This window comes from Mirounga angustirostris, unplaced genomic scaffold, assembly GCF_029215605.1.
Source record: "Mirounga angustirostris isolate CCGP_5_RB_7025 unplaced genomic scaffold, mMirAng1.0.hap1 SCAF_2, whole genome shotgun sequence".
Classification (NCBI taxonomy): Eukaryota; Metazoa; Chordata; class Mammalia; order Carnivora; family Phocidae; genus Mirounga; species Mirounga angustirostris.
Window position 1 is genome coordinate 167,814,017 of NW_026991710.1, and position 136,838 is coordinate 167,950,854.

Genomic DNA, 136,838 nt, shown 5'->3' on the forward strand with positions numbered 1-136,838 from the left:
AAAGGAGAGGAGATGGGAGTGCCTGGGTGGCTCAGCTGAGTCTTGATCTCAGGGTTGGGAGTTCAAGCCCCACATTGGGCTTCCATGCTGGGCATGGAGCCTACTTTAAAAAAAAAAAAAGGAGAGGAGATGACTGATAGATTTATTATCACTAATAGGCCTGATAGTCTAGAAAAAAGTTATCACTTGGATATCTTATTAAGAAACAGCTGTTTTTCCAATAACAGATACTGTATACTAGAACTCACTTAGATAGAAAAAGTAAGTCATTTACCTAAATCTCTTCCACACCATAACATAAAGCTACCCAAGCAAGCCCAGCTAAAACCCTTTCAATATCCCTTTCTTAAATCTGGCTCTGAAATGACCATTATCAATGGTAATAAACATCTTTTTTATACAACAATTTATCCTAGGGAAATAAAGGTAAACATCGAATCTACCTTTAAAAGAAGAAAATTTCCCACTCTCACTATGGCTGATTCATTCCCTGAGCACGAATCCTTTATTACCCTCATTGTTTTTGACTATAAACTGAGCTGAAATCTGCTCACAGGGATCTTGATGGTGAAACTAATTATTTTAGATAGAGAAACGCATTTCCAAATGGTCACATTTATTACTTTTGCAGTTATTTCTTCTCACTGTGGCTTTAATTTTGCATCTGTATGTATCATAATGCTCTACATGGAAGCAGCAGCAGTGAAAAGATAATTAAAGGATGGGGGAAGGAAATTTTAAGGTGGATCTTTATCCAAAAACAATAAAAAAGCAAAAAACAAAATGGCCACAAACATTTCATTCCTGTGCCCTTGCCATCTCCCAATTCGCCTTCCATTAACATGAAAAGGAGAAGTGGTAAAACTCTACCCTAATGATCTATACAAAAAAGGAGACAATTTACCTCAAGAACTCACTACACACTGCAATATATTCAAGTGGTGAAAAGATATAAAGTCATTCAGAACTGCCATACTATCTGGCTGTCAATATAGTCTCTTGAATAATTAAACATACTACTACAAAACATACCAAGAAGTAAAGAATAATACTATATTTGTGAACTGCAAATAACAAAACAAAACAGAGGTCCAAGAAGGCTAAAGTCCAAGCTGTAATTTACACATGAAGTGTACGTTCAAAGCAGTCACAATGTACAAAAATGTGACAAGTAATCCATATGGTTAAAAAAGCAGAGCCTGTTTGCCTCAGATTATATCCAGTCTCATCTGGTAGATTTTTGATAAGCCTGTTACATAAAGCGTGTTTCCCTCCTGCTGATAAGAAGCAGCTTGTAGATATCCACAAATTTCTTAAGGAGTGAGTCTACTTGGCAATAACGGTAACTCCACAGTTTCCTATTACATTCATTGGTCTGAAAACTGAAAACAACTCATAACTAAAATGTTCTTTCAAGTCCTTTACCAGTTTTTCAAGTTTTAATCAAAGGAAAGTTGGAATGTATTGCTTCTTGTCACCAATAAGCATTTCAAAAAGAGGGTTAATTAACCAAAATCAAGAGTTCTTTGGTCAAGTTAGTAACAGGCTTCCCCTTTGTTCTAAATCCTTCATAATCCTTTTTTTTCCAGTTTTTCCAGGATGGCCTGGATTTTACAAACAGCCTCTTTCCTGGCCTGCCGGACAGAGTCCTGGCCCCCAGTTTCAACTGAATCCAGTTCCAAAAGTTCCTTGGTTAGCATTTCTTCCAGAAGCCAGTATGCTTTGTCTGTCTTTTTCCCTACGAACTCTTCTACTTCTTGCTCAAGATACTGGACCTTCTCCAGCACATGTATAATTTTTTTAATACTTGGGGGAGTACCTTCATCTGAAGATAAACACTCTTCAGGAAGATTATCACTTTGATCTTGATTGCTGGGGTGTTCGTTGGTGGCATTACCATACAGCTGAGGCTCAGCACTATATTGGACTTGAGAATCCAAAAGATCTGAATTATCATTGTTCATTGTTCCCGAGGACTCGTACTGATGGACATTGCAAGGAAAGTTGTGCCGGTTCATGCCTTGATCTGATTGGCTATAGGGGTATGAGGCATCCTTGGAGTGGGAGAGCAAAGAGGGGAAAAGAGATGTTTTAATGGGAATCCATCAATATCAGATTTGTTAGCCCACATCTTTCACCTGACCATGAAGGGACATGAAAAGATTCCCCACTAATAAAACTGGACCTCCCTCCTTAATCATTTGAGAAAAACACAACCCTAAAAAGATAAAAGGAGTGCTCTGTCAAGTAAAAGGCAGAGAATTCCTGAGTATAATGGCTGGAATCTACCCTGAAGCGCTCATTGTCATGAACACCTCATAATCTATCCTTCCCACCTCACAATCCGCAGTGATTTAATAAATAGGAATTAGTTTTTTTCCCTAAAGAGTTAAAACCTTAAGACAGATCTTAAAAAGGATCCTAGCCATAGGCAAATGATGTTCAAGTCCATGGTTTATACAATTTCACATTGGTATCGTCTTCTGTCTACAGATTGAGGTAATAAAATACATCTTTGATTTTGTTTAATATTCAAATAGCAGTACAACAAACAGTAAATGAGCATTTTTCTGGCTTTTACAAAAAAGATGTGAACCTAAAACTGCTCTAAAAAATAGTTTGTTAAAAGAAAAAAGAAACTGGGCTACGTAAAGCTATAGGTAGTAATCACCAACTTTTTGCAATTAGTCCCCATTTAACACACACCAATGCAGAAAATTTCCATGTTGTGCTCTCTCAATTACCCAAACATCAAAAGAATGTTTAGAAGGTCTCCTACCTTGGGCTGATGGGGTGGTGGTGAAGGAGGTGACTGAGGAGAGCTGCTACTAGGCCATGGTGAAGTACTCTCACTCATGTAGAGATTCCCAGGTGGTGCTGAGGGGGCAGCTGAAGGCCAGGGGTAACGGGTTCCCATTCCATAAGCACCAGGAGAAGCCCATGAGTCCTCTTGTGGTCGTACAGTTGGTCCTGGTTGTGGAACACTACGATTACCATCCCCGTAAGGATAATGAGGCAGGGTCATTCCAGGGTTCTAGATTGAGAGGAAGGAAATATGCTGGTCATTGCTAAAAAAAAACCTTAAAATAATGAAAATACTCTAGTATAAACAGACTGAGATGTTTCCTCTCTGCTTAACAGAGTATACTTTAGCTGCTACTGAGGTAAGCTGCAGCATCTCTAATCAGTTGTAGTCTTTTCTCCAAGCCAAAAAAGAGCTTGGTTCGAAAGATACAAGGGCAGATTTAGTGACAATCAAAATCAGAAGGAGAAAGCTTAAAATTCAATGGCTAAAGCACAGCGTAAGTCTGTTCCATGATACTATAAATAAGTGGACCCATATGCTATAAGGAAACACAAATAAAAGATGTATTAGAGCTCCCCTTAAAGTGGTCAGAGAAATAAACATGGTATCACTCATAGAATTTTTTTTTAAAGTAGCCCAACGCAGGGCTTGAACTCACGACCAAGAGTCTGGACACTTAACCAACTAAGCCTCCCAGGTGCCCCTCACTCACGGAATATTAAAAAATAAAAACCCAACAGAAAACTGCTCACCTGTGAAGCAGGATATCCTGGAACCTGCCCCCTAAGAGGGGCTGCTTCAGTCTGGCAGTCCTGCTGAGGATACAGCCAACGAGAGACTGGGGCTGGGCTGTTGCCGGGTGAACGATAAGTGCTTGGAATCTCTGGGGAGTAACTGGTCTGAGTATATCCCGGTGTGTAATATGCCCCAGAGTATGAGGCAGTATTTGTCGCAGGACCGGTGGGGTATGGTGAGCCATATACTCCATTTGTATAAGAATTCAAACTCTATAAAAAAGCGAAGTTGAGAGAAAAAAGGATGACTGAATGGAAGAACTGAAATGCCCTGACTTAAAATGCAACTTTGAAAACTTTAGGAAGGAAAAAGATCAGTAACTAATGAAAATATGAACTCCCGGGGTGCCTGGGTGGCTCAGTCGGTTGAGCATCTGCCTTCGGCTCAGGTCATGATCCCAGGGTCCTGGGATCAAGTCCCGCATCAGGCTCCTTACTCAGCGGGGAGTATGCTTCTCCCTCTCCGTCTGCCTGCCACTCCCCCTGCTTGTGCTGTGTCAAATAAATAAATAAAATCTTAAAAAAAAAAAAAAAAAGAAAATATGAACTCCCTAAGCAATCTCTGAAACATTCTTCCTCTCATCTATTATGACCATATACCACATATTAAACTCAGATTATCACTGCAGAGTCTGTGTTCTAACAATGAAAGAGCATGTTGTGATGCATGATGAAGTGATGGCCTCAGAGCCACGCTTCCCAAACACTTCTGTAAGTATACCTAACAATTACACCTAACAGCGGAGAACTTGTTCCATTCCCCTGGGGAGGGGTTCTGGGAAACCGGGGAAAAGGGCTACACAGAGAAGAAAATAAACATGATACAACTGAGAGAAGAGAAGACTAGAGAGACAGCTCTGTGTTTGTGTCTGACCTCTACGGAGCTTTCATTTCTCCACCTGAAAAATGGAAATCATAAACTTACCTTGCAGGACTACTATGAGATGCTATGTATAAATGTTTAGTGTCTGGCACATAGTATGCTCAATAAATGGTAATTATTTATAATATCACTGTTGTTACTATTATTATTGCAAGATCAAGAAATGAAACCAGATCTGACCCCAAAGCCCATGTTCTTAGTACTATCCCACTCTGCTTCCCAAGTAAACAACAATAGACTACAGAGGCAAATTCTTCATATGTTGCTTACTGTAGTTTTAAATCACCTCTCCAGACTATTATTGGCACCCAGAATCCTAGTTTAGTTATCCAAACAAGATTAAAGCTAAATTTTAAACGGTAAAAACATAGAATCGAGTTTTCCCATACTCCTCTAAGATACATAATCTTTCCCGCTTTAGGTAAAAGAACAAGAAAAGAATCCCTGCGATGTTAACTAGACTTCACTGTGGTGATCATCTCCCATTGTATACAAATATTGAATCATTATATTGTACATTGGAACTAATACAATGTTGTATGTTGATTATGCCTCAATTTAAAAAAAGGCTCCTGGGCGCCTGGGTGGCTCAGTCGTTAAGCGTCTGCCTTCAGCTCAGGTCATGATCTCAGTGTCCTGGGATCGAGCCCCACATCAGGCTCTCTGCTCCACGGGAAGCCTGCTTCTGCCTCTCCCATTCCCCCTGCTCGTGTTCCCTCTCTGTCTCTCTCTCTCTAATAAATAAATAAAATCATAAATAAATAAATAAATAAATAAATAAATAAATAAATAAATAAAGGCTCCTGATAGCTTATACAGTTGTTAATGACTGAAGAAAATAATATTCAAATTTGATTCCTACCCTAACACATCAAAAATTGGGATGAATCAAAGTAGGAGGGTAGTCATAATTTTGTGGAAAATAAATTCTCAGCCATACTTTTATGGCAAGGAGATAAAAGACAGGCTATTATCACCACTTGGCCAAAGAACTGCATGCAGGAACAGGTGCAATGGAAGATCCAGCAAGGCACTCCCCAACCAGAAGGATGATGAACCACCCCTTTGTTAAAGCTATTACAGGGCTGTTAAAGTCATCCACCTAGATGTGCCTAAAAAAGAATCCTTAATATAACGTACACAGTTAGAAACTTGATAAAACATCATGTGACTTTTTGTACTGTTATTCAACTTCTAAATTTTTTTTTTTTTTTTAGATTTTATTTATTTATTTGACAGAGAGAGAGCGAGAGCAGGAACACAAGCAGGGGTAGTGGGAGAGGGAGAAGCAGGCTTCCTGCTGAGCAGAGAGCCCGATGCGGGACTCGATCCCAGGACCCTGGGATCATGACCTGAGCCGAAGGCAGATGCTTAACGACTGAGCCACCCAGGCGCCCGTTATTCAACTTCTAGAAATCCTTCCTGGGCGCCTGGGTGGCTCAGATGGTTAAGCGTCTGCCTTCGGCTCAGGTCATGATCCCAGGGTCCTGGGATCGAGTCCCACATCGGGCTCCCGGCTCAGCGGGGAGCCTGCTTCTCCCTCTGACCCTCTCCCCTCTCATGCTGTTTCTCGCTCGCTCGCTCTCTAAAAAATAAATTAAAAATCTTTAAAAAAAAAAAAAAAAGAAATCCTTCCTAAGAAGATTCAATTATAGAAAAAGTTACAGGCGTGAACTATTTATAATCACACAAAATTGCAAACAACCTAAATGTCCTGCAATATAATGCAATGACTGAGTACATAATGGGCTATTCATTGAGGGAATTTTGTCTTTAAATTCACTGCTAGAAGGGCACCTGGGTGGCTCAGTCGGTTAAGCGTCTGCCTTCGGCTCAGGTCATGATCCTGGGATCCTGGGATCAAGCCCTGCGTTGGGCTCCCTGCTCGGCGGGGAGTCTGCTTCTCCTCCGCCTCTCCCCTGGCTTGTGTTCTCTCTCTCTCTCACTCTCTCTCTCAAATAAATAAATAAAATCTTAAAAAAAAAAAATGCACTCTTAGAACTGACCATTTAATGATACTAAAGAATTATTTTTAGTTTTTTTAAGTTTTAATAAGTTGTTTTTAAAACTTATATTTTAAAGATACATATTTGAGTATTTACAAATAAAATAATATGTCTGGAATTTGCTTCAAAATAATCCAAGGATACAGATGAAACAAGATGACTGTGTATTGATACTTATTGAAGCTGAGATGAGTACACAGGAGATTACTGTGCTATTCCCATCCCTTCTGATTGTCTGAAAATTTCCTTAATATTAAAAAAAAAAGCAAAAAACAACTTCACCTGTTATTTCACCCTATAACATGGAAAGTACATATGATAAACAAAAAGTCATACAAAAAAGTGTATGTGTGGGGAAACTGGGTGGCTGTTGGTTAAGCATCTGACTCTTGATTTCAGCTCAGGTCATGATCTCAGGGTCTTGGGATGGAGACCCACATTGGGCTCCGTGCTCAGCAGGGAGTCTGCTTGAGATTCTCTCCCCTTCCTTCTCCCTCTACCCCTACCCCACTCGTGCGCAGTCTCTCTCTCTCTCTCCAAAATAAATAAATCTTTTTTTTTAAGTGTATGTACAGTAAGTTTAAAGCTGTATAAACATAATAGGGAAAGGGCAAAACAAATCTGCCAAAATACAGCTCTATTAGGATGGCAGAATTAGTGTTTCCCCCCTTTTCTTTATTTTCCAAATATTTAGTAATAAAGTTGTATTACTTTGGTAGTAAAAAAAAAAAATGTATGCTATTAAAAATGTCATGAAAGGGGCACCTAGGTGGCTCAGTCAGTTGGGCATCCGGCTCTGGATTTTGGCTTGGGTCATGGTCTCATGTTCTCAGGGTCAAGGGATCCAAGCTCAGTGGGGAGTCTACTTGTTGCTCTCCCTCTCCTCCTCCCCCAACTTGCATGTGTGCTCTCTCTCTCAAATAAATAAATAAAATCTTTTTTAAAAATGTCATGAAATCCCAAGTATGTCTAGAATCCAGTGGGCTGCTAGGACCACAGCAACTTCATCAGTGTCCAAGTAGACTATTTTAATGAAGGGAAACTTGTATCTAATGACAATAAGCTGCAATTTTAAAACGGTCAGCTGATATGCCAATAGATAAAATCTGAAACAGCAACTACAAGAAATAAATAAAATCTTTTTTCTTTAAAGATTTATTTTAGGGAGCCTGGATGGCTAGTCAGTTAAGCGTCTACCTTTGGCTCAGGTCATGATCCCGGAGTCCCAGGATCAAGTCCCGTGTCGGGCTCCCTGCTCAGCAGGGAGTCTGCTTCTCCCTCTGCCCTTCACCTCGCTTGTGCTCTCTCTTGCTCGCTCTCTCTCAAACGCATAAAATCTTAAAGAAAAAAAAAAAAAGATTTATTTTAGAGAGAGATAGAGAGCACAAAGGGGGAGAGGGAGAGGGGGAGAGGGAAAGAGAGCATCCCAAGCAGACTCTGTGCTGAGCATGGAGCCTGACTCAAGGCTTGATCCCATGACCCTAAGATCATGACCCGAGCCAAAATCAAGAGTTGGACACCAGCGCGCCTGGGTGGCTCAGTTGGTTAAGCGACTGCCTTCGGCTCAGGTCATAATCCTGGAGTCTCTGGATCGAGTCCCACATCGGGCTCCCTGCTCGGCAGGGAGTCTGCTTCTCCCTCTGACCCTCCCCCCTCTCATGTGCTCTCTCTCATTCTCTCTCTCTCAAATAAATAAATAAAATCTTTAAAAAAAATTTTTTTTTAAATAAATAAATAAATAAAAAGAGTTGGACACTGACTGAGCGACCCAGGTGCCCCAGAAATAAATAAAATCTTTGACAATTATTAAATTTCTGTAAAAGTCTCATTCTGGCTTCCAGATGAAATCAAGAATTTTTTCTGGAAACAGAAAAAATCCAGCTGCTACTCTTGTTCTAGATGTAAATACAGATATTACTTAGCATTCAAAAGTCAAAATAATGTCACACCATATGGGGTCTCATTGCAAGCTAAAGATCGTCCAATATGAATACTTCTTCCAAAAGTCAGTTTCACAGTTGATGGACTATTGTGTAGATACAGAATCCAAAGAGGAGAAAAGTGGTCAAGTCTCTCACCCAGAAAGTGATATACTGTTCAATGAATTCCCTGTCCATTCCACGGCAAACAGACCCAATACAAGCAAAAACAGATTACCTCTAAGCAACACAACTCCTCCTATTGTGCTTCTCATGAAAACCATGGAAAGTCTCACCACGTAAGTACTGCAAGAGTTCATAATTATCAGCAGTTGGTATCAACTCAAATTTCTCTAATACTCATTTTTGAAATTGCCAAATCTATGATCATCCATAGGTTGCCTCCTCATGCCATATCTCTACTTATAGAACTATTCCAGGGGTGCCTAGGTGGCTCAGTCGGCTCAGTCGGTTAAGCAGCTGCCTTCGGCTCGGGTCATGATCCTGGGGTCCTGGGATCGAGCCCCACATCCGGCTCCCTGCTCAGTGGGGAGCCTGCCTCTCCCTCTCCATCTGCCTGCCACTCTGCCTACTTGTGTTCTCTCTCTCTCTGTCAAATAAATAAATAAAATATTTTTTAAAAAAAACTATTCCAATTTTTGTCTCACTGAAGTTCCTAACTACAGTTCTTAATAGGCTACATTTTACAACTCAGTTCCCCTTCAAATTAAATGAAAAAGTGTCATAGGTTCTGACCAATGTCTTTTTGTATCATGGTTTCTCAATTCAGAATGCTATCTTCAGTTTTCGGGGCACCTGGGTGGCTCAGTTGGTTAAGCCTCTGCCTTCAGCTCAGGTCATGATCCCACGGTCCTCAGATCAAGCCCCGCATCAGGCTCCCTGCTTGGCAGGGAGTCTGCTTCTCTCTCACCCTCCGCCCCTCCCCATGCTTGTGCTCTCTCTCTCACTTGCTCTCTCTCTCTCTCAAATAAAGTCTTTAAAAAAAAAAAAAAAAGAACCTCAGTTTTCTTTGTTAGAACTTTGCCAGTTTCTCAAATTGTTAAACACCGCAGAGCTACTGTATGACCCAGCATCTCTACTCCTATGTATATAACGAAGAGATCTGAAAAAACTTATGTCCGCGTAAAAATGAGCACACAAATGTTTATAACAGCATTATTCATAGCAGCCAAAAAGTGGAAAAAAAAAAACCCTCAAATTCCTATCAACTGATGTTGGATAAAATAAATGTGGTATATACATAGAATGGATAGTATTTGGCCATAGAAAGGAATGAAGTATCAGTACATTGCCACAACATGGATGAACATTATGCTAAAAGAAAGAAGCCAGTCATAAGATATCAAATAATACATGATTCTGTTTATGTGACATGTCCAGAATAGGCAAATCCATAGAGATAACAAGTATATTAAAGGTTGCCAGGGGCTAGGGGAAGAGAAAAATGGTGTGATAGGTATACAGTTTCTAACTGGGGTGATGAAAATGTTCTGGAACAGTGATGATAGCTGCACAACCTTGTGAATAGACTAAAAACAACTGATGTGTACATTTAAAGGGTGAATTTTATGAAATATGGCCAAACCACAAGCATATCACATTAAGCAATAACAATGCCTGCTTCTCAATTTCAGTCATAGGAATGCAGATGACACAAGTAAAATGAAAGTCTGTGCTAAGATTTTTTTTATTTTGTATTCCACGATCTCCTATCAACTTTATCCTAAAGTTCAAGTACCCATAATCAGTATGAAAAATCAACTGTTTTTATGTTTTCTTTAAGTACATAAGTAAATCTCACTCTAATTTTAATAAACTCTTCTAGCTCAAAATCAGTTTTAAAGGAATGTATCACCAAATTAATGAGAAAAAGGGAACATGATTTTTTTAATGAATTAATTATTCAGCCCCATAAAGAAACTTATTTTCATTATTTCAGCCTCCATACCACCAGAAAATCAGAACAGAATTTGAATATATTATCTATTTGAAAACTATCAGGAGAATTACATTAGTATACTTTATGGTGATCTGAAAATTTAATTCTGCAGAGAACATCAGTTTACAGAGAATTCTGACCTCAGTATAAAATTCAAATTCTTTGAAAGCTGCTTAAATGTAGCCGCTTTAAAACTGTATATACTACAGGGGCGCCTGGCTGGCTCAGTCGGTGCAATGTGTGACTCTTGATCTTGGGGTTGTGAGTTCAAGCCCCATGTTGGGGGTAGAGATTATTTCTAAAAAAATTTGAATATACTACAATCATGTTTTTAAAAATTATTTTCAGGGGCACCTGGCTGGCTCAGTCAGAAGAACATGTGACTCTTGATCTTGGGGTTGTGAGTTTGAGCCCCACACTGGGTAGAGAGATTACTTAAAAATAAAATCTTTTAAAAAACAATAAAAAAAAAACTATTTGTATATAGAAATATGGTATCTAGACAGAAAAAAAATGGAAGGAAATATGCAAATGTGACAATTATTGCCTTACTAAGGTTGCCAGATTATGGGTGACTTTGTAAACATTCCCTCATTTCCACAACGGTATTGTGGAAAAATACTTTGGTTATATTTAATAAGCATACATACCAAAACTCCAAAATTCCATACCCCAGGGAAGTTCTTGCCTCAAATGTGTACAACAAAGAAGTGAAAAACAATGCTGAGTAAAAAAACAAGCTGGAGAATGCTAGTATGAAACCACTCATATCAAGTTTAAAAACATGGTAAAAAATACTATGTAAATGCACCATGTAGTACCAGCATAAAAACACATATGAGATAATAAATATAACTTCAGGAAATGGAAAGAAGTGTTATTTATATGTGGCTTCAATTGTATTTGTTTTACTTCTTTTTAAAAATCTGAAACAAGGGGTCCTTGGGTGGCTCAGTCAGTTAAGCGTCTGCCTTCAGCTCAGGTCATGACCCCAGGGTCCCGGGATCAAGCCCTGTATCAGGCTCCCTGCTCAGGGGGAAGGTTTCCCCTCTCCCTCTGCCTGCTGCTCCCCTGTTTGTGTTCGCTTGAGTTTTCTTTCTCTCTCTGTCAAATAAATAAATCTTTTAAAAATAATCTGAAACAAATGTAGCAAACTGAAAAACTGACAAAGCTAGGTGCTGGATAAAACGATATACAAATTTTCTGTACTTTTTCAGTATACTTGAAATATTTAAAATTAAGTATTTGTCATAAGAGTACAATTTATTTGACACCAAAAGGAAAGGCAACAAAAGTAAAAATAACAAGTGGAAGTACATCAAACTAAAAAGTTTCTGTACAGCAAAGGAAACCACCAACAGAATGAAAAGGCAACCTACTAAATGGAAGAAAATATTTTCAAATCATATATTTGATAAGGAGCTAATACCTAAAATATATAAGGAATTCAAAAAACTCAATAGGAAAAAAAGAAACAATCCTATTAGAATATAGGCAGACAACCTGAATAGACACTTTTCCAAAGAAGACATACAGATGGCCAACAGGTACACATCAAGATATCACCCCATACTTGTTAAAATGGCTAGTATCAAAAAGACGAGAAATAACAAGTGTTGGTGAGGATGTGAAGAAAATCCCTTGTGCACTGTTGGTGGGAATGTAAACTGGTACAGCCACTATGGAAAGAAAGCAGTTTGGAGGTTCCTCACAAAATTAAAAACAGAATAATCCAGCAATGCCACCACTTATAATATATCCAAAGGACACAAAAACACTAACTCGAAAAGGTATCTGCATCCCCATGTTCACTGCAGCATTATTTACAATAGCCAATACACGGAAGCAACCTAAGTGTCTATCGATGGATGAATAAAGAAAATGTGGTGTATACGTAAACAATTTATTATTATTCAGCCATAAAAAAGGAAATCTTGCCATTTGTGACAACATGGATAGAAATAAGTCAGAGAGAGAAAGACAAATTTTTTTTTTTTTACGATTTTATTTATTTATTTGAGGGAGAGAATGAGAGAGAGAGAGAGAGCACATGAGAGGAGAGAGGGTCAGAGGGAGAAGCAGACTCCCCGCTGAGCAGGGAACCCGATGCGGGACTCGATCCTGGAACTCCAGGATCATGACCTGAGCCGAAGGCAGTCGCTTAACCAACTGAGCCATCCAGGCGCCCGAGAAAGACAAATATTATATGATCTCACTTATATGTGGAATCTTAAAAAAAAAATCCTACATTCAGAGAATAGACTAATGGTTGCTAGAGGCAGGGCCAGGGGTACAAATGGGTGAAGGAGGTCAAAAGGTACAAACTTCTAGCTATGAAATAAGTAAGTCATGAGGATGTAATATACAGCATAGTGACTGCAGTTAATACTGTATTGCATATTTGAAAGTTGCTAACAAAATAAATCATAAAAGTTCTTATTAGAAGAAAAAAATTGTAATTACATGTGGTGACAGATGTTAAATAGACTTAATTGTGGTGATCATTTCACAATATATACAAATATCGAATCATTACATTATATACCTGAAACTAATATGTTACATGTCAATTATATTTCAAAAAAAAAGTCAAAACTTAAAAAGTAAGTATAGTGTATGTTTATTGTTTCCAGGTCCTAAGAAATAATCTATTATGCCTCAAGCTACCTTTGCTATAGATAATATTTGCCTAGATATTTCCTTACTTCTGAGCTAAAAACATTAAGACAGAGTCCATTAAAGAACAAAACTCCACACACTGCTACTATGAAATCGCCACAGGTTTTGAAAATAAATCAATACATTAAGAAAAAATTCAGGGCGTGCCTGGGTGGCTCAGTAGGTTGAGTGCCCAACTCTTGGTTTCAGCTCAGGTCATGATCTCAGGGTCCTGAGATCGAGCCCCAGGTCAGGCTCTGAACTCAGCCTGGAGTCTGCTTGAGATTCTTTCTCCCTCCCTCTCCCTCCCCCTCTACTCCTCCCCCTACTTGTGCTCGCTCTCTCTAAAATAAATAAATAAAATCTTTAAAAAATAAATTCAGGGGGTGCCTGGGTGGCTCAGTCATTAGGCATCTGCCTTCAGCTCAGGTCATGATACTAGGGTCCTGGGATCTAGCCCCACATCAGGCTCCCTGCTCAGCAGGAAGCCTGCTTCTCCCTCTCCCACTCCCCCTGCTTGTGTTCCCTCTCTTGCTGTCTCTCTCTCTGTTGAATAAATAAAATCTTTAAAAAAAAAATAATAAATAACAAATAAATAAATAATAAATTCAGGAAGTCAGTCAATTTTAGATCATACCTGGCCTTGCATTTCCGGTCTTACGGGATATGTACTTGGGTATGGAGCCCTAGGTCGTGCAGGAGAATTCCAATAGTTAGAATTGTAGCTAGAATATGGTGGCTGGTCCTAAGGGGGAAAAAAATCACTTTTAATAATATTCTTATATCATAATGAATAGTTGACAGAGGCAGCTATAATTATTTTTAAAAAAAGCAAGAGACAAAAAGCAATAGAACCGTACTATAAAATCACTCATTATTAAATTCTCATTACCAAATTGATACAGAAATACTATATGGTAAATCACATGCCCTAGAACAAAGCAATTATTGACTATCTATTAAAAGCCTGTTCTTATGCATTATGATGCCAAATGATATATAAAGGAATTCTACTATGCCAACATGATTAGCAAAACCAGAGACCTAGATTCCTTTACCCCTCTCCAATCACCAACCCCGTCACTACCAATTTAATTCATGCAACAAGATTATAGTTCTTCGCCACTGGTAAGAGCAATATATGCCTATCTTACCAACTCTGGAGCTTAAAAGTATTACTACTAAACTTTACTTCAAACATATAAATCTTCAATACTCCTTTGCCTGTCATAGTAGTTTATTTTTGTTTTTTTGTTTTCTTTTTTAAGATTTTATTTATTTGAGATAGAGAGTGAGAGCACAGCCAGGAGACAAAGGGAGAGGGAGAAGCAGGGTCCCCACTGAGCAGGGAGCCCGACACAGGGTTCAATCCCAGGACCCTGGGATCATGACCTGAGCCGAAAGCAGCCGCTCAACCAACTGAGCCACTCAGGCTCCCCATGTCACACTAGTTTTTTTCATATTCCTGTACTTTCTGTTATGGCTACGTTTCTGCTGACAGCCTACAACTAACCCAAGTATCAGGAATTGATAAAGAACAATTGACACTCCAAGAAGAAAATCTAGCTATAACGTTAATCTCTACAGCTTTGCACTCCAACTCAAGAGTTAAAGCAATGATTTGCAGTAAGCCAATAAACTCCAAGAGACCAGATCAACTCAAAACCTTTTAGAGTCTAGTTTAATGTATACATGTTATCCTATAAGTTATTTTGCTTTGAACTTTATAGTTTTAGTTTTAAGCTTAAACAAGATCTTCAAATTGTTTCACAAAGAAATTCATTGGCAGTTGTAATCACTGAGAGTTTAATTATCACCATCTTAGCTTAACTGCACTACTTACCAGTTTCATAATGCTTTGTTTTCAAAGCACGTAATTATTCCATATGACATTATACAAGTTGGGCAAGTAGCATCTCCTTTACATAATATAGAAATTAGAGAATAACAAGATTTAAAAAAAATTTTACAGGCAAACTTCAAAGTACTAAATTTCTCAATCAGGCAGATGCCGCCAATTAATGCTCTCCCTTCCTTTCTCTGGTTAAAGGGTAAGTATTTGACTAATTGATTTCTCTCTACCAAGAATCTGAATCTTGAGTAGTAGAGATGAAAAGAAGAGTTGAAGCTGACTCACCCCAGCAGTGGTGAACTAATACCTAAATCTCCAGAACTACCCTGGTTTCTGTTCTCTCCTACTGACTGACTCTCTGGTACTCCACATTTTCACAACTTCTTCACCCTCCTATCCCTCACCCCACCCATGTCCTCACTTCCTTCCTTAACTCAGCTTCCCAAAACCTAATCCTTTGCCACTGCTTCCCTCAGATACACTCACCCTGAAAAAACTCAACCCAGTTTAAACCCAACTGTCCCCTGCCTTCACATCTGCACTTCCTCTAAACACTGGTGGAGAGGGGCACCTGGGTGGCTCAGTCATTAAGCGTCTGCCTTCGGCTCAGGTCATGATCCCAGGGTCCTGGGATCGAGCCCCGAATCATGCTCCTTGCTCAGCGGGAAGCCTGATTCTCCCTCTCCCTTTGCCAGCAGCTCCCCCTGCTTGTGCTCTCTCTCAAATAAATAAATAAAATCTTCAAAAAAAAAAATTTTTAAAAACAACACTGTGGGGCAGGGACTCAAGGCAGACTTCCCTTAAATATACCATGTTTAGCACATCTGACCTTAGAACAATTGTAAATATTTCACATAATTATAGAAAATGACATATTTTTAAATCCCTAAAAAAGTAACATAACCACTGCCAAATCCAAAGTAATGAAGTTTTTTTTTTTTTTTAAGAATTATTCATTTGACAGAGAGAGACACGGTGAGAGAGGGAACACAAGCAGGGGGAGGAGTGGGAGAGGGAGAAGCAGGCTTCCCGCTGAGCAGAGAGCCCAACGAGGAGCCCGATCCCAGGACTCTGGGATCATGACCTGAGCTGAAGGCAAATGCTTAACGACTAAGCCACCCAGGCGCCCCCAAAGTAATGAAGATTTACTCCTTGTTTCTTCTAAGAGTTTCACAGTTTTAGCTCTTACATTTATGTCTATGATCCATTTTGAGCTAACTTTTATACATGGTGTGAGAGTCCAACTTTATCGATTGTATATGACTATCCAGTTGTCATGGTATTGTACGTTGTACTGTAGACTACTCTGTCCCTCTATTAAATGGTCTTGGCACCTTTACCAAAAATCACTTGACCACAGACACATGAATTTATTTCTGGACTCTCCATTCTATTCCATATAGACATAGGTTACATACATCTTTTTCTTTCTTTTTCTTGCCCAATTGCCCTAGCTAGAACTTCCAGGACAATGTTGAATAGCAGTGGCAAAGGAAGATATCCTGGTCTTGCTCCTGATCTTAGGGAAAAGCATCCAGTCTTACATCACTAAACATGCGGTTGGCTGGCTGAGGGTGTTTTACAGATGCCCTTTATCAGATTGGAGAAATTTCCTTGTATTCCTGGAGTGATTTTTATCAAGAAAAGTGTTGGATTTTGTCAAATGCTTTTTCTACATCTATTGAAATAATCACAGAGGCTTTGTTTTTTGATTGATATGGTATATTACATTGATTTTCAGATGTTAAATCAACTTTGCATTCCTGGGATAAATCCCACTAGGTCATGGTATATAATTCTTTTTATGTGTTGCTGGATTTGGTTTACTTTTTTTTTTTTTTTTTTTTTAGGACTTCTGCATCCCTATTCATAAGAGATATTGCCCGTTTTCTTTTCTTGTGATGTCTTTGGTTTTGGTATTAGGGTAATAATTGCTTCACAGAATGAGTTTAGAAATGTTCTCTCCTATTTCTTAGAAGAATTTGTGAAGAATTGGTGTATCAGTTCTTGAAATGTTTGGTAGAATTCAGTAGCCCACCTGGGCTTAGACTTCCTTTGTGGGTAGTTTCTGTTTTGTTTATTACCAATTTAATTTCTTTACTTGTTATAGGTCTATTCAGATTTCCTATTTCTTCTTGAGTTAGTTTTGGTAGTTTGTATCTTTCTAGAAATTTGTCCAACTTCTTCTAAGTTACGTAATTTATTAGCATAAAATTATCCAACAGTTTTCCATTATGATTTTTATTTCTGTAAGATCAGTAGTAATGTTCCTTCTTTCATTTCTGATTCTAATAATCTCTCTCTCTTTTTTCCTGGGTCCATCTAGCTAAAGACTCATCAATTGTGTTGCAAAGAACCAGCCTTTCCTTGCATTGATTTCCTCTACTGTTTTTCTATTCTCTTACATTAATTTTTACTCTTCGAGATGCCAGGCAGGTACCCCAACACTCATCATTTCCTTCCTTCTGTTTGCTTTAGGTTTAGTTTGCTCTTCTTTTTCCAGTGTCAAGATGGAAGCTTAGGTTATTGATTTGAAATCATTATTCCTTTTTTTTTTTAAAGATTTTATTTCTTTTTTTTTAAAGATTTTATTTATTTATCTGACAAGAGAGAGACACAGCGAGACAGGGAACACAAGCAGGGGGAGTGGGAGAGGGAGAAGCAGGCTTCCAGCAGAGCAAGGAGCCCAATTTGGGGCTCGATCCCAGAACCCTGGGATCATGACCTGAGCCGAAGGCAGATGCTTAACGACTGAGCCACCCAGGCGCCCCTAAGATTTTATTTCTTTATGGGGGTGGGGGGAGGAGCAGAGGGAAAAGGACAAGCGGACTCCACACTGAGCCCACTCAAATGGGGCTCAACCTCACCACCCTGAGATCATGAGCCAAAACCAAGAGTCAGGCGTTTAACCAACTGAGCCACCCAGGTGCCCTGAAATCATTATTCTTTCTTAATACAGGCATTTATAGCTATAAATTTCCTTCCAAGCAGTACTACTACTTTAGCTATATTTTAAGAATTTTGGTATACGGTCTTCATTTTCATTTATCTCAAAGTATTTTTTAATTTCCCTTTTGATTCCTTCTTTGACCTGCTAGTTTAGGAGTGTTTTATTTAAGGGACACTTGACTGGCTCAGTTGGTAGAGCGTGTGACTCTTGATCTTGGGGTTTTAAGTTTGAGCCCCATGTTGGATGTAGAGATTACTTAAAAATAAAATCTTTAAAAAATATTAAGGAGTGTTTTATTTAATTTCCACATAGACGTGAATTTCCCAAGGTCTTTCGTGCTATTAATATCTAATGTCTTTACATTATGGTTGGAGAACATCCTTTGTATTATTTCTATCCTTGTATACTAAGATTTGTTTTATGGCTAGCATATGGTTTATCTTGAGAATGTTCCATGTGTACTTGAGAAGAATATATATTCTATTGTTGGGTGGAGTGTTCTATATATGTCTGTTAAGTCTAATTGATTCACAGGGTTGTTCACATCTTCTATTTCCTTGTTGATTTTATTATCTAGTTGTTCTATCCATTACTGAAAGTGGAGTACTGAAGTCTCTATTATTGACTGATAGTAATTGTTGAGCTATTATTGAACTATTTTCTCCCTTTATTTCTGTAAGCTTTTCCTTAATGTATTTGGTATTTTGTTATGAGGTACACATATTTTTATAGTTATTATATCTTCCTGATGGATTACCCTTCTTATCACGTCCCACTTTATCCCTAGTAACATCTTTTGTTTTAAAGTTTACCTCTTGGATACTGTATAGCCACTACAGTTTTCTTCTAGTTACTGTTTGCTTATTTCTTTTTCCTCTTTTTACTTTTAAACCATTTGTATCTTTACATCTGAAGTGTGTCTCCCACAGACAGCTGAGAGGGAAAAACCTTCTACTCCTATGTTTTTCCTTTACTCTCATGCTATTACCACATTCACAACACTTCTGATACCAGATGTGAGATTTTTTTCCCCATGCCAAGCAATTCTGCAACACCAGCTGGCTGTCCTACAGTTAAACTATCTACCTGCAAGCAACAGGTCCCCAGGTCTCCAGGTTACCAACAATTTATGTCTCACTAGGCTACAAAGTGGAGGTTTCCATCACCTCTTCCCCCTTGGATTTGATTATTTGCTAGTACATCTCACCCGGCTCAGGGACATATTTACGATTATCAGTTTATTAAAGGATATGATAAAAGATACAGATGAGGGGCGCCTGGGTGGCTCAGTCGTTAAGCATCTGCCTTCGGCTCAGGTCATGATCCCAGGGTCCTGGGACCGAGCCCTGCATTGGACTCCCTGCTCCATGGGAGCCCTGCTTCTCCCCTCCTACTCCCCCTGCTTGTGTTCCTGCTCTCGCTGTTTCTCTCTCTGTCAAATAAATAAATAAATAAAATCTTAAAAAAAAAGAGAGAGATACAGATGAACAGCCAGATGAAGAGATACATAGGGCAGGCAAGGTCTGGGAGGACCCCATGTACAGAAGCTTCTGTTCCCATGGAGTCAAGGTGCATCATCCTCCCAGTATGTAGATATGTACACCAAACTGGAAGCTCTCTGAACCCCACTGTGTTTGGATTTTTATGGAGGCTCCCTCATGTAGGCATGATTGATTATTAACTTCACTTCCAGCCCCTCTCCCTTCTCTGGAGAATGAGGACCAGGACTGAAAACTCCAAACATCTAATCATGGGTTGGTCTTTCTGGTGACCAGCCCCATCCAGGAGCCATCCAGGAGACCACCCAGAGACACCTCATTAGAACAAAAAATAGTGTATCACCCAGGAAATTCCAATGAGTTTAGGAGCCCTGTGTCAGGAACTGGGGTCATAGACCAAATATTAGAACAAAAATACTCCTAGTGCTCTTTTTTTTTTTTTTAAAGATTTTATTTATTTGACAGAGAGAGACACAGCAAGAGAGGGAACACAAGCAGAAGGAGTGGGAGAGGGAGAAGCAGGCCTCCCGCCGAGCAGGGAGCCCAATGCGGGGCTCGATCCCAGAACCCCGGGATCATGACCTGAGCCGAAGGCAGATGCTTAATGACTGAGCCACCCAGGTGCCCCTCTTTTTTTTTTTTTTAAGATTTTATTTATTTATTTGAGAGAGAGAATGAGAGAGAGAGAGAGCGCACATGAGCGGGGGAGGGTCAGAGGGAGAAGTAGACTGCGGGACTCGATCCTGGTACTCAAGGATCATGACCTGAGCCGAAGGCGGTCGCTTAGCCAACTGAGCCACCCAAGCGCCCTCCTAGTGCTCTTTTCATTTAGGAATTTACAAGGGTTTCAGGAGCTCTGCTCCAGGAACCCAGGACAGAGACCAGTATGTATATTTTTTCTATTATCTCACAACAGCATAGAGTTGGATCTTCTTTGTTTTCTTTATCTCATATCTGTTTTTGTTCCTCTATTCTTCTTTTACTGCTTTCTTTTGCCTTAAGTGAATATTTTCTACGGTAACATTTTAACTTCTTTAATGTGTGTGTGTGTGTGTGTGTATTTCTTTCCTTCACCACACCTAGCTGTTAAAGCTCCACACCCTGGGATAAAAATTGTTCCACAAACTGATCCAACCAAAATTTAGGCTTCTTGGAAGAAACAGGTCTCAAAGTCAGTGTTTAAGATTTGTTCTAACCCCAAAGGGCTTCTCCCAGCTATTTCTTTCCCTGGTTCTCTCTAGCAAACTAGGTGGTCTACAGTTTAGACCAGATGTCCCATGAATCTACAAATCTCCTCCCAGTTGCCTTTCACAACAATCTCCACAGTTTTCGAGAACATCCTTAGGCTTCAGCTTCTCCACACCACACTCCGTTGCAAATAAAGTCAGTTCCTTTGGGAAAAGATTAGGAGCTACCTGTTTTACAGTCTGCTTCTGCCTCCAAATAAAATGTCTGAGCCACCCTCTGCAGCTGGGGGGACAATAGTATGCCTCTCTAAGACACCCTGCTTTAAGAGCTGAGCACCTGGTGGAGGAAAGAGCTGTAGCCTCAGGGCTTCTCAGCTTGCCTTATAAGCCAGGGTAAGGGTGATCAGAGCCCTAGTATTCTCAGCAGTGCCCTGCCCAAAATAAAGCCTCCATCCTCAAGTAGGTACCAGGCAGAGGAGGGAACCAGCATTACTTAACCACACTTGCCTGGAACTTGGTCTCATCAACAATAGCTGGGGGCAAGATGAGAAATGTTGATGTGCTGCCCCTCCCAGCATGATAACCCTCTGACTGGGAGCTGGGAGAAGAGGGAGCCCTGTTTTCTTGGCTGCACCAGTCTGGAATGGAGTTTGTCTCACTGCTCTGAGGGGAGAAATGGAGCAGGTCCTGGTTCAAACAGCACAGACTCTCACTGTTCTGAGTTTGAGTAGATTTTCTAGAATAAATGTTTATTCATTTGCTATATACCCTAAAACCATTTACAGAGACTTTAACTGGTTGTTTTTGAAAAATAGTTTTCACCAGTTTCACTGGGGACTGGGTCCACAGAGCTCCTCACACTGTCATGCCAGAACTAGAACCTGGCATTATTTTGGCCTTATTTTATATATTATTGTAGGATTGTGCAAGTATTTGTAATTATCCCAACATTGTTAGTAACCAAGATATTCCATATAAGAGAAAAGTAACAAATACAAAGAAATAAAAATAATTTGTAATGTTAAATTTGAATTAATATAAATATGAACTCATCTTTTTTTCTATCTAAAAAAGGCCTATTTCAGGGCACCTGGCTGGCTCAGTCGGCAGAGCATGCGACTCTTGATCTTGGGATTTTAAGTTTGAGCCCCGAACTGCGTGTAGAGATTACTTAAAAATAAAATCTTAAAAAAAACTTTTTAATTAAAAAACCCTATTTCATTAACTGTCCATCAAAAGGTCTAGAAGCAGTGATAACACAATTGCAATCAGTATACCTAGCACTCAAATTAAACTTCTGTACGACTTACGAAGCTATTGTCCCTCAACACAGCATTTTATAATTGGCTCTGTCCTGCAGGATTGGCAGTCCAAACATTTCTCCTTTGCAGCTTGGTTACTTACTATTCAGTTCTGCCAATAGGAGGCACTAGGTTAGAGGAGGAGAGAAGGGACTTCCGGGCTCCTTCCAGTTGCTTATTTGCTGTTTCTGTCTTTGTCAGCCTAGCAACACCCTTCCACCTGGGGGTGGCAGTGAGTAGCAATCTCCAGATTCTTCTGGTTTTCCAGAACTCCCTCAGAGACCAGTGCCAGCTAGGCAGTGCCTTCTGGGTTCCAGCTCCACCAGGCCATTCTCCCAAGTTTGCAGGTTCTAATAACCCAACCTCTTCTCTTTATTCCCCAGCCCTAGGAACTGTAGCTGTTTCCTACTTACCATCTCTGTATTACCTCCACTTTCTCTTTTTGCCTTTTGAGATCACCAATGCCCACTTCACTAATTTCCCAGAACAAATTCTCTCTTTTATTTAAAGGATTTATCTATTTATTTATTTATTTATTTATTTGAGTCGGGGAGGGGAAGGGGGAGCAGGTTCCCCACTGAGCACAGAGCTTGATGCAGGGCTCGATCCCAGGACCCTGAGATCATGACCTGAGCTGAAATCAAAAGTCAGATGTTTAACTGATTGAACCACCCAGGTGCCCCCAAATCTCTCTTTTAAAAGAACTAGTGTAGGTTCTGTTTTCCTGCCCTGGATCCTGACATATGCTTCTAAATATAATCTTACATTTAAAAAAAAAAAGGTTTTCTTAAAGGAATGGTTCATTATGTCTGGGACAGAATACATACAAAATAAGCCTGGCACATCTTGTACCAGAAATCAAGGAAGCTGTCAAAAATCAATGGGTCATGTCAAAAAGACTCAGAAGCCAAGAAGAAGGGACTCCCATTCACATGATATGCAATCATTTAAGCAATAAAAATGACTGTAACTGACTTGAAATACATTCAAAATACAGAGTACATTTTATATGTGTATACATACATATACAAACATTATGCAAATGAGATGACACTTAAAACAACAAATGAGAAAGTTACTTTTCTATAATTTTAATAGGGTTTAGAAATGAATGAAAATTAAATCTTCCATCTTATCCTAGAAATCTTTTTTTTAAAAGATGGGTCATTATCTATACCTTGATTATGGTAGTGGTTACATGACTGTATGCATTTGTCAAAACTCATAGAACTGTATCTTTAAAAAGGTACAATTTACAGAATATAAATATATCATAATTTTTAAAAATGAAAAATAGATCATTGTCTATGGCCATACCACCCTGAACACGCCCAATCTCGTCTGATCTCAGAAGCTAAGTAGGGTTGGCCTGCTTAGTACTTGGTACCATTTTATTTATTTATTTTTTTTAAAGATTTATTTATTTGAGAGAGAGAGAATGAGAGAGAGAGAGTACATGACGGGGGGAGGGTTAGAGGGAGAAGCAGACTCCTCGCTGAGCAGGGAGCCCGATGCGGGACTCGATCCAGGGACTCCAGGATCATGACCTGAGCCGAAGGCAGTCGCTTAACCAACTGAGCCACCCAGGCGTCCGGCCTGCTTAGTACTTGGATGGGAGAATGTCTTCAATGAAGTGGCAAGAATTATTAATTTTATTAAGTCTTAATAAAAAGACTGTCTTCGCTTTTTTTCCTCCCCTTTGGACAAAATGGAACAAATCTAAAAATATCCCCAGTAACAATGAAAGTCTGCAGCTCAAGGCCCTCCTAACGTGAATGACATAATTCTATGAAATATCATTTGGTTTCACAGGAAGCTGGCTGAAGCTGATCTGTTTTATAATCCAAGTTGCCAATGTTATCATGTGCTTAACTCTTTCCAAACTTTTTATTTGTTGTCTGAAACTAGACAAAGGTGCTAAAAGGTGATGTAAACCAGACAAAAATGAGAAAAGGTTTTCACAAGAGGCAGTAATTAATGTGAATTAAAGTTCTTGTTGCACTGGAAATTTGATCGAAATTATGCAAGAAGATAACAAATTCATTTACTTCCTTTTTGAGAAGAAACACCTAAATCTCAGATGAAGGCTGGAGTCAACTTCTTTCATATTTATCTTAGAACTAGTTTTGTAGAAATATATACAAGATTAAATTTACAAAGTGACTTACCAACACGCCTCTAAAAAATAACCCCAACCCAAGCAAATCTAACAGCAGAGGAATCTGACTAGTGCTGCCACTAAGTTCCATTTACAAATTTGTTTACCTTGTTCACAAGAATTAGACAAAAATTATTAGAAAAATACATTAAAAATTATTTTTAGCTATATATGCCCAAATCATTACAAAAGCACTTTATGTTCCTATGCTGACCATCATCCCAAGTTTTTCTTTTCAATCTCATTTGGGTCTCTCCCAGGCTTCTCTACAATTTCCCAGTTCCCCTGGCACCTGTTTCAAACATTTATCATATCAAGTTCCCAGTTTATGCTATTCCACCTCCTCTCCTCTCAGATGACCTAGCCTCCTACTTCGCCAAGGACACCAAGAGTTATAAACTCTTTTAATGTCCCTCCCCTCCACCTCCAAACTGATTCCCCCCCGCCTTTAGCTTGGAAAAAAAGGTTTTCCAGCTCTTCCTCACTTCTTCATCCCTCTCTCCACAAGCCACATTCCATCATTTTGTTCCCATCTTTCTTCCTACTCTCTTCTGCTTACAAACATATTCAAGCCACCTAATCCTAAAAATTATTTCCCCGATCCTGGTTCGCAGTCAAGTAACCACTTTCTCATTTACTAACTTCTGGAAGTATCATTTACATACCTGGGTGTTGTCTTGGCACCCAAACCTCCCACTATTTTAAACTCCCACCACTAAAATCAACAAGACCCTTTCAATTGCCAAATCCAACAGCGTCTTTTCAGTTCTCGCATCACTTACGTTCAAAATAATTGTGTCCTTGCTTGGTTTGCACTGCATGACTTTCCTGATTTCCTTACTATCTTTCCAAGTATTCTCTCTTATTGTCTTCTTCTGAATCCTCTTTCTTTGTCACTTATTCTACTCTCAAAGATCTCCTGTGAGAACATTACCCAGTTTGGTAATTCAAATATGCTTAGCTTTGATGACTCTCAAATCACCATCTCCATCCCCCATCACCCACCTGACCCCACATCTATTGTTTTGTTCCTATAGACAACAACTCCTGGATACCAGAGACTATAAAATTTGGCATCAAAAAACAAAAACAAAAAGAGAAAATCACAGGGCGCCTGGGTGGCTCAGTTGGTTAAGCGACTGCCTTCGGCTCAGGTCATGATCCTGGAGTCCCTGGATCGAGTCCCGCATCGGGCTCCCTGCTCAGCAGGGAGTCTGCTTCTCCCTCTCCCACTCCCCGTTTGTGTTCCCTCTCTCGCTGTGTCTTTCTCTGTCAAATAAATAAATAAAATCTTAAAAAAAAAAAAAAAGAGAAAATCACAAACTTCTGTCTCATCAATCACATACATTACATCCAGAGCTTGGCACATAGTAACCACGGTGAATAACTGGCTTCCAACAGAAGTGAAATAAAGGCAGTACACAAACCCTTGCCAAGTCTTTGTATTTTTTTAAGCTCCTCTATTAACCAATCACTAGTTCTTCTGGTATGAAACTAAACTATATCTTCCCATAAAAACCTGTTCCTCTTCCTTTTTATTACTATGAAACATTTATTCCTAGGAAATACTAAAACCTCAGAATCACCTTATGTTTCTCTGGCTTCCCTCACTTCCAGTTGATATATACCTTTAAAAATGTCTTTCAAATCTATGCAGCTTGTTTTGAAATGCATTCAGAAAGTAAGATAGATAGGGGTGCATGGATGGTTCAGTTGGAAGAGCATGTGCGTTCTTGATCTTGAGGTTGTGAGTTTGGGCCCCACGTTGGGTGTACAGATTACTAACACCCTACACAATTCTAAAATCTGAACTTCTCTAACCTTGCCCAGAAAACACACTCTTGTTTTAAGAATACTGCGAGTTCAAGGAGAAGTCATCTCTTTATCGTTCATCTCCTCCTTGCTTTCCACTGATCTTTGGTATGGTTTGCCTTCTTATAGGCCAAGCATTTTATCACTCTAATCTACCATGGGATAAAGTTCCGAAGCCTACTTATTCCAGATTTACACACACACACACACACACAAATATAACCCTTCTTCACAATTAATCTCTCACTGGATGTTGTTTCTTACAAAATTTTTTAAAGATATGACCATCATAGCATAAAACTCACCCTTTTTAAAAGATTTTATTTTTATTTATTTATTAGAGAGAGAGTGCAAGTGGGGGGGGAGAGCAGAGGGAGAGGGACAGGCAGACTCCACACTGAGCACAGAGTCTGAGGCAGAGCCCGATCTCAGGACCCTGAGACAATAACCTGAGCTGAAATCAAGAGTCAGACACCGAATTGACTGAGCCACCCAGGTGCCCCAAAACCACCCTTTTAAAGTGTACAATTCAATGGTTTTTAGTACATTCAAAGTTGTGCAACCATCGTCACTATCTAAATCCAGAATATTCTCATCACCCCCAAAACAAACCCCATACACTTTACCGTCATCTCAAAGTCCCCAGTCCCCCAGCCCCTGGCAACCACTAATCTTCCTGTCCCTACAGATTTGCCTATTTTGGACATTTCATATAAATGGACTTATACAGTATGTGTGTGGTCTTTCTATCTTTGTCCATGTAGCACGATGTTTTCAAGGTTCATCCATGTCATAGAATGTATCAGTACTTAATTTCCTTCCTACGGCTAAATAATTTCATTGCATAAATATACCATATTTTATCTATTCATCAGTTGATGGCCATTTGGGTTATTTCCACTTTTTGGTTATTCTGAATAATGTTGCCATGAACATGCTTGTTGTTCATAAAAACATGCAAGTTTTTAAGTAGACATGCTTTCAGTTCTCTTGGGTACATATCTAAAGCAAACCTGCTGAGTAATATACTAACTCTATGCTTAACGTTCTGAGGAACTGCCAAACTATTTTCCAAAGCCGAACCATCTTACATCCCCACCAGCAATTTATGGGAATTTCACCACTACATTTTCAACCCATGAAGATATTATAATTACTGAACGGAAAGAGAGGTGTGCCCCCGACCATATAATAATTCATTGCCAAGAATACTGAATTAACAAAAGAGAAGTGTATTTCTGGCAGGAAGACAAGGAGCAAAATGTTGTAAGTCCGAGTGTACAGGTCTCCCCTGCTATCTGAAAGTAGAACATTCCTATGAAATCTTTTGTAAGCCAAAATGGCATAAAGCGAAAAAGTAATTACCATTAATTTTTTATGAAAAATGTTTTAGCATTCCCAGCCCCCAAAATAACCTTTCTTAGGCTTTTGTGCTACCTTAGGACATATCTTGCCAACGGATGCACAAAATAGATTGAGATAAAGCCCCGAGGCTCACAGACACAGTTCAAAGCCACGGCACTGTGATGCTGAGATGCTGAGTGTAGTTCCCAGGGCAGGAGCTTGGCGGTGCCACTCTCACTGCCCAGTGGCGCACGGCCTCTACAACTGCTCGCTGCAAAACAAACGCTGAAGCTATTTTCGCTTTTCACCCTTTTTCCTAAAAGCAAAACTCCTTTTCAGATTTCCTTCAGTTAGTAAAAACAGACACTAAGGTAGGTCTTTCCTAAAAAACAAAGTGGCAATAAAGGTGAACGTTCAAAAAGCCAGGGATATCTCTACTGACCAAGTGAGTTAGCCTCTCGGAGCCAACTATTAAATCATAAAACAGGGAGGCTGTAATGACAATTACGTTGCAGCCGCAACGTAATTTAACAATCCAAGTAAAGGTGAGTATTGGTGATTCAACCCTGGGCAGAGCATTAGGGGCAAAGGGCTAAATGCCTGATCCCTCCTCTTCCTTCTCAGTTCCTTCCCGGCGGGAGGGGTTGCTGAGTGACAGCGGGGGCTGCAGCCACCTCCCTTCTCGGGGAGAGCCAGCCATATGAGCCACGCAGAATAAATTGTTAGAGCTCAAAAAGCTTGGCCAGGTCACTCCAGCCCAACATCAATCCAAGGCGAGAGATTCCGCAGCTTGCTACTTAGCTTAGCAAGTCAGCGCAGGATCTTTCTTCCCTTTTTAATGGTAACAGACACATTTATCATGGTCGAAGCAGAAAAGGAGACGCAAAGAGAACACAAGCATATCCCTCCAGCCACAAATCCAGTCTGTCTCTCCAACCCCCCATAAGGAAAACAAATACGAAACCCGATCCATTACGAACTCTGGAGGTTTATCAACCCCAATGGCCCTCACCCTCCAAAGACGCCCCTTATCGGAACCCCCTGGGACAGATGGTGCAAAGCTTACCTGGTGGTTTCCTCCAGCTCGACCCGTTTCTGACCAGGCGCCTGCAGAGGGATAGTAGCCATCGCCTCCTCCGCCTTCTCCCGGCCAGGTGGTCTCAGCAGGGCCGCCCCCGCGCACCCGCCAGGAAATGGGAGGCTGGGGAGGTTCAGGGCGAGGAGTATACAAGGGCGGAGGTGGGTGCATGGGCACATCTCCACCCCCGGGCCCGTAGAAGCGGCCATACGAAGGACCGTCACTGGGGCCGTAGCCCGAGCGCCTCAAGGCCGACATGGGCTCTACTGCCCCGTAGCGCTTCCCGCCCCCCACAGCCACCCCACAGCGCAGGCGCCAGCCGAGGAGAGGAACTGGACAGCAGGGAAAGGGGTCGGCCGACAACAGCCAATCCCAGGCCCGGTCCCGCCCCTTCGGCTGCCGAGTCTGAGAATTGAAGGACGGAGCTCCGTGACTCGGGGGTCTGGGAAGCAAGAAGACGAGGGGCAGCACCGTGTTTCTTAAAAGGGAGAATACATTTTCCTTACCATCTAGTCAATCTAGATTCCTCTTCCCCTTTTATCAGGGATGGGGGAATGGGTGTTCCGGGACCGCACAACAGCCCCGCCTCTTCCTGAGGACAGGCACGTGATACCGGAAGTGGGTGGGAATAATATGGAGGCGTTTCCGGCAGGCCCCGGCTGCTGAAAGCCGGGGCAGTCGTGCTGCTCCTGGTCCGGGTTCCTGTCCCGGTCGCGCCCAGGCGGCGACTGTGGTCGGAGAAGGGAGGTGTTGGACGCACTGGCCCACCGCCGCTGTACACTGCAGCCTTATCTCAGCTCAAAATGAACTATATGCCCGGCACCGCCAGCCTCATAGAGGACATCGACAGTGAGTAGCTCGTCTCCTCTGGATGAAGTCTGGGCTGAGATCCTTCCTCCTGGGCGGGTACCTCTTCAGGGGGAGCTCGTGGAATGAGTCTTGGGCGGGGGGGGTGGTGTTTTTAGCACACTTCAGGGTGTTCGGCGTTGACATGTTCCACATGTGAGGGAAGAGCCACAAGACACTCGGTTTGCCCACCTCCTAGCCGACCATCTCTATCCTGCGTCTCGCAGCCTCCACCAGTCCCCGGGCCGATAAGCCACAAACTGTAGAATTCATTCCTCCTTTGGAGGGACGCGGCTGCTAAGACTCAAACATGAGAGTTGACCCTCCCCACGTCCACTATCTCCCACCTGCAATATATCGAAGTACCAGGTTGTTACTAGTGGATGAATGAGAATACTTAGAGAAAGGATTCATTAAGAAACGAAAATTATAAGATAACAGCGGTTGGACTTAATTGGCAGTAAACATAGGTTTTATGCTGTGTAGCCATTTGCAATGCAGGCTTTAGCACTTTCAGGTTATGGTAGTAGAAATCACTGCCAGACAAAGATATTGACTTCTGAAAAGGCTGAATCACTTCAAACTTATTTTTCTGTTCGGCAGTTTTCTTTTACTTGTATTAAGAAGACCTCCCTTTTTCCTGGTCATTGTCCTGAGGATGAGTTCAGTCCTGTACAAAAGAAAGACTCCTGTTTTTCCTTTTTCTAAACTCTCATCTGTGAATTATTCCTCAAGCAACATTTCCTAATCGTTTTAATCCTGTGGTCTGTCTCATTAACTTGTAATTGCTGCAAAATGGTTTACACAGTTCCAAACAAGTTAAAACAATCACAGTTACTATGTATGCAAATTTAAAAAGTGAGTCCATGGGGCGTCTGGCTGGCTCCCCCAGTAGAGCATGCGACTCTTGATCTCTTGGTTGTGAGTTCAGCACCACGTTGGGTGTAGAGATTAAAAATGAAATCCTTTAAAAAATAATAAAAAGTGAGTCTTTGATCATATTCTCCTTTTCTCGTTGTCTGAAATCATACTTTAAATCCAAATTAGTGATTTTGCTATTGAAAGAAAATGTAGTGTGAATTGGACCATATTTGTATATGAATAACAATTACACAAGCCCATCTGTACTATGTAATGAAATCTTCAATTTTAGTCACCTGTGGATGCCGTTTTGGCCCCATCTTTCATTTTATATATCTGATTTATGTGAGGGCCCTAATAATGCCATTCTACTAAAAATAATTTTTGTTCTCAAACCCTCTAACCCGTTCTTTGTAGACTCCAAGCCTCCTCCTTTACTGAAAAGTTTGAAACCATTTCTTATGCACCCTTCGCTGTCCCCACAACCACACACACTATTTCCTCCTCTCTCCTCAATCTTTCTACATATGCACCCATCCTCTCATCTGAGTAGGAAGTACTCCTCCCTTTCAGTCTGTGTCTTTTATTACTCTTCCCACTATTTCTTCTGTTAATACCCTTTTACTCTCCTATCTTCTCTCTCCCTCTGGATCCTTCCCTTCATGTATATTCTTGTCCATCTGTCTCATACTTTTTTCAGTTATGTCTCCTCATCAAACTCCCATCCCTTTTTCGTATCTTTACCCCCAAACCTTTTGAATCCTTTCCATTTTGACTCTACTTCCTGACCATCTACAGTAGACCTCCTCTGTAACCCCTGCAATCTGATTTTTGTTGTCATCACACTGCTGAAGCTGCATTCTTAAAAGGCAGCAGTTTGATGCATTCTTCTGGGTTCTTCCCTCCCCTCTGCAGTATTGTGATACTATTACCACTGGATTCTTAATATTCTTAATTCTGTTTTCTTGATTTCGCCAGCACTGGTACTTGCTGATTTTCTCACCTCTCCAACTCTTACTGTTCCCTAAAATAGGGGCCCCTTAGGTTCTATCTTTGGTCTTCCTCCTTTTTTTTTTTTTAAGATTTATTTATTTGAGAGAGCACGCATGGGGTGGGGGGTGGAGGGCAGAGGGAGAGAAAGAATCCCAAGTAGACTCCAGTCTGAGCGTGAAGCTCAATCCCAGGTCCCTGAGATCATGACGTGAGCTGAAATCAAGAGCCAGCCGCTCAACCAACGGAGCCACACAGGTGCTCCATGCTTCTTTCTTTAAATCTCTAGGAGAGGGGCTCCTGGGTGGCTCAGGCGTTAAGCGGCTGCCTTCAGCTCAGGTCATGATCCCAGGGTCCTGGGATCAAGCCCGCATCAGGCTCCCTGCTCAGCGGGAAGCCTGCTTCTCCCTTTCCCACTCCCCCTGCTGTGTTCCTGCTCTCACTATCTCTTCCTCTGTCAAATAATATATAAAATCTTTTTTTATAAAATAAATAAATAAATCTCTAGGAGAACTCCTGGACTTTAATAATTATATTTAATTATTTAATAATAAGTCCTCTTTGTGGACTTACCCAAAATTGCTCTAATTCTGACCTCTTTGACATTCCAGTCTTAGATTTCCAACTGCCTGTTGACAGTGTCCTGATTAACACTTCAGAATCACAAATAGCTAATAATCTTCCACCTTAAGCTTCTTTTATTGCCAACTTTTGGTAAATGATCCACCATAACATGATGACTCAAAATTCCTACATCTTGGGGTGCCTAGGGGTGCAGTCAGTTAAGCATCTGACTCTTGGTTTCAGCTCAGATTGTGATCTCAGGGTCATGAGATGGAGCCCCACATCAGGCTCCATGCAGAGTCTTCTTCTCAGAGTTTCTCTCTCCCTCTCCCTCTGTCCCCCCTCCAGCGTTTGCGCACTGGAGCAAGCTTTCGCTCGCTTGCTCTCCAATAAATAAATAAATCTTTAAAAAAATTCCTGCGTGTCCTTAACTCATTTCTTCAGCACCCCCCCACACACACACACAGTCACACCCCACCTTTACAAATTCCCATCACTTAGAACTACACAGTCTTGGGGCGCCTGGGTGGCTTAGTCAGTTAAGCAGCTACCTTCAGCTCAGGTCATGATCCCAGGGGCCTGGGATCAAGTCCCACATTGGGCTCCCTGCTCAGTGGGGAACCTGCTTCTCCCTCTGCCTGCCACTCTCTGCTTGTGCGCTCTCTCTTTCTCTCTCTCTTTCTTTCTTTCTGACAAATAAATAAAATCTTAAAAAAAAAAAAAAAACACAGTCTGGGGCATCTGGGTGACTCAGTCGGTTAAGAGTACAACTCTCGGGGCGCCTGGGTGGCTCTGTTGTTAAGCGTCTGCCTTCGGCTCAGGTCATGATCCCAGGGTCCTGGGATCGAGCCCCGCATCGGGGTCCCTGCTCCGTGGGAAGCTTGCTTCTCCCTCTTACACTCCCCTTGCTTGTGTTCCCTCTCGCGCTGTCTCTCTCTCTGTCAAATAAATAAATAAAATCTTTTTTAAAAAAAGGAGGAGTCCAACTCTTGGTTTCACCTCAGGTCCTGATCTCAGGGTCCCAGGATCAAGCCCCATGCTCTGCATTCAGTATGGAATCTGCTTGAGGATTCTCTCTCCCTCTCCCTCCCCCCCCCCCATAAGCATGCCTACACGTTCTTTCTCTCTCTCTCTCTCTCTCTAAGATAAATAAATAAATACATATTTTAAAAACAACAGAACTATACAGTCTTAGTTCTTTCAACTCTCCCTTCTCATTGGCCGTGGTGTAGGTTTCTTCTTCATGTCTTACATTCTGCTCTCCCTTTTCTGCCAGTTCAGTCTTCAAAGTTTTCTTGTGAAGCATAATCCAAACTCAACCTGCTTCTGGTACTTTGGGGACTTTATATCCTGTGACTTCCCTTTACACCCCCAATTTTTAGCCAAACATATGGATACGTACCAGCCTTTTTTTTTTTTTTTTTAAGATTTTATTTAGTCATTTGAGATACAGAGAGATAGAGAGAGCATGAGCAGGGGGAGAGGCAGAGGGAGAAGCAGGCTCCCCGCTGAGCCAGGAGCGGACGTGGGGCTCGATCCCAGGACCCTGGGATCATGACCTGGGCCGAAGGCAGACGCTTAACCATCTGAGCCACCCAGGCGTCCCACATACCAGCCTTTTTTTCCCCTGCTTCCTAAATTACAGATTCCCCTATCCCTTTCCCTGTCATTCATCCCAGAGGCCAAAAATTACCTATCTTTCGGGGCTCAACTCAGATACCTCCTCCAGCTAGATAGTTTCTTTCACATATAATTAAGATTTACTTTCTTGTGGTACTTAATTATAGCACAAGGAAGACTACAGATTCCTTCAAGGAAGAATCACTGTCTTATTTCTCTGTTATGTTTCCAGAAAGCACTTTATGCATAGCATTAAAGAAATTAATGAATGAATTTTGCTAGCTATTTTAGCAATTGGCTTATTGTCATTCTTCAGTGTCAGCTCAAAGTCACCTCTTTGGAGAGTTTTCCCCCAGCCACCCTGTCTTCTGTAGCTACTCCCTCTTTCTTCATCATATTATTCTGCTATCTTGTTTATTATTCCATTGTACTACTCACAGTAGGTTGGGATTTTTTTGTTTTTGTTTTTGTTTTTTACTTGCTCACCTTCCTCCACCAGGAATATAAGTTGATAAGGTGGTGACTTTCTGAGTGTTCTTCTCTACTGTATATCTAAGCTCCAGAGCAGCACATAGCTCTCAATAAATATTAAATTAATTTTTGCTCTAGCTGACTATCAGCATCCTTATTTACCTTTTGAATCTTTTTTTTAATTTAAAACCTTCCCTGACCCCAAGCACCTGGGTGGCTCAGTCGGTTAAGCGTCTGCCTTCAGCTCAGGTCATGATCCCAGAGTGCTGGGATCGAGTCCCGCATTGGGCTCCCTGGGCTCCCTACTCCGCGGGGAGCCTCCTTCTCCCTCTGCCTCCCTCTCTCTCATGAATAAATAAATAGAATCTTTTTAAAAAATAAAATAATAAAACAAAACCTTCCCTGATTCCAAAGTGTGAAATAGAAGCTCTTCTATAAGTTGAAAGGAAAATAATTCTAGTATTAAGATTATAAAGGTCATCTAGACTAAATTTCTCAATTTGTGGATATAGAAACTGACATGACACTGGGAGGGTTTAACTGCCAACATCAACATCTAGAGCTGGGAGTCAGGCTTCTAGGTCTAGCATCCAGTCCTTTGCCCACTCTGCCACCACAAATCTTGTCATCTAAACCCCAGGATGCCTTGGTCCTCCCTCTAATTTCCCAATAAACTGTGCCTTAAATACATTGGAAGAAGTGGTAGAGCTTAAACTGCTATTAACTTTTTTTTATTGTTAATCCTGTAAACCCACTGAAGCTAACAGTTCTCTCTTTAAGATTTTATTTATTTGAGAGAGAGAGGGAGGGAGAGTGAGCACAAGCAGGGGGAGTGGCAGGCAGAGGGAGAAGCAGGCTTCTCCCCGAGCAGGGAGCCCGATGCAGGACTTGATCCCAGGACCCTGGGATCATGACCTGAGCCAAAGGCAGCTGCTTAACTGACTGAGCCACCCAGGCACCCCAACAGTTATCATTTTTTAAAGATCTTTTTTCCTCTTCCCAGAAAAGCACTTGGTCCTGCTTCGAGATGGAAGGACGCTTATAGGTTTTTTAAGAAGCATTGATCAATTTGGTATGTACTAGTTACAGACTTTTCTATAGTGAAGAGCTGCTATTGTATGTTTGTGTTATTTCATGTTGAAATTTATTTATCTGCAACTTTTTCAAGTGTCTGGCATAATGGAATACTGTTTTAAGTCATTGCGTCATTGTTTTCTAAATTACGATTAGGTGATTCAAAAGCTAGTCTTTACAAGCTTGTATATCTAAAACTGGTTTTCAGCAGAACATTATGATTACAATGTTTTGGACTGTTTTTTTATTTTCCCCAGTAGAGGGAACCAAATGATAGAAATAAACTCAGTCCACTGAAAAAGCTGCTCATTTGTACATTGGTTTGGGAGCGACTACTCTTCAAAGCAGTTCCTGCACTGAAGGTAGTCCCTCCCTGTCCAATGAAAATTGGGTAGAAAGCATTTCCTGAAACATTTTTGGGGTCCCAACTTTAAGCTCAAGATTTTACATGTTAGGGATACATCAGACTCAAAGAGTCTCAGTCTTTGTTTTGCATCTTGCATTTTTCTAAAGAGATCCATATCTGCTTCTGTTTCGAGGAACTTCTCGGTTCATATCAACATTTGTTGGACATCTGCTAGTGGATTTGGGCATGAGGAAAAGTAACATAATTGAAATGCTTAGAGGAATTATAGAAGATAGCATAGATACTTTTCTTCAAAGAAGACAGTACCAATTTAAAAAAAAATTATTCTTAACAGACTGGGGTTCTGAATCTTAAGTCAAATTCATCAAATTACCTTGGGGGGAAAGTAGCAAATCCTGACTTTATTCTCAGATTACCAGGTACGGTTATCTCACAAAATGGAAAAAAAAAGGTTTTTGTGTATCATAATCCATGGATACCTGCACTGGGTTAAATGAATCCTAAGTACTGAAACAAAGTTAAATCTTTGGTAAATCATCATATACACATACCCACGCAACATAGGAAAACTGTTTTTTGTTTAAAAAAAAAAAGTTTTGACCTCTGCAGTTGTTTAGGTTTTAGAGTCTTCCAAGTGCCCTACCCCTTTATATTTTCTTATAGTCATGTCAATATTCACAATTACACTGATGTAAAGGAATTTAATTTTTGTAACTGATTCCCACCATCATTCATGCATTAGTACAACATAATCCCCAATATTCTCTGTTTGCAGTTTTTAGAAGTCTCTCAAGGAGTGTGTCTTAATAAAACAGGAGAAGACTGTTTAAAATTTTAGCTTTTCCCAGAATTTTTTTTAGAAAGTTTGGAAATCATGTTCAGCGAAATCTTTTCTACTCAAAATAACTGATTATTTGAGTTATGGACCTTTACCCAATAATTTGAACTAAATATCTTTGTTTCTTCCCTATGCACTTATAGCTAATTTAGTGCTACATCAGACTGTGGAGCGTATTCATGTGGGCAAAAAATACGGTGATATTCCTCGAGGGATTTTTGTGGTCAGAGGAGAAAATGTTGTCCTACTAGGAGAAATAGTAAGTGAAAACCGTTAAGCTGCTGTGGGTCTTGATAATCATACTAGTTAGGTTTCTTTTTGTCTTTTCAAGAAGGAAAAAATATATTTTCCACGTGGCACCCAGCTTCTCACAGAAACCACCACATTAGCTTAGGAAAGCTACAGGTGTAAAAGGAAAACTACAGAGAATAATTAACTTTGTTTCAGTGCCTCTTGGCATTTTAAACATTTTGATCCCATTAGCAGCAAAGTATCATTAATTTTACCTGATGTAAAAGTAGCATACTGTACAAACGTGTTCATTAATATATTATTTGTGCTATCTCTAATAGCAGAAAATTGAAAAACGTAATATCAAACAGATGAATAATTCAATAAAGTATGATATATATACATTAGAATATTTTGCAGTCATTTAAACAATTGGTTACAAGTAGATTTTCATGACATAAAGCTAATGAGCAATGCTTGGGGGAAAGACACATTGCATATACATCATGATGTCCTGTTTTTTAAAGGGGGAGGGGAAGGAAAGAAGGGGGCTGTAGGAGAAGCCTTTCTGTTAACTCCTGAGAATGGAGCTTAGCCTCACTTGGATCCTTAGCTCACAACCAAAGAGGATACCTCTGTATGCCGGGAAGACCAGTTGGCAGGTGGAAAGTTAAGTCTTCTAAAGTGTTGTTGCTATAGGTCTGTGTGTGTGTGTGTGTGTGTGTGTACATACATAACCATGCATATACACATATACATATATTTAGGCATATAAATATACACACAAAAAACTATTAGAAAACTATATAGCTAATAGAAGTGCTCAGACCTTTTTTTTTTTTTTTTTTGGCTTTTTAGGTTTTTATTTTAATTCCAGTTAGTTAACATACAGTAGTTGTTGTTTGTTTGTTGGTTAAAGATTTTATTTTTAAGTAATTTCTACATCCAGTGTGGGGCTCAAACTCACAACCCCGAGATCAAGAGTCGCATGCTCCTCCAACTGATCAGCCAGGCGCCCCAGCATACAGTGTTATATTAGTTTCAGGTGTACAATACAGTGATTCTCAGACATTTTTAAAAGAAGATAAAACTTGATTTCATGTTTTATATAAAATATTTACATAAAAAGAAAAATACCTTATTTAAAACCTTTGGCTTTGCATCTGATTATTGAGTTTGCCAGGAGTATCAAACATTTTGGCGTTTGCTTAATTTTATCCTTTTCTACTTTGTCAAGTTTCCAGTATAGTTTCTCAATACCTAACCACATCTTAAGTCAGGTTTACAGAAGTCTTTGGAGTGGAGTGGTTTGGTCTGTAGCAACTTTTAACAATAAGCCGTGTGAGAAAGTAAGGAGATAATCTGCTAGGGTCAGGTTGGCCTAGAGACCTCAAGGTGAAACAGTTAACTAGAGAGGACGAATCAATACTGTCAATAACAGTATTGCTAAGTGCTGCTATGAAATGTAGGAAGTATTTTTTTCTAATTTTTACAGTGTTTTTGTGATGGATATTTTCGGTTCAGTAGATCATTTTTTGCATGTTTCAGCGGTAGAAGTTGTCGTCTCGTTGTAATACATAGAGGTTGAAATACAGCACTCTAGTACCATGCAGTGTGGGGAGTGGCGGGAGAAACCGACTATAACGTGCTCTGCCGGTATATGAAGAGGGGCTCACCCATCTCTGGACAGTAGGAGTATGAGTGATTCTTTTCCCCTTTGTTTATGCTTTTCTCAATTTAATTTTTAAAGAGGAAACATGACTTTGCTCTCAGGAGAAAAGATTTAAGGTAAAATATTTACACGTACTCTGCTTCAGTTTTATAGTCGTGGACACCACAGAAATGCTGGGTGTGCCAGTTACATTGGCACACATGGGCCTCTGTGTGGATGTAGATGTATGTGAGGAGATGGAGGGAACTTGCATTTGTTCTTGAAGATTCGTTGTTTCCTGGCAGCCCTTTTGGGGAGACAGTACTCTAGTATGTTCATGGTTTGGATGCTGCAGAATTTTTACAGTGGTGCCACTGAAGCCTTGTGGTTCAGGAATGCTTATACAGCTGTATGAATCAGTAGTCAGTGTGGCGAAATCAAGTCCCAGCCCTAGAGAAACTCATGCCCAGAAACCAGTTAAGGGCTGTAAACATCTGTGGTTTAGGAAGTCCCTGGATTCGGCCTCAAGGGTGATGATGCACACAGCCTTAAGTAATAAGACTGATTGTTGGGAATTGGCATCATCATAACCACATGACTAGCTCCATGAATAACATATTGAAAAGTCCAAGAGGCAGGACACCACGCTAAGAACATTGTCTTCCCTTCAGCTGCTACCCATGGATTGTGAGGGCGGGTTATACTTGATAAGATATATTTTGCCCAGTGCAGCTAACATTTGAGCCAAGGCAGGACTTGCTTATATAATTTGTGTGGCTTTCATTCTAGCCTCTCTGGTGAAGATCTTCCAGCTGATATCACTGCCTGTGGGTCCTGAGCCTTGGCAGCACATGGGGCGTTAGTGCCCAGTGGTAGGCTGCAGCGTCTGGAGGGTTTGTGTATGTGTTGATGCCTTCCCAGAATTTTATGATTCAAAATCACAGAGGAAGATAAGAAATAAGAATACCTTGTATATATAATCTTTCCATGTTACAGAAACGCAGAATAGTACCTGTATGTTCATTTTAAGGAGAATAAGTTGAATCTGGATAGTGAAATACTTTTATAACAAGGTTCTGCATTGTAAGATTAGTTACCAAATATTTGTAAGGTGTTCAGACATAAAAATATTAAGCATAGGGGCAACCTGGGTGGCTTAGTCTGTTGAGCATCCAACTCTTGATCTCAGCTCAGGTCCTGATCTCAGGGTGAGTTCGAGCCCCACGTTAGACTCTGCACTAGGTGTGGAGCCTACTTAAAAAAAGTAAGCATATTATGCCAGAATAAATGAAAAAATGACAGTTAATATTTGCATCATAGGGGTTTTTTAAGTCAATATATACATGGAAAAATTAGAAGGATATTCACCAAAATACTATTGTTCCATAATGGAATTATGGATAAATAAGAAAATTTTTCTTTCTGCTTGTCTGTTTTCTAAATTTCATACAGTGAGCATGTATTTTTAAAATAAGAGAAAAAATAACTTTTTTTTTTTAAACAAAAATATTTTAAATTAAAACAGTGGAGAAATATATTGGAGCCAAACTGGTTTAGTAACCTAACTGGTCTACTGAGGTTTTCTCTAGAAGATTTGTTGCCATAGAGGGGGAAAGAATCTTGCGTTATAATTTAAAGACTCCTAGTTAATGGAACAGGGGCAGTTTATTGTCTTTGGGGGGCAAGGGGGCGCTTCTTTGAATCAGTGTTCTCTACCTTCTTAGTGAGCCCCAACCACCAGCAATTAAGCTGACTTTGATAATGGAAAACTACAAAACTTACCTAAAGCCATCTTGGCCTCAGGAACTTCTCTCTTGGAGAGAAGCCTGTTGAGGCTGGGGAGATAGCTATTCATACATATACACATATATATATAATTTTTTTTAAGAAAAGCAGTCCTTGAGTAATGTAGGACTTGAGATAACGTAAAGCTTTGTGAGACACACTGATACCGTGTTACCACATTCACATAAGTATATATTCTGTAGTAGTGTTGCCAGCCCCCCTGGTAGCCACTCTGTCCCCAGGAGAAGGGTATTTCAGCCCTGTCACAATTATGAAAAATAACCCAAGCCTGACCCAGGAATCCAGTTGCCTTAAGGTCTGTAATATTTTCTATTCTCGGTGGTCAGTCGAAGATTTTCAACCCTGCTTATTTTGTAGGACTTGGAAAAGGAGAGTGACACACCCCTCCAGCAAGTGTCTATTGAAGAAATCCTAGAAGAACAAAGGGTAGAACAGCAGACCAAGCTGGAAGCCGAGAAGCTGAAAGTTCAAGCGCTGAAGGATCGCGGTCTCTCCATTCCTCGGGCAGATACCCTGGATGAGTATTAAGTCCTTTGCTCGGAGGCCTTTGCTCTTGGGGAGCAGGGCCTGTCACTGAACGAAAGTCACACATTTGACTAGAGACTGTAGAGTTTTGCAAAGTCCTGCTTATTTTGAATTCTTTCACATGTGCAACATGAAGAAATCATGTGGCTTTTTTTTTCCTTTTTAATGACAAAAATCATTGTTTAAGAAAAAAGCAGTGGCAAGGACTCCTTTCACACGGCACTGTGGAGCTGGCAACTACTTTATATTGCTTGTCTTGTCCCAAATTAGCGTTCGCAGGGGAGACATTCTTCATTTACTTGTAAATAAAATAAAAATCTCAAGACTCGTTTTATTTCCTAAGTTTGAGTTGCCTCCAGTGAACAGACAAAACTAAGTTTCTGCTCTCAAAGATATAGGCTGTCCACACACGGGATTTCTCCCTTCAGTGACGATTCCAAGTTGCTCGTTACTGATGAAGGAATATTTGCATCCTAAATACCTTGCAGGTCCTCCCCTCTCCGCTTTTCATGTTTTTGTCTGGTAAGAAAAACACATTTTCAGGCTTGAGGAAAGAGCTTTCAGTCAAGTTTTGCAGTTACTGGTGGCACCAGAAGCCTCGGTTTTGAGAGGCTGTGCTGGCTGTTCGTGCTTCACCAGCAGCTTCTCGAACTCCATTCCCAGGAGATCCAGCACTTTACTAAAGTTAACACACAACAAGGGACAAGACCCATCACCCACCTTAGAAAAGCATGTGTCACTTTAAGAAGAGTCAGCAGAATTACATTCGTTTTCCTGACACCTCTGTTTCAGGACATCTGACACCTTCAAGAAATTTGCTTCGCTAGAATATCTTGTTTTTTCCAACCTCCTTCAAACAATTCCAAATGCAGTAACAAGCAAGAATTACGGTTTATGAGAAAAAGGCACTTAATTTCCACTTAATTTCAGACTCCACCTCAGTTCACACTTTTCTATTATTTTTAGTAGTTTCTTCCAGTAGGGGTTCCCATGAGACTGCTTTCTAGGGAGACAAATAAGGACGATCTACCAAAGCTCCTTTTCTGAAAAAATTGAATACAGAAGCCTATCTCTTTCTCTTCCAGCTGTTCTTTTTCCCTTTCCTTGGCTCTTGACCTTATATTACAGGCTCTTACGATTTAAACCACAGCTTTAGAGCACCTGGGTGGCTCAGTCGGGCGTCTGCCTTTGGCTCAGGTCAGGATCCCACGTCGGGCTTCCTGCTCAGCAGGGAGTCTGCTTCTCCCTCCCCCTGCTCCTGCTCTCTCGCTCTCAAATAGGTAAAATCTTTTTAAATAAACCAGTCACAGCCTTCCCCAGCTCTGACAACTAACAGGCCCTGGATACTTGTCCATTGTGCAGGGCTTTTCAGGGAAGCCATGTCCAAGTGAATCGCAGAGGTGTTAGAGGTGAAGACGGCTGGGAAGTGGTCTCGTTTTGCTGACGAGTAGAGGCTGGTGGGCTCAGGCAGAGGCCATACAGATAGCAGACGCACCGGGCAACCTCTGGTCGCAGCCATACGTACATGAGATTCATGGCCCCGCTGCACAGCTCAAGAGTCAATCCCAATGGGGCGCCTGGGTGGCTCAGGCGTTGAGCGTCCACCTTTGGCTCAGGTCATGGTCCCAGGGTCCTGGGATCGAGTCCCGCATCGGGCTCCCTGCTCTGCGGGAAGCCTGCTTCTCCCTCTCCCGCTCCCCCTGCTTGTGTTCCCTCTCTCGCTGTGTCTCTCTCTGCCAAATAAATAAAATCTTAAAAAAAAAGTCAATCCTAGGAATCGTACCGGGCAAGAAATGCTAGAGGAGAGGCAGTTAACAAACAGTTCCACACCTCCATTCTCCCACAAAAGAAGCTCTACATATGTGCGTCTCGGGGGGCACATTTCTCCTTTCAAAAAGGCATGCTACGAGAGCAGCTCCAGCCGCCTTCCGTTCGCATTAGGAGCCAGGATTCCCAGTGAGGGGCAGAGAAGTCATCTTGGCCGTAGATGCTGCAGGCCGGTGCCCCGATGCTGAAACAGTCCTCCAGCTTCAAGCGAAAAGCAGCACAGTAGTCTGAGCCGTCCCCTTGGGGTTAATGTGAGCTGAGCAGGAGTGTCACCTGAGATAAAAGCTCACGTGCACACGTGCTCTACCAGGGCCAATTGGTTCCTAAAGGTGACCCTTGAACAATGCAGGGGTCAGGAACACAGCCCCCCACACAGTCATAAATCCCCATGTAACTCCTGACTCCCCTAAAACTTAACTACTAAGAGCCTACTGTTGACTGAAAGCCTTACCCATAATAAACAACTGATTAACACAGGGACGCCTGGGTGGCTTGGTCGGTTGAGCATCAGCTTTGGGCTCAGGTCATGATCTCGGGGTCCTGGGATGGAGCCCCGCATCAGGCTCCTTGCTCAGCGGGGAGCCTGCTTCTCCCTCTGCCTCTGCCGCTCCCCCTGCTTGTGCTCTCTCGCTCGCTCTCTGTCAAATAAAATCTTTAAACATTTGATTAACACATATTTTGTATGTTACATGTATTATATACTGTATTCTTTCAATAAAGTAGGCTAGAGAAAATGTTACTAAAAAACATCATAAGAGGAGGGCGCCTGGGTGGCTCAGTCAGTTAAGCGGCGGGCTCTTGGTTTCGGCTCAGGTCATGATCTCAGGGTCCTGTGGTCCAGCCCTGTGCTGGGGTTGAGCCCTGCGTCGTGGGGCTCTGCGTGCTCAGCAAGGAATCAGCTTGAGGATTCTCTCTCCCTCTCCCTCTGCCCCTCCCCTCCTCTGAAATAATCTTTTAAAAAATCATGAGAAAATACATTTACAGTACTATACTGTATTTATCAAAATAAGCACCTCTTAAGCGTACCTGCGCAGCTCAAACACATGTTGTTCGAGGGTCGACTGCACCTTAAATCCAAGAGAGGTCAGGCTTTTGCCAGTGAGACTGAACATGAGGACAACTGGACCCACTGAGCAACCAACAGGAGTAATTAGTAGAAATCCTTGTGCTGAATGTGGAAATGTGCTCTTACTGTAGGGCGGCCTTCACCGCAGACCACAGACCCCAGGTGTGAAGAGTGGAAGTACTTGGTGTAAAAATGTCTGGAAGAGCATCCCAGGGCAACAGGGGGTTGGGGATGGGGGAGGACTCGTCAGGGGTGTTGGAAGGAAAGAACATACTCTTCAGCCTGTTTTCCTCCCAACTGCAGTGCCCCCCACCCCCATCTGGCCCATCACCCTCCGGTGCCACCCCCCCCCCCCCAATAAGGAGAGCTGCCTTCTAACAACTAAGCAGGTCTTGTATCCAGTTAAGTGAACCAAGATCGAAAGCAACTTTTCCTATCCCCTTCCCAAGATCCTCCAGCCTGAAAGAATTGGAAAACCAGCTCTAGGCAATGGAGCGTGTCTCTTACTCATCTGGGTGGGTGTGCCTGGGTTAGGACTCCTCTACCTGTCTCCGCCTCAGGTTCTGCCTGGGCTCCCTGGAAGCAGAGGATGAAATCAAGTTCTTTTCTTTCCTCCTGCCTCATTTCACCGCTCTGCCTCTTTTCCCCCCTCTCAGCCTATATTGTACCCATTCTCCTTTTTTTAAAAAAAAAAAAATGTTTTTCTGGGCGCCTGGATGGCTCAGTCGGTTAAGCATCTGCCTTTGGCTCAGGTCATGATCGCGGAGTCCCAGGATTGAGTCCCACACTCAGCAGGGAGTCTGCTTTTCCCTCTGACCCTCCCCCTTCTCGTGCTTGCTTGCTCGCTCTCTCTCTCTCTCAAATAAATAAATCTTTCCCAAAAAATGTTTTTCCTAACTCCAGCTCCTCAGTAGCGGTTGCTGCCACTTGGCTGGTAACGGCCTCAGATACCGCTGCTCTGGGCAGCCAGCGAGCCCGTAGCAAGGACAAAAAGGAAGAACGAGGGCTCAGTGTAGCTCAAGGTCAGATATCCAGATGGCCTGGGAATTTATCTCTAAGACCAGATTTTATTGACGTATAATTTATACATAGTAAAATCCCCTCTTTCAGGGCATAGCTCTATGAGTTAACAACTGCATATAGTTATGTGCCCACCACCCCTGCCCCTTTGAACTTAACTTCTCCCTCCTTCCCGGCCCCTGGCAACCACTGACCTGTTTCCTGTTGCTATAGTTTATGTTGGCAACTAATACAAAATTTTCTTAAAATACTGTACAGGTCAAAAAAAAAGAAAAAAATCAGGAAGGTTAAATTTAGCCCACCCACCTTCCATTTGCTCTTCTGGTTTAGGCTGTTCCAAAAGGCAGAAAGCTTTGTGTTCCCTGCCCAAATCTCTGGGCAAGGAGACCTAAAGCCTGGCTTACCTGCGGAGACAGAGAGTGAAGGGGCAACAAGGAACCAAATATAGTTTGAATAAGTCGTTCATCGCCCTAAGTTTGTTGATGACTTCTATATGCCAGGATTGACAGGCTATGAGAGGCAACTCTTGGCCCCGGTTTCCAGAGAGAACCACGAGGGTTTTTTTTAAAGATTTATTCATCCATTTTAGAGAGAGAGAGCATGAGCAGGAGGGTCAGAGGGAGAGGGAGAGAGAATCTCAAGCGGACTCCCCGCAGAGCATGGAGCCCTCCTCGGGCCGGTTTTGCTGAGAATCTAAAACTCTAAAATAGTAGTCTTTTTAAAAAGGGGTGTGTGGGAGGGAGGGGCGGGAGGCCAGTAGTCTTACTGATGCTGTGCTACACGTTTATTGAGGGGGCCCAAAGGAAAAAGTACCGAATTCTAGTTAAAGAGCAGAGCGAGGTGGGGCCCAAGCGGAAGCCTTGAGGGCACGGATGCTGTGAGCTACCTGGATGCAGAGAAGGTGTGCACGGGGCAGACAGCCCGCAGGCCCCAGAGAAGACAGCCGGGGTGGGAGACACTGGAGGGCCCGGAGATTGGGCTGAGAAGGCCGGACTTTCTCTTGCGGGTTCCTGCTGTATTGTCACCTGATGGCAGCCTTCTCACCACCCTGAGAGGGTCACACAAAGGGAAAGGAAAATACACCCCCATTTCACAGACCAGGACGTTGGGACGGAAGGAGTGAGAGGCTGGCAATCGGGAAGCAAGAGGCAGATGGGGGGGTGGTGCTGGGAGCCTGCTGAGGTGCAACACCCACATGTCCTCCACTCCCCAGCCTCTCCACACGGCCAGCCCAGCCCCGGCGACCCTGGGGACGCCCCGTGCACACCTCCTCTGAGCGGGGGCCCAGACAGCTCCGTCGCCTGCAGGGGAATCTTCCCGTGCACCCCCTCTTGGTACTCCACCTCCCACCACTCCCTACAACCTGCTGTGGAGCAACCCTCGGATCCTTTCTCTGGGCTGCTGGCCAGATGCTCTCCCCGGAACCCCCGCACCCCATCCTCGATCTCAAACCCAGCACCTCCTAACCGCACTTCCCACGCTCAGCTCGGATGTCCCTTCCTTCCAGAAGCCTTCCTGCCCACTCTGCCTTCCCACTGTGTGGTGAGGCCCTCCACCCTCTGTACTTCCAAACTCCTCCTTGGCTCCCCGACTCTCCTCCTGGGCCACATGGTTCATTTTCCCTCGCAAGGGCAGAGCCACACAGTGGACACTCAACAACGGGGTGTTGAAGGACTGAGTGCTCCCAAGCGCTGCCTCCCTCCCGCGCTCCACACCGTCTGAGCCGGACCTCTGGTCGCCTTTCTCCCTGGCCTGCCTTGTCCACCCTGTCTCCTCCCCTGGGGCTTCTGCCCTCCTCAAAAAGCAAAGCCAGACACAGATAACGTCCAGAGCCAGAGGAACCACCTTACTGCTCAGGGGGACAGTGAGAGTTAACTACTCATTGGTCCTGGAAACGATGAGGAAGGGAAGACGAGGGCCTTGGCCTTGGGGGAGGTCACCAGCACCCCTCCCTGAGTCAGTGGCAGCTCTGACATCAGCAGCAGCTGTGTGCTTGGATCCTGCAGTCTCCCCAGCCCAGCTCCTCCCCGCTCACGGTGGCCATAACTCTCCCCAGGATGGCAACAGCAGGGCCTTGAACATTATCTGCATGGCCTGTCCCATAATAACCCCCTCCTGCCCCCCGCCACCTCCACTGAGGGGCACATGTGCTTGAGGGCGCACGTGTCCACGCGGCAAGGAGAAGCCGGGAGGAGCTGCTATTCAGCCCTCTCAGCGTGCCCTCTGCACCCTCTCTTCCAGCTGTGAAAGTTTCAGTCCCCCCACCCCTCACACAGGCCTCCCCCTTTGGTGCTGTCTTCCCTGGGACTCTGCAAGGGCTGGACACAAAGCCTACAGGCTGGTTTTCTCAGCCAAAGACATACTACACCCCCACCTTCCCCAGCTGGTCACCCCATAGAGGAGGAGGAAGAGCCTGCTCTGCGCCCTGCCTGGAGCTGAGTGCGGGGGATGAGGGGAAGCGGACAGAGTGCCTGCCTCAGGGAGAAACAGTCCCATGGAGGAGACAAGCAAACACACCCAAGCCATTCTACAAATCAGGACCGAGATGACGCACACCTCCCGTGGCAGTGATCGTGAGGGTGTGAGATGGAGGAACAGGCCATTCCACAAGGCTGCAGTGATCGAGGAAGGCTCCCCAGAGGAAGAGGGCCCCAGCGGGCCTCGAGAAATGGGCCGGGGGACCTCCAGGCAGCCACTGCTCAGAGAGGAGCCCAGGACAAGGGCCCCTGGATCGCTGGACCCTTCCCACTCCTCATGAGGGGTTGATGGAGGGTGGCGGGTGAGACTCACTCTGTTATGCCTGGGCTCTGGGCGACGGCCAGCTCTGAGCAGGTCCTGTCCCTTTCATCCTTTCTGTGGTGAGGGAGCCAGCGGGAGCCCGTAGGCTTCTGCTACTGCTCCCCACTTTGTAGGCCTTCCCGCCCTGCCTCGGGGCAGTGGTGACAGGACACAGAACTCTCTCACAAGGCGGGCAGGCCCTGGGCCAGGGGCCACACTAGTGTGATTCTCTTGACCCCTGATATTCCTGCTGGGTGAATCTAGCTTAGAAGCAACCTCAAGTTCAATCTTAAAGGGAAAAGATTCCGTGAGAGACCAGGGCAATGCTTCTCGAAGAGTAGCATGCAATTCACAAGATACCTGCATGGCAGCCGCCTGGGATTTTTTTTTTTTCTTAATACAAGTTTTAGAGCCTCAATTCTAGACCTGTTGAATCTAGAGTTTCTGAGGCTGAGGGCCAGAAATCTGCATTTTAGGGCGCCTGGGTGGCTCAGTTGGTTAAGCGTCGGCCTTCGGCTCAGGTCATGATCCCAGGATCCTGGGACGGAGCCCCGCATCGGGCTCCCTGCTCAGCGGGGAGCCTGCTTCTCCCTCTCCTGCCCCTCCCTCTGCTTGTGCTCTCTCTCTCTGTCAAATAAATAAATAAGAGAAAAAGAAATTTGCATTTTATTTATTTTTTTATTTTTTAAGATTTTATTTATTTGACAGAGATAGAGAGCACGAGCAGGGGGGGCAGCAGAGGCAGAGGGAGAAGCAGACTCCCCACTGAGCAGGGAGCCTGATGCGGGGCTCGATCCCAGGACAATCCCCGGACGATCCCAGGACTGGGGTTCGATCCCGGGACCCCGGGATCATGACCTGAGGAGAAGGCGGACGTTTAACCAACTGAGCCACCCAGGCGCCCCCAGAAACCTGCATTTTAAACAGCACCTCACGTGCTGTTTGAAAACCAGTTGGATGGTGTATGCTTTCTTCCAAACTGCCTTGACCTCGCCTGCTTCTTTTTCACCCCCTTCATCCCCTGCTCCTTTGGCACCCGCCTCCCTGCTCCTTTCTATGGTCCCGCCTCCTCCGGGCTCCCCGCAAATGGCTAAAGCCATGGTGTGAGGCAATCCCTCTACCCTTGACCCCTTCCTTCGCACAGCGAGCGATGGCTTTTTTTTTTTTATCTCCGGATGATGAAGTACAGCCTTCAGCCGGGGGGCATTTAAGACGCAGAACACTCGGCTGGTCCCCAGCCACGGCTGCAGGACCCAGGGGCAGGCCTTGACAGGCTCGGGGGAAGGAGGGAAGGAAGAAGCCACCCTTGAGAGCAGAGGCAACGGCAGCAGTGGCCACAGCACTGCTCCCCTGCCTGTCCCCACCGCCTGGACACCATGTTTCTAGCCACATTCAAGCTGTGTGCTGGGAGCTCCTACAGACACGTGCGCAACATGAAGGGTGAGTTCCCCAGGCCAGGGGGTGGCCCACGTGGTGACCCAGAGCACTCAGGCAGCTCCCCTGCTGATCCCACTTCGCGCCTCTTGTTGGGGGAACCTGCACACGTCTCTTCCCTTCTGGACCTCCCTTTGCCCATGTGAACAGTTGGGCTGGATACTAAGACGCCTCTTAAAGGCCCCCAGCCCCTTGGGTTCGGTCACTTCTGTCCTGCTCTCCAGCGCTCTGGTCTTCCTTGAGCTCTTCCTCACTTTGCCTGGATCGGCACCAGGGGTACCGGCAAAGACCGAGCCGCAGCGCAGGGGTGGCAGTGAGCCTTGAGTCCAGCAGGCAGTGCTGGCAAGCCGGAGACATGGGGGGGGGGGGCGGGGGGGCGCCAAGAAGAGCAAAATGAAGAGAGAAAGTGGGTGCAGCTGGAAGTCTGGTTATCATTGTACAACGAGGAAGCAGAACCAGGTACCCAAGTCCGATTTTGTAGAGCTACTCAGGACCCAAGGTCATCTGAGTCAATCCCCTGCGGTCACTGAAGGGTACACAAACCAATCGAAAGTGCTCCCCAATTACACTGGGAGGAACCGGCTTGGAAGACCCGGACCAGCAGCGGGGCTGTTCTCACTAGATCAACCAGACTCACCTCGCTCTGCGCCCAGAGGGCACGGTGAGCAGTTACTCAGCAAAGGACCGCAGCTGCTGACAGCGACGCAGACTACAGGGGATGGGCGTCTTTAATCCTCCTCCTGCAGATTTTTTTCTAGTTGAACGAAGCTTCTCTCTCATTCGAGAAGGAAACTTCAGCGCGCTCCCGTCCAGCCCCCGCCTCCAGGCGGGACCGGGCCTGGCCAGCCCAGATGGAAGGTCGACTCTGGGCCCAGGAGGTGGCCTGGCAGAGAGTAACGGCCCTGGACTGGGAGATGACCTGGCTCTAGTTGAGGTCCCCACTAGGGATCCGTGTTCCTGAGCAAGTCACCTCCCTCTCCCAGTGTTTCCTCATCTGTGGCAAGATGAAGGGGTGCAATGGTCCCGCTCTAAGGGGATTTCTCGATTCTAAGCAACAATTTCCTCCCCTCTCCGCAGGGCTGAGGCACCAGGCTGTGCTGGCCATCGGCCAGGAGCTGAACCGGAGGGCACTGGGGGGCCCGACCCCGGGCGCATGGATTCACCAGGTTCGGCGTCGGAGTTCTCTGCTCGGTAAGTACTGAGGCTTCTGGGCTCGTGCCAGCAGGAGGCGGCTCCGGAGTGTGAGCTTGGGCACGCTGCCCTGCTTCCCTCCCGCACCCCCGCCTCCCCCTAACCCTAAGCTGGCCTCTCCCACTCACTTTGAGAGGGTGGGGCTGGAGTTCCTCAAGGCCACCGCCGTCAGCTGCAGCTGTGTGTCTAACTTCACCTGCAAGGCGGACCCTATGGCTTTGGTCTTGGCTCTGCACAGAAGTGAGCAGATCCAGACGGAAGGGATGGCAGCTGTGGGGGAGGCCAGGGAGACAGAAGCGAGCCCGCTCTCTCCTTGGCTGTGTGTCCAGGTTCTCGGCTGGAAGACACCCTCTACAGCGACCAGGAGCTGGCCTATATCCGGCAGGGAGAGGAGGCCATGCAGAAAGCCCTGGGCATCCTCAGCAGCCAGGAGGGCTGGAAGGAGGAGAACCAGCAGGTAAGAGTGGGCCTGGAGGAACCCACGTTCCTCACTGTTCCACTGCCATTCTCAAAGGCCTCGGGATTCCTGCCTCATGCAGCAGGTAGTTGTAATTTGAAAATTCTCCTTTCCCAAGAATACATCCTCAGATACTCCCTTTGCCCATCAAAGACATCCCGGAGACTCGTGTCTGAGAAACACTGTTTCTGGATCCTTCGTTACCCTCCAAACACATTCTACACCCAGTTTGGCAGAGACGGCGCACTGGGGGCTCTGCGTGCGTCAGAGGCCTGCACCACCCTGGGTCAGAAGCGCCGGGGCCAAGGCGCAATGTTGGTGCTGTGTAGTCCTCTTTCGGCTGAGCTTGCGGGGCTGATCTGGGCTCAGCCGCAACGGGGCTGGACGGGAACACAAATGGCCCGAGGCCTTCTGGGTTTCCTGGCTCCTGAGCACTGCATCCTGACCGGGAACCAGTAACAGGCACGTGTTCGAGGCCGCCGGCTCTACTGAGACTCTGGTGGCTCTGTCTTCACCCAGAAGCTCCCATGCTGCCTATTGCCCTAAGTTCAGGTAAACCCGCTCCTTCTTCAAGTTCTGAGTTAGCACACTCCTGGTTTGGGAGCCAGGAAATCTGGGATGTAGGCCCAGCAATGCCCTCAGGCTAGGGGTCTCTGGGCCTCCAGCCTTCTGGTGTAAAAGGAGGTATTGGACTGAAAACCTCTTTAAGCTCCCACCCAACATTGTTTGTGTGTGTGTGTAATTAGCTGGTTGTAGACCAGCTCTCCCACTCCCAGGTTTGTCTTGCCCAGCAACTTTACGCTTCTGAGTTCGAGCAGGGGCCTCTTCAGTTGGACCCACCCACACCCATCAACACTTACCACCAAGAAGAAAGGGTCCAGGCACAGGCAGCCTGGGGCAGGAAAGATTACCAACGGTCTTAATCAGAAGTAATGTTAGGCTTCTTTGTGCTGTTCCCGTTCCTCCCTTGCCTGCCTTGCCCGTCTATGTGCCCTAAGCGAGGGGTATTTCTCTCTAACCTTTATCCTGCAGCTCCTTTTTTCCTCCCTGACAGGCGAATGGGGACCAAGTACTGAGTAAAGTGGTCCCAGATGTGGGCAAGGTATTCCGGCTGGAGGTGGTGGTGGACCAGCCCATGGAGAGGCTTTATGAAGAGCTCGTGGAACGCATGGAAGCAATGGGAGAGTGGAACCCAAATGTCAAGGAGATCAAGGTGAGGAGAGTCCAGGTGTAGGGAGGCTGGAACCCACAGGAGCCCAGTCGGAAGGGTGCGCCGAAGAGGCTGCGAGCTGCAGGTGGTGCCTTAGCATCAGCCTGGCTGCGTGGTGACTCTGGCTCCCTGGGGCCTGGCAGGTCCTGCAGAAGATTGGAAAAGATACAGTCATCACCCATGAGCTGGCTGCAGAAGCGGCGGGAAACCTGGTGGGGCCCCGTGACTTTGTGAGCGTGCGCTGTGCCAAGCGCCGAGGCTCCACCTGTGTGTTGGCTGGCATGGCCACACATTTCGGGGAGATGCCTGAGCAGAAAGGTGTCATCAGGTAATACCGGCAATCGCTCAAAACCTCCCTTTCCTGGGGCACCCGGGTGGCTCAGTCATTAAGCGTCTGCCTTCAGCTCAGGTCGTGGTCCCAGGGTTCTGGGATCGGGCTCCCTGCTCCCCAGGCCTGCTTCTCCCTCTCCCACGCCCCCTGCTTGTGTCCCCTCTCTTGCTGTGTCTCTCTCTGTCAAATAAATAAATAAAATCTTTAAAAATACCAAACCAAACCAAAAAACCTCCCTTTCCTAACACAGGCTTGTGGGCATGCACCACTAAGTGTGTGATGAATCCTCAGCTCCAAGAAACCAGTCCTTTGGTCCCTACCCTCAGCTTCCTTTCACACAGAAATATTCTTTTTCCATAGCAGGGGAGGAAGACAAGTTTGGTCCTACTTGGATAGCCAGTTTGTCCCGACCTTCCCAGAAAGTTTAAGCACCTTAGTAATTTTCTAAAACATGAGGTAGGACTGAGGTTTAGCTGGTGTGCTCAGGTACGACCGTACGTCGATTAAAAGGTAATCCGCACCACTCAGAACACAGCTGCTACCTGTTTCCCAGGGGCCCCAGCCACTACCCTGGACCCTTTCTCTATTGGCAACTTAAAGGCACTACAGGAGGCCCCCAGGCTCCAGCTCCAACCAGCATTTGTTCTGAGGAGCTGGTGACCATGCCAACCGTTAAATATCACCCTTGGCAAAAAATATTTCTTAGATTTGGAGAAGGCAAGGTAATAAGGAAGTGTGGCTAGTGTAACTGGTCAGCATAAAGGAGAATTCTGCAAGGTCCTCCTGACTTGACTTCTCTTCATTTGCCAGAGGTGAGCATGGTCCCACGTGCATGGTGCTCCATCCCCTGGCTGAAAGTCCCTCAAAGACCAAACTCACCTGGCTGCTCAGCATTGACCTCAAGGTGAGGGGCACAAGATGGCTCAGTGGGGAGGGGGTGGGGAGGAAAACTGGCTCTTACCCTCCCACATTATCCCACAAGGAACAGGAAAAATCCTCTTCCATTTTGAGAGACAGATTGTTGGAGGGAAGAGGTTTGAGTAATGACCTGCTATTCTGTCACCTCAAAAGCCTACAATAGCTCCCTTTTACCTCTGTGTCAAATTTCAACTCTGCAGTTATCAATCTGGAAAGAAGGAAACTTAGGGCCCACAAGATACAGTTACTAGCTCAGGGTCACACAGCTGGGAAGAGAGCAGTTGGGGACACTGGTTGGGACAGCAGGGTAGTAATGCAGTCAGTCCTCCTGGTCAACACCAAGGTTGCACCCATAAACAGAGCTGGAAGACCAAGCCCTAAGCAACCCATGTTTGTGATAGGGTACGTTTTTACAATGGAACACTACCCACAAGATGGCCACATTCTTTTTCTACTCTAGGGATGGCTGCCAAAGACCATCATCAACCAGGTCTTATCACAGACCCAGGTGGATTTTGCCAACCACCTGCGCAAGCACCTGGAGTCCAGCCCTGCTCCTGAAGCCAGGTGTTAAGGACCAGCCTGCTCCTTCCAACTGTTCCTAGCTGCACTGGCTTGCACGCTCATCAGGAAGATCCCTGCTAGAAGCCTACAAGTCTGTTCAAGATCTTCATCTGGGGACTGTGGGATGGGGTGGGAGTGTATTTAGAGGAGGACACTGGGACTCAGATTGGTAACATTTTAAGACCAAGAAAATGGGGACAAGGCTTTTAAGAGAAAGAGCTTTCTAACTTTAATGATTAGCTGTGAAATGAAGATTAAGGGCCCCCAAATATTTGTAGAACTTCTGGGCCCTTACACGTCTATTTTAAAACATCTTTAAAATGGTACTGGCTGATATAGGGTTCAGAGGGTGCTAAATACAAGGGTTGGGTCCCTTGTAGGTATCCTTCATGGGCTCACGAGCTCCATTCCCTGCAGGCGGTGTGTGGACAGCAGGGTCTTACAAAAGGGACCCCAGCAACCCTCTGCCCCTCTACCAAATAGGTAGCAAGCTGCACCAAGACCAAGCAACTCCCCACAGCAGGTGCCTTCTAGAAATGTAGTCTACGTTTTCTTGATTGAAAAAAAATAGAAAACGAATTAATCCAGTTCTACTTCTTCCATGAGCATCAGTCAGAATAAAGAATCAAAACTGACACAAAAACTTCAGCCTGTACCTGGTTAAAAATTCTACTCTTAAAAAAAAAATCATTCTAGTAAATTGCAACTTCATGCTAAAGGAGTTCTGGACATTTTCATGAAACTTGATCCCCTAGCTCATTAGAAGGAAAAACTACTGAGCACTTAGGTCACTCAATTATTTAGAATCTGTGACCAGGATCTTTCATAAGGGTTTAATTTCCATGATAAGCACAAGCCTAAATCAATTCTTAAAAGAACTCTAGAACTGGGAGCTGATTGACGAGCACTGGAAGGATTACAACTGAGGATTTTTATTTACCTAATTAAAAGATCGGATAGGACCAAATAGGAGAGAATGAATGACAAAGTTGAACAGAAACAAATTTTATTTTCCCGAGTGAATGTTGAGACCTAAAAAAGGAACCGAATCTTTACTTCAGAGCCGATTATATCAGCTTCCAGCTTGGCTCAGGGCTGCCACTGTCTCTGCCTTTAACAGGCCAGTGTTTTACAACATCTAGAGGGGATGGCTGAAAGAGGTGCTATGGTGATGGCAAATTCCCTTCCAAGATTTAGAGAATTTAGGCTTTAAAAATATAAACTGGGATGGGATTCCTTTGCTAACGAGTATGGGCAGGATGAAAAACCATTACCACTTGAAGCTTTTCCATTTGGGTTCTAATAGCATTGATGATTTAAAGCATTTGGAAATAGAGCCCTAGCTTATTTATTAAAGAGCTCAGCAGGAGCGGGAATGCTGATATTTATTGAGCTATTGAAATTTTACAGCTCAGAGAAATATTTATTATTATTTATTCTGATCGTTTCTTAGAGTGGTCTATTTTTAGCATAGCTCAAATTATTGTTGGGGTGCCTGGATGGCTCAGTTGGTTAAACATCTGCCTTCGGCTCAGGTCATGATCCCAGGGTTCTGGGATCAAGTCCCACATCGGGCTCCCTGCTCATCGGGAAGCCTGCTTCTCCCTTTCCCGCTCCCCCTGCTTGTGCTGTGTGTGTCAAATAAATAAATAAAAATAAAACAAAAAAAACAAATTATTGTTTATCTACCTGGGAGCTTCAGAATGAGAGGGGATAGTTGTATTTCTAGAACAGAATTACCATCCACTCCCAGCTAAGAGAAAATTATTACTTGTTTAAAGATGTGTGAAGCAATATACACTCTGGTTTCAAAAAAGAACAGACTGAGAGCAAAAAAGTGGGATTTTACCACATACCATAGTTTTGAGCTTGATTTTAATTTGCCTTCTCCAAACCAAGCAACTATGTCTTTGAGGAGACTGGGAGATATTTTCCCACTTGTTTAATTTTACATCGGAATAAAGTAAGTTGTCAGTGATGATCTGCTCACGGAGACCATTTTATAGGGGTCTACATGAAGAGTGGGTATTCTGTGAGCCCTTCCAATGAACCTTCTCAACGCACATGCGCGCGTGCACACACATGCGCTTTGAATATGAAGTATAAACAGGCAAAATTATTACTTCTGTAACTTGATTTATGAAAATCTAATGTACAAAAATTTTTTCATTTCTATGGAGGGTGGGTGTACAAGTAACGTGGTAATTTGTATTACAAAGAATTTACCTCCAGCGTCCTCTGAAGAGCACTACCCTAATTCTCTTAGAGTTCTTCAAACTCTGATCATCCAGCTTTATAACCACGTCTGCCCTTTAAGACCAGCCATGAATGAATAGGTAGGTGTCCAGTGGTGACAGTCTGACTGAGTCTTTAGCCTATGACCATACGGACTCTGTTAGTATGTGAAGAGATGCAGAAAGGCCAAGACAAAGAGCCTGGATGGTTCATTAGGAGACAAATATATTAGTCAAAGCTACTGTGTGAAGACACCAATAGTCACTTGAGATTTGGGAAATTTTTTTTTCTTTTTTTTAAAGATTTATTTATTTGACAGAGATAGATAGAGTATCCGAAGCAGATTCCGCACTGAGTGCGGAGCCTGATGTAGGGCTCGATCCCAGGACCCTGAGATCATGAGCTGAAATCAAGAGTCGACCACTTAACTGACTGAACCACCCAGGCGCTCCCCCATTAGCCCTTTTAAACTCTTGTTCACCTCCTTGAGAGTCCGATTTCACAGGATAAAGACTGGTTGAGTTGGCTGGAAGGAATGGAAGGAAGAGAAGAGGGCGTGGGGTAGAGTCAGAAACGTGCCTGTCTCCTCCAGTTCTGGCTACCTTTCCTCAGACTGCCCACCTTGCTATCCCTGTCCCAAGAGGAACCCAATGTGAAAGGGAAGCAAAGTGCCACACACACTTGAAGACAAGTTTTATTTGGGAAGGGTTTCTAATTGTTAAAGCTGCAAGCAAGTTCTTTTTACAATTACAGTTCTAGAGACCTAGTAGTTTCAGAGACCCCAGTGTTCAAAAATGTTTCAAAATGAATAAAAACCCACACCAAAAGGAAAGACCTTTTAGATCTGGAATGTACAGCCACTGGTTTCAGCTGCTCTCAGAAACAGGCCTATTACTTCCTTGGAAATCAGATGGATGAAGTCAATGCCACAAAAGGAAATGTCTTTAAATAAGTTAGCTACTTGGACAAGATGATTCACTCTGTAGAAAATACAGTAAGGTATCAAGTCCCAGTTGGTGGGATACATGTTACAGCACCAGTTTCACAGGGAGCGCATGGGATCCTAGGGTCAGCAGTTGTTGGCGTATGGCACACAAAACAGAAGCAGTCACCAGAAGTGGGGAAAGTGTTGAAGGGGAGGGAGTCTCTCCCAGTCTCACCCACACTTTTAACTTGCTAACAGCAGAGGCTGTGTTCTGCAGTATCTTTGGGAGAACGTTTGCAACAGTTAAAAAACAAAAACAGGCCCCCTCCCCAATTTATTCCCCAGAAAGTCCATGTCTGCAAAGAGGGACCTGGTCAGGGTTCCCATGGCGGACTCCGCCTCCCATCCACCTCTGTTTCCACATGATATAAGACATCAGCCAGAGTATGTTCTACCACAGCGCCCCAGCCCATGTCACTCATCTGTGGGAGGAACAAGAAACAGAAATGAGATGATGAGAATAGCTACAAAAAAGAAGTAACAGAGATACTGAGGATGCGTCGTGACTGTTACTCACAGGGCGGTAAGTGAGATCCTTTGGAGGATACTTGAAGCATGGTCCAAAGTTAATGGAAACCTGGGATAATTCAATTCAAGCAGACAGACATGAAAACACAGAAGAAAAGAGTGAAAAAGTTTAACATGACACAGGAACTTTTTAAATGTAGCTATGACATTCAGGGTGTAAGTGGAACAAATGAAATAGATTTAACATTGCTTAAAAGTGGTCAACATCCTAGTGTCCATCAAAAATTAGGTAAATAAAACAGACTTTGGTTGACTTCTGTTTATAACCTAAAGATTTCCTTAGTCTACTTCAATGGTGGTTACCGACAGACTAAAAAAATGGAAACTTCCAGATATTACCTTTTCAAACCACGTAAAACAACAACAAAGTTGTCCCTTTCGTACTGGATCATATTTAAAAAAACAAAACAAAACAAAACAAACAACAACACAGTATATGAAATAACCAACAGTTACTAACCAATGATGGTGGGTCATCATGACCTGTAACACCAAGTTGACTTTTGCATGTACATACTTCATACGCCTTACACTGAACAGTAGCATTAACCACACAGTACATTCAAAGGAAAAGTCCGGGGCACGCTAACTGCACAGTCTTTTATCTACCCAAGCAAATACTTCCTAACACACCCAACTGTTTTGGGGATGGCCACAGTCACAGCAGGAACACATTCCCTTCTCACTCTTCAGCTAGCTATTTAGACTTCTTTCTGGAACTCACATCAATGGCTCTTCCAACACAACCATTCACCTATTTCCCTCAAGTCCTGTTCACAGGATGAACAGAGGATACATACCGTGCAACTCTTATACAGTGAGATGGCCGGAAAATAAACCCCCTCAAAAATATCTTTGTAGGCCACACCTTGATTGACACCGTTTTTATAAAATATTATCTGAAACAAAAACCGTGGTTTTACTTCGGAATTTAACAACAGAACAAACAAACTGCCAAAGAACCCACTTGGAGAACCCTTCGGCAGCGCTGTCACCATGCTGCTAAGAGGGTCTTCCAAGAACAGCATACAGCTCGGGGAGCAACAATGGTGTCTTCCATTTAGAGAGGACTTCAGATTTACATGCACTATTCTAGTCAGTCTTCAGGTTTATTTGCTTTCTGAATGCCTATGTTACTTATACCAAACTGTTCTACTCTCTATTATTCGTTACACTGTGTTTATAAACACAAATTTGGTCTTCCACCGATTCCTCAGAACCATACCCTTGTAAGCTTATTTATTAGTCCCCTTCCCTCGCATCAGATTCTCACTTCTGTAGCTCTCTTTTGAAAATCTCTCCAGATCTCCTAAATTTCTGAATCCTCATTTTCTTTGTCCTTTCTCTTCTGAAAATTATTCTGAATATTCTCTCTCAACCACTATCCATGGACTTCAGAAAAGGCTCTTTTTTTCTGAAGTAACTTTCTCTGCCTGTTTTTCCCAGCAAAAGCAATGTTCTCCTGGGCTGGATTATCTGGTTGTATCATCCTTAGAGCTATTAACTGTTTCCCTTTACTTTTTCCCCCTCAAAACAACTGGAACCCTACTTTATTTTCTCCTACATTCACTTCTATTACTGTCTCAGGTAGCTTCACAGCATTTTTATGGAAAAAAGTCTCCAGCTCAAAATCTTCTTCCACTATTTTCGGCCCCTGTGGCTGGTCCAGTCGTGCCAGCCTTTATTTATGCTGGGACTTTGGGCAGACGTGTTTCATCAACCTTTGAACAGGAAGCAGGGAAAGTTCTAGAGGATCCTGAGTGAACCATGACAGCTCCAGCTGCCTATGGGTCACACAGCAAGATCCTCTCCTATTCCAGTGTTCCTCCCTCTGTACTCGATCCTGCCTCTGAGAAGAACAAGTATCTCTGACTTGCTTCCTCAATCGCTTGTACATTTATTTCCTCCGTAGGCTGCCGTTTTTACCCTTGTCTCTGTAGACCATCCCTAGAAGCACCCTGAAGAGGCCTCTGAGAGCAGCCACACGGCGCCACAGGAAGGGCACAAACATAGCAAGTAGGAGAGGCAGCTCGCTCTGCTGCCCCTTTGGGCCTCATTTTCCTCACTTGTATAAATCAGGAGGTTGGTCCCAATCTTCAAAGCCTTCTAGTTCTGACATTTTTATGACCATGACTCACCTCACTATGGGGAGTCTGCTTTAGGCTCTTCTCTGCTTTATCCACAAAGTCTTTTTCCTCAAAATACAAATAACTCTTGAACTTTATCAAAGCCTTGAAAACCAAGAAAGAAAGGGAAAAAAGGAACATTGAAGAATCAGCCACATCATCATGAAATTAAAAAAAAAAAAAAAAAAAAGAGCCAGATTCACACAAATAGCATGGAGTCCTTATGTTGTGCAACAGAAATTAAAAATCTATGCAGGGTTAGCTTTGCTAGATTTTAAACAACTATGTGCTTCTTGAAAAGTACCAGATGGCACATATTTGTTAAACATTTTCAAAAAAGGTCTTTACTAAGATTTTGAGGAAACACATACACGTACACTTTCACCACAATAAAAATACCCATTAAACTAAAATTAATTCATAGTTTTTATTTTCTCCTCAATAATCTCAGTGAAACAAATAACAGGTTTACTGAGCCTAAACTCTCCCATTCTATAAAAACATTTTTCGAGGGCTACTTCCTTTCGTCCTAGTTCCCTACCTGCTTCTCCTATTGGTGGTCTCCGGGTCACCCCTTCCTTGCTGGCTGGTTCCCAAGAGCCTAACTATTCACTCCCAAGGAAATAGATGATATTAATTTTTTAAAAATTTGAATCTCTTAGCATATACATACATTAAACACAGTTAAAAAAAAATTCAAGAGATCTACGAGAACATAAAATGAGGAGTATCTCTCCCTCTCTCACCATGTCCTTCAACACTCAAGTTTCCCTTTGCCAAAAGCAATCTCTGTTCCAGTGTCCTTGTATATCCTTCTAGAAAGTCTAAGCATATATTATCTTCAAAATTAAAAACACACACACACACAAACAAAAAAAAACCCCCCACACCAGACAAAAACACAAAGAAAGAAGCAAGAGGACTGATACTACCCAATTTAAAGACCTACTCTAAAGCTACAATAATCAAGACAGTGTGGTATGGCATAAAGGTCAACGAAGAGATCAATGGAACAGAGAGCCCCCAAACAAACTCTACTTTCTACTTATAAAATCATCTGATTTTCACAAAGGGCACCAAAGAAATGAGGGTCAAAGTTTTCAAAAACTGGTGGTAGAATAATTGGACACCCATCCATATGGAAGAAAAATTAACTTTGATACCTACTTCACACTATACATAAAAAGTAATTCAAAGTGGAACAGAGACCTAAATGCAAAAGCTAAAACCTTGTTTTCAAAGGAAAACATGGAAGAATATCTTCATGAGTGGAGGGTAGGCAAAGAATTATTAACTCATAGAAAGCAATATAACTGTAAAAGAAAAATTTGATAGATTTCCTAAAAATTAAATACTTCAGGAAATCAGAAGACACCATTAAGGAATAAACAAGTCACAGACTAGAAGAAAAAAAAAATGTATTTTTTAAGTAGGCTCCACGCCCAGCACAATGCAGGGCTTGAACTCACAATCCTGAGATCAAGACCTGAGCTGAGACAAAGAGTCATATGCTTAACCAACTGGGCCACCCAAGCACCCCAAAAAATATTTTTAAAAAGCCACTTTTAGGGGTGCCTGGGTGACTCAGTTCATTAAGCATCTGCTTTTGGCTCAGGTCAGGATCCCAGGGTCCTGGGATCGAAACCCAAGTCTGGCTCCCTGTTCAACAGGGAGCCTGCTTCTCCCTCTCCTCCCCACACTCATGCTCTCTCGATATCTCTCTCAAATAAAATCTTAAAAAAAAAAAAAAAAAAAAGCCACTTCTAACCAAGAACTGTAATCCAGCATATATATAAAAAAACTTCTATAACTCAATAAAAAGATAACCTGATTAAAAAAAAGGGGGCAAAATATTTGAAAAGAAACTTCATAAAATAGATGAATGGCTATCAGCACATGAAAACCTGCTGAGTATTATTAGTCATCAAAGAAATGTTAATTTGTTCAAGGTTTTTAATTTTTTTTAAATGTCTTTTTTTTTTTTTTAAAGATTTTATTTATTTGTGAGAGAGAGCGAGCAAGCACAAGCAGAGAGAGAAGCAGGCTCCCCGTTGAGCAGGGAGCTCGATGTGGGACTCGATCCCAGGACCCTGCGGTATCATGACCTGAGCAAAGGCAGACACTTAACCAACTGAGCCACCCAGGCGTCCCAAGACATGCTAATTTAAACCACACTGGGACACCACTATGCACCCACCAAAATGGCTAAAAGTAAGTTGACAGACAACAACAAATGTTGACAAGGATGTGAAGCAACTACAATTACCATACATTGTAGCTGGGAGTGGAAAGAAATCTGGCAATTGCTTCTAAAACTAAATATATAACTACTTTATGACCCAGTAATTGCATTTCTAGGTGCTGACCCAAAAGAAACAAAAACATGTTTACAAAAACATTTGTACAAGACAGTTCACATCACCTTTATTCATAATAGCCCAAGTGTCCATCCATAGGAAAATGGAGTCATGTGATCTAGTAATTCCATTACTGGGTATTTACCCAAAGAATAAAAAACACTAATTCAAGAAGATACATGCATCCCTATGTTTATTTAGCATTATTTACAACAGCCAAATTATGGAAGTAACCCAAGTGTTCATCTACAGATGAATGAACTGATAAAGAAGATATGGTGTATACACAATGGGAGACTACTCAGCCATAAAAAAAAGAACAAAATCTTGCCATTTGCAACGACTTGGATGGAGCTAAAGAGTATAATGCTAAGTGAAATAAGTCAGAGAAAGACAAATACCATATGATTTCACTCATATGTGGAATTTAAGAAACACAACAAGGAAAAAAAAAGAGACAAACCAAAAAACAGACTCAACAATAGAGAACAAACTGGTGGTTACCATAGGGGAGGTGGGTTGGGGGATGCATGAAATATGTGAAGGGTATTAAAAGTACACTTATCATGATGAGCACCAAATAACATATGGAATTGCTGAATCACTTTATCATACACTTGAAACAAATATAACACTGTATGTTACTTATACTGGAATTTAAAAATATTAAAAAAATAGGAAAATGGATAAATACACTATGGTGTATTCATACAATGGAATACTACTCTACAATAAAAGGAAACAAGCTACAGATACATGCAAAAACATAAATGAATCTCAAAAGCATTAAGCCAAACAATAAAAGCCAGATGCAAAAGATGACACAGTACATGGTTCCATCTACTTAAGTTTAAGAACAAACAAAATTAATGGAATAAAATTACGATAGGGAAAAAAAAATTTCAAGACAGTGATTGCCTCTATAGGGATGGGAGTTGGGACTGATTGGGAAGAGCATGAGGGAACTTCCTGGGGTGGTTAAGATTCTAATGTCTCCTTTGGGATTTAGGCCAAACTCAAAACTCAGTGAATATACACTTAAAATTTGTACATTTCATGTAAGACTTATGGCAAAAGAAAAAACTAAATAAAGGTTGAACTCTAGCTAATGATGTATATCCTGAAGCACAGGGGCGGGGGTGAGGTATATTGGTGGCTAGCATTCTCCGAAGTGCATTAGAACAAGATGGCGGACAGATGGGTGGGTGGAGGAATGAACAAATGGCAGAATCTAGGTGATGGGTATTTGGACACGGAATTTAAAATTCTTTCAACTTTTTTATGTCTTAACATTTTCAGAATGAAATATGAGAAAAAACATGTGAATGGTAGGTCAGCATGACCAGAGTACACTCAGGCCACCGCTGCAGGCATTCATTGGCTGCCACAGGTCTTCAAACCCAGGAATCTCCCAGGAGGACAAACTCACCTTATCTTTATAAGTATCAGGCAGTGACTTGGCTGTCTCTGTGTCTTCAGGAAGATTGATATAGAATCCCAGGACATCTCCCTGTCCATAGCCAGAAGAGTAGTGTTTGCCAATTGACTGGTGGAACTTGGTTCCTTTTTTGCTCCGCCATGAATAGCTAAATTTATCATAACCTAAGGGAGCTTGAAGGTTACCTGTTCCAATAAAAAGATATACAGGAAGTCAAAAGATTGCAAATCAACTCCGGTTTGCTGAAAGAAAAAATTGTACTCCTTTTCATTTTATTTTTTGGTCGGTTTTACAAAATTGCAAACCACCCAATCCTTCAGAAAGTGAATTTTATGCCCATAATCCAATAAGCCCCAAGAAAAGCCACGAAGCTCAGCCAGATGGTCTATACCTCTCTGCCTGATGGCTCCTACTTACCTAAGGGCTGGGACCACCCCAGTCTGGCAGCAGTGTCCGGCGGCATCTCATCCACTGTGATTTCGAAGTACCAGGCGCCTTTCCGGACCCCATGAGAAGCCCGGACCATGGAGTAGCCCTTCTCTCCAACCACAGTGAGCCGGTCATCGGAGATCTTTAGCTGGGGAGCTACAGTGTGAAGATGAAAACGGAGGCCTGCAACTTGCTGGAGGCCCTCAGACACAATTGCTCCCCCCAAACCGGAGTCTCCTACGCTCCAGTAAAACAAAGTAAAAAATTGGCAGAATGAGGTCAGGAATCTGGAGTATTATTCAGGAGTTTCAAATCTCAATGTAGGATATGGCCGAGGGCGAGAGGAAAAAACGGGAACAAAGTGGTCAGGTAATTTAGTTTCTATTAAGTGATATTTAAGTTAACAGGTTAAAATCAGTTATGCTGTCTATTCCCTAAAACATAACAAACCAATTATAATGTGGTTGGATCCTGATTTGTATAAACCATCTTTTTTTTTTTCTTTCTTTTTAAATTAAGTTTTCCTCCCAATGTGGGGCTTGAACTCATGACCCTGGAATCAAGTTGCATGCTCTACCTACTGAGCCAGTCAGGTGCCCCTGTATAAGCCATCCTTTAAAAGACTTGATATTTAATTTTGAAACAATTTTAGACTTTCAAAAATAATATACATTCCTCCTGTGTCCTTCACTCAGCTTCCCTAAATGTTAAAACACCATCTATGGCCATAACACAATTATCAAAATCAGAAAATTGGCATTGGTATAATGCTACTAACCAACCTACAGATCATCTTCAAATTAAGCCAATTATCCTAATAATATCCTTTTTCTGTTCCAGGATCTAATCCAACATCCCACACTTCATTTGGTTGTTGTGTGTCCTTAGTATCCTCCAATCTGGAGCAGTTAAGTCTTTCATGACCATGACATTTTTTTTTTTAAAGATTTTATTCATTTATTTGACAGAGAGAGAGATAGCGAGAGCAGGAACACAAGCAGGGGGAGTGGGAAAGGGAGAAGCAGGCTTCCTGCTGAGGAGGGAGCCTGATGTGGGACTTGATCCCAGAACCCTGGGATCATGACCTGAGCCGAAGGCAGATGCTTAACAGCTGAGCCACCCATGAGCGCCCCGACCATGACATTTTAAAGAGTACTGGTCACCTTCCTTTGTAGAATGTCCCTCAGTTAGGTTTGCTGAGGTTTCCTCCTGCTTAAGCATAGGTTATGCTTTTACGTCAGGAACATCAGTGAAGTAAATAATGCTGTGTCTCTCAGTGTATAGTATCAGGAAGCACATGATGTCAAAATGCCCATGTTACACTTTGATCACTTGACTACCGTGGTGCCTCACTGGTTTCTCCACTATGAAGTCACTATTTTCTCTTTGTAATTAATAAGCATTTTGTGGGGAGATACAGAGACACCTGACACAATCAAGGAAATCTGATTATGGACTGAATTCAGATGATAGCAAGGAATGATCAATTTTGGTAAGTGTGATAATAGCTTTGTGGTTGTGAGAGAAAGCATCCCTATCTTTTAGAAATGCATATTTTTTAGAGTATGTAGGGTGAGATTTACTTCTTAAAAATTCAGAAAAAGAGAGACACAAAAATAAACAGTAAAACAAATATGGCAAAAACTTGATAACTGCTAAATGTGGGTGGAAAGTATAAGATTCATTGTATTCATCTCTCTACCTTTGTGTATGGTTTGAAACTTGACTATGAGGCCATTATGTAAGATACAGGGTACAATCTAAATCAATTGGAGGGGATATTGTGACTTGGAAATGAAGAAAAAAATGACAAAAGATAGGAGAGTATTTTCAGGTGATGTAGTTTGATTTTATCAATGTAGAACCATCACAGATCCAATTAAGACTTAACTGAGGAAAAAGCATTTGAAACCATGTTTGTAACACTAAAAGCCTGAATTCTACTGGAAGAAGCACAAAATTTAGATTGGCTATAGTTTTTATAAAGGTCTTTATGATTTACAATGATAGGTAGGTAGACAGACTCTGACCCTTTCTACCGTGCAGACGGAGCAGCCGATTCTGTGACTGTTCAAGATCATACCGCAGCTCAGTGTGGCACGGCTGACTGAAAAGCCCTGGCCCCCCACTCTTTTGGTTACACAGACCATAATGGCTCATGTCCTAGGCAGATACAATGATAACTTCCTTAAATGGATTACATGCTGTACAGCAGAACTTTCTTAGGTACTTGGCAAATTCTACCTTCTCAAATACACTTTTTCCCTTATCCCTCCCTGGGCAATTCAGCCCTAAAGCCACTAGGTGGGGACTGAGCAAGGCAAGTGTCCAGGATAGACTAGGACAGTAAAGGGTGTACCTCCTCCTAAAATACTTAATTACATAGGGGGAAAAAAGTAACTTTTCAGTGGATAAACCTGGCAGGTACCATGTTAGCTAAATGATCAAAGTGGACATCAGTAATGGAACAAAGTAAAATCACGTACCACCTGACAGGATGCAACATGAAGAACATAACATCATTTTAATGATATTTCTGTCAAAGATGCAGAATTGAATCGAATCCTGAGATTTCAACCAGACAAACTCAAATTGCAGGATATTCTATAAAACAAGTGGCCTCTCATTTTCAAAAGCTTCAAGGTCATCAAAGTCTAGGAAAGATAGAAAAACTGTTCCAGATTGAAGAAGACTTAAGAGACAAGACAGCTAAATTCAGCAAATGATTCTCAATGGGATCCTTTGCTACAATGACATTATTACACCAACTGGAGAAACGAAAAGGATCTGAAGAGCATCAGATGGTAGCAATTAGTGTTAATTTTCTGTCTTTGATGGTTATATACTGGTTCTGTAAGAATGTGAAAGTTTAAAAAATATCCACTAACTCTTTGATACTCTTCCTTTGAAGAGATGGAGCCTAATTTCCCTTCACCTGAGTGTGGGCTGAACGTAGTGACTCATTCCTAACAAAACAAAGTTGAAGCGACTATCCAGCTTCAAAGTTGGGTCACAGATGATACTCAAACTCTATTGCTCTCTTGGATCACTTGCACTGGAGGAGTTAGCTTCCACGGATGAGGATAAATAAGTGGTCTATGGAGAGGCCCACATGGTCAGGATCTGAGCGCATCCTGTCAAAGTGACATGAGTGAGCCATCTTGGAAATAAGTCCTCCAGCCTCTGCCAAGTCCTCAGAGTCGAGAGGCCCAGCTAAGAGCTTGACTGCAGCCGCATAAATTCTCCTGAGCCAAGCCACATAGCTAAGCTGCTCTCAGATTCCCAACCCTCAAAATCTGTGGGAGATAATGAACATTTGTAGTTTTAGACTGCTAAGTTTTATGGTGATTTGGTAAGCAGCACTAAATAACTAACCCAAGGGGACCATCCTTGCTTCTAAGAAATACACCATCAAGTTCTCAAAAATGAGGGGGCGTCATGGCAACTTACTCTCAAACGGTTCAGAGAAAAAAAAAAGTTCAGTAGTATTCTTACACTTTTTTATACATCTGAAATTATTTCAAAATAAAAACGTTAAAAGATACAATACAGATTTATCATTAACTTTTGTAAGGCTCAGCATAAATAGCATAAACAGCAAGCAGCCTTTGCTATTTTATATATTAAATTCTAACAAATTAACTACTACGGGCCAGTGTTCTTTTTTTTCTCCTGGAATTATAACTGTTATGTATAGTGAAACAAGACAAGTCTCACTTCTTAAACCCTGAAGTCACTTATTTGGCCTTCCCTACTATCAAAGTATGCTTGTCACTACCAGAAGTCAAACAATCCACATATAATGGACATTTACTTCACTTCCAAATGACCAGCATCAATGTAAGTGATAGTTTTTTTATTTGATTTTTTTAAAGTCATCTTTATACACAACGTGGGACTCGAACTCACAACCTGAAGATCAGGAGTCATAGGCTCTACCGACTGAGCCAGGCAGGTGCCCCTACAAGTGTTAGCTTTTAGCATTAAACCAAGAAATAATGGGCTTTCAAATGCAGTAAATATATTACCTATTTAGATCTAATTCAAAGAGACAACTAAAAGGCATATTTTAAACCATGGAAATATGAGTATGGACCGGATATTAGATCATTAAGGAATTATTATTCATCTTAGTTAGGAATAATAATGGTATGATGGTTATATATACATATTTTAAAGATTTTATTTATTTATTTAAGACAGAGAACACGAGCAGGGGCAGAGGAGAGGGACAAGCAGACTCCCCACTGAGCAGGGAACCCGGCACAGGGCTCGATCCCAGGACCCCGGGATCATGACCTGAGCCGAAGGCAGATGCTTAACCGACTGAGCCACCCAGGTGCCCTGAGTTAACCTTTTTGTACAACTTTAACTTCTGGAACTCAACAGACCCTTCACGTACTCCTCTGAAACACACACACTCCCTCCCTCTCTCTCTTTCCCCCCAAGAGGTGGGAGAACCTAAAAATAGCATACAAACACTAACAAATGAACCTAACTATTATAAATGAGATACACAACCACCCTGAAGGAGATGGGGAAGAAGAGAACTAATCTAACAGTAACCTAATGGGATACTGCAAGGCTAAAAGCCAAAGAGCTTGATGTAACTGCTGTAAGCTAGCTAGTGAAAGTTTCTCACAGGGGTCAGCAATTCTGAAACTTTATGTGCATATTAGAAATGAACAAATAAGAGAATACACCGTAGACAGAGCCAGGTTTCTCATTGTTGGAGAAAGAAGTGACAAATAAGGAAAGGCAGAGGGCTGGAACAAACCAGGAGTGTTTGACTGGAATCCAAGCTATCAGTGCAAACACAGTAGAACCCTGTGTATGTATGTGTCAGTTGGTATACATACAATCTCCTCCTTCTGGCCACTGAAGGAGTTTAAAAGAGACACCCAGTGAGCATACCTAACACTTAGGTCTTTATTTCTAAATCTCATTCTCCAATCAAAGGAACCAGGGCTCTTCGGAGAAGCAGCTGATACTTGGCCTAGGGCAGAGAAAATACAAGATAAGCCAGAACATTTTGTGATGCCAGAAAGTAAAGAAGTACTAAAAAAAAAAAAAAAAAAAAGATGAGGCTTATCAAAAAAACACAGGAACTAACCTAAAGAAGCTCCCAATGGCCTAAGCTGGAATAATTTGAGCAACTAGACAAAGTATACCCCAATGGAATAAAATAAATATCTGAGTTCACACTGATATAAGCAAAAATCGATTAAATAATAAGTGGAGACGGGAAGAAAGAAAGAAAAAATCATCAGGCAAACACAACACATTAATAATTGTTGCAGGGGCGCCTGGGTGACTCGGTCAACTGGGCATCTACCTTTGGCTCAGGTCATGATCTCGGGGTCCTGGGATCGAGTCCTGCGTCGGGCTCCCTGCTCAAGGCGGAGTCTGCTTCTCCCTCTCCCTCTGCCCTCCCCACTGCTTTGTGTTCTCTCTCAAAATCTTTTTTTTTTTTAAAGATTTTATTTATTTATTTGACAGAGAGAGAGACAGTGAGAGCAGGAACTCAAGCAGGGGGAGTGGGAGAGGGAGAAGCAGACTTCCTGCCGAGCAAGGAGCCCGATGTGGGACTCGATCCCAGGACCCTGGGATCATGACCTGAGTTGAAGGCAGACGCCTAACGACTGAGCCACCCAGGCACCCTCTCTCAAATACAATCTTAAAAAAAAAATTGTTGCAGAAAAGATCCACTGAAGGATACTAGAGCAAAACTTTATAAACAGGACATCTCCAAAGTTCAAAGCATCTTTCCTCGAGCTATTTATTAACTACAAAGGGAAAGACAGAGAAAGCCAGAGAAACCACCTTAACCAGATGATCATGGTCAACATGACCAGTAATAAGACATATCCACATCATGACTGCCATGAGATGTAATGAGGACTCATATGTCTTTGGTATTCTGCCAAAATATGCGTAGTATCAGTCTAATCATGAGAAAAAGTTAGACACTCACTGAGGAATATTCGACAGAATCCCTGATTAATACACTTAAATAGTCATGAAAGACACGCAAGGACTGAGGAACTGTTAAAGGCTGCAAAAGACTAAGGAGAAATAATGAAATGCAACGTGAGACCCTAGAGAAGAGGCATTAGTGGGGAACTGGCGAAATGTACATCAAGTCTTTTGTTTCATTAATAGCCTATTCCAATGTTAACTTCCTGGTTTTGATAACCCTACTATCAATTGTGTAAGATGTTAGCATTAGAAGCTTGGGAAGGGATATAGTAAAACTATTATTTTTATAACTTTAAGTTTAAAATTAGTTCAAAATAGGGGCACCTGGCTGGCTCAGTCGGTAGAGCATGCAACTCCTGATCTTGGGGTTGTAAGTTTGAGCCCCACGTTGGGTGTAGAGATTACTTAAAAAATAAAAATAAAGTAAGTTCAAAATATAAAGTCTTAAAAACACACACACACACACGGCGAGAGCTTAATGGAAGAGACAAGGGGATTCTTTGTTGCACGTTCCTGCTGAGTCTAGTTATAACGGGTGGGGGGGGGGGGAGATGTTGACATGTATATCTAATTCTAGACTGGACAAAGGTGAAGACAGTATTCAAAGTAACATCTGGGTCCAACATGAACATTAATACCTTACATACCTCGATCATGTAGGGCTAACAAAACCCGTTCATACAAGCAGGCTCTGTAGAGGTCTCCAGGAATAGGTTTTCCTGCCCAGCAGTCAAGTTCAAGCTTCTCAGGGTCAGGGGCATGGGGATCAGGCTCAGCTAGAATATACCGATAGCCATCTTTGTTAAACGGGTGTTCCAAGGGGTAGCCATGAGGGGGAAGGCGCTGAGCAGAAAACAAAGGGTCACTGCAGAAAGGAAAAAATAAAATCAAGAAACTAAAACCCCCTCCAGCTCAAATGCCTTCAAATCTGTAAGGACCTCTGATTTAATTAGATTTCAACAGGAACACATGCAACTTCACAAATGCTTTTCATTGCTCAAATAGATGATCCTGCCCTCTGCAGGCAAAACAGGGGAATGAAACGGATTCATTTTTAAATTTGGTAAAGTGGTTTCAGTCAAATTACTCCGTAGTCTGTAGGACTATCTTTGAAATGGAGCCAGTACGTCATAGGGGGAAAAAAGGAGAAGGGGAACAAGGGCAATTTCCTTTAGTATATTAACTACTATAAACTAATGAAATGAAACTCAGAGATTTGAGCCCTTACTATCTTGCCAATCTAAATAAGAAAAAAACAGGATTTGCTGAACAAAGCAAAGGGAAACGGCCAGTGCTCAAGTTCAATACTGGGTCCACTCTCCCTCTCCTCCACCTCTCCTTTCTCAAGATGTCTTAACAGATTTTTACTCTCACAGGGTTGCCGCCCTGGGGCTGTTTTCACAAATCCGTAAAACAGGATTCCTCGCCGGAGATTATTTTACCCCTCAAAGTGCTCAAGATTTGAGAAAAATGGACAGGCTTTGTAATCTCAGACACCTGAGCTAGTGAAGAGTACAGCTCTTTTCCCTCTGATGGACTGTGCCAGCACCAAAGAATGGTCTAGCAGTGGTGAGTGGGAGTGGGTGTTCTGCCCACCTCCGGGCCTTCTTGGTGGTCCCGGTGGTCCCTCCATCCTGCTGCTTGCGCTTGGCTCCTCTTCCTTTTCCACTGCTTCCTGCTGCAATTCCCCCTTTGAAAAGAAGGCAGATCACTCTCAATGAGCTGTGATAGAAGCTTCACGTGGATATGGAAATTGCACGGCGACTAGCACTCCTGACGTGCATTTGTGTAACACCACACACAGGAGGATTTCCTTCCTGAGAGCGTACTGGATCTCACCCTGCTTCTGAAAGAGTCGGCTGAGCGTCTCCCAGCTCAGAACACTGGGTTCTGGCAGTAAGCTCAAAGGAACCTAGCACTAATGACGCCTATGTTACGTTTTCAACCTTCCTTTCTTAATGAACTGCAACGACTAGTACACTTTCTGAGGATGTGACACAAATGCATTTTCACTCATTCAGATTCCAAATACCCACATCTAAAAACAATCGCAAGGATAAAATTTTTTTCCACCCAAATCAATACAAACATCCACAAAGAATATCCTCACTATAAGTAGATGTTCACTCGCTTGAACTATGCATGATATAGTCCATAACATTATAAAGGCACAATTATCTGCTAAAGCACTTAACTGGAAGATCCAACAAGACAAAGGTACATAAAACATAGAAAACAGAAACAGAAATACTAAAAAGGTGTTTCTCTCCAGTGCTACTAGGTATCCACTCTGGTTGTGCATGACACAAGTAGAAAGGCTTTAAATTTAGTAGGCAACTTTTACAATTATTAAGATCGTGCCAATGCATAAAATTCAGGTTAGACTAATCTAGCTTGTGGAATTAAGAGCAAATATCAATCGACAATTTACTTATGTTATACAAAAAATAATTTAGCTACATACTAAGCCACAAGGAATACTACCTAGTGATTTCTGAAATAGGTACTTTGAAATTTTTGTCCAGTTCCGTCTTTCCTCTCAATTTGTTTTTCTGTCCGCCAGAAAATGTCCCTGAACTGCAGGAAAACACCTTTAGGGAAACAACTGCATAGAATACTGTATCTTAATTTGGGGCAAGCTTGGAAATTATCAGCAGTTCTGCTGCAATGAAAAGGATCAAGACATTGAGAGCAGGTCATATTCTGCACATACAGGACCAGATTTATGCAGAACTACCTTTTATGAACATAGCAGGTATCAGTCCTGTTTTCCATAAAAAGGTTTAATGTTAAACTGTTGTAACATCCATTATCTCTAGCTTGAGTTACCTAAAAAAATTATTAATTTTTCATTGTTATTGTATTTTAATTACTTTAAGAGAGAAGCTGGAATAAAACAAGTAATACTAAGGGGACTGCTGGCCATGTTAGGCAGAATATGACAACGGATAAGCTTTGAATTTACTAACATTCAACTGGAACTACAGTTTCATAGCAAGTGCTATTGCCACCATTTTCACGATGCTTTAAAATTTTAATTTATTTTTAGCTTCTACCACAACTCAGCAAAAAGCATTTTCCAAACCACATAATACTTAAGTCTGAGAGGCTGAAAGAAGACAGAGGAGGAATTCACCTCCAAAAGAGGCTCCACCTGTAAGAACAGAAGTGGCACCATGTATTTGTCAAATTGTAACAATTAAAATGGGAAAAAATGGTGTAAAAAGAGAAATAATACACTTAGCTATTTCCAACCCATCTGAGAATATTAGTAACAGTAGAAATGATTACATATTTAAGATGTTACCACTCCATAGGACAAGTTAATGACACCATGTGTTAGAGGAATAGCTAGCTACCTCCCAGCTACCCCAACTTTCATTAGATTACCATTAGTACTGAAGGCCATTCCTGTCATTAGGTGGGTTACCGACAGAAACACATCTATAGCGGGTAATCAGTACAGATTGCTGTCATGGGAATAAGCTAGTTTCAGGGCAAGAAAAATTAGAAAGACTGGCATAGGAACTCCATTAAATAACAGCTGAATTAGGAGTAAGAGCGGAGAGCTGAATCTACAGTAGGTGTTAAGTGATGAGGATACAGACATACAGACAGGGAGTCTAAGATAAACACAGTAAATCTGACCTTAAACCTGTACCTTGTTTTATGCTACATCTGTTTCACTTGAGACCAAACTGTGGTAAAGGGACAAAAAGTTCTCCACTACCACCTGTCAAATCTTTGGCTAGCTTCCAAAAACTGAGTTCTGTACTTTAAAGCCTCTGTAAATATCCAGTTGAGAGTCAACCCAAAGGATGCCCAATTCTAGGCATATTTGGATTCAATAGCTTAACAAATATTTCATCAAGGAGACATTTAAACACTTACCATTTAGATTCCCACTTGTAGACACAGCACTGCTTTGTTTTTGGTTGTCATAAGCAGGACCAATGTTACTAAGATCCTAGAGGGAAAAATATATTCAATTACAAAGGAAGGCTATATAATCAAAGCATTCTGGCAATGCTCAAAAAACCAAGAAATTCTAATAGAATGTGAATCAAAACTGACAACCCTAGGGAGTCTGCAATTTACAGGGTCCCAAACTTGGATGCTACAGAGATCAGCAAGTAACATGTGTGGGACAAGTGTAAGGATCAAAGTGGTTGAGAACGAATTGGGGGTGGGGTGGTGGAGGGGGCAAAGGCAAACAGGAGTGCCTAAGCCCCATTTTCTCAGCTCCCCGTGGGAACTCAGGCCCATTGTAATCAGATCTTCTCATTTTAGAAGAAAAGACAGAAATCTGAATTTCTAAAACCGGTATATTAAGTTAACAAATGCTTGACTCATCTACCCTAAGAAAACTCTGGCTAACCTGATTGATTTATGAACCTGTTTTGGCAGAAGCTGACTGACCAAGGACAAGACTAGCTAAGACTGGAATAGGGAATTCCTGCAACTTTGCAGAAGGGACCAAGAGTAAACAAAAGACAAAACACTACCCCCCCCAGAATCCCCCCCACTCCATCATCCTTATGCTGCCATTTTGAGCACTGTCCCATAAAGAGGCTTGATCCTTAAATGCGCATCTTTTGTCCCTATATCCAATCAGCATATTCCATTCAACCTACACACCACCCCATGACATCCTGTCTCCTTATGGTTAAATACACCCAACCCCTATCCTTTGAGAAGGTGGATTTGAGCAATTTTCTCCCATCTTCTTGCTTGGAACCCTGCAATATAACCCTTTTTCTCTGCTACAAAACTGTTGTCAGTGTTTGGCTTACTGTGCATCATTGGGCAATGGACCCTTGTACAGTAACATTTCTATGTGAAACCTTGAATTTTCAATGCTGGCAGATCAAACAGTTTAAGGCAAAGCTAAAAGCTCTGGCCTCCTAACATGCCAAATGTAACCCCTGCCATAAACAAAGAGTGGAAATTTTCTTTTTCGTCCTTTTATGCTAGATACACAACACAAATTCTAATTCACAACAAATTTTTTTTCACAGTAACAAATGTTTTTAAGAGTAAACTTTGAAAAATGAGAAATAACTTGGCACAGCCTATTTATGTTATAAGGGAGGAAATTAAAGTTAAAAAAGATAAAAAGGATATGCACAGAGTTATAACATTAAGGGGAAGAGCCAGAACTAAAACGCTAGTCTCCTGGTTTAAGGTGAGGGCTCTTTGCACACACAGCAGAAACACTTTACCTGCAGCCCACCATGTTAGAGGTCTGTAATGGCAGGGGCAAATAGACAAATGTTAACAAAACCTGATTCTCGGGCTCTAAATCAAAAGGGGAGTACAAAATACCTGATCCAAAAGTCCAAATTTGGGGTAATCTTCTTCTGGGTCCTTACTCCCAGGATCAGGATGCTCCTTTACTAAGAACACATCTCTTTCTTTACTCTAAAAGGAAGCAGTATTTTAGTGTTACTGGAAATTTTATACTTCAAAGTAGTACTGAATGGATGATCAACCAGCAACTCCAATTCCTAAGTGTAATCTCCCAAAATGATAGTATTGCTTTTCCCTCTGATTAGAAAATTAATACATGACCATCCAAAAATTCAAACAGAGAAACTTGAAAAAATGAGAGCCAAAGTCCTTCGGAATCCTCACCTATCCCTCCACCTCACAGAGATAAGCACTGTTAACAGCTTGCTGTTGGCTTCTCCCCAGGTGCTCTCTTTAATTCTAAGGACAATAATGTTTAGAACAGTGTTATTTGTTTTTGTTTTTAAAGCAAAGGAAAAAATAGTCTGCAATGTCAATATAAAATTATACTTGCAAAAGTACAGTGGACAAAGGTATCAGTGTCGTGTATAAAACAACCAGGGTGATATTCACTTTAGACACAATTTGTGACGTGTGAAACCTGTTAAAATTTACAATTAGTGATACCTTACTCTCCAAGATTTAAAACTAAGTTGTTCTCATTTTCTTAGTCATCACATTATTTCAGTGAGACTAAAACAAATTTAATTCTTACAAAGAACACTGACTTTCGAAATGTCGAGTCTAATCATTTTAGTCTACTCACCATTGTTTTAACAATGTTATTTGGCCAAGTCATTTTCCCAGGTCTCTGTCTGGTCGTCATGCACTCCCAGTATTTATCAATAAATGGTATGATATCCTAATTTTTAAAACAAAATATATTAAGATTTCTATAGTTGCTTTCAAAGTTATACTCACAAAAAAGGAAAGAAAACTGCAGCATTTTCAAAGACCTTGTCAGAATTGAGAGAAAAATCCATGTTTAGTCTTTTCACGATTAAACAAACATGTAATTGCATGCAAACAACATATAGACTGTGAGGAATTTCAAATAAATATATACAAATCTTAGCTACATAAGGCTTACAATCCAGTTGGAGGGAAAGATCTACCCCATTCTTTTGGGTGCCATTTGGAAAATACTCCTAAATCATTCTCTCCTGAGTTCCTATTTCTACCTGCTTCCGACATCCCTTTGTGGACACCCCACAGGCACCTCAAACTTCTTGTAAGAAAATTAAACTTTGGGGGCGCCTGGGTGGCTCAGTTAGTTAAGCATCTGACTCTTGGTTTTGGCTCAGGTCATGATCTCAGGGTCATAAGACTGAGCCCCGCATCCAGATCCAGGGTGTAGAGCCTGCTTAAGATTCTCTCTCTCCCTCTTCCTCTGCATTTCACCCGCACCCTCTAAAAACAAAACAACACAAAAAAACTAAACTTTGTATCCTACCTCACAAACCTGCTCTGCCGATTTCTATTCTTGCTCTTAATGCTCAGAATCACCTATCACCTAGAACCACAAGCCAGAAACCATGGAGTCATCTTTGATTCTTCTCTTGTGTATGACTTTCACATCTAAACCAACACCAAATGAATTTTCAGATTTCAGAAATTTCTCACCAATCCGGCCTCCTCTCAATTCCTGCTGCTTTGATTGTGGTCCTTGCCAGTTCTTGCTGGTGTGACTAAAAATATATCTGAGTTTGATCTTCTGACAACGACCTTCCCCTACTCTCACCATTCTTCCCAAGTCCACCAGAGTCAGAGTCTACCACTAATACCTTCCACTAGTTAGTTCCAGAAAACCAAATCTTTACCAAAAGGAACCAGGGTTGGGGCGCCTGGCTGGCTCAGTCAGTAGAGTGTGTGGCTCTTGATCTTGGGATTGTAATTTCAAGGCCCATATGTTTGGTGTAGAGATTACTTAAAAATAGTATCTTTAAAATAAATAAACAAACAAACAATAAAATAAAAGGAACGAGGGTTGAATCGGGGAAAGTTGAAAAGAAGTCTGGAATATTCTGTTGTTCCAGACAGTAAGGAAGAGTTCAAAAACTGATAGGGACATATCACAAAGTATCAGGAGTCAGCCTAAATGGGGCTACACTGGTCAAATCTGAGCACCAGACATCAGAAATCCAGTAACAGACTATAAAAATCCACAAATCCGCAGGGATACTTAAAAAAAGTATGGACAGAAAGGAAAACCCCTTTTCACAGAAGAACTGCAAGCAATAAATGTATTCTTTTTCACAATGATTACTCTATTAACCTGATTCAGGCTAGGATAATCAGTGGTTGCTAAAACCACTGCTTGAAAGGGTTTGAACAAGACAGTCACACAATCTCAATGCATCACCCACAGACTGCTTAATAATTACAAAGAGAATATGTCTGTCCCCTTACAATGGAGAAATCTGGTGATACCTCCTCTTTACCCAAGCAATCAAATTTAGGACTACTAATAATAAAACAAACTAATATTTTATGCCTCCTGATGTGATACAAGAAAAATATACACTATCTACATAATATTCTTGCCCAAAATGTTTAAGTTGGTTAAGCATCTGACTCTTGATTTTGGCTTAGGTGACGATCTCAGGGTTGTGAGATCAGGCATCGGGCTCTGCACTGGTGTGGAGTCTGCTTGAGAGTCTTTCTCTCCCTCTCCTGCTGCCCCTCTGCCCCTCCTCTCCCCTCCCTCTCTAAAAAAAAAAAAAAAGTTTAACCTGAGCTCAATCATGAGGAAACAATCAGATAAATGCAAATTGAGGAGGATCATGCCAAACAACTGTCTAGGCTCCTCAAAATTTTTAAAGTCACAGCACACCGCAGCGCCTGGCTGGCTCAAGTCAGAGGAGTATGCAACTCTTAATCTTGGGGTTATGAGCTGGAGCCCCACGATGGGTGTAGAGATTACTTAAATAAACAAACAAATGTATGCCATAGCAGACCAAAAAAAAAAAAAAGTAAAATAAGTTCAGGAACTGTTTTAGATTAAAGACAAAAAAGATATTACACGGACACCTGGCTGGCTCAGTGGGGAAAGCATGCGACTCCTGATCTCAGGGTTTTGAGAAAGAGAAAGAGAGAGAGAGAGACATTACAACTAAATGTAATGTGTATCCTTGCCTGGATCCTGGATGGAGGAAAAAGCTATGAAGGATATTAAGAATAACAGTGAGAAAATATAGCTATATACTTTATATAAAAAATAAAATCTGCATATATTAGACAGTAGTATACATCAACATTAAATTTTCTGAGTATGATCACTGTATTGTGGTTATGAGAGAATACTGGGTATAGTGTTCAATTCAGTCTCATATAGCTTAGGGAGAAAAAACAGACACTGGGTGATAAAGCAAATGCAATAAAATATTAACAACTGGCAAATTTAGGTCAAGAATAAACAGATGTTCACTGTACTATCCGAATTTTTCTATTATGTTTGAAAAATTCAAAATAATAATTTGGGGGAAAAAATAAGAAAAAAATCAAATCTGATCACAGCACACCTCTAATGCAGGAATAAAAAGAAGGTGAGGGGGCCGTCTGCTGACTACTCCAGCCTGCAGGATTAAGTCCTAACTTCTATTCAGTAGAAAATCCCTTGCAGATCTGATCCCAACTATATTGGTCTCACCAGACACCCCATACCAGTGTCTTTCAAACTGTAGATCGCAATTAGTAGGTTATAAAATCAATTTTGTAGGTCAAAACTAGCACTGACTAAAATAGAAAATAACAGAGTACAGAGGGAAAGATCCGAGAGTAAGCACTGGTGAAATTTTTGTTTCAGTTTTAAATGAAAGTGGGTAGGTATAAATGTACGCTAGACATAATGTAAACTCCATTGTTTTAAAATTTACTTCATTTTCTTACCATGAATCACAGTAGGAAAGACTCATGGATGGGCTAATCATCTAATTTTGATTCCTGACTTTGGTCATGTGGTTTTGCAGTTTAATAATGAAGGATAATTCGTTTAAATAAGCCCATCCCCTTCCCTCTGACAAAAGCTGTAATAATCATCTGTAAATATAGCTAAACTGAGCTGCTGAGAAGGTCCACCTCAAGATCTGATTAATTGTGGGACAGTTGTTTGCTTCTCTATAAAGCCAACCAAAACTATTTAAGGATTCATCCAACTAACAGCTAAGCCAAGTGACATACTATGCACATTCAAGAAGTTAGTAAATCACATGAAATAAGTAACACGTAACAACTGAATCTATAGTCATATATTCATAAAAATTGGGGGGAAAGTATTTATTGTTGAAAAGTATATTTTAAAAGCTCCACCTGATTCTTGGGCATAATTGCAATTACATTAATTTCTTCTCTACCTTATCTTTGGAGAACATGGTTTTCGGATGTTCATCCTGTGTTCGGGACTGCCATGTTAGATTGGCCAAAGCACTAAGGCACATTTCCTTCAAGTCTAGCGAAAACAAAAACAAAAAGTTATCTGTAGTATTATACCCCTATTACCAAAAGAATATTCAACTAGGTGGTCCACAAACTAACAATTACAGCAGCAAAAAGTAGAGTCATCATTGATCTGAAATGGATAATAGCCATTATTCAGAGCTAAACCCGAACTTCTACCAGCTACCAGGAAGAGTTTTCCTGATTCTGCTACATCCAAGTCCCTTTTCTTTTGCAGCTAACCAGAGGACAATTTTGCAGCACTCCATAGTTTGTTCTTACTTGCTTGCTTCCGGAGGAAATAGGTATTCCCACTATGATGGCACACATTGCAGTGAAAACTATAGTTGGTCATGAAAGGTAGACAGGATCTGCAGAACAGCCAGATTAAACAGATTAGTGAACTTCTCAACACATATTTCTTTATGAGAAGTAAATCAACAAGGATCCTTTGCCCACAGTGAAAGTAAGGTAAAAAATGTCAATATAGTAATATACTATTAAAACTTAAAATGGTCGTCAAAACCAAAACAGGGCTTGTATTTTTACAAATACCTGGATTTTTCTAAAAAGGTTTTATTTGGGGGCACCTGGGTGGCTCAGACGGTTAAGTGTCTGCCTTCAGCTCAGGTCACGATCCCGGGGTCCTGGGATTGAGTCCCGCATCGGGCTCCCTGCTCAGTGGGGAGCCTGCTTCTCCCTCTGCCTCTCTCCCTCTCATGAATAAATAAAATCTTAAAAAAAAAAAAAAAAAAAAAGGTTTTATTTCTCAGAGACAGAGTGTGCATGCACGCACAAGCAGGGGGAGCTGCAGGCAGAGGGAGAAGCAGGCTCTCCGCTGAGCAAGGAGCCCAATGCAGGACTCGATCCCAGGACCCTGGGAACATGATCTGAGCTAAAGACAGACACTTAACCAACTGAGCCACCCAGGTGTCCCTACCTGGATTTTTCTGTTACAAAAATTTAATAAGACATTATCTACCATAGCAGATAATTCAGCACCAGGAAAGGTCTCACTGGGACCTTGTCCAAGCCATTTTATTATAGTATTTGAGCACCTAAAAAAAGTATGCCAGGCCAGTTGTGGAAGAAGGCAAAGCAGCCTCTTTATTTATTTATTTATTTATTAAGATTTTATTTATTTATTTGACAGAGAGAGACACAGCGAGAGAGGGAACACAAGCAGGGGGAGTGGGAGAGGGAGAAGCAGGCTCCCCACAGAGTGGGGAGACCAATGTGGGACTCGATCCCAGGACCCTGGGATCATGACCTGAGCCGAAGGCAGTCGCTTAACCGACTGAGCCACCCAGGCGCCCAAAGCAGCCTCTTTAAATATATTTATATTTAAATATTTGTATGTAAATTATATTTAAATACAGTTTTATAAATGTCTGTACATAAATTATATTTAAATACCTAAATATTTATTTAAAGTGCCAATAACACTGTTGGAAAGGGCAAACAGACACTATGACAAGATTAATTAAAAATGTAAATAATTGTGTGGTGCCTGGGTAACTCATTAGGTTGGGCGTCCAACTCTTGATTTTGGCTCAGGTCCTGATCTCGGGGTCGGGAGATCGAGCCCTGCACTGGGCTCATGCTGAGTGTAGAGTCTGCTTGAGATTCTCTCCCCTCCACCCTCTCCCTCAGCCCCTCCCCACGGCTCTCTCTCTCTACAATAAATAAATAAAATCTTTTTAAAAATGTACATCATTATTCAGGAAAACACGCAAGTCACAAAACATTATTTGTCTCATCACCAAAGGAATTCTACAGATGACAATTAGTCTATAAGAGCTTTAAGGATCCAAGTAGCAACTTCACATTTAAGAGTTAGAAAAGATTTTTGGAGGACATTAAGTTATGAACTGGATTTGGGAAGATGAGTCAGTTTTCTTTTCTCTAGGTGAACTATGTATAGAGATGAGAAAGGGACCAACTAGGGGGCAGAGGGGCAAACTGCTGTAAACAAATTTGTCCCAGAGAGGGGATCTGTCAGGGATATGGTTAAAAAAAAAAAAAAAAAAAAAAAAAAGTAAGGCTTGAAAGGTAAGAAGTGCAAGGAGCCAGGTAGAGTTGGATTTTTTTCTGTGGGGAATGGGAACTCCTTGAAGGGGAAGTGACATGGTTAAAATTTAAGTTTCATGACAGGATGGGTCTGAAGGAAGAGATTAGAAAAAGCAAATGTATGTAAGATGCTTTTTTGGCCGTTCCAGAAGGTAAAGGCCTCGGCCTCACCTAGGGTGAAATTAATAAACGAAAGGACAAGACTGTACAAAGAAGAGAAAAAATTGGAAAAGCTTGGTGACTAAGGGGGGGTGGTGGGCGGAAGTGAAAGGATTCTAACTACTAAGGGTGACTGTATCACAAAGATGAAATCTTCTAAAAGGGGAGTTTGGGGGCAAGAGAAGACTTGTCTGTTTAGAGGCAGAGAGAAAGATGCCAATGGAGGGAGAGATTTAAAAAAATGGCGGATGCTGAGGGAACCAATGCATTGGAGAAGGAGGTGGGTGGAGATTGCACCCAACGATTGGAAAAGTAGAGTACAGAGAGACCTTAGTCTTAAAAAGGAGAAAGTAACAGAAAAATACAAGACTGGTTCAAGTTGTAAGAGAAGAAATCAAAATAAAAGCAAGTTTATCTTGGACTCAGCTGAAACTTGCTTAAGGTATCCTCAAAGAGAAGCTTCCCGGTGTGTGTCTATTGCCACCATTCAATAAATTAAGAAACGTTCTTGTGAATGTTAAGATTGAATTCCCTTGCCTTTACCTTGCTCTCGAAACCTTTCTGTTCAACAGCCCGCTGTGATAAAATCACCTACAGAGAGCAAAGCCTCAAACTAGTGATATGTAGGTAGTTGTTATTTAATTCAAATACAATCAGGTGTTTACAGCAACCTTTTTCCAACCCTGCTAGCTCGCTTCCTCCATCTCAGCTGTGAAAGATAATCTGTCCCACCTAGTTGGGCTTTAGGTGTAACTTCTCAAATTCAGGTACAAACTGTTCCTACCAAAACTCCAAACTGTGCTTTGATTCTTCCTTAGATCACCCCAAGTTATCTCTCCGGTAAATTTCCGAGGCTCTGTCTATCCAAATAAACTCTCCTTGGCCAAAGGTGCCCGATTTTAGGTCTTGTCTAAGTGACCAGCTTTGCTTATCTTGTATATTTTCCCTACAGATCCTTCTACTAAGATCAATTCTTTCTTCCAGATCCTTCAGTATTTTTTTTCTTTTTTAAATGTTCTACCTTAGGTCACCAGTCACATGTTAATTAAACATTAGCATTTCTAAAACCCACTATAACTTTTTAACTAGAAAGCATAAAATTATAAAGGAAGGTATTTCCTCGCAAACCCACCCAATGAGGAAGAATTTCAGAATTAATAATGCAGACTTGAAACAATCTAAGGAACACCAGAGAGCCAGCAGTATAATTATTTCCATAGACAGTGAGTCAATATCGAGCCCTTGCTAGCTGTTGACTGAATCCCTACAATAAAGCAAAAAGCCTTTTATTCTCAATCAATCCTAAAATGATTTTGATTCATTAGAAGAGGAAGACTGGAAATATGCTGAGTGAACACAGGATACTTACTTAAAGGGAGTGAGTTAGAAGCCAAAAGGAAAAAGAATGGCTCAAGCCTGAAGAGGCACTGGTCATCTCAAATTTTTGACAGCAGCGTTTGTCTACCATAGACACCAACCCTTACCCCCAAATCCGTAACACCCAATACAACATTTAAGTGATACTGTCCCATATTTGTTTATACAGTGCTTCATAACTGCACAGTTTTGTTTCCCAACAAAACAAGCTCAATAGGTAGAAAGCACGCTCAGCTTATTAAAACAATTTCTGATTCAAATCCTACTACTCACTGAACAGGGGTTAGAAGACAGGAAATAATATGCTTTTATATTTGCCCACAAACTATTATTCAGCTGTTGAACATGTTGAGATTTATTTTACAAGGCGATTCGTAGAGACTACAAAAAATACTCACGAGGTATCTATGCCAAACGTGTCGGCTGTGAACCATTTCGTACATATCCCACATTGCAGCTCTACCTCTCCCAACTGTCGGCCATTCTCTTCATCCACCGAGCCAGCCTGAGTATCCATCACCTCTGAAGTATCCCCAGCACCTTCCTGCGTCCACAGAGCAATTAGAAAATCCAGTCAGTTGACCCAATTGTATTTCTGACTCACTTAAAAGTTTAAAACCTATTTTGCCTTGCATACATCCAAAAAGAAATACTTACTAGTGTATCTTTTCCATTAGAGGATTCTGTCTCCAAACCACCACCTACGTCGACTGAATTTGCATCCCTACAAGATAATGGAAGCACTCAAGTAAGAATTTTCAAGAGAAACAAACCTCAAAATGCCTATGCCCAAAGATAATGATCAAAGTCCAGCTGAACTTCACACTCTTACAGCTTTTTCAACTAAGCCTGTTCTCAGTCTGGATGCCCCGGGGTAGGAAGAACATGGCCTAGACAGACGCAGGCCCATAGGGCATAGGGAAGCCTAATCGGCCCTTACAGACAAAACTACATGGGATGGAATTGGTCCTGGGGAAGGTTCGCAGGGACGCAGCTCTCCCACTGTTTTCAGAGGAACCGTTACTTCTTCCAGTCCGGCAACGCAAAGTGGTTTCTTCTCTGAGATATTTGAGGGGTGTCTGCTAGAAGAGAGAGCTTCGAGCCCCCTGTTAGGATGCAAAAGCAGGAGAGAGAACAAGAACCTCGACTCTCACAGACCGCGAAAGGTGCGGAAAGGGGCGTAGTTTCAGATACAGTTCAGAGGGGAGGGCCAAGGGGACGGGCCCAGCGGCGGGCGGGACTACAGTCCTGGAGGGGGCAGGGCGAGCCGTTGGCTGCAGGGCCTAGGTTCGGAGGGGGCGGGCAGGAGGGTTCCCAGGAGCCGCGGGATTCCAAGAAGGGAGGGCCTCCCTTCCTGTGTCCTCCTCGGGCTACGGGACGTCTTACCCGCTTTCTGCCTCTCCAGAACCGGGTTCCGCTGCTGGAGCAACAGATGTCCCCTCTCCAGCCGGGGCAGTTGCCACCGCTACCACCGGTTTTGTCTCCCCTTCTTCCGCCGCTGTTGCATTTGCGGCCGCGGCTGGGCCGGGTCCTGCATCCACTCCGGGTCCGGGTCCGGTTCCCGCCGCCGCCATCACTGCCGCCTCCCAGAGTTCTCGCGAGAATACTATCTCCGTCTCGCGTGAGTTGCTGACTGGCTTTGTAATCTTCAAACAGTAAAGGCCCTTGATGGGTCCACAGCCTGCCTGAGGAACGGGCACTCCCAGCCCACTTTAAGGTGGGGCGGGCAGACCGAGGCGGGCGGGGTCCCTGGGTTTGGACTGCTCCGGGCTGCTCCGGGTGAAGGCGCTGGAGGCAAGAATACTAGTTGGCTTTTCTCTAGGGCTTACTGCATTTCAGGGCTGGACACTGCGTTTTCGTGGCCAACACTGGAAATCACCGCGCAGACGAGGCGCCTTGAGAGCGCTGGGTGCCTACGGACTCTGAAGGCTGTGGTGTGCGGCAAACATTCCTCACCGTGAAATGTGGGAGACTTCTACAAACGCTAGCTAGCACTCACTGCCCCGCCCCAGAAGCAGTTCGCTCTACAGCCCTCGAGATCTGCCACTTAGAGCACGTTTTCAAGTGGCCATCTAGCCTAGACTGTGAATCCAGAGCCCCAGCTACACAGGTGAGGCGGAGAGGGGATGTGGATGGAATATCCAGGCGGTAGAGGTAAGCAGCAGTGTGTGTTCTGGAAGCTGCAAGCCGCTTAATATTTTAAGAGGAGGAAAATGAAGCCCGAATTAGGAAGCCAAGTTGCTAGAGGACTTACTGGTTGAAAGAAGATTTGCCTTGGAGAAGGGAACAGGTATCGACCAAAAGGTAAGAATTCGAGGAATTAACGGCAGTATTGGTAGGTGAAATCACTGGAGTAGAATCATTCAGAGCCATGTCTTCAAACTCGAGAATACTAACCTCATGAAGTATTCAGACCAGGTCAGTTTTCAGGAAATCAACGTGTACATCCTGATTTTTCCAAAGTTGCCTAAGGACACTTCTCCCATTTTACAAAAGAAGGGCATACCTCTCTCCAATCCTGAATCAGATCTATGATGTACTGCCCGAGGGTGTACAAACCTATGGGACTCCAGACACAAGAACACTTGGAAATATGTAGATATTTGGATTTTGCAATTGGTTCCCACGTATTTGCTTTCAACAAAATTGAAGGAGGACGTAATTGAGTTACCAGCTGATAGATTATTTTAAAAATTGATGGTGATAAAGTCTAAAAGTAGTGAGTGAAACTTTAAGAAGAAACAATACTTTCACAGATTCAAAGTATCTCCCCCCAAATATTTAATAGTTATAGTGGTGGTTTTAACATACGGCCATAAAATCTGTGGTGCTGCTTCCTCCAGGAGGTAGAGCTTGAATCCCACCTCTTGAGTGTGTGGACTGGACTTACTTGCTTCTAAACAATAAAATGTGAAAAAGGAAATAGTAATTTTTACAATGGAGAAACTGGCAGACACCACCTTAGCTAAGTGGTCAAGGTTAACACCCCAGTAATAAATCAGATTGATATCATTTGCCCCCTGATATGATGCAATGAGAAGGAGTTCATCTCTGGAATTCTTCCCCAAAAATTCATAACCCCAGTCTAATCAAGAGGAAACAGTCAAATCCAAATTGAGACATTCTAGAAAATAACTGATAAGTACACTTCAAAACTGTCAACATCATGAAAGACAAGAAAAGACTGAGAAACTCTGGAGGAGACAAGGAGATGACAACTAAATGCAGTGTGGTATCCTGGATTAGATCCTGGAACAGAGAAGGGATATTAGTGGAGAAACTGGTGAAATTAACAATGTCTGTAGTTAGTACTATTACAGCAATGTTGATTTCTAATTTCTGATCAATGTACTGTGCTTTAAGATGTCAACATTAGGGGAAGCTGGGTCAAGGCTATATGGGGGAACTCTTTGAACTATCTTTGTGATTCTTCTGTAAATCTAAAGTAATTGAAAATTTAAATTAAAAAAATTGATGGTAGATCACAATGTGATTTGGCGTAGAACTTTGAAGGAGTTCAGAGAATTGTATTCAGCAGATTCAATAAATCCTAGATGGGCATCTGCTTATTTATGTAAACAAAGATTATCAGCTCTTACATGTATAAAAGATGAAAAATAGGATTAGTATTTTTTTTTTAAAGATTTATTTATTTATTTGAGAGAGAGAATGAGAGACAGAGAGCCCATGAGAGGGGGGAGGGTCAGAAGGAGAAGCAGGATCCCCGCTGAGCAGGGAGCCCAATGTGGGACTCGATCCCGGGACTCCAGGATCATGACCTGAGCCGAAGGCAGTCGCTTAACCAACTGAGCCACCCAGGCGCCCAAAAATAGGATTAGTATTGTTGCTAAACCTGTCTCATTCTAGCAATGGTGATACTCATCCATGGATGGGATTTAAAGAAATAAATTCTCAGTCTCATTAAGAGTTACATCTCCAATAAAATTCTAATTTTGATGTTTGATTATCAAAATTTATGCATTTATGTGATCAATTGAATTCTATGCAATAAAGAAGATTTTGACACTAGAGCCTTGTGCTCACAGGAAGTTATTTCGACTTTTATATATATGTATTTTTAAAATATTTTATTTTATTTTAAAGATTCATTTATTTGAGAGAGAGAGCGCAAGGGGAGGGAGAGGGAGAAAGAGAGAAGCAGACTCTCTCCGCTGAGCACAGAGCCAATGAGGGGCTGGATCTCATGACCCTGAGATCAGGACCTGAGCTGAAATCAAGAGTCTGGAGGCTTAACCAACTGAGCCACCCAGGCACCCCTTAAAAATTTTATTTTTAAGTAATCTCCACACCTAACATGGGGCTCAAATTCACAACCCCAAGATCAAGAGTTGCATGCTCTACCAATTGAGCCAGCCAGGTGTCCCATCAACTTTACTTCAGGGAAGTATTATAAACTTTCTAGTATAAATTATAATAGATATTTACACATAGGTATTTCCTGTATATTATGTATCTATATATATATATATATTACATTTTAATCTTATGAGGGAAGAAGAACAATTCAGAGTTTTGTTTTGTTTTTTGTTTTTTTTTTTAAGATTTTACTTACTTACTTGGAGGGGGGGCAGGCAGAGGGAGAAGCAGGCTCCCTAACCAACTGAACCACCCAGGCATCCCAGTTTTGTTTTTTGTTTTTTTCCTAAGATTTTATTTGTCAGAGAGCACAAGCAGGGGGAGTGGCAGGCAGGGCAGGCGGAGGAAGAAGCAGGCTCCCTGCTGAGCAAGGAGCCCCATGTGGGACTCAATCCGAGGACCCCGAGATCATGACCTGAGCCGAAGTCAGACGCTTCACAGACTGAGCCACCCAGGCGCCCCCAATTCTGAGTTTAGAGAGAAAATTAGATGATGTAAAATTTCCAACTATTAAAACTTGTTCATATATCTTTTGAATGGATGATGGCAGGTGTCAAATTACTACAGTGGAAATTTCTTTTTAGTTTTATTTAACAATGCTAATGTTTGCAATCCACATGAAATCCTCTGCCGGTAATTAAACTTAACAATGATAAATTCATGCAAACAAAATTTTGAAGACCACTGATTGAGAACAGTGTCTTTCAAGTGTTTGACCGCAACTCACATGATACATTTTGCAGTGTGACCCAGTATACACATTATTTACAATTAAAAGATTCATGAAACAATCTGCACTCTGTGTAATCTTTTTTTTTAATGCCAGCAGTGACACATTAGATTGATTTGACAGCTTCAGAGAATCATGTAACATGTTTGAAGTAGTCCCTAAACAAATGTTTGGCTGTGAAGGTGAGAGAACAATTGAATGATAGCTGGAAGGGAATGCAGGGTGAGGGGACGGAGCTAATGACACACTTTTATTCATCAGTAGGGAGCCAGAGGTTGAAAATATAGGAGAGGTGGTGGTTGATGGAGCAGCTCTCTAAAGAGACTGGGTCAAAGAGCTGAGGCAGCTGGCCGATGGAGAAGTTCGGCTTGATGGCAAGGAGAGAATCCATTCATCTGAGACAGGAAGAAATCGGGAGGATGGAAATACGGACGTGGCTTAATTAGAACCTCGGACACCACAAGATAGTACAGAGCCTCACTGAGCTCTGAGCCTGCACAGCTATGGTGGTTCCAGTTAGATCTTCCAGTTCCTGCAACAGCTCTAGGCTGTATGACAGCGAAAATGAAAGTCTTGAGTTTTCAGTTCTGCCAGGCACATTAAGGGCCAAGAGAAAAGGCAATCAAAGATGATAGCCAGAAAGCAGTTCAGATGATTAACCATGACACCAGAGGAAGCAGAAAAACAGGGAAAACAGGGAATTCATCGTCCAGATGAGAAGGCAGGAACTGGAATGGGGAGAGGTTGAAGTCAGAGAATATTTGAGTTTCAAGATTTAGGAGAATTCAGAGCACCTGGGTGGCTCAGTCAGTTAAGCGTCTGCCTTCGGCTCAGGTCATGGTCTCAGGGTCCTGGGATTGAACCCCACATCAGGCTCCTTGCTGAGTGGGGAGTCTGCTTCTCCCTTTCCCTCTGCCCTCCCCCTGGCTTGTGTTCTCTCTCTTTCTCACTCACTCTCTCTCTCAAATAAATAAAAGATATTAGGAGAATTCCAGAGCCAGGTCACCTGTGGGTAAAAATGGGTGAGGCTCAGTGGAACCAGACCTAATTTCTAGAATTAGAAAGCAAGGCATCCCCCACACTGGGCAGCTGCTCAAGATAAAGGTTAATAGATCACTAATAGCACCGGGTTAGAAATTTAGGATGGATAAATGGGAGAAACTTCCCATTTTTAGAAGCTCTCCCTGTCTGCCACAGGGAACTCCCCCGCTTGCCAGAAAGCTGTCTCCATCTGCCCACTGGAGGGTGTATTCGCCTGGCCCTGGTGAAAATATGGAGCCCATTCTCTCATCCTCAAACACAGTATTCAGAATGCTCACAATCGTTATTCTTGAGCAGTGGGTTGATAAAAGACTGCCTCTTATTCTCTCCTCTCTGTTTTCCAAGTGTTTGACAGTGTGCAAGTGTTGCTCAAATCAGAAGTAAATAAAAGCTTAAAAAAAAAAAAGACTCATCTCCTTCCTCATTTTTCTCCAGATCTGTCTGGACATTTGTCCCTTTTCAGTTGTGCCTCCCTCCAGCCTATTGTAGTTGTTCACCTCACTAGGATTACCACACCAAATCTGCCGGGGTCAGGGTTTCCTACTCCAGTTCGGCCCGGCCAGTCGTTCGACACCTGCGGCACTACATCTTTCCTTAGCGAGCTACTTACTGCCTTTCAGAGAAAATGCAGACTCCGCTCCGTGTTCAAGAGTGCCCAGCCAATGAGCCCCGGTCCTGTTGGAACCCACCATTCTCAGGATACCCCATCCCATCTTCAGATCTCTAGGGTCCTGCTTCCCTCCAGCTGGATTGCCCCCCCACCCCCTTGTATCCGTGTGCCTGGGTTGCTCAGTTGGGTTAAGCGTCTGCCTTAGCCAAGGTCCTGGGAATCCAGCCCCTGCACAGCGGGGAGCCGGCTTCTCCCTCTCCCTATGCCCCTCCCCCCACTCATGCTCCCTTGTGCATGCTCTCAAATAAATAAAATCTTTAAGAGAAAAAAAACTCACAGCTAAGGGGCGCCTGGGTGGCTCAGTTCGTTAAGCGACTGCCTTCGGCTCAGGTCATGATCCTGGAGTCCCGGGATCGAGTCCCGCATCAGGCTCCCTGCTCGGCAGGGAGTCTGCTTCTCCCTCAAGACCCTCCCCCCTCTCCTGTTCTCTCTCTCAAATAAATAAATAAAATCTTTAAAAAAAAAAAAAAACCTCACAGCTAAGTTATTTCCCTCTGGAAAACTTGCTTCACACATCTTTATGTGAGTGTATGTGATTCAATAGTCCTCAGCTGCAAATTAGAACATTTTATTGTAGCCCCAGTGTCCATAATCCTGGTTGGTTCACCTGTATGAGGTCAAACACAGGTGATCATTTAATTTCTAACAAACCATGATGTCTTATGAATAATTGGCTCCTCTGAAATGTTCAAAAGCAGTCAGCACCCCACTCTGCATGCAGTTCACTTTTGTTTTTGTTTTTTTTGCTTGAGCTGCTCCCTCTGGCTTGAACAGCAAATGTTAAAAACCAAGTTTCAAAACAGTATTGTTTCACCCATGGGATTTAATTATTTTGGATAAATAGGGCACCTGGCTGGCTCAGTCAATAGAACATGCGACTCAATCTCAGGGTTGTAAATTCGAGTCCCATGTTGGGTGTAGAGATTACTTAAAAATAAAATCTTAAAAAAATAAATTTAAGAAGCAATTATTTTGACTGATGGATCTTCTGGATTCGAGAATAAAAAGAGTATGAAGGAAAAAACAGTATTGGGGCTCCTGGCTGGCTCAGTCAGAACATGAGACTCTTGATCTTGGGGTTGTGGGTTTGAGCACCACATGGGTGTAGAGATTACGTAAATAAACTTAAAAAAAGGGGGGCACCTGGGTGGCTCAGTTGGTTGAGCATCTGCCTTCGGCTCAGGTTATGATGCCAGGGTCCTGGGATCAAGCCCCATGTCAGGCTCCCTGTTCCGTGGGAAGCCTGCTTCTCCCTCTCCCACTCCCCCTGCTTGGGTTCCCTCTCTTGCTGTGTCTCTCTCTGCCAAATAAATAGATAAAATCTTAAAAAATAAAAATAAAAAATAAAAACAAAACCAGGACATATATGAGCCGGTTTCTAATTGTTGCTGGATTACTTCCCAGAAACTTACCCAAGCTGTGTGCATTTTGTCTCTCCACCAAGCAGCCATACTAACTTCTTGCATGAGTATTTTCTTGCTGTTCTCTCTGAGAATGAAACTTTCCAGAAAGCTCTACAACTTAAAAACCTAGTTCCAAACCTTCCTCCTCCCAAGAGTCTGTTTTAACAAAATAGCGGCATCGAGCAGTACTTTGCAGATGCTGAAAAGCCTGGGGCTGGGGCCTGAGATTCTTGCATTTCTAACAAGCTCCCAGGCGGTGGCAAGGATGCTAGTCTGAGGATCACGCTTTGAGCGGCAAGGAGTAGAGTATTTCTAACCCTATTTCACCTCCCCACTAGCTTCTCTCGCGTGATCCCTTGCAACAGGGCTTTGTGTACAGCTGGTAACTAACCATGCTTAGCTAGTAGCTAACATCGCAGAATAATTCCGAACAGTAATGGATTTCCCATCTTTCCTTTTCCCTCTTTAGTCTTATTGCCACAACCCCTCTCCCTTCCCACATAGTGCTTAACCCTAGCTATACATTAAAATCACCTGAGGAGCTTTAGAAAAAACAGGCAATACCCCTTAGCCAATACAATTCGGTCACATATATTTTGTGTAGCATCCATGAAAATGCTACACAGAGCAGGTCAGCTGTTTTGACAGGTCAGGATCAACAGCTCTTCCTTGGGCTGATAATGTCTTCCTGTTGGTGATGGCTTGTCTTCAACCCTGGAGGAACATGAAGGGAGCTGTCACGTCCGAGATAAAGAAGAAAGAATTGGAGTCTCCAGGAGGGAAAGAAGAGTCAGTGTTTGAAATTTCATTCTGGTTGGAGGTGCCAAATCCTGTCAATGGAGGAACTATCCACTGATGACTGAGTGGCATTTCCAATTATATCTTGACTATAGCGAAAGAAAGAAAGAAAGAAAGAAAGAAAGAAAGAAAGAAAGAAAGAAAGAAAGAAAGAAAGAAAGAAAGGAAGGAAGGAAGGAAGAAAGAAGGAAGAAAGAAAGGAAAAGAAAGAAAGAAAGAAAGAACGAAAGAAAGAAAGAAAGAAAGAATGGTGTTGCCATCTTCTTCTTTTGTGGTTTGAGATCTCCCAAACTCAGGGTTAAATAGGGGGAGGTAATGAACCAAAGCGCACACACATTACAAGGTGCCTACATAAAAATTCTCTTTTGCCTCTGGGCCCCTTGTGCTGCAAAAAGCTGATCTGGTTTAGATGCCATCTATGAAGGAAAGGAGAGAGGAAATCATGCTACTTTTCCCCCAAGTCAGTACCACTAGCATAATTTGTCAGTGAATTGAGTAAGCCTGTAAGCCTGTTCAGCAGGCTTACGGAGTGTTTGAGTTCAATGCCGCTATGTAGAACATCAGAGCTTTCTAGTATGTTGTAAATGTCCCTTGTCTGAGTTAAGAGGCTCAGCTCAGAAGCCAGGAAACACAGCTCTGGATGGGCTTCTTGGTGGTTCTTGAAGGGCTCAGGAGCTGAAACCGTCCCAGGAGTTGGGGGATGACCTGAGTGACAACGACATTTATATCCATGATTCCAGTGCAAATCTGACCCTATCCTAATAGAGCCTAAGGAAAGCGTTTTTAACAGTTCAGAGTCCTGTCCTTTTGGAAGGCAGTCTTGTTTCTCCCATGTTAGGGTGGAGTGACTCAGAAGAAGTTTACAGGCAACCTAATGGTGAACGTTTAAGTTGAGAAGCCATGCAAGAGGAAACTTTGTTCCTAGGTGGATAGAGCCACCTGGCTATAGTTGGTGAGTGAGGTCCGAAGGCAGTACGGTGGCATGCATGGCTGTGTTTGGCTGGCGGGGGGCGGGGGGGAGGGTTGTCACTAGCTTGTCCCAAATGAGGTCTGAGCAGTGCATAGTGTTCTATGCTACCCCTGGTTCTAACCCCCAATACACCTCTGGTCACACTGTCTGGAAAACCTGTCCCTCAGTAGTCTTCTCAGAGAATGAGGGGCCAGTGGCATAATCTTGAGATAATGTGAAGAAGTGCTTAGGTCTACAATACCTGTGGCCTAACTGAATGGAACAGAATAACGGAGATGTAGGCTTCCTTCCTTGTCTTAATGAACTCTTCCAGCAGGAGGCAGCACCAACTTGAGTATTGCAGCTGGAAACTCAAAAACCTTTCCTATAGAGAACCTGAGAATACGGAACAAATGACCGCTCAAAGGTCTTCCTTCAAAAACCAGCGCCCTGGGCTATGGCCTCTGAACAGCTCGGGGAAGGAGGGGTTCACTTCCAGTCTGGCTGTGAGGTCCCCTCTCTCCCTACAGAATACTTGCCAAGTCATATTCTGTGGAATGTGTACATTCAAGAAAACCTAATCTTCAAGGGTTATACTTTCCCCCAATTAATCTGCCATTTCCTCACCTTCTCATGTTGATTTAACCTGCTGCAGATGAGGAGGGAGGCTTTGTTCTAGTTATTTCCAGAAACGGAGGTGTCTACTGCCTGTCACTGGGGAGCTGGCTCTTCCTTGAGGGATTCATGGTCCCACAGCAAGGGGCACGTGTCCTCTGCTTAGGAGGGCAGGGAGGGTTGGCTAAGTTCTGAACCTTATTTTGAGGAGGCCAAGTTTGTGATTTCAGCAATGAAAGCTGAATATACAAGACAAGAATCCCGCGCAGCCTCAATCCCTAAACGTATGTTACCTCCGCGAGATCAGCACCTGGGAAGTAGAGCTTTGTTGTGCCCACTGCTCTGATTTTTAAAGATTTAATTTATATGACAGAGAGAGGAGAGAGAGACAGAGGGTGCACAATCAGGGGGAGTGGGAGAGGGAGACGCAGGCTCCCGTGCTGAGCAAGGAGCCCAACGCGGGGCTAGATCCCAGGACCCTGTCAAGACCTGAGCCAAAGGCAGACATGTAACCGAAGGCGCCCCAGGGTTGGTCTTTTATAGAAAGCTAACCAGGGAACTTAAATCCTTAACATCTCTATTGATAACACCTTCAATGGCTTACTTCCTTTTTAGGGTGTGGTTCTTTGTTGGCCACAGATGATCATCATAAAGATACCCACCCCCACAGGACCCATCCCCGCACCCTGCACGCCTAGGGGAGGGTGGTCCTCCATCCCGAACATTCCTTGGTTTTCACCCTCATCCCCATCCCCTAATTCTGAACAATCCGCTGAACATCCGAAGAACTGCCTGGCTCTAGTTACCTTCACCTGATTCACCTTAACACCAGTCTGGCACTGCCTTATTCTAATACCTCTAACTGACATCCTAGTTGTCTAGGGCTGGGAATCTACAGAACCCAGACCTCAGTTCCAACCAGTGTGGTATAAAGAGCGTGCATGGGCTTTGGAGCTGGACAGATAGAAGCTGGAATCCTAATTCTGACACAGCCATCACGGACGTAAGTAAAATGGAAATGAAAACATCTACCTTAAAAAAAAAATCTACCTTATGTTTTTGGGGCCATGAATAAGATTGTAGTAAAGCTCCAGGCATATAAAAGGCATTCAACCAATGGCTTTTTTCCCCAATAATCTAATCTTAGGCTATCTAAATTTACCTTGCACTACAGAACACGCTGGAGCCTCACATGATACTCCTACACACACTGTATCTATTCCAGACACCCAGCCTTTGCTCCCGCAGTTTCCCCCACAGCCCAACCTGCCTTCACAGTCTTCAACTGCTCGGGGCCAGCTTCACTCCACTTACAAGCACTTCATCATGCCTCCTGGGATTTTGTCCTCAGGTGGTGGGCTTGACATTCTGTATTGCCTCAAGGTCTAGCACCCTGCTGGGTATGGATAAGAGGCTTAGCAAAGCCTTGTTAAATCAGACTGAGGTTGGATTTAGCTGGAAAAGACCACTTGTGTGTCTATGCATGAACCCTGCCCCTCCAGAGGTACTGGTTTTCAGACCAACGGATTCCTTGCTTGGCTGTGTCCTTGGGCCCTTCCTTGAGTCACGTCCATGGTGAATGTCTCACGAAAGGTAGAAAGATGACCTTGTCTGGCTTCCTGGGAGTCGGAGGGATGCCCAAGCTGTGCCAAAAGCAGCAAGGAGGTTGGAAAATCACTGGCAGTTCAAGTCCCTACTGCACTCGTGCTCCCTGGGAACATTCCCCAAGGTTCTGGTTCTGGCTTCTCGCTGTTTACTCGGTGCAACTGCTAACCCCGCATTCCCGTCCAACCTCTCTTCTGGGCTACCCAGACCAGAAACCTCCAGGACACGTTTCTCCTCCTTCCACCAAGTGCCATCAAGCCTCCTTTCCCAGGAGAGAGTATTGCAGACTCCACTGTCCTGGTTCAGCCTCTTCATCCACACGCGGAAAACCCAACGGCTTTAACATTTCTGCAGCTACACTGCTCTTGGTCCTTGCACATCTGCTGTTCCTGACCCAGGAAGGCCTTTCCTAAATTCAAGTCCTACATAGGGTCCTATAAAGTCCCTCCTCCTCTCTGAAGGTTTCTCAGATTCCCTTAACCTATGGCATCTGCACAGTTACCACCCACTGGACAACCACAGAAGTATCGCTTTATGACATTTCTAGGTGTCCTTCTACTATCCGCGGTACCTCGCATCTCCAGACCAGGTTGTAATACCTAGGGCACACACACCACGGCTTAAGACACTTCTTTGTATTCCCTGGCTCACAGCATGTGGCAGTGGTCCGCCCCCCAGTTGTCCCTAGGTTCCCAAGCCAAACTCTGATGGTTTCCTAGGGCATCCCACAAAAGCTTTAAGATTCAGTACACTGGGATGTTAAATTGGGGCACAGGAGCCTTCTCTCTGTCATAGATCTTCACCATTTCATAGCACCCAGCTAAAATGATGCTCAAGAGAGGTGCCTGGGTGTCTCAGTCAGTTAAGCAACTGGTTCTGGATTTCGGCTCAGGTCATGATCTCAGGGTCCTGGAATCAAGCCCCACCCCACTTCCCATCAGACTCTGTGCTCAGCGGGGAGTCTGAGGATTCTCCCTCTCCCTCTGCACGCCCCCCCCCCCCATGCTCGCTCTAAATCTTTAAAAACACCTGGGTTTTCTGGAGGATACTTGTGTTCACTGGGAAAGGTGTACAACTTGTAAATGATTTTCTTATTGTCAGAGAAGCCTATTTTTTACCCTCTCTTGGACTGTAAGATGTAGGACCAAGGGGAATGGACATATCATGCAGACTTGTGAGCAAGACCTCAGGTTGGATGCTTTTACTGGAAAGCTAAGGGACTGGGAAGGCTGGTTGGTCTCTATCCTGATCCTAGTTGGAGCTTTAGCTGTCTTTGCTCTGGCGGTGGCCCCTCAGTCTCGCTTTCTATCTACATGCAAAGGGTATGCTGTGTGCCTGAAGCCTGCATGCCACTAGGGCTGGGCCCTTCCATATGCCCTCCCCAGGCACACAGATTCCAGCTGCCTCCATAGTCCCTGTGAGGGGAGGGGACTCCAACTCAGCTGTAGGAAAGGCCAGGCAAAGGGCTTGGCCACTAAGGCCTGCTGCTCCCCAAATGGCAATTTGACAAGTACTAGGAGTCCAGAACTGTAAGGTCCAGGTCAGCCATTGCCTCTTGGCCAAAGGCCATTCACCCCCACATATCTGTAATGAGAAACACCTGCTACTTCTCAGCAAGCCCTCTGGCCGCCATTCAAGGCCCTTAGAAATCTGGCCCTTCTATGGCCATTTATAAAAGCTGTCCCCACCCACACAAATTGCCGGCTCTGGCTAAAGTGGGCAATTTGACATCTTGTGCTTGAATGCCCTGGTTCTCCAAGACCACTTGATCTTGGCAATACTGGGCCCCTGCCTCTCCTCAGCCCACTCCTTCGCAGGACCCCAGCTGCAGCATCACCTCCATGAAGCCTCTACTTGCATGGACCATTCTCTGGTAACGGATCCTATACAATCTTTTATACTACCTTTCCTTCTGGGCAAATCTTAGGCTTCAGTGAAATCCTCAAGGCAGAGCACTTGTCTCATGTTTGTGTCCCCCCGGGAAGCTCACACAGAGGGATCAATGGACAAATATGAGGGATGCATAGGTCAAAGACACACTATATCATCCAAGGCTCAGGTTCTTCCCTTGAACTCTTGCAGGGAATGGGCCCCAGAACGAAGGGAACGGGGTCACTTGACAGGCTTGGGGGACAAAGCCCAGAAAAGAAATTGCATCCACCACTGAATAACAGGAGCTAAGAGAGCAGCATAGCTCAAAGCCAGTCCCATCTGTCATTTACTGGTATGCGTTTTACTTCTCTGAGCCAGTCTTCTGACCTGTACAATGAGGATAACAGTCTACTTACCTTCTCCGTTCAGTGTGAGAATCAAATGAGATAACGTATAGGCAAGTATTTAGAAGTACAAATAGTAGTTGGTGTTAGTTATCCATATGGAGTTGAAAAGAGCTCAGACAGGGGCCAACTTTTGGCCCTAGGGCAAAGGTGGCTTTTATTTCCTCTCTTGGGGAAGGAGGGGGAGGGGAGTTATCCCACGCACACCACGCACTAAGGAAGGGGTGGGTGCGCCCCCAGAGGATGGGGCTGGAAGAGCTGGATAATCACTCAAAAGGGCTCCACCACGTCCGATCCTGGCCCTGGGTTGCAGGGTGTGCTCACGAGAGTCACTCCTGTTAGGGTGGCAGCTTCTGCATGAATGGAGGCACATGGAGGTATCTGCTGGTGTTCACGAAGAGGAAGGGGGAGAAGGTGCCCTGAGTGAGGGAGCGGAGGGCCAGGATGGCTGACCCCATGGCTCAATGCCTGCCCAGGATTATGACTCGCAAAAGGCCTGACTGGTGTGACTCTTCTCCCGAGAAGGGCCAGGGGGGCCCAGAGGCACTGCTCGATTCAATGGCTGGTCCTTTAAATGTCCATCTCAAACTGTGACTCTTCACCTGGGGAGAGAAAGGACAGACGGCCAGGTAAGCAACGGGTGAATGGTAGGGCTCACATTTTAGAGGCCAGGGAGAGACGTTAATTTTCATTTTGTTGTTCCTACAAGAGTAGGGGCCAAGGAGAATGGAGGGAGGGCAGGACTCCACTAGGAAGTCCTGGAAACAGGCCTGAGGTCCAGCTGTGCTCTCTTCCCCAATCCTAAAGGAAGAGCAGAGACCGGGTCTCCCCACAGGAGAAGTGACAGTCTTGAATTTTTAAATAATTTTTATTGTTTTTAACAAGAGTGAATGGTTACTTGGCTTTGATATAAATACAACCTCATGGAAGAATGTTCCTTAAACATAAACCTTTTTTGAGCATGTGTCCCACCTTGGTTTAGAAGATGGTAATACAACCTACTAGGTGTATGTCCAACTGCCCACAGAATAGCCTGACTCTGTAGTAAAGGAGTTATTTTGGTAATTCAGCTACTCACTGCCCTCACCCTCTCTCTTTCCACAAAAACCTCCAAGCAACTCATGCTGCAGGAGGTTGTTTTCTTTAATGGAGCTGCCTCATTCATGATCTCCTGGGTAAGGCTGCTTTGAGGTTCTATATCCCGAGATGCCCACCCCGGCCCCCACGGGGAAAATGACCATATCTTCTGGTTATATTTACACAAATACATGGCCCGAGGGTAGGAACTTTGGCTAATATCCTATTAAGCAAAATGAAAAATTATGTCCATCCCTCACCATCACAACGGAACTCTTAGGCCTTTATTGTGGGTTCAGGGTTGGTCAGCCTGGGCATCTCTGGGCCAGCCTTGCATCTGCTATGGGTGAGCACAGCTCCAGAAACTGGGAGGACTTTGGCACACCCGTCAGGTAGTGATGGTTCCACAATGTCAGGTGTGACTCCCTCCATCCTCGACTTCTAGTCTGGTTTGAGGCAAAGAGGTGGGTGGGAAGCACCATGGAACTGACCACATGAATCTATCCATCCTTCTCTGCATCCTTTAACGAAAGGCAGGTGACCACACTGCCTGGAGCTGTCCTTCACACTGCTCCACGTGTGCCCAAGTACACCTCCCCGCCGCCCTCCTTCCCACCGTTCTCCAAGTCTGCAGTGCAAGGCAAGGGCTGCCGGTCAGGGGCTGTGGGGTTCCCAGGGTAATTATGAATCATGTCCTGCAGACCCTGGGTAGATAGACTCTGTTGCTGTCAGCAGGGCCAGCCCAGCCTGAGGTCCCAGCTGCTTCCTCTCTGGCCTTGGTCCACTGCCTTCCGGGTGAAGGGTCAGCGGGTTCCGATCTGACTCAGGTTGTCTGCAAGTGCTTACACTTCATCCTCCCACAGCAAGAGAGCTGAGATGCTCTGGCGAGCTAGTCATGATGCCACACAGAGTGCATTCACACCCACAACCTCCACTGGGGTGGTCGCTCTGATTTAGGGGAAAAGTGGGGTGAGATACCAGGAAGGACCCTGCCGCCCCATGTCAAGCCTGCAGAAACACCTGGTTGCATTGTTTCTGTCTTCATCAAGAATCCACTAGTGGATCCACTAGTGGGTCAATATCCTGGATGCCTTTCTCATCCTGTAGACCTGTAATTCCCTAGAGGGCAAGTTTACCGTATCTTTGATAAGTCATGTCCTGCACATGCACATCATGGGTGTGTCCCAAGTGTGGCAGACACGAGGAAATGCTTCAGGGACAATAATACCAAGGGTCATGCTTATGAAAGTTGCTGTGTGGAGTCCTCCTCATTTCAAACAAGCTCCCCATGAATTACATTACCTGATGGGGCCAAATCACCTCTCCTGGAGTTCTTGGACTCCTTTCATGGGGAAAGTTGGTACCGTTGAAAGTTCTACCGACCCCCCCAGCCCCATGTGTCTGGTCTCTGAGCTGCTCCACAGAAGGGGGGCAGTGACCATCATTCCCCTCGCTCAAATTTCCTCTTTGAAGGGGCTCCACCGGCTGCATATGTTCCTTTCCTGAGGAAGAGCCTGGCCAAGCCCTGTTACTCACCACCAGCCGGCTTATCTTCTGGGCTGTTGCGCAGGTGGTTCTGGCTGGGCTCTGTGGGGGGCTCCTCACTGGTGGGGCTGGTGACTCCGGGAATGGTGGGCAGGTCCCGTGGAGGTGTTTTGGTCACAGGTGAGTTCCGACATTCCATCAAGAACTTCCGGTCATAGATGATCCTGGTACCTGGAGGGGGGGACAGGGACATTGAAAAAGCCATTTCAAACCTCCTGCCTGCTTATTTTCCACTTCTTTGAGGCATGGCTGTAGCAGAGGCAGCAGGTTTTTCTGCAGAAGCTGGACCAAGGAGGAGTGAGGCCCAGGTGCCTGGCGGGCTCAGTCAGCAGAGCATGTGACTCTTGATCTTGGGGTCATGAATTTGAGCCCCACCTTGGGGTTAGAGTTTACTTAAGAAAAAAAATGCAAAAAAAAAAGAGAGGGGGGGAGCAGGCAGACTCAGGACAATCATACCCAATACTACAGAAGGTATATGTTTTTTATTTATTTAAGAGAGAGAGAGAGAGTGAGCACTAGCGGGGGGGGGGGGGTGGCGCAGAGGGAAAGGGAGAAGCAGACTCCCTGCTGAGCAGGGAGCCTGATGAAGTGGGGCTCGATCCCAGGACCCTGAGATCATGACCTGAGCTGAAGGCAGACGCTTAACTGACTGAGCCACCCAGGCGCCCCAACAAGGTACATTTTTATTCATTTTTCAATTCAGTCCTTACAGTACCCTCATAGGATATCCAGAATCTATAACTCCATTTTACAGATGAGCAAAGGGAAAATTGAGTGATTCCCCCAAACTAGTAAAAAATGAGAACGCTTCCCACCTGGGCTTTGTGGACAGGAGTGACGCATGGGCTCCTGCTAAGCCCGTCTCCCCTGTGACACCCGCTCTGATGTGTCACCGCACTCAGGGCTTGCATGTGGTCTATGTTCTATCCACTCCCTCTTTGCTCTCCTTTCCCAAGCTTCACCCCAGGGTGAGGACCAAGTCTGCTGCAGTTATTCACTACCCTTAAACCACACCCAGGACCCACCTTGTGAGGGCGGTTGCCTGAGTGATACCTTAAAAAGGAACATCTTCTACAGTCAGGACCAAGGATTCTTGTGCCCCAGCTGATTTCATCAAAGAACAGTGACTAGTGAGAGGTGATTCATGTTGGGTCCTTGTTTACTCAGGATGACCTCTAAGCACCAGGATGGTAGTAGTAACATCTTCAACACCTCCCTCACACTCTGATTCTTCCTTTTCAACAAAGAGCAGGCCTCAGGCTCAAAGCCTTCTGCAGGCAGTGGAATCCAGCTAGAATTTAAAACTGTCTTGGTGTCACTATATTTCTTTTTATAGTTACCTTCTATTTATGGTAAGTGAATCTGGTTTTCCATATATAGTCATGATATCAAGTTTCCTTTTAATATATGATAGGATATCACTGAACATGATAACGGTATATATGTTATAAATAATACATATAATAAAATAACAAAGACTAAGTTAAAAAGGTAAAGGATATAAAGACAAATACTAAATATATATACAAACAGAAGACAAGGTACAGTACAAACTGCAGATGGAATATGAGTGCCGGAGTTTAGAAGCGATGATTTTAAGACTTCAGGAATGTCCTTATCAATAAACCTGGAGTATTTTCCCCACTTAAGGGCTACAATGAGTGACATTCCAACAGTGGGGATCCATGTCTCAATGTTGAGCACCAGCCTGTGAGCGGCCCCAGGAGAGGAACCCATTTGCACCCCTGAGCTCTGAGTCTGAGTGCATGGGTTTGGGGGTCTTTTTGCTGAGGGCTGGAATATGAGGAGCAGAAAAATGGTAAGGAGATACCAAAAGATGCACTTTCCCTCCTTTCAGGTCCCCGTCTGACTGTGGCCCTAACTAGGCAGTTACCCCGTCTCATGCTCCTTGCCTGAGAGGCAGGAATGCTGCAGCCTTGTCATCACCACCCTGTGGGCCACAGTCCACAGCTCACATTTCCTAGTGGGAGGGTGTAAAGCAAAGCACACAGAACCCAGGCTGCCTTGGAGGCTCTGCTACCAACTGGCTGTGTGACCTTGTGCACAAGGCCCTCTGCTCCTCCCCACTCTGGGCCTCAGTTTCTTCATCTGTAACATGAAGGGCTGAGTGCTTATGAGCCCAGGAGGCTACAAATGGAGAACAACAGTGCCTTCTCCTTGAGGGTAAATGCCCTGGCTTCAGAGATGGACCACTCTTTGTTTCTTGATCCTCAAGGCTCGGCAAGAATCTGCCCTGTCCTTGCCTCCCTCCAGCTTTGCTTTTTTTGTTCCCTATTCTTTGGTGGACAAAGCAACAAAAAAAGCAAAGCTGGAGGGAGGCAACTGGGAAAGTCGGTTAAGTGTCTTTTTTTTTTAAAGATTTATTTATTCATTTGAGATAGAGAGAGCGCATGCACACATGTGCATGCAAGGGGACAGGCAGAGGGAAAGAATCCTCAAGCAGATTCCCCGCCGAGCACAGAGCCTGACTTGGGGCTCGATCCCACGCCCTGAGATCATGACCTGAGCCAAAAGCAAGAGTCAGACACTTGACGAACGGAGCTACCCAGGTGCCCCTAAGCATCCGATTCTTGGTTTCGGTTCAGGTCATGATCTCAGGGTTGTGAGCTCAAGCCTCACATCGGGCTCTGACCTGGGAATGGAGCCTACTTAAGATTTTCTCTCTCCCTCTCTCTCTGCCCCTCCCCTACTTCTCTTCCTCTCTTAAAAAAAAAAAGAAAAAGAAAAAGAAAGAAAGAACCAGGGGGTCAGCAGCTTCTGGAGAAGCTCTTTTTTTTTTTTTTTTTTAAAGATTTTATTTATTTTTTAGAGAGCGAGCAAGAGAGAAACAGCATGAGAGGGGAGAGGGTCAGAGGGAGAAGCAGGCTCCCCGCTGAGCCGGGAGCCCGATGTGGAACTCGATCCCAGGACCCTGGGATCATGACCTGAGCCGAAGGCAGACGCTTAACCATCTGAGCCACCCAGGCGCCCTTGGAGAAGCTCTTTAAAGTCATGAGCGTCCAGAGATTTTTTTTACATTGTGGTAAAATACAAATAACATAAAATTTACCATCATAACCACTCCTAAGTATACAGTTGAGTACATTCACAGGGTTGTGCAACCAATCTCCAAACGCTTTCATCTTGTAAAACTGAAACTCTATACCCAGGAAATAGCAACTATTTCTCTTCCCCCTAACCCTTGGAAACCACGATTCTATTTTCAGTCTCTATGAATTGGGCTGCTCTAGGAACCTCATATAAGTGGAATCATACAGTATTTGTCTTTCTGTCACTGGCTTATTTCACTTAGCATAATGTCCACATGTGGATGATGTGTCAGAACTTCCTTACTTTTTAAGGCTGACTAATACTCCACTGCATGGATATACCATATTTTGTTTATCCACAGACATCTAGCTTCCTTCCACCTTTTGGCTATTGTGAATAAATACTGCTGTAAATACTGCTCTTCAAGACCCTGCTTTCAATTCTTAGGGGGTGTATACTGGGAAGTGGCACCAGGCAATTTTTAAATCCTTAATTATACTTAAAAGAGAAAAAGAGCCTCTGTGCCTTTTGTCCTACACCTAGGGCAGTTGTTTAAGAGTAAGAATCCTCATTTGAGCTAATAAAACCCAGAAACTAAATGCCAGCAGAGGCAGCGCCCAAGACGCCCACCATCAGAGTATTTTAGCTGGGGAGGGAGCCTGCAAGGGGGGTGGGACGATGGTGTTCAGAAAGTCAGCTGACAAAGGGCGCCAAGCCTCGGAAGGGACCCCAAGCCCCCTCTGACTCACCTGGGGTCAGGGAGGAATATGAGACGGCAATCAAGGTAGTGGAAATGTTTCCTACGGAAGCAGCTTTAGCTTTTCAACCCTCAATTCTTCCATCCCTTCATGGGATGCACCACCACACAGCTTCAGCCAACAGTGATCTTCTGGAAATTCCCTCTGTCTCCCACAGATGAGACAAACAACAAAACACACAGTCTCATATTGTCAAAAATAGGCACCCTTGGCTGAAATGCAGTCTACCAGAGCTGGGGACTTGGCCTGCATACAAGAACAGGAAGTGGAAACCGGGGTGGGGGGGGTGCCAAGGTCCCTGTAAGACACTGAGCAGCAATAGCTGGAGGGTGTTGGTCAGGTGTGGGCTCTGGGGTATGTGGGTATCACCCCTGGCAGTTTCCACGTAATACTCTATAACTGAGGGCCTACTCTCTCTCTCTATATTAGGGAAAATGACGCAACTCTGTTAGGCTTCTACAACCAAGAGCATGAAGAACTTCTGAGGCTCTAGGTAGCTTCAAGATGGCAAAGCTAAGACATTTTTTTCCCTGCTACTTCTCTCAAAAATCATGCAAACACCCAGAAACAAAGAAACAGAAGCACATACTCAAGTTGGAAGCAAGTGGGGCTCACATTGGTACCCCAAATCACAATATATGAAAACAGAAAGTGAATGGAGGAATAATTCTAACAGAGAGGATGAGGGTAGCATCTAAATGCAGGGAGGTAGGGGTGGATGTTACAATAGGAAGTGGGGTTCTGGAGGAACCCAGGAAGGTTCAGGAATTAGAGGCATAATGGAAAATGGGAATGGGGCTAACAATAAGGAGAGATGCCCTAGGCCCCTCACTCCATGAGGGAGGGGAAGACAGGGAAATTAATTTCAAGTCGACCTCCCGAATGGTGAGACTCAAACGCCTAGCTCTTCCCGGCTTCAGAATAAAGAGCAAAGATAAAGACCGACTGATGTTGATTTTGGGAAGGGGGTTCTGGATGAAAAACAGCAGCTAGCCACCAGATTGAGCCCACCAGCCTCCACATCTCGCAAAGGGCCTCTAGTCAGTTCTGCAGTACTCACTCTTAAACATAACCAGCCGGATGCCTCCACACATTTCTGAGAAAAACTTACAACATCTATGGAGAGATCCAAACAAACTGACAGAAGGAAATAGTAAAGGGACTCAGTACTGTTTTTAAACTTTTAAACTTTTTGAAGACTTTAAAGAACAGAAAGGAAAAAAGGTAACAGGCAAAAAAAAAAAAAACAAACCAAAAAAAACCAAATTAGAAATCTAGTATCAGATAATAGAAAGTCAAGAAAGAGAGAAAGGAGAAACTGCTAGAAGGAATTTACTGAAAAAAACAAAAAAAGAGAAAAATTTACGGAATTGAAAGAGAGCAGTCTTGAAATGCCCTTTGAGTGTCCTCCTGTGTAATGAATTAAAAAAACCAACATAACATTCATTGTTAAATTTCACAATCGTTTGGATAAAAAGATCCTAAAATCTTCCAGAAAGGGAAAAATACAACAGGTGCACACAAGGATTGGGAATAAGAATGGAATAAACGGGGGCGCCTGGGTGGCTCAGTCGGTTGAGCGTCTGCCTTCGGCTCAGGTCATGATCCCAGGGTCCTGGGATCGAGCCCCGCATCGGGCTCCCTGCTCAGTGGGAAGCCTGCTTCTCTCTCTCCCACTCCCCCTGCTTGTGTTCCCTCTCTCGCTGTGTCTCTCTGTCAAAAAAATAAATAAAATCTTAAAAAAAAAAAAAAAAGAATGGAATAAACGTTTTCTTTCTTTCTTTTTTTTTTTTTTTTAAGATTTTATTTATTTATTTGACAGAGACAAAGCGAGAGAGGGAACACAAGCAGGGGGAGTGGGAGAGGGAGAAGCAGGCTTCCCACAGAGGAGGGAGCCCAATGCGGGGCTCGATCCCAGGATCCTGGGATCATGACCTGAGCCAAAGGCAGACGCTTAACGACTGAGCCACCCAGGCGCCCCGGCATAAACGTTTTCAATGGCAATGCTGGAAGTCTGAAGATGGTAGGTCAATGCCTTCGTAATCCTGAGGGAGAATCCATTCCGGCCTGGTTTTACACCGTCAAATACCAATCAAGTAAAAGTAGAGTAGAGGCATTTTCAGAACACTACAGGAGGAATATTCTACCAAAATTAGACCAAGAGGAAGGGCTTCAGGGAATCTCCTATCAGCAGCTACATGGCAGGTCCAGAGCCTGTCAGTTCCGGACAGTTCTGGACAGAGGGAAAAAAAAATGGACTGATAAATCCAGAAGTCAGATTTTGTGTGTAAAACTGTATTTTGTTTAGTATTTTAGAGCTGCTGGGGTGTGTGGAAGACTTATTTGAATGAAAACTAAGCACATTTTTTTAAAGTAATCTCTATACCCAATGTGGGGCTCAAACTCACAACCGAGATCAAGAGTCGCATGGTCTATGGACTGAGCCAGCCAGGCGCCCTAAAACTAACTACATTTTAAAGATTTACTTATTTGAGAGAGAGAGAGAGAGAGCACGCGTGCAAACACACACACACACATGCGCATGAGTGCTCATGCGAATGGTTGGGGGCGCAGAGGGAGAGAATCTTTAAGCAGACTCTCCCGCTGAGTGCAACGCCTGAGACTGGCTCAGTCTCAAGACCCATGAGATAATGACCTGAGCCGAAACCAAGAGCTGAAACCCAAAACTAACCACATTTTTAAAAAAGATTTTATTTATTTGACAGAGAGAGAGAAAGCCAGAGATGGAACACAAGCAGGGGGAGTGGGAGAGGGAGAAGCAGGCCTCCCGCTGAGCAGAGCGCCCGACGCGGGACTCAATCCCAGGACCCTGGGATCATGGCCCGAGTCGAAGGCAGACGCCCAATGATGAGCCACCCATGTGGCCCTATTAACTATTTTTTAAAAAGTTGTATAATGGAGCACCTGGGTGGCTCAGTTGGTTAAGCGTCCAACTCTTGGTTTCGGCTCAGGTCATGATTTGATGGTCCTGGGATTGAGCCCCGGGTCAGGCTCCCTGCTCAGCTGGGAACCTGCTTCTCCCTCTGCCTTTGCCCCTCTCCCCCACTTGTTGTGCTCTCTCTTAAATAAATAAAATCTTAAAAAAAAAAAAGTTAGGGATGCCTGGGTGGCTCAGTTGGTTAAAGGTCTGCCTTCAGTTCAGGTCATGATCCCAGGACCCTGGGATCGAGTCCCACATTGGGCTCCCTGCTCAGCGGGAAGCCTGCTTCTCCCTCTGCCTGCAGATTCTCCTGCTTGTGCTCTCTCTCTCTTACAAATAAATAAAATCTTAAAGAAAACAGATTGTTAAAAAAAAAAAGTTGTACAATAATTACCTGGCTCATCAAGGGTCGTAGTAATAAAAATAATGCGTATTTTTTAAAAATTTGTGATACAGGGGCGCCTGGGTGGCTCAGTCCTTAGGTGTCTGCCTTCGGCTCAGGTCATGATCCCGGGATCTGGGATCGACCCCCACATCGGGCTCTCTCCTCCACGGGAAGCCTGCTTCTCCCTCTCCCACTCCCCTGCTTGTGTTCCCTCTCTGGCTGTGTCTCTCTCTGTCAAATAAATAAATAAAATCTTTAAAAAAAAATTGTGATATAGCTATACTGGGGAATGGGAAGAGAAGGGTGTACAAATAATAATAAGTCCTCATCTAACAGTAAGTCCAGAAAAAGAAATATGGGGGTATATCCCCCAAAAAAGAGCTGGAAAATGTTAGTTGCTTCTAAAGAGTGGGGCGGGGGGTGGAGAGGCAAGAGGTTACTGCTTTGTTAGGAGTCTTTTAGTAATCTTGAGATTTAACTATTTACGTATATAAACAACTTACGTATGACTTTGACATACTTTTATTATGGAAAAAAATCAAGCCCATACAGGGTGCCTGGGTGGCTCAGTTGGTTAAGCAACTGCCTTTGGCTCAGGTCATGATCCTGGAGTCCCAGGATCCAGTCCCGCATCAGGCTCCCTGCTCAGCTGGGAGTCTGCTTCTCCCTCTGCCCCTCCCCCCCCATGCTCGCGCGCTCTCTCTCTCTCTCTCTCAAATAAAATCTTTAAAAGAAAAAATCAAGCCCATACAAAAGAAGACAGAATAACATACACACACACACATATGTATGTAAAACTCTGATTTTTTTTTAATATTACATGACAGATTAAATTATGGATCAGACCTACAATTCGATGCTGTACGGTTACTATTTGGAACAAGTGTACATTGTCCATGACATATCATGTGAAACAAAGTCACAGAATTGTATGTATTTTATGTCTGATGACCTCTGGGGGAGTGAGATAATCCAGGCAAAGTGAACATCTTTTACACTGAGCATATTTTGTTTTTTAATACAAAACCTCTGATGCATAGGGCATTAAGCAAACAAATAAATAAGGATATAGGGTCAGAATCTCCTTTTCTAGTAAGTCAAGTTAAATGGCCTTGGCTGGAACTAGGTAGACTCTCCCTACTCTCCCTAGAAAGCCTCGGGGGCTCTCTGCTGGACAGGGTAAGTGGAACGCTGAGCCTGCCCCTCCAGCACCTCTCTGGGCTGTTGCGTGCTAGGCCCTGTCCATGTCAGACTTTAACTCCCAACTTCATAGGGTTATGGGGTGGATTAGAACAGTGGCTGGCACAAGATAAGACCTATACAAACAAATCCTAGCTTTTACGACTGGCATGGCTTCAGGTGACATATTTGAGGGACCAGTTATATGGTCAGAGCTAGGACAAATCAGAGGGGAGGGATGCAACCCTGAAAAGGGATTGGGGGGGAGGGGGGAGGGTAAGGCACCCTCTATCCTTTCTTTGGCCCACAGAAACAGGCTTCAAGAATCAACATGAGCTTTGGCATGTTTGGTAAGCCAGCGTCATTCAGGACTTTAAATAAACTTCAGATGTGCACCAAATACAACAATGGCATTTTTTCTCAAGGCATGCTTGTGGTGATGACAGTTTGCTTGAACGTACAATGAATGCAGACCTCCCGGGGCGCCTGGGTGGCTCGGCTGGTTAAGCGTCTGGGTCGGGTCGTGATCCCGGGGCCCTGGGATCAAGCCCCCGTCGGGCTCCCTGCTCGGCAGGGAGTTTGCTTGTCCCTCTCCCTCTGCACCCCCCCCCCCCCGCCCGCCCCGCGCTTGTGCTCTCTCTCTCTCAAATAAATAAAATCTTAAAAAAAAAAAAAGAATGCAGACATTCCCCTCGGGCATGTTTTCCTCACCTATAAACAAAGGCAGTGTACTAGGCTCAAACTATTTTTAAAGCACCAACCATGTGCCAGGCTTTATAGGTAATCTTTAGGGTCTGTTTCAGCTCTGACTCGCTACCATTTATTTTGGGGATCTTGTTATTGGCAGGTGGTCTGTGTGGTGCAAATAGCACAGTGCTTGGAGGCACAAGTCCTGGGCTCAAACCTGGGTGTGGTGTGCCAGCCCCTCAACCCCGAATGGCAGCTGAATTCCTCAGCTCTTACGAGGAGGGTACTAGGGCGCTGGATGGCTCGGTCGGTTAAGCGTCTGCCTTTGGCTCAGGTCATGCATGATCCCAGCGTCCTGGGGTCGAGTCCCGCATCAGGCTCCCTGCTCAGTGGGGAACCTGCTTCTCCCTCTGCCTGCCACTCCCTCTGCTTGTGTGCGCTCCCTCTCTCTCTCTTTCTTTCTCTCTGACAAATAAATAAAATCTTAAAAAAAAAAGAACTACACAGTCTGGGGCATCTGGGTGACTCAGTCGGTTAAGAGTACAACTCTCGGGGCGCCTGGGTGGCTCTGTCGTTAAGCGTCTGCCTTCGGCTCAGGTCATGATCCCAGCGTCCTGGGGTCGAATTCCGCATCGGGCTCCCTGCTCAGTGGGGAACCTGCTTCTCCCTCTCCTCCCCACCTGTGCTCTCTCTCACTATCTCTTGTCTCTCTCTCCCTCTCAAATAAATAAAATCTAAAAAGAAAAAAGAAAAGAGGAGGGTACTAACTCACCTCACAGGAGTACTGTGAAGATGAAATCATGATCTGTCTGTGGGCCAGACGCTGCGCTTATAGCCTGATACGCCAGGTCTCCGTGCTCCCATTCCCCTACTCCCCACAAGGGAGATACAGTATCCTCAACTCAGACACAGGAAACTGAGGCTCAGACAGGCTGCCCCCAGAGGCAGACCTAGCCTGTATTGCCTCTAATCCTCGACACCAACCTCTGTTTAAAACTAGCCAAGCTGCCATGGCTCAGGGGTCTTCTGACTTTTACCTATTCTTCTGAGTATTTGGCCAGAACAGGATGTTCCCTGAGAGGACTGTCCTGAACTCTTCTCCTCCTTCCCACAGTACCCACACTCAGGCTCAAACCGGGGCTGGCCATGACTCCTGTAAATTGACCCCTGTGCCTCCCGTGGCGGAAACATTCTTCCCCTGAGCTGGGGGGACGTGAGACCTAGCAAGAGTACAAGAACAGAATTCCTAGAACTGCTGTTCCCATTCCAGGGAAAGGGAGAGTGTTTCACAACACACTCAGGGGGAGGCTCAAATGCCTATGCTCAGATGCAAGCCGGCAGCCTGTGAACTAAATACTCCGGATCATTTTACATTCAGCTCTTGCCATCGTGGAGGCAAACCCACAGGGGCTACCAGGGGTCTCCCTCCCTGCCCACCACACACCAGGCAGTCTGTTTAGCAAGCTGAGCCACCTTGTCAGGGAGAACATCTTGGGTAGAGAACCAGAGTGTGCTTGGTCCGAGATTTTTCTTCACTTCTGACCCTATCTGCAAAGAGAACCAAGATCTGGATGTTTCTCAGGGGCCAGAAATGTTACAAAGCTCCTTAAATACCAAATGAGGGCAATCAATGAGTGACGAAGGGCCCTCTCACCTGTGAGGCCCTGACATGTGAGGGAATAGTCCACTTTATCTGAAAATAATTTAGCATAGATAAGGCTTTTGCAGAAACATCCAGAACAAAATAGCTGAAGCAATTATTCTAAGGGCTGGCTAAGCTCCTTCTCCTTCCCTCACTTGCCTCCAAACACTTCAAAATGCACCTGTGCAGAACAGGCTAAGGCTACCCCTGGAATTCATTACCAACAGGGAGTGCCCATCTGAAATGCCTCGTTACATAGCAACAAAAACTATGGTTGGAAAAGGGAGGGGCCCTGTTTTCTGCGTGAATTGCCGCCACACCACATCCAAAGTCATTTGCTGAAGCTCCAACCTCCAGTACCTCGATGAAACTGTATTTGAAGATAAGGTCTTTAAAGAGGTCATTAAGTTAAAATGAGGCTGTTAGGGTGGGGCCCTGATCCGATATACAGGTGTCCTAAGTAGGGGGGGTGGGGCGCCTGGGTGGCTCGGTTAGGTATCCTACTCTGGGTTTCAGCTCAGGTCATGATCTCGAGGTTGTGGGACTGAGCTCCCCCTGCCCCGCCCCTCAGCTCCGTGCTCAGTGGGGAGTCTGCGCGTGCATGCTCTCTCTCTCAAATAAATAAATAAAAAAAATCTTAAAAAAAATTAAAAGGACAGAGAGGGAGATACCACAGATACCAGTAAAGAAGCAGCACAAGGACAGCTGTCTGCAAGCCAATGGGAAGGGCCCAAAAGAAACCAACCCCAATGGCGCTTTGCTCTTGGACTTCCAGCCCCCAGAACCGTGAGAAAATACATTTTCCGTTGTGGAAGCCCCCCAGTCTGTGGTATTTTGTTATGGCAGCCCGAGCAAATTAATAGAGGCCTGCTTTCCCCTTGTATTCCAAAGGGCAGGAGACAGAAATCAGCGTACACATACTCACTCTCTTTACGGCAGGAGACCTGGGATGTGTCACCAGGAAACCAAAGCGAGATCTGGACCCACCTGCACCTCCTGGCATTCTCACTCCTACACATTTTGGACCGCTGGCTCAGAACTTGACTCCATGTTCCTGCCAGCACTCCAGAAAATCAAGGATGTTCAAATCGGAGTGCTGGGCAGGGGCAGGTGGGCAGGGCAAGCGTGGGCTCCCCTGAAGGGTGTTCCCAAAGCCTGGCTGCTTGAGGAGGACAAAGGAGGCAGGCTAGCTAGCAGGTAGCAAGGGAAGCATGACACAAACGGAAGGTATTGCCCCGGGGCCTGCTATCACGACCACCTGTATGGTTTGCTTTGGGGAGCTGAGTCGGGCCTTGAAAACGGGGTACAGGATCTATGACTCAGCGTTTTCAGGAAGGTGTCCTCAGTTCTTTCTTTCTTTCTTTGACAGAGAGAGAGACAGTGAGAGAGGGAACACAAGCAGGGGGAGTGGGAGAGGGAGAAGCAGGCTTCCCGCTGAGCAAGGAGCCCAATGCGGGCTTGATCCCAGGATCCTGGGATCATGACCTGAGCCGAAGGCAGACGCTTAACCGACTGAGCCACCCAGGCGCCCCAGGTGTCCTCAGTTCTACCCAACAGGCAATTCACAGGCTTGTGATTCTGGTCTGCTTCTATACCCGGCCTTGGCTCTGCCTGGCCGCACAGCAGGATGGGCAGCTAAGTTCCCTCAAAGGACCACACTTTGAGGCTTGGCCTTTGTGGGAGACCGCCTGAAAATGTGGCCCCATAACTCTTCCCATCCCTGCCCTAGAGAAGGCTCCTCTCATTCCGAAGCAATCATCTCCCCCCTCTTGGAATCTGGGCTAGCCCTGTGGCTTGCTCTGACCAATAGAATACTGCATATGTGATGTGATGTGACTTCTGAGCCTAGGTCTTAAGGGGCCTTGAAAACTGTCATGTAAATAAGCTCAGGTTAGAGTCCTGAATGGCAGAGGACCAAGACGACAGAGAACTCCCACCTTCCAGGTGTCCCTAGCAATGCCCCAGACATGTGGGTAAGGCCATCTTGGACCTTCAAGCCCAGGACAATCGAGCTGCCAACTGTATGTAGCCAGATGAGTAACCTCAGGAAGATCATCAAAGAATGCCCAACCAGGGCGCCTGGGTGGCTCAGATGGTTAAGCGTCTGCCTTCGGCTCAGGTCATGATCCCAGGGTCCTGGGATCGAGTCCCGCATCGGGCTCCCTGCTCCTTGGGAGCCTGCTTCTCTCTCTCTCTCTCTGTCTCTAATAAATAAATACATACATACATACATACATACATAAATACATAAATACATAAATAAATAAAAGAATGCCCAACCAGCCCAAAGAATGGAGAGAAATAACAAGTCATTGTTGCTGAAGTTACTAAGTTTTGTGACACTCCAGGCTCTCTCGGCAAACTTTCAGGGGTACCGACACTGGATTACAAGACACCCTGTGCTCCCCGTGTCCCCGATCATCCAAATGTCACGGGCAGATATGCCTTACTCTTGCCTAGTCAGTGATGCTGGGTGCAAACAAGTAAACAAGGAGCACCCATCCCAGTGTCTGAGGCCCTGGCCCCAGTACTGACATGTTCCGTATAAAGGCCACTTCCTTCTACTTTCTGCTCAATAACTGAAACAGTAGAATTAGAAATACTGTTATCTATAATACTGGTATAAGTGAGAAAGTTCAGGGAAAGTTAGTTCTGTCCCTGGGACATTCCAAGGTAAATGATTTTATATACCCTGCAACTGAAAGGGCAGAAAAGAAAAATTTGAATGTTATTAAGCCAGCTCAGACCCAGGCCTGGTGCTAAAGGAGCCAGGTTACCCTGAGAATACTGTCATTCTAGGAGTCTTTTCAACTCTTCATTTTCTTCTTTTTTTTTTAAGATTTTCTTTATTTGACAGAGAGAGAGAGAGCACAGCAGGGGGAGTGGCAGGCAGAGGGAGAGAGAGCAGCAGGCTCCCCGCAGAGCAAGGGAAGCCCGATGTGGGACTTGATCCCAGGACCCCAGGATCATGACCTGAGCTGAAGACAGTCGCTTAACCAACTGAGCCACCCAGGCGCCCCCCTTTTTTCTTAAGATTTTATTTATTTGACACAGAGAGAGCGAGAGAGCACACAAGCAGGTGGAGCAGGAGAGGGAGAAGCAGACACCCAGCTGAGCAGGGAGCCCCATGTGAGCTCAATCCCAGGACCCCGGGATCATGACCCGAACTGAAGGCAGACGCTTAACCGACTGAGCCACCCAGACGCCCCAACTCTTCACTTTCTGAACATCTGACTCAGCACTCAAAAGCCAGGATAGGAAGATGAGTAACACTGCTGGGAAAGAACTTCCCTTCTGCTCTAGGGAACACACATGTAAACAAATACAGGTGATTCATTTGTCATGAATCATAACGGAGGAAGAGCATGGGTGTGGCTCTGAGACCTGAAAGTGACGGGTTTTCTGTTTGTTTGTTTGAACATGTAAAATCTAGGTGTACAAATGAACATTCTTCGTTAAAAACCTTCCCCCTGGGGGGCGCCTGGGTGGCTCAGTCGTTCAGCGGCTGCCTTCCACTCAGGTAATGATCCCAGGGTCCTGGGATCGGCTCCACATCGGGCTCCCCGCTTCGCGGGAAGCCTGCTTCTCCTTCTCCCACTCCCCCTGCTCGTGTTCCCTTTCTCGCTGTGTTTCTCTCTGTCAAACAAATAAATAAAATCTTAAAAAAAAAAACAAAAAAACCTTCCCCCTGGGAAGCAATCCTCTTTTCCATACTGCTGTCCCATGTCATTCCTCCTCTGCAAGGATATCAAATAAAGACCCATCCGAGAAAATGCCTCACTGCTTTATACCAACAGACAGACATGGTACCACCCTGCCTGTCCTGTTACCAAATTTGGTAATGAAGGACTTTTTTGCTCTTTCAGAAAAATTACATAAGTTGAAAAATCAAACTCTTTCAAATCAGGCCCTGCCTACCTCTAAGGATATTGAAGACAACAACAAAATTTAAGCCTCGGAAGGCAATTAAAATCTCACAGCTAGGGGCGCCTGGGTGGCTCAGTCATTAAGTGTCTGCCTTTGGCTCAGATCATGATCCCAGGGTCCTGGGATCGAGCCCCGCATTGGGCTCCCTGCTCAGCAGGAAGCCTGCTTCTCTCTCTCACACTCCCCCTGCCTGTGTTCCCTCTCTTGCTGTCTCTGTCAAATAAATAAATAAAATCTTAAAAAAAACCAAAACTCACAGCTATGTGTGCATTGTTAGCAAGTAAGGCCTAGCAGGCTGACGACTTGGAGGCGACTCTCCCGTGAGAATCATACAAGTTCTACTGGTTATGGAGGGTGGGGGGTGTCTGCCTAATCGCTTCATTCTATGGCTACAACTTTGATGCTTCTAATTCTGTTTCAGGTGTGTCTCCATCTTCCTAAGTAGCGAGCCAAGCCCTTGAGGTCAGACTGTCTTCCGGTTCTGGATGCGGTGAATGCCTTAGAACCAGAGAGAGCTTGGGGTGCTCTATATCAGGCCCCCCCATCAAAGTCTTTAATGAGGGACAGTGTGGAATGTTCTAAATGCTTTAAAAGGAAGCTCAGAACAGTGTGAGAAGAGAGCCCCTTACACTTCTCTCACTGCCTTAAGAGAGAACTGTCCAAGTTCTCTTAACCTGTCCTTAATAATGAGACCCTGGGCAATCAGAAGACATCATCTTCCCCTGTGTGACTGAGGCCTCGCGACACTGGCTGTGCCCTAGCTTCAGTGCCCAGCCCACTTCCTCCTCTTCCCAGCACTGTCTGTTCCATAGCCAAAGACTTGGGAGCTGCTACAAGAAAAGCTTCATGGCCTCAGACTTTGTTTATCTAAACCAGGGTGCCAGTAACATCTGTAGCCCTACCTGCCTACCTCTGATTAACCTTATCCAGGTACTGGGTTTGGGTATGATTACCAGCCAAGCAACCCTGGGGGCTTGGGGGTCAAGCATCCAACATGGGCCAGGGAACATGAAGGTTGATGGGTGGGGGTGGAAGGAGAATTTCTGACCCATTCGAAGGTTCTGCTCGTGTGTGGTGTCACTGGCCACTTTGAAGCCTCCACAGGCTCAAATATTCATACACAACACTCCTTTTAACAAATTTCTCTGAAGTTCTCCAGACTTCTAACCAGACCAGTGATTTAGCTTGTGAAAGGTTAATGACCACGGCAAGTAAACTGGCGTCTTCAGAGTGGAGATGGCTCAAATCAGCTGCTGTTCCTGTTCCTCTGGGGACAAACACAGCAGTTCCATTCCCAGCATGAGTGACCTGCGGACACTGCGGGAGCTCCTGACACCTGCAAATAACCTAGTGCGGGCACCTGCACAGACTCTCTCCAGACCCTGGTTTGAAGGCTGATGCCAAATCCAACCTCAAGAGAAGTTTACCTGGTTAGAAGCATCACTTTTTGCCAGACTCCAGAGGTGTGAAAAGGTGAGGGAAGTCACATTCCACTAATTTCTGAGCACTCAGTGTTGTACTTAGATCAATCACTGGGAGCTGGTTAGAAATGTAGACTCTCAGGCCCAAACCCAGAACCTACAGAATCAGAGTCTGCAGGGCGCCTGGGTGGCTCAGTCGTTCAGCGCCTGCCTTCGGCTCAGGTCATGATCCCAGGGTCCTGGGATTGAGCCCCGCATCAGGCTCCCTGCTCTGCGGGAAGCCTGCTTCTCCCTCTCCCACTCCCCCTGCTTGTGTTCCCTCTCCCGCTGTGTCTCTCTCTGTCAAATAAATAAAATCTTAAAAAAAAAAAAAAAAGATCAGAGTCTGCATTTAAGTGAGGTCCCCAAGTAATTCATATGTACATTGAGGAATGAGAAACAGCACTCTAGACCAGAGCAAAAGGGTGCCAGGAATGACCTTTCCTTAGGTTAAGCCTCTTTGCCTTGGCAAAGAGGTAGGGTGAGGTTGGGCTTTGGAGGAAGACTCCAAGCCCTGGCTAACTGAGGCAGACCAAACTCGCTGACGTTAGCAGAAGCAAGGTGTGATTTTCCAGGTTATGGACTGTGAGCTGTGCCTGTCACGCTGGACACTCCAGACAAGAAAGCTGGCTTTAGGCTCCTGGCATGGCTAGCTTTCTTCCAGTTGGCCTCAGAGATAAAGTTACACTCTGGTCCAGGTGTCCCTTTCCCTCTCTCCCAAATAAAGACCTTCAAAGGCAGGGAGATTTGTTATGGTTTACCAAAAAACAAAACAAAACAAAACAAAACCAAAAACCCATTTCCCAGTCCATGGTGAGAAGTGGATCAGAGTTCCCTACAAACAGTAACCCTGGCCATGGCTTCCAATCTGACCTGTCCCCATCCAGCAACAAAGGGTGCAAAAAAGAGCACCTGAGCCTTCAGACCTGCCTCAGTGCCCAACCTAAAAATGATCAAGTAGAGATTCACACCCTTACTTGAAGGAACTCCAAAATTGTCAGGAAAAATTCTGGTAGACACAGCATGACACAGAGAAAGCCCACCAAGTGGACTACAAAGACCTATATAGCAGGAAAAGAGAATTTGAGTCAAGGGTGGCGCAAGGCTCACTGAGAACTTTTCCTTTGATTATTTTTAATCGAAGAGAGATTTCCCCCCTCAGAACGATTTCTTGTTCAATCTGAGAAAACCGTGTGACGTTGGGCAAGGGACATGTGTTTTCAAGTTTGGAGCCCCGATGAAACAAGTACATCTATGATCCTTAACAGTTCTAACCGCGTATGTTTTGGATCAAACGGCTCAGACCTCGGATCTGGCAGTGTTTGCCCGTGGTGGGGCCGCTGCCTGAGAACATAAGCATGTGGCCCCCGACGCTGGCAAGGGACCAGGCTGCCGCTCTGCCCGCCACCACCTGCACCCCTGCCTCTCAACGGAGCGCCACTCTCTGCCCCGTTTGGGCCGGAGCGGTGGAGGAGGGTGGAGGGGAGGGGAGAAGGGCAAAGCGGAGTGAGGGCAGCGCGAGGATGGTAGGGAAGTAGTGAGCCACGGGGATTTCATCATGCAAACGGGCGGGCAGGTTTCATCAGCGCCTGTGCGGCGGGGCTCCCGGGCTGGGAGGGAATGCCTGGCTCCCGAGGGCAGCCCAAGGCTGGCCCCCACCCGTGCCAGCTCAGCTTCCTCTTCCTCATACACGCTCAGGGAGGTTACACGGTTCCCCCTCCCCCCAGGACAGAAGAACGTGTTTTTCTGCACAGCCCTGCCCGCGGCGCCGGGTCCCTCTGCGGAGATCCCACAAGCGTATATGGGCAACCTGCCACAGGTGCAGGTGAGGCGCTGCTGGAGCAGGCGAGCGCCCTCAGCCCAAATCCTCGGTCAGAGGGTGCTGGCCCAATGCAAAACGGGGGGTACGTCGGGAAGGAAAAAGGATTCTGCAAGAGTCGTCTACCCCAACAGAGAACGCCCATCCCACCCCTAAAAAACCCAGGCCCGGCCTCTCCTAGCTCCCAGGCCACACTGACCCCACGCTATTCTGCCTCAGAACGCCCCCACATCCACAAGGGGCAGCACACCTCGGCATGTGGTCGTTCTGGAAGCGTGCGTATCTGTTTGGGTAGGGGTACTCGGCTGTCTCTCCCAGGAGGAGGAAACTAATGGAGCAGTTTGCAGCCCGGGCTCGGGAGCACGCATCCAGAGGGCAGGCAGTGGGAAGCGGCCATCTGTTGGCTGCCGGGGGCCACCTCCGTGACCGTCGCTGCCTCCTTGATGCCTTTATTCCAGTCACCGCGCCCCTCAGCCCGGTCGCCCAGTCCTACAGGCGGCTCCAGACCCCTCCCGCTCTGCCCAGTCAGTCCTCCGCACCGCCCGCACCCGGAGCCCGCCCCTACCTCCCGGGGTGGTGCTGAAGAGCGTGCCGCCGGGGGTGGTGCTGTAGTCCCCAGGCGGCAGCTGCACGCCGTCGCCGAGGATCACCCTGCGAGTGGCGGGGATAGCCCGGCTTGGGGTCTGGCTGCAGCTGCTACCCCCCGACATGATCTCCCGCGCGCCGCGCCTGCAGCCGGAGCGTGGCCCTTGGGCCGCCCCGGCCCCTCCCACTTCGCCTCGCCCCGCCCACCCCTTCCGCCTCTGCGGCTCGGCGCCCCCTGGGATTTGTAGTTGCCGCCGCGCAGCTGCCGCACCCGCCGCCGCGCGGCTGCCCGTACGTGCGTTCCTCCGCAGCTCAGGGCGGAGGCGTCCTCCCGACCGTCTCCTGCGCGCGGGTGCGGGCGCCGCCCCGCTTGGGCCCGCCCCTTTCGCTCGCGGGTCCCTCCCGGCCACGCTGGCGGCGGCGGGGTGCGGGCGGGGTGCGGGCGGGGTGCGGGGCCGGGGGCTTGTGTAGGTAGACGCCTCGCGGGGTCGGGGCGGTGTGTCAGGGCTGTGTGGGGTTCCTAGCGGTGTCGGCCCTTGGGGAAGGCCTCGTTTCTTCAGGAGGACTTGGGCGGGATGGTCCCCTCAACCCTCCTTGTACCGTGCTTTAGTTCCTCCGATGTGAAAGTGGGGGGTGATGGGTCATTCACCCCTCATCGGTTTATTGAGCTTCACGGTGTGAAGAAAGAACCAAGAGTGGGCGTTCCATGGCTTGGGGGACGGTGTGGGAGGATGCGTGAACAAGCCCCCCGGCCGGGTGATGAGGGCTAACGCTAGAGCCGAGGTGCAGCCGACAGGGGTTGGACGTCGGTGGTGGTTGGGCTGTGGGGGGCTGAGAGTTGGCCAGCGAGGTTCCTTGTGGCCCTTTGAGTTGGCTACAAGGGCCACACGCCGCCTGCCATTTAGTAGGGCACTCCTTGGACGAACGAATGAATGAGTCTTCAAGGAGCTCTCCAAGTGGGGACAGAAAAATGCCAGGAGGACGGAAAAGCCCGTTGGGTGAGAGAACAGTTTCTGTCATTGCGCCACATCATGCAAGGGGAGAGGAGACAGGGGAACAGTTTAAAAGAGAAATTGGGGTCGAATGGTGAAGGGTCTTTTAAAGTGCCAAGGTGTTCAGACTCTGTCCTAGGAGGGTAGGAGGTATCAGAGATCTCTTAAGCTGGGGAGTGACATGATTAGGGTTGTTTTTTCAGAAAACAATCCAGCTGGAGGTTGTGGAGTTTGAGAAGGGACTCCAGGACAGGAAGACTGGCTGGGTTTGGCCATTCCTGAGCTGATCTCTAGGCCTCCACTGCCTGCTATTGGCGCTGGCCTCCTGTGCCTATGAAGCAATTGAAATATGGCTAGTTCATATTTACAAGTGTAAAATACATAGATTTCAAAGACTTGGCATGAAAAAATGTAAAATATCTCAATTTATGTTGATGACATGTTAAAAGAGCATTTTTAATAAGTAAAATATTAAAATTAATGATACCTGTTTCTTTTTGCTTTTTTAGGTGGAATTATAAGAAATTATATGTATATAATATATATGTATATGGTTCACAACATATTTCTATTGGACAGTGCTGCTCTAGAATGAGGCAGTAATGAAGGCAATCCTAAAGGTCTCAGAAACTTCCTCCCAGAAAACCATACAATCATCAAATTTTAGCTCTGGCCACGTACACAATAGGTCATCCAGGACAACATTCATCACCGTCTTATTCATTCATTCATTCATTCATATTTATGAGGTAAAAGCTAATAATTAAGGAAAGAAAGCTTTTCATTGGCACTAAGGTCAAAAAGAAATTCCAAAATTATTCCATAATTCTTATAATTTTAAATTCCGTTCTCTTAAAAGTCTGTCCTGGCTAAAGATTAAAAAAAACTAAAATGATCTGGAAGAGTAAATGGAATATGTCTTTCAAATGATCCTATGTATATATTTTCTTCAGTTGAGGTTTTTACAAATTGAGCTAAGGTATACTAACATTCTATGTCAAAATCTTATAATTTTAATATGGAGACCTCTCCACATCTTTTTTTTTATTCACCGTCTTATTTAAAAAACAAAAATCAGAGGCGTAGAGAGAAGCAGGGGTTTGTCCAAGATCACACAGCTATGAAAGACTTGAGGCAAATCTAGAAGACCCGGTCTCCCCTCCCCTCCAGGCCTGCCCTTTTGTCAACACACTGGAAAACAAAGGGGCTCATCCTCCTGCCTTAGGAGGAACTGGTTTGAAAGGGGGGTTGTTCAGATGCCTTATTGGATGTGCTTGTTTGGTTAGAGCTGAGCTTCCAGGGAAGCCACCCGCTTAGCTCAACACTCGCAATGATCTTCGCACACAGGTTGGGGAAGTTTCCATCCCATCTTGCTCTACTTAACTGTAGGCAGGGAGGGACAATGGACCAATATTATCATTTTAAGCAAGTGGAATTTCTCTGGGTAGCCAACCAGGCCCACAAGTCTAGTCCTTAAGCAGGCACTGGCCCTCCCCAGTGTTTGTCTCAACACATCTCTGCTGAGCTGGACCAGTGTAGGGAAAGAGTGCCGACAGAGGGTCTCCAGGAGCGGCTGCTTGGGGAGGAAGCAGCAGGTACCACAAGAGTGAGAAATGCTTTCAGATTCTCTAAATCACACTACAACACAGGCTGTTTTAGGAAGCCCCTCGTTAGGGAGGAGTTTGAAGGGCCTAGGCAGTAGGAGAAAAGTGACCCGTGTGTTAGTTTTAATCCATTCCTAACGTTATTTGATGCTGAAAATATTCCCCCTTCACCACTGGGAGTCCTTACATTAGCTAGCGCATCCTGTGGCCATGGCCCCAGTGGCCTCTGGAGGCCACTCTGTTTTCTCGTACAATAAGGGCTTCCTATACTTCCTGCCCCAGATCAAGATTCAACCATTTAAAAAAGACACTCTCAAAACAAAACCAAAAAAAAGCTCATAGATACAGAGAACAGATTGCTGGTTGCCAGAGGCAGAGCGGGGGTGGGCAGGAATGGGTGAAGGGGGGCAAAAAGTACCAAAAAAAAGACAAAAAAAGACACGTTAAAGAAAACAGGCAGATTCTCCACTGACTAGAGGATAAACAGACTATCATTGAGAAGAAACATATCTTACTGTGAGAAATGGCTTTGCCATTTGTTATTGGAGGCAAAGCAGAAGTGAGAGTCATGGTGTCACGGCCCATGAGCACGAAGGGGCTGAATGTTGGGGAGCCCGAAGACACAGCATGGAGGTCACATGAGCTAATGTGAAGGAGTCTGTTAAAAAACAAAATTCTACCGAGTGAATTTGAAGATCTAATTGGCTTTGTGAAGTGATTTCTGAACTGGGCAGCACCTAGCAAGTAGAGGGATGCTCCTAGGAGTTGTACAAAATGGAGGGTTTTTATAGGAAGGAGGATAGGGCAAGGACATTATTAGCAAAGGAAAGGATGGTTACATCTTCTTTTTGAGGGGGAAAGGATGGCAGGGTTCTTCCCATGTGGATTACCTTACCAGAGCAGATCAGGAAATTTCAGCTTGACTGTTAAAAGGTCACATTCCTGGGAGAGGTTCAAACTGCAATGAGGTCTTGGTTTGCTGTGGTTGGGGACAAATGACTCCATTTTGGGCTTCTTGTTCCTCTTAACAATTCCAATGGCGAATTTAACATTTTAATATGGTTTCTAGGCTCAAGAGATTACAAAAAATTCTAGTGGCTCAGAGCAGGGTCTGCAGTCTTTAAAAGGACCTCAAGAGCAGGTTCTCAGGCTTAAAATCATCTTCTTCCCATGTGGGAACCAGACCTGGTGCTGGCGAGTGCTGGGAGTGGCCACCTGGGATTTGCTCATAGTCGCCCTCCCCTGGGTGGCTCTGGGTGTGTCCACCTGAGGAGAGCAACACAGCAGAGAGCTTCTGGTGGCAACTGAAGAGCAGGATCAGTGGGAGACCAGTTACTTGGACCTAACCAGCCCTCGGAGATATCAGTTAGGATCACTCAAATTGGGTCATTTGAAGAGAATTTGATAAAAGGATGGTTTACAAAGGTGTGGGCTGGAGGTAGGGAAACCATAAGGTAAACTGTAGTATCTGGGGCTGAAATTGGGCCTGAAGGAACAAGGGGAAGGTGTGGGTACTGAAATCCTGAGAGAAAGAGCACTCAAGAGTGTGCACTTGCAAGCACAAGCCCAGGCTCATTGTGTGGAGTGGCCACACCAGAGCTGTCACCTTCAGTCCTGGCCAGACACAGGGAGGGAGCTAGGGAACAGAAACTCACGCCTCTCTGACCTCCAGCCCTCCACTTTCTTGCCTGACTCCCTACTAGCCTAATCCAGCTGGAAGACAAAGGACAAGAGATAGCCCAACGTCCTAGGGGCATAGAGCAGGACAGAAAAGAGTGGAGATTGGATCTATAGGGGCAACAGAAGATTCCAGCACAGTGGAGTAGAGAAAAAATCAGGAGGGGAGTGTTGTGCAGAGCAGTCCAGAGCAAACCCTGGTCCGGGGCAAATGCGTGTGTGCATGTGCAGGACGTGTGCTGAGCCTCACAACGCATTCTTCTTGTTTTGGGGTGATGGCAGTGACCCGTGCCCACAATCCCCTTGTGTACAAGGTGAGACATCAAGGTCTTTGGTCCCCAAATGTTCCTCCCTACCCCCAAATGTCTTCTCAACTCACAGATTGGTGCTTGAAATTCTTCCATTTTAGCTTTCTTCTTTGAGCTAAAGGTTCTGCTAAATGTAAACTGTCCTTTACATTCATGACTCTACAAGTAAGGGAAAAGAGGAAGCAAACATTTCCTGAGTTCCTACTCTGTGCCTACACTTAACGCAAGAGGTTTGACATTGATGAAATAACTAAATCACACCACAACCACAGAAGGCAAGTATTATCCAAATTGCACACTTGTGAGCAAGGGGGGAGGGGCAGAGGGAGAGGGAGAAGCAGACTCCCCGCTGAGCAGGGAGCCCGATCTGGGGCCTGGTCCCAGGACCCTGAGATCATGACCTGTCCACCCAGGCATCCCTCTCTCCCCTCTTACAAGGACATCAATCTTATCAAGGGAGCCCTACCCTCATAACCTCATCTAAACCTGATTACCTCCCAAAGGCACCACCTCAAATATCATCCCATTGTGGCTTACCATCACTTGTGGATTTGGAGGCCAACACAAACATTCAGACCTTAAACAGAAATCTTGAGGACTTTTGCCTAGGGTAGGTCCACCTTGCTCTTCTGGGTGGTGACAGTGCCCTTGCCCAACCCTCCCAGGAAGGGCTCCGACGTAAAGGTCTTTTCTTTCCCTTTCCTGACTCCAGTTAAATGCCCAATTTCAGTCTTCTAGCCTCATTGGATCTCCCAGAAAGCAATGCTCTTCGTGGTAGTGCCATGTTTGAACTCGAAACTGATGCTACGGTGTTAATTCCATGGCTTTTGTAGACGAAGCATCCTGGGTTCAAAATCCACTTGTAATCTGTGTGACCTTTGCCGATCACTCTGAAATTCAATGTTCTCATCTGTAAAATGGAGATAACACTACCTGTCATGCAAAACGTACAGCACAATGTTTGGGACCATGTTGGACTTACAGTGCATAGAGTTGTCTGGAAACCCACCTCCTGATTCCCAGGCCTGGGCTTCTGCCTCTGACTCGTCATCTCCTTTATTTGAAGCGCAAAATTTGACATTTATTAAGTGTTTTAGCATGCCGGGGGCCTTGCACTGCCCGTAGATGGCCAGTGATCCTAACATCTGCGTCAGAGGGTTGTCTGGTACACATGAGAAAACATACAGACAAAGAAAGAAAGTCACGGGAGTATGATGGGAAGGGGGTGGTGGTGGCTGGAATCTACTCTTTTACAGCCACCCTAGGGCGTGGGAAGTGCTAGGGAAACCCAAGAATTCTCCCAAGGGGGTGAATGATTAACCCCGCGGCTGGTCACCCTGTCTGTGAGCTAGCTGCTGGGCTGGAGCGTCCTCCGGTGGCCATTCTGCTCAGCGTAGAGGTTTGGCTTTGTAAATTTTTCTTCTTTTTCTTAAGTCCAGTTCTCTTGACTGTCGGCCCCTCCTTTCATTCACTCGAATTTTTACGGAGAATGTTTCTTGCCAGGGGATAGTCTAGGCACTGAGGATATAGCGGTGAACAAAACAAACCAAATCTCAGCAGTGTTCTTTCTCTAAACTAACTCGATATAGGCTTAGTAACTTCCATTTGGATCCCTGAAGCCTATTTTTTAAAGATTTTATTTGTTTATTTGAGAGAGAGAGAGCGAGAGCACACAGGAGGTGGGGGAGGGACAAAGGGAAAGGGAGAAGCCAACTCCCTGCAGAGCAGGGAGCCCGATGCTGGACTCGATCACAGGACCCTGGGATCATGATCTGAGCCAAAGGCAGACACTTAACCAACTAAGCCACCCAGGCGCCCTGGATCCCTGAAGCCTATTATTTGCTCCTTCTTTTATGTTGCCAAAGGTGAGTTTTTTAAAAAAACTAGCACACAAATAAAGTGAATAAAGTTTAGTGTTCCGAAAAAAACAAAAACAAAAACAAAACAAAACAAAAAAAAAACTAGCACACATACAGCTTAAATAAAGTGAAACCAGAGCTTCATGTAATATTGGTGCAAATTTGAGGAATGAGGTTTTTGGCTCAATTTTAAGTGACTTGCCAATGTATCTTAGTGCTTCCTTCCTTTATTATAGATTATGTTTCTGATTTTCATGTGCTTTTCAGGTTTGTTCACGAATGCATTTACAGGGGTTTCTCGAGGTCTGTGCTGTCCAATACAGTAGCCGCTAGTCACACATGACAAAGATTAAATAAATTAAGATTAAAAATGTAGTTTTTTTAGGGGCGTCTGGGTGGCTCAGTTGGTTAAGTGTCTGCCTTCGGCTCAGGTCATGATCCCAGGGTCCTAGGATCGGGCCCTGTTCAGCCGGGAGCCTGCTTCTCTCTCTCCTCCCTGCTCCTGCTCTCTATTGCTTTGTCTCTCTCTCTCAAATGAATAAATAACATCTTAAAAAAAAAATTTAGTTTTTTTAGTTGCACTACTCACATTTCCAGTGCTTGATACTCACATATGATTAGCGGCCATCTCACTGGACAGGGCAGATATATAATGTTTCTATTGCAGAGGGTTCTACTGGATGACATTGTAAGGAGTGATGGGGATCCAGCTGTGGGAATGTCACGTTACCATAGTGTGCAGGTATAATCTATCCATTCCTTTCCTCCACTTTCTTACCTACAGTTTGGAAATTGGCCTCTGGCTGGTACCATAAGGAAAACAGAGGGTGTGTGAGCCGGAAGATCTAACTTCCTCCTGTTCACTGACCCTGTTGGGAGAAATGCCCATGGTCGCTGTTCCTCTTTGGCCCAGGCTCTTATCCAAGTGCACATTAGACTAACAGAGGGGGCTGGTTCCCAGGCTGATCAGCCCTGTGGTTGCTACTTCCTTGTAGATTTGGTTGCCAAGATTTTGCCTCTCTGCCCCTTTGGTCATGGGTCACTAGCTCTGCTCTTGACCTCTGCCCTTTCTGGCTCTGACTTTGGCCTAGAAGGGGCTTGGGGGATCTTCTTATTGAGGGCTTACACACAAGGAAGCAATTAAACTCCTCCTATGAGACAGTGAGTGGGCCATGAATGGGAGGGTGTCTGAAAAGTTGAAGGTCTTCACTCTTGAGCCACATCCATTTACTTAGCAGCAAAGATAGCTGGACTGAGTATCCTGAACCACAGGCTCTTCCCATTTCTGCTACTAAGTAGCTCTGTGACTTTGGGCACATCAGTTTCTTCATAAGTGGTGAAGGATGTGGGTGATGATTTCCAAGGTTTTCTGCAATTCTATACTCTAAAACTTAGCCAACACCTTTGTGACTCTGGTGGACAAAGATGTTATGATCCAGATAAAACAGATTCACTTCCCAAAGAGAAATCTTCAAGCTCAGATGGCTTCACTGGTGAATTCTTTCAAATACCTAGAGAAGAATAAACACCGATTTTCCACAACCTCTTCCAAAAAACAGAGAAGGAGAGAACACGTCCCAACTCATTTTATGAGGTTAGACAAAGACAATACTGAAAAAAAGAAAACTATAAGCCAATATCTGTCATGAACTTAGAAAAAAACCTATGGACCAATATCTCTTATGAACTTAGACCAATATCTCTTTCAAAATCCTCAATAAAATATTAGCAAGTTGAATCCATCATTATAAAACAATTATAAATACAAAAAATTATATACCATGACCAACTAGAATTTATTCCACATACATAGTCTGATTCAATTTTCAAAAGTCTGTTGTATCAAGTGATCAATAAAGCTGGGTTAACAAAAATGTCTACCATATCAACTGGCTAAAGAAAAAAGAAAGAAAGAAAAAGAAGGCTAAAGAAGAAAAATCATATAATCTTATCAATTGGTGCAGGAAAAGCATTTGACAAAATCCAACAATCATTCATGGTAAATATTCTCAACTTGATAAAGAACATCTATGAAAAGCTTACAGCTAGCATCATAGTTGATGGTAATTGACTGAATGCTTTCCTTCTAAGACTGAGAACAAGGCAAGGATGTGTTTTCATCACTCTTATTCAACATAGTACTGGAATTCCTAGCCACTGCAATAAGGAAGAAAAAGAATAAAAGACATACAGAGTGGAAAGGAAGAAAAAAAACTGTCCTATTTTCAAATGACATGATTGCCCTTAAAGAAAATCCCCCAAAAAAACTACCTAAAAAAAAAAAATTCCTGTAACTGCTATATGAGTTCTGCAAGGATGCAGGATACAAGATCAACACACAAAAATCAACCGCAGTTCTATATACTAACAACAAACATGTAGAAACTGTAATTTAAAATGCTTTACCATTTATAATTGTTCCAAAGAAAATGAAATATTTAGGTATAAACAAAACATGCACAGGATCTATATGCTGAAAACTACAAAATTCTAATGAAATAAATCAAAGAAGACCTAAATCAATGGATATACTGTGGTCATAGAGTGGAAGACTCAACATAGTAAAGATGTCAGTTCTCCCCAAATTCATCTATAGGTTTAATGTAATTCCTATCAAAATCCTAGCAAGGAAGTGAAATAAGTCATTCAGAAAAAGACAAATACCATATGATTTCACTCAAATGTGGAATTTAAGAAAAAAAACAAACAAAGAAAAGGAGACCAAAAAAACCCCAACCCAGACTCTGAACTATAGAGAACACACTGCTTGTTACCAGAGGGGAGTTGGGTGGGGGATGGGTGAAATAGGTGATGAGGATTAAGAACACACTTACCATGATGAACACTGAGTAATGCATAGAGTTGTTGAATCACTATATTGTACACCTGAAACTAATATAATATTGTATGTTAATTACACTGGAATTTACATTTTGAAAAAAAGACTTTATTTGAGAGAGAGAGAGAGATCACAAGCAGGGGGGTGGGGCAGAGGGAGAAGGAGAAGCAGTTCTGATGCAGGACTTGATCCCAGGACCCTGGGATCATGACCTGAGCCGAAGGCAGACGCTAAACTGACTGAGCCACCCAGGCGCCCTACACTGGAATTAAAAAAAAAAATCTTAGCAAGGTATTTTGTAGACATAGATAAGCTTATTCTAACATTTAGACGGTAAAGCACAGGCCCTAGACTAACTAAAACAATCTTAGAAAAAAAAAAGAATAAGCTGAGAGGAATTTCTCTATCCCATATAAGATAAAACATAGCCCTAGAAGCTCAGGATGAAAGGGAAGGAGGATCAAATCCTGGTCAGCCCTTTCCTGAAAGAGACTGTCCGGAAGTGGAGGCATCAATGATCACAGGGGCCCTGGAAGGCTGCCCGGGACAGAGAAAATTCCCCATCCTCTTTGAGCTCCTTTACGAATGGCACGGACTTAGGTCCTCCATGGTGCTTGGGAGGGAGACTCTGAAATGCTGCTGTTTCTTGAGGCTGTCTCATGGGGGGTCATATGTTCTCCTTTCCCCAGGTGCACCCATAATTTGTTTATTTTATTTTTAAAAAGGATTTTATTTATTTATTTGAGAGTGAGAGAGAACGAGAGAGAGAGAGAGAGCACAAGCAGGGGAGCGGCAGGCAGAGGGAGAAGCAGACTCCTCTCTGAGCAAGGAGCCTGATGCGGAACTCCATCCCAGGACCTTGGGATCATGACCTGAGCCGAAGGCAGACGCTTAACCGACTGAGCCACCCAGGCGCCCAGCACCCATAATTTGAAGGTAGACTGGTATCTTCTCATTCCTGGTTAATAGTTGTGTGCTATACATGATTCTGAATATATCATTTGCTCTTTGCCTTCTGTGAACTCTCATTTTAATAGGAGAAAGGAGAGGTGTAGAGTCTTTCAAATTTAGGTTAAGAGGCAGGATTGAAATTGGGGCTATTTAGAACAAATCACACACAAAGGTGAAATCAGGAATTTCAGTGATTGTTAATTTCTAGTTTTCTATTTGATGCTTTTCCAAATCTATCTGTCCTTTTCTAAAAATGTCCTATTTTCTTCATTACACTGTATTCTGTTATCTCTTTAATAACTTTAATAACTCTTTTGTTTTATAGTGTCTTTCAGATTATTCTAGTATTTCTAGTTCTTGGGATGCTGATTCTCCTATTATTTGTGTCTACTTAATAATCTTCAGATGGTTCACTGCTTATGGTTTCTAAGTTGTTATTATATATTCATCTTCAGCCACGACTGTTTTACTTTCAGTGAGAATACTCTAGAAGTAAAGCTGTTTTGCATCTCCTTTTGCTAGAGCCCTGGAGTTAAACAGAGCCTGGATGAACTTTTATGTTAATTTCTTGGCCTAGAATTCTCATATCATGGGGCGAGTAGTGCAAATTTAGATCCACACAACATAGATTTGGGTTGGTAATTTCTTTTCTTTTCTTTTTTTTTTTAAGATTTTATTTATTTGACAGAGAGACAGAGAGGACGCACAAGCAGGGGAAGCTGCAGGGAGAGGGAGAGAGAGAAGCAGGCTTCCCACTGAGCAGGGAGCCCGATGCAGGGCTGGATCCCAGGACCCTGTGTTCATGATCTGAGCTGAAGGCAGACGCTTAACCGACTGAGCCACCCAGGCATCCCTGGGTTGGTAATTTCTTATAGGACCATTTTCCCCCCTTTATCTTGAGCTCTGAGACACAGCAATCTTGCTTTCTGCTTCTTTGGACTGGTGGGAAGAAATTTTCCAGTCCCATTTGGGGTTTTACACAAGGGTCAGTTTCAGCCTACAGCCAGGCCCAGCCCCCACCCACTCCTTGACTGCCACGTCAGTTCTATGTGACAGCTCTCTCTAGCTGTGAGTTTTGGAACTTGGGGATTTCCCTTCCTTTTTTTTTTTTTTTCCTTTCCTTTTTTTGCCCTTGGTTATATATATAGTGAGTGTGTGTGTGTGTGTGTGTTATGGTTTATCCAGCACATTTATATAATTTGGATATTTGTTGGGCCAGGGGACCTCTTTCCATTAACCCAGTCCTACATGTTATAGGAACCTCTTCTGAGGAATTTATTTAACAAAATAACTTCCAGGGTATCCACAGTGCATCTTGATGTAAATATAAAATCATTCCAGGATTCTTAATAAGCATGATCTTATACTTATTAGAGTAAAAGAATTTTTAAACATGCATTGTTATAAAAAAGAATTTTGATTAACTAGAACATTCTATAATGCCAACATGCTGATTAATTATGGTCAGTCTTCCATCACTTGGCAACCTTGACATTTAAGATTTTCACTTGTGTTCTTCCTTCTCTAGGTAAAATCCTTTCTCTCTGCAGGAATGTAACATATTACTTTTATTTATTTATTTTTAAAGATTTTATTTATTTATTTGACAGAGAGAGAGAGGGAACACAAGCAGGGGGAGTGGGAGAGGGAGAAGCAGGCTTCCTGCTGAGCAGGGAGCCCGACGCGGGGCTCAATCCCGGGACCCAGGGATCATGACCTGAGCTGAAGGCAGACGCTCAACGACTGAGCCACCCAGGCGCCCCTAACATATTACTTTTTTTTTAAAAAGATTTTATTTATTTATTTGAGACAGAGAGAATGAGAGAGAGAGAGCACATGAGAGGGGGGAGGGTCAGAGGCAGAAGCAGGCTCCCTGCCGAGCAGGGAGCTCAATGCGGGACTCGATCCAGGGACTCCAGGATCATGACCTGAGCCGAAGGCAGTCGCTTAACCAACTGAGCCACCCAGGAGCCCTAACATATTACTTTTAATCATCAACTTCATATATACACCTTTGCCCCCTCGTTCATCAAGAAACAATTCAAAGTTCCAAACTCACCTACCTCCCCAAATCTTCTGGATTAGCTCCTACACTCCTTAACTTGCCCCTGCTCATACCCTACTTGAATTGCATCAAATGATCTTGCCTTTGTTAACGGGAGGGTTAGTGAGTATTCCTATTTTTGCAGATGTGTCTTCAAACATCTACAAGACCATGCGACTTGCTGAGGGCATTGTTGCATCTTCTATTTATTTGCACATGTCACCAGGCCCAGGAAGGTGTTCTGTACCCAGTGGGCATTTGGTTATTTTGCAGACAGAACAGCCTGAGATGAATACTCTCACCCTACTCTTCTCAGGGCCTTTTGGTCCCCCATCAGGCATCCTGTCTCCAGAGGGCAGCAGGTCCTAGCTTGAGACCTCAGAGGCTTCATCTCTCCCTTGTGCCAGCTGCTGAGCCCATTCCCCAGGGCTGGGCAGGACGAGCCTCTTGAATAATGATGACATCAGGACAGCCCTCCTTCCCCAGCCAAGCTCTGTTTTAGAGCCATTGAGGTGACCAGGCCCCCCATCGGGCTGGAATTTCCTCTTCTGGTACTCAGTGGCTCATTAAGGGTTGGGGGGCTTGGGTGGGAGCCAAGAGAAATGGTAACAGTAGCTGAATGAAAGGCAGTGGCCAGTGACCCTTTGGTCTCCATGCTGGAGGAGTTTGTGGAGAGGTAGTGTTTCATTTTGATATTGGGGAGGTGGATGAGGTCGAGCAGGATTGCATTACCAAAGTTCTGTAGCCTTTAGAGAGGATCCTGACACTAGAAGTGGCTAAAAAGATAATTTCTTAGCCCCTGGAGTATGGGGTTCCCCGTTCCTCCAGCCCCACTGTGTTTTCCTGTTGATTATAGAGGGTGTCTGAGTGCTCTTCCCACTCTGTGCAAGCCTGGGAATTCCTGACTCCCACCACACGGTCCTCGAACCCTTTCTCCCTCCTTGGGCTTCTGCCTTTGGTCCCAAATGGCATCACAACACTGGGATCACTTTCTAATCTGGGGCAGATGTGAGCTCAGGAATGGGAGTGGAACATAAGGTAAAAAGGCGAAAGATTTATGCGATCTGAAGAGAAACCAGAGTATATGGAACATAAGGTAAATAAACTAAGCTAAGCAAAGAAGCCCGAGTAAGAAAGGAGCCCTAAATGACACCTAATTGGTCAAGCAAGACCTGGGCTGATTTGGTTGCTGCGGTGGCCCGTGGCCGGGTGCAACACAGAACTAAGTGCGCCACCTCATCATGTGCTTGCCCTCGGCCTGTGTTCTTCATGAGTCTTGCTCCCTGTTTCGCCCAGAGAAGGCTCCCAATCGATGTGCAAGCAGTACCTGGCGTTGGAAGCTACCGTCCCTCCCCTTCAACTTGGCAACTTTCTCCCAGCCCTCCCGCGGTGCTCCAGAAGAGCGCAGGGCCAGCTCACACCCCAAGCGCCTCCCCCTTTCCACTCTCAGGACAACTCCTTCACCCTCGGGCAAGCTGAGGGGACAGAGGAACAATGGTCCCTGGAGAAGACCTCCACAGTAGGGCAGAGGTTGGACGTAGCTGTCTGCCAGCATGAAATTTGGGAGGAGGAAAGTTTCTGGTTCTTGCTCCCGTGGCCTCCCCCTCCTTGTTTTGTTTTGTTTTGTTTTGTTTTTAATATACGTAGGGCACAGGGGGAAAATGCGTGGGTAGGGTGCAGACAGGAAGGAGGGGGTGCGGAAGCAAGCCCAAACCCAGCAACTATCCATCTGACTTGCTGCATTCCTAAGGCTAGACTCATTCTAGTCTGCTCCCAATAGCAGACGACAGATGCGGGGCTGCCTCAAAGCCTGCACATAGACTATTGAGACCTGGGTGTCCCAGAGGTCCTGGCTGCGATGGCCCTGAGGAGCTTGGGCAAACTGCCTCATTACACAAACCCAGAAACTCCTCAAGAGGCCCCCACTTGACTTAAATTTCCCTGGAGGGCTGGTCAACTCTAAACAGGCCCCCACTGGTCTACAATGAGTTTGGCTTTTAAACACCAACGTAGCAGTAAAAGGTTTAGTATTCTGTGAACAACCCTGAATTAGCAGATTAGTCTGGTAGATTCAGATCAGTCTTGGGAACCTCCAAGCCTTACAAGGCTATTTGGTGGCGAGCTTTCCCTTGGCCTCCGTTGCTGAGGCATGAACCCCATGAGCATGAGTGTGGCTGTGTTTCAACCAGACTTTATGTAGGGACACTTCAATTGGATTTCATACAATTTTCATGTATCATGAAATACACTTTTGACTTTTTTATTGTGCTAAGAACACTTAACATGAAATCTATCCTCTTAACAAATTTTAAGTGTATAGTATATTGTTATTGACTCTAGGTCTTTTGATTGTTTTTCAACTCTTAAAAAGTTTAAGAACTACCTCAGCTCTCAGGTCATACAAAAAAATGGATGATGAGCCAGAACTGGCTCGTGAGCTGTAGCTTCCCAGCCTCTGGTCTAGAAAACCTGGGCAAGAGCAGCCAACTTTGAAGATTCTGTTTCAGCATCAGCTATCAAAAACAAGAGCAACAAAATTTGTGTTTTGTGAACCCGAGGGCCACTAGACAAGAATCCCTAATCATTTCTGTTACTTCTGTGTCGATAAACCTAAATTTTTTTAGTTTCACATAGAGTCAATGAAGTTTCATTTTTGTTTTGTATAAGAAAACAGTATAAGTGGACTAGCAATTTTATTATAGGCAGAGCTGCAGCAAAACAACAGACATGGAACCAACAACAGTCTTGAAGCTATTCAAGGGTAAAGGATAAAGGTGGGGTCCTCTTACTTTGCAGAATTCTGTTTCTCGATCTGTCATGGTGCTCACTGGGGCAGGCAGATGGGTCCTCATCCAGAAAGAGGACCTGCATCTTGGTCTTCATACTTCTGCCAGGCCTTTAGGAAGCAACAGAATTGGAGGAACACTCTTGTGTATTCAATCCCATCGCATCTGCCCCATGGAGGCACTGGTGGTTTCCAACATGGCGCCATGAACCTTGAGCTCCTTTTTGGTACATGTGTTTCCTGGCTTCAGCGCCTTGATTCCTTTTCTTTTTTCTTCAAGGAGATTAGTCCACGTGTGGCTATCACAGAAGCAGATTTGAAATGGAAATCTCCCTTTATTTTTTCTACCATGATCCAATGACTCCTCATTTCCCACTGGTTTTAGAAGCTGGAATCCTCAAAATAGACCAACTAAGCTGGTCAGCGCCTTGAGCAGATTTGCACTCCTGGATTTAGCTCCAAATCAAGGATATTAGTAGAAGTCTCTTTAGAAAGGGTTGGCTGGTCAATGGCCACTTAGTTGCTTTAATGTCCAGTATTTCTCTGGACACTGAGCATTACTTATGGGCCCATGAAGAGAATCCTACCTGGTAGTAGGGTGGGATTAAGTCCATGAGTGTCAGGGGCTGGAGTTCTCTGCAACCCTCTTGGATGCTCTTCAATGTTGAGGAACAGGTATTCTTGTGGGGAAGAACTTTGCATCTCAGTTCAGTTTGTTTGTTTCCTTAAGGATTTTCCAGGCAAGCCCAGAACAACTGTAACACAGCCACCCACCCTCCAAACAAAACAAAACAAACAAAAACCTAAAAAAACCCCAAACTCTTAAGACTATCTTTACCATCTCTACACTCAGCAATACTGAACAAATAGCTCTCTGAATCCACCAACTGCTTCATGCCTCCAGATCTCAGCTCATGCTGTTCCAGACTGTTCCCTCTGCCTAGAATGCCCTATTTCCTTTCATCTGACTAACAGCATCACTTCACAAAGCAAGCCCTCCCTTACCCCTGCCTCCCCTGCATCAGAGCTAATGCCCTTCTCCCCCCCATTTCCTCTACATATCTGAATTTGCACATTTCTGATACCCTAGAACAAGCTCTTCATCAACCACATTACAAGATTAAAAAACCCCACCATAATCTGACTTTAATCTGGACCAAAAAAGCCAACAATAATTAAAAAGAGTACTTGAAATAGGTTTCACATCCTCTAAACTTAATGATGAACTTCTCTGTAGGTGTACAGCAGAACTTAAAAGCGTAATTACAAATAGTTTGAGGCCACGTTGATTAGTCTGACCTTTGAAACCCTAGCTTCTGGAACATTTTAGGTATAACATCTTGTTAGCAGGTACAAAAATAATTTTTGAATTATTGACAGATAAAATCTTAAAATATTTATATTTATCTCATTCTTTTTAAAATGTATTCATTTATTTATTAAAGATTTTATTTATTTATTTGACAGAGAGAGACACAGCGAGAGAGGGAACACAAGCAGGGGGAGTGGGAGAGGAAGAAGCAGGCTTCCCGCTGAGCAGGGAGCCCATGTGGGGCTCAATCCCAGGACCCTGGGATCATGACCTGAGCTGAAGGCAGACGCTTAATGACTGAGCCACCCAGGCGCCCCTCATTCTTTTTTTTTTAGAGATTTTATTTATTTATTTGAGAGAGAGAGAGAGCTCGCACATGAGCAGGGGGAGGGGCAGAAGGAGAGGGAGAAGCAGGCTCCCAGCTGAGCAGGAAGCCCAGACATGATGTGGGGCTCGATTCCAGGACCCAGGGATGATGACCTGAGCTGAGGGCAGACGCTTAACCAACTGAGCCACCCAGGTGCCTCTGTGTATCTCATTCTTATAAGATCTCAATTTTTGTGCCTTTCTTACAATGTAATAATATATCTAGAGCACTTAGTGCATAAGCAGTCGGTAAATGTTAACTGTCAAAAAAAGTTAGCTGTCTTAAAATGTACACACGTTAAATTCATTTTTTACACACACACACACACACACACACGGAGGATCCATATACAACATTTTTTTTTTTTAACTGAGGAATGGACATTAAAAAACATTTTGGGGGACGCCTGACTGGCTCAGTCCATACAGCATGCGACTGTCAATCTCACGGGTCGTGATTTTGATCCCTACATTGGGTGTAGAGATTACTTAAAAATAAAATCTTTTTTAAAAACCCATTTCTTCATGTTCTGTACTGTAAGTTCATTGAGGGTCAGGAAGTACATCTGAACTATCTTTTATTTTCCTAAGCATATAGCAAAGCGTCTGCCATATAGAAGGCTTTGAAAACACTCTACGCTGAAAGGTACTTGAGCCTTCCAGCCGTGGGTAAGCCCACCCTGAAAGTTTTTATGGAAGGTGAATGTAGGTCACAATAAACAGAGGACAGCTTTAGAAGTGGAAAAGAGCAAACCAGACTCGGGCCGGCCGTCTTTCCGGTGGCGGGGGGGGGGGGGGTGCTTTCTGTCAGCAGCGTCCCCACTGGCCTGGAGCTGGGACCTGACATTTCCACCTGTGCTGCAGGCTCCTGCCCCTTTTTCTGCTTCTCCAGGGATCCTGCTCTCTATCTGCCCAGCCTGGAGAGCGAGGCCACTCTCCTGCACCACTGGCATCTTGGCATTCCTATATAAAGCTTTTGGGCCATAAGTAAACATCTTTCCCTTTTAGCTCAGTTGTAACCACATAAATGACCAGGGGTTTTGTTACCACTTTTTATTATGGAATATTTCAAATACACACAAAAGTACAGAAGATAGTATTTTCCCTCCCATATACCCACTGCACAGCTTCCAGAACTGTCAATACATGGTCAGACTTGTTTTATCTATATACTCACTGGATCATTTTTTTTTTTAAGATTTTATTTATTTGAGAGAGAGAGAATGACAGACAGAGAGCATGAGAGAAAGGAGGGCCAGAGGGAGAAGCAGACTCCTTGCTGAGCAGGGAGCCCGATGTGGGACTCGATTCCAGGACTCCAGGATCATGACCTGAGCCGAAGGCAGTCGCTTAACCAACTGAGCCACCCAGGCGCCCTCACTTTTTTTTTTTAAAGATTTTATTTATTTATTTTGACAGAGAGAGACACAGCGAGAGAGGCAACACAAGCAGGGGGAGTGGGAGAGGGAGAAGCAGGCTTCCCGCTGAGCAGAGAGCCCGATGTGGGGCTTGATCCCAGGACCCTGGGACCATGACCTGAGCTGAAGGCAGATACTTAACGACTGAGCCACCCAGGCACCCCTCATTGTGGTTTTGATATGCATTTCCCTGATGACTTATGATATAGAGCATCTTTTCATGTGCTTATTGACAATTTGTAAGTCTTCTTTGGACAAATATCTATTCAAGTCCTTTGCCCATTTTTTTTATATTTAATTTTTTATTGTTATGTTAATCACCATACATTACATCATTAGTTTTCGATGTAGTGTTCCATGATTCATTGTTTGCATATAACACCCAGTGCTCCATGCAGAACGTACCCTCTTTAATACCCATCACCAGGCTAACCCATCCTCCCACCCCCCTCCCCTCTAGAAGCCTCAGTTTGTTTTTCAGAGTCCATCGTCTCTCATGGTTCGTCTCCCCCTCCGATTTCCCCCCTTCATTCTTCCCCTCCTGCTCTCTTCTTCTTTTTTTTTTTTTCTTAACATATATTGCATTATTTGTTTCAGAGGTACAGATCTGTGATTCAACAGTCTTGCACAATTCACAGCGCTCACCATAGCCCATACCCTTCCCAGTGTCTATCACCCAGTCACCCCATCCCTCCCACCCCACCCCCCACTCCAGCAACCCGCAGTTTGTTTCCTGAGATTAAGAATTCCTCATATCAGTGAGGTCATATGATACATGTTTTTCTCTGATTGACTTATTTCGCTCAGCATAACACCCTCCAGTTCCATCCACGTCGTTGCAAATGGCAAGATCTCATTCCTTTTGATGGCTGCATAATATTCCATTGTATATATATACCACCTCTTCTTT

General features: G+C 44.2%; 5 protein-coding genes across 16 annotated transcripts; 2 read left to right on the forward strand and 3 right to left on the reverse strand.

Annotated features, from left to right (window-relative positions):
• Positions 1-1,039: 1,039 nt before the first annotated feature.
• Positions 1,040-28,814, reverse strand: BAG4 (BAG cochaperone 4). 3 transcript variants are annotated; one of them, XM_064585536.1, is made up of 5 exons: positions 28,714-28,814; positions 13,664-13,771; positions 3,559-3,813; positions 2,780-3,034; positions 1,040-2,054 (listed from the first exon to the last, which is right to left on the reverse strand). In XM_064585536.1, the coding sequence occupies exons 1-5, from the start codon at positions 28,714-28,716 to the stop codon at positions 1,569-1,571; spliced, it is 1,107 nt and encodes a 368-aa protein (XP_064441606.1). In that variant the 5' UTR covers positions 28,717-28,814; the 3' UTR covers positions 1,040-1,568. The 3 variants fall into 3 exon arrangements, with proteins under 3 accessions (XP_064441606.1, XP_054364584.1, XP_054364585.1); XM_054508609.2 differs by lacking the exon at positions 28,714-28,814 and adding an exon at positions 28,196-28,606; XM_054508610.2 differs by lacking the exons at positions 13,664-13,771; positions 28,714-28,814 and adding an exon at positions 28,196-28,606.
• A 16-nt stretch (positions 28,815-28,830) lies between these two features.
• Positions 28,831-40,379, forward strand: LSM1 (LSM1 homolog, mRNA degradation associated). The gene is made up of 4 exons (XM_045879848.3): positions 28,831-29,056; positions 34,563-34,631; positions 35,982-36,097; positions 39,884-40,379. The coding sequence occupies exons 1-4, from the start codon at positions 29,011-29,013 to the stop codon at positions 40,052-40,054; spliced, it is 402 nt and encodes a 133-aa protein (XP_045735804.1). The 5' UTR covers positions 28,831-29,010; the 3' UTR covers positions 40,055-40,379.
• Positions 40,380-47,629: 7,250 nt separating this feature from the next.
• On the forward strand, positions 47,630-53,492 carry STAR (steroidogenic acute regulatory protein). 2 transcript variants are annotated; one of them, XM_045879844.3, is made up of 7 exons: positions 47,630-48,182; positions 49,254-49,367; positions 49,697-49,824; positions 50,879-51,037; positions 51,178-51,362; positions 52,176-52,269; positions 52,744-53,492. In XM_045879844.3, the coding sequence occupies exons 1-7, from the start codon at positions 48,119-48,121 to the stop codon at positions 52,855-52,857; spliced, it is 858 nt and encodes a 285-aa protein (XP_045735800.1). In that variant the 5' UTR covers positions 47,630-48,118; the 3' UTR covers positions 52,858-53,492. The 2 variants fall into 2 exon arrangements, with proteins under 2 accessions (XP_045735800.1, XP_064441619.1); XM_064585549.1 differs by lacking the exon at positions 47,630-48,182 and having other exon boundaries at positions 49,080-49,367.
• A 2,271-nt stretch (positions 53,493-55,763) lies between these two features.
• On the reverse strand, positions 55,764-83,863 carry ASH2L (ASH2 like, histone lysine methyltransferase complex subunit). 9 transcript variants are annotated; one of them, XM_064585542.1, is made up of 16 exons: positions 83,640-83,863; positions 82,911-82,977; positions 82,652-82,797; positions 78,930-79,018; positions 78,566-78,660; positions 74,980-75,075; positions 74,250-74,345; positions 72,816-72,891; positions 70,521-70,614; positions 69,572-69,789; positions 62,934-63,182; positions 62,508-62,701; positions 58,734-58,826; positions 57,396-57,494; positions 56,585-56,644; positions 55,764-56,489 (listed from the first exon to the last, which is right to left on the reverse strand). In XM_064585542.1, exons 1-16 carry the CDS (start codon positions 83,825-83,827, stop codon positions 56,382-56,384), a joined length of 1,968 nt encoding a protein of 655 aa, XP_064441612.1. In that variant the 5' UTR covers positions 83,828-83,863; the 3' UTR covers positions 55,764-56,381. The 9 variants fall into 9 exon arrangements, with proteins under 9 accessions (XP_064441612.1, XP_064441611.1, XP_045735798.1 ...); XM_064585541.1 differs by having other exon boundaries at positions 82,652-82,803; XM_045879842.3 differs by having other exon boundaries at positions 62,934-63,101; positions 83,640-83,862.
• A 12,969-nt stretch (positions 83,864-96,832) lies between these two features.
• On the reverse strand, positions 96,833-117,962 carry EIF4EBP1 (eukaryotic translation initiation factor 4E binding protein 1). The gene is made up of 3 exons (XM_045879841.2): positions 117,754-117,962; positions 99,331-99,510; positions 96,833-97,319 (listed from the first exon to the last, which is right to left on the reverse strand). Exons 1-3 carry the CDS (start codon positions 117,896-117,898, stop codon positions 97,288-97,290), a joined length of 357 nt encoding a protein of 118 aa, XP_045735797.1. The 5' UTR covers positions 117,899-117,962; the 3' UTR covers positions 96,833-97,287.
• Positions 117,963-136,838: the final 18,876 nt, after the last annotated feature.

What these genes read in the sequence shown, in the direction of transcription:
- EIF4EBP1 (XM_045879841.2), bottom strand. Translation starts at nt 117,898, where the DNA reads ATGTCGGGGGGTAGCAGCTGCAGCCAGACCCCAAGCCGGGCTATCCCC. An exon ending in CTTCAGCACCACCCCGGGAG is followed by an intron (nt 99,511 to 117,753) that starts GTAGGGGCGGGC and finishes CCCCCCCTCCAG; the next exon opens with GTACCAGGATCATCTATGAC. An exon ending in AGAAGATAAGCCGGCTGGTG is followed by an intron (nt 97,320 to 99,330) that starts GTGAGTAACAGG and finishes TTCTCTCCCCAG; the next exon opens with GTGAAGAGTCACAGTTTGAG.
- ASH2L (XM_064585541.1), bottom strand. Translation starts at nt 83,827, where the DNA reads ATGGCGGCGGCGGGAACCGGACCCGGACCCGGAGTGGATGCAGGACCC. An exon ending in AGCAGACTCCCCATAGTGAG is followed by an intron (nt 57,495 to 58,733) that starts GTGAGTCATGGT and finishes TTTTTGTTTCAG; the next exon opens with ATAATATTTTATAAAAACGG. An exon ending in AGGATCTCACTTACCGCCCT is followed by an intron (nt 56,490 to 56,584) that starts GTGAGTAACAGT and finishes TTCCTCCCACAG; the next exon opens with ATGAGTGACATGGGCTGGGG.
- STAR (XM_064585549.1), top strand. Translation starts at nt 49,181, where the DNA reads ATGAAGGGGTGCAATGGTCCCGCTCTAAGGGGATTTCTCGATTCTAAG. An exon ending in CAAATGTCAAGGAGATCAAG is followed by an intron (nt 51,038 to 51,177) that starts GTGAGGAGAGTC and finishes GGGGCCTGGCAG; the next exon opens with GTCCTGCAGAAGATTGGAAA. An exon ending in GAGCAGAAAGGTGTCATCAG is followed by an intron (nt 51,363 to 52,175) that starts GTAATACCGGCA and finishes TTCATTTGCCAG; the next exon opens with AGGTGAGCATGGTCCCACGT.
- LSM1 (XM_045879848.3), top strand. Translation starts at nt 29,011, where the DNA reads ATGAACTATATGCCCGGCACCGCCAGCCTCATAGAGGACATCGACA. An exon ending in CCTCATAGAGGACATCGACA is followed by an intron (nt 29,057 to 34,562) that starts GTGAGTAGCTCG and finishes TCCTCTTCCCAG; the next exon opens with AAAAGCACTTGGTCCTGCTT. An exon ending in TTGTCCTACTAGGAGAAATA is followed by an intron (nt 36,098 to 39,883) that starts GTAAGTGAAAAC and finishes CTTATTTTGTAG; the next exon opens with GACTTGGAAAAGGAGAGTGA.
- BAG4 (XM_054508609.2), bottom strand. Translation starts at nt 28,465, where the DNA reads ATGTCGGCCTTGAGGCGCTCGGGCTACGGCCCCAGTGACGGTCCTTCG. An exon ending in CAGGATATCCTGCTTCACAG is followed by an intron (nt 3,035 to 3,558) that starts GTGAGCAGTTTT and finishes CTCTCAATCTAG; the next exon opens with AACCCTGGAATGACCCTGCC. An exon ending in CACCACCCCATCAGCCCAAG is followed by an intron (nt 2,055 to 2,779) that starts GTAGGAGACCTT and finishes TCCCACTCCAAG; the next exon opens with GATGCCTCATACCCCTATAG.